Below are 144,179 nucleotides of genomic sequence, written 5' to 3'. Positions count from 1 at the left end.
CTTAAACGCCTCTCGAAGCAGAATCCGCACATGAACTTCTAACTAAGGTTAAAAGGATAGTCACTATGATTCTCAATGTCTTTCAGCTAAAACAAAACAAAACAGCAATGTATCTAGTAGTTTTTGTTTTATTGTCAAGCTTCTGTGAAGCACTTTGTGATTTTATCTTGAAATGTGCTATATAAATACGATTTTACTTACTTACTTTACTTAGTAGTACTTTGGTTTATAGCAGGATGCTATTGTGAAGGGAAAAGCCCACAGCAGCCATAATTCAGTAGTCAGAAAAGATGTCATGAATTGGAAGTGAATATAATTTGACACTTGACAAATTACAAGAATCAACAGCCGCAGTTATTGCAAGATCTGTGATGTAGGCAGCATGTGTTTGCTCACATGTGAAAACCCTGTCACATTACCTGATCTTAATGCCAGCCCACATGAGCTCATGGCTCAGCTGATACCCTTCTGCACATCCATGCATCAATTTTCTTAACTTCTGCTGTGCGACATGTAATAATAACTTAGATTTGTATAGCACCTTTCGAGAAACTCAAGCATGCTTTACAAAAAAGTAAGTAAATAAAAAAAGGTTAGAGGTTGAAGGTCTTGTTGAAGAGGTGAGATTTGAGGAGAACTCATTGCTGGGCTCTCTGCAACGCCCCCAGTGAACAAGCATTGCAGAGCACAGATAGGAGAGAGGGTAGGCGCTGCCACACTGAAGGCTCCATCCTCAAAGCTGTGGAGGTTGGTGTGAGGCACAGAAAGCAGAGCCGTGGCTCGGCGTCTGAGGTTGTGTGGTTGGGTGAAGGAGGTCTGGCAGATACTGAGTAGCCGGGCCACTGGGAGATTTGTAAGTGAGAATAAAGATCTTCTAAGTGATGCATGACTTGACCAGGAGCCAGTGGAGATCTGTGAGGACGGGGGTGATATGTTGCCAGAGTTCAGTTTGTGATAGAAGCCTGGCAGCTGAGTTCTGGCCTTGCTGGAGCCTTTCCAAAGCTTTGCTGGAAATCCCAAACCTCATTTAAGCTGCTTCAGCTTGACTGTACAGTTGCTGTATATCTGCTAGCTGCTTTGCAGCCCACCTTTGTGCTGTCTCAGACATGAACAGCGTCATATCTGTTGTCACTGACACCTGCTCTGTTGTGTCATGAGAACTTGCACTTGGTGTACATGAAAATAAGTATTCTTTTCATTTTAGTGGTGCTAACCAAATATAAATGGGCAACACTGTGTAGCCTGGTGAAACTTAGTATAAGCAGACCACTTAAGAGGCTTGAACAGGCTGACAATCCCCCAAAATAGTCATGAAAACATTATGTTGAGACTGTGTAAATGTGCTGGACACCCACTGGTTTGAACAGGTAAGTTTGGTTTCTTTGTTTGTACAAATGTGAGCCAGCAAGAGACACAGGAACTTATACTGACTGATTCAGCATCATTGATATTTCCATTGGGTTATGTATATGTGTGATGTGTTGTATAGTGATTCAGTCTTTTTATACACTTATTCACTCCTTTAGGACTTTATTCGAAACATCATGCTATAACTTGGTAGGCCCTCACGCTGTTCTTTGTGATATGGATTACGTATATTACGAGTATTCGATATTATTTTGAAATTGGATACATGGACTCATGTTGCTGCTGTCCAGCCACTTCAGTCTTCTGAAGAAACTGAGATTCTGCAGCTCAGGGTAAACATTTTGAGTTCACTTTTGACAACTCCGTGTCAACAGCCGCCTCTCATTCTGTTCTTGGCTCACAGCAGTGGAACTCTACTCAGTCCTCTGCTGTTGGAGCTCATCTTTCTCAAGGTTCAACATGTTGTGCATTCTGACAATTTTCTGTTCACTATGGCGGCTATTATAGCATTTCTGTCAGCCCACACCAGTCTCATCTTTTCCCTCCTCTCTGTCATCAAAAAGGCATTTCTGTCCACAGAACTGTAAAGTTTTTATGAGAAAAATATCTGGCTCTTTAGCTTCTAAATGCAACTCTGTGTTTATAAGGTATAGGGCAGGTTTAAGGGTCTTACTGCATGTGGGAACAAATGAAAGAGCTCCTTGAAGTCACATGATAATTAGGTTCATCATGTATTGGTCAATTAAAGAGGGAAAACACTCACAACATGGTACAGGGTTTTTCATTAACAAGAAAGATGCAAAGACCTCTGGTCAAATCAACAAGGACTCTATCATATGTAATTGTTAGGTATGGCTGTGTGCAGGCAGGAATAGGACCCAAGGTGCAGACTCTGGAGACAGACGTGAACTCAAAAAGGCTTTAAGACTCAAAATATAACATGACTGAAAAAACTCAAAACAAACTTAAACTAGAAAAATGACAAAACACACAGCTTGGTAAACGGTAGATCGCGACACGGACACAGAGAAACACAGGGCTTAAATACACAGAGGGAGCAATCAGGGAATGAATAACAGGAGGGAAACACAGCTGGGGCAAATCAGAACTGACGAGACAAAAGGAAGCGTAAACTGAACACACTAAGACAGAGACCTTCAAAGTAAAACAGGAAACACATAACACAGACTCACATGCAGGCACTACAGAGGGAACAGAGACGTGGGACCAGGGCAGACACAAACACTGACTGAACACGGGGATATAGGAACTAAGGATACATAGAGACGCGAACTAGACAAGGGGATGCAGGTGATAGGGGAGACAGAGCAACTAAAGAAGACAGAGACATAAGCCATAAGACGGAACTCAAAGAAACCAAAAACTAGAAATTATAAATAATAACATAAACTCAAAAACCCTGGGTCGACGACCCAGGCATCCTAACAGTACCCCCCCCCCCTCTTAAGGGCTGGCTTCCAGACAGCCCAAACCAAAACATCAAAATCAAAAAAAAACAAAAACCCAACCAGGGTGGGCGGCGGGGGAAACAGGATGGAGGGCTAGAAACAAAACAAGGAGCCAGAAACAACAAAACAAAAAAAAAAAAAAAAAAAAAAGTGCAAAACACTGGAGCCCGGAAAGCAACAGAACAAAACACAGAAACAAAGTCCAAAACAACAGCACCAAGGCCCAGTCAAAGTCCAAAAGCAAACAAACAAAAGAGCTCACGAAAGGCGCAGAGGCCCAGGCAATAGTCTCAGAAAAGTTCAGGGGGCCGGCCCGGAGGCTGACGGCACAACAGTCCAAACCCGGGTAGGTTAGGGGGGCGGCCCGGAGGCTGATGGTCCAAGAGCCCAGAAAACAGTTCAGGAGGCCGGCCGGGCGGAAGGCACCGACGGCGGCGGAGCAGGTCAGGAGGCCGGCCAGGCGGGAGGCAGCGGCAGCGGCGTAGTTCAGGGGGCTGTCCATGACGGCAACGACGTCCAGTCATCGGCCGGACAGAACGTGCAGGACAAGCAGGCCGGACAGGATGTGCAGGCCGGACAGGACGTGCGGGCCGAGCGGGCCGGGCAGGCCGGGCAGGCCGTGCAGGAACAGACAGCAGGGGGACCTCAAGAGCAGACGAAGCTGAACACTCGGAGGCTGGACCAGGCGGAGCTGCAGAGGCCGAAGCCGGATCAGGCTGAGGCGAAGCAGGAACAGAGGCTGAGGCTGAAGCCGGACCAGGCGAAGCTGCAGAGGCTTGGGCCGGACCAGGCGGAGCTGCAGAGTCAGGACCAGGTGGAGCAGCAGACTCGGAGGCCGGACCAGGCGAAGCACAGGCTGAGGCCGAAGCTGGACCAGGCGGAGGCGAAGCAGGAACAGAGGCCGAGGCGTGAGGCTGATGACGTGGCGTGAGGCTGAACGGGCTCCTCGGGCCCTCCAGCTGACGTGGCGTGAGGCTGAACGGGCTCCTCGGGCCCTCCAGCTGACGTGGCGTGAGGCTGAACGGGCTCCTCGGGCCCTCCAGCAGGAAGAGACGGCTGAAGCGGTTCCTCGGACCCTCCAGCGGAGACAGGTGGCTGAAGCGGTTCCTCGGACCCTCCAGCAGGAAGAGACGGCTGAAGCAGTTCTCCAGAACCCCCAGCAGGAACAACAGGTGGCTGAACGGGCCCCTCGGAGCCTCCAGCAGAACCAGCTTGCAGAACAGATGAAGTGGGTGTGATGTCAAAATGTCCAGAGTCAAAATGCTCAACAGTTCTGTTGTGGCGGCGGCCAGAATGCCGTTTCCTTTGGGATGAGGAAACAGGAACCGGTGGAGAAAAAGAGACCTCCTCCTCATCCTCTGACCACATAGCTGCCAGGAAAAAGGCAGGTGAATGAGAACCCAGCTGGTGTGGGGAGGGAGAGGAAGTCCGTGGCAGTGTTGAAACAGAAGGAGAGTGTGCGTTGTCCTGGAGTAACGGTGGGGAAGATGTAGAGAGAGAGAGAGCAAGCTCACCAGCCTTGACTTGCTCTCTCCAGGCAGTAATGGTGTCGTCCAACTTAGTGTCCTTAGCAAACTGGCTAAGCCGGGGGTTAAACCGAATGATGGCCTCCACCGCACTCAGCCCCACTGCCATGGTCCTCAAGTCAGGGGACTGGGCGATGCGGTCAAGCAGGCTCACCATCCGCTCCATCTCAGTGTTGTACTCCGAGGAAAAAGAGTCTGCGGGGTCCATGTTCTGGTCGCGATCTTCTGTTAGGTATGGCTGTGTGCAGGCAGGAATAGGACCCAAGGTGCAGACTCTGGAGACAGACGTGAACTCAAAAAGGCTTTAATTTAAGACTCAAAATATAACATGACTGAAAAACTCAAAACAAACTTAAACTAGAAAAATGACAAAACACACAGCTTGGTAAACAGTAGATCGCGACACGGACACAGAGAAACACAGGGCTTAAATACACAGAGGGAGCAATCAGGGAATGAATAACAGGAGGGAAATACAGCTGGGGCAAATCAGAACTGACGAGACAAAAGGAAGCGTAAACTGAACACACTAAGACAGAGACCTTCAAAGTAAAACAGGAAACACATAACACAGACTCACATGCAGGCACTACAGAGGGAACAGAGACGTGGGACCAGGGCAGACACAAACACTGACTGAACACGGGGATATAGGAACTAAGGATACATAGAGACGCGAACTAGACAAGGGGATGCAGGTGATAGGGGAGACAGAGCAACTAAAGAAGACAGAGACATAAGCCATAAGACGGAACTCAAAGAAACCAAAAACTAGAAATTATAAATAATAACATAAACTCAAAAACCCTGGGTCGATGACCCAGGCATCCTAACAGTAATAGAGTACTGTGTAAAAGTATTGAGCTTGTAATTGGAAGGTTGCCGGTTCGATCCTCGGCTCTGACTGTCTTGGTCGTTGTGTCCTTGGGCAAGACACTTCACCCGTTGCCTACTAGTGGTGGTCAGAGGGCCCAGTGGCGCCAGTGTCCGGCAGCCTCGCTTCTGTCAGTGCGCCCCAGGGTGGCAGTGGCTACAATGTAGCTTACCATCACCAGTGTGTGAATGTGTGGATCACTGGTTGTGTAAAAAGCATTGAGGTCCTTAGGGACTAGTAAAGCGCTATACAAATACAGGCCATTTACCACAAAATATATTCCTATTTTTTAGCTGAATCTATTAACAAGGTCAAATATAGCATAGTTTGGCAGGTACAAAATAGTATTTTTTGCACCAACAAGCTGCGAACAGCTAAATATTTGGCATATGACAGTATGGTGGAGGACAGAAGAAGAAATGATAGGGCTAACTATCTACAGAGTCTGTTTGGTAAGGACACCAAACAGGTAGATTATGCTGAGGTGTGCCAAAATACACAAGACCTGGACTGAGAATCGGTGGTTTATATTGTCAGATATTATGGAACGATTTCAAATGTTTGGTTCAAATCTTTGTCACTATGTATAGAGGAGATAATGAGAGAAGTAAAGGCTCTGTAATGGTTTGGGCCTACATTTCAGCCAGTGGTGTTAGGGATCTTTAAAAGTTAATGGAATCATGAAAACAGTAGAGTGCCATCAGATTTTGATACAGCATCCAGCACCATCTTCAAAGATGGCTTCACTTGTCAGCATGATGCACTGCCAGTGCACTTATTACATCCTTTTATTTTTGGATTTTCTGATCTCTGATAAGATGATTGGCTGGTACCACTGCTTGTGGGCTGGCCGTTTGTTCAGATCTCTCTTTCTCCGCAGCCTGCAGTAAATATTGTCATGTAAACTTTCATTGTGGTGTTGTGTCCATTATTGTGTTTGGTTTGAGCCGGCTTTAATATAATAATGTGGTGGTGAACTGTTCCTGAAGACTGCTTAAAGAAATGACACAAAAACCTGCCTGAGAGCGATCAGGCTGTGTTAAAGAATAAAGCATAAGAGAATTGAAGAAACTCTCACTATTTCTTTGCACATTTCAGTAAATTACTGTACCTATTTCCCATTTTGCTGGCAAAATAAAAAGAAATTATGGGTGACTCATGACATTGTATATATTAATATCAAGATTCTAAACATCCACATGGGTTCTTTATCCCAAACCTTGCTACTTCTCATACAAGCTAAAGAATAAATAACCCTTTATATGGTGCAATGATAAAGGTTTGTCTGTGTATGATGGTTTGAAAGAGGAGTGAAAGAAGCCATCTAAGTCCACTGTAAATGACAATCCTTGAACAGAGTGGGTGGCTTACATCAACTGCCTGCCACCTACAATCCAGTTTTGAGATCCCGTCCCAGGCGCCTAAAACCCACCAATGGTTACATGATAGGGTAAGGCAGTTCTCCTAATGGTTTCACATGAAACACCCTTTTTCACCCTTTGGCTCATATAAAGATAGACTCTCAATCGCTTTTCTTTCCAATGTCCTTAAAGCGGTAGAGGTTTGACTAGGTTTTAGTCATCACAGCTTCTTTATTTACAGAAGCACATGGCAGGAATGGAACACCCAGAACCCTGACAATTTCATGGATTAAACATAGAGATAATGATTTCATGGGAGTTACAATACTAGAGAATGCCTAACTATGGCTGTTAATCAGATGGTTACACAAAATCATTTTTCTGTTCCCTATATTAGACGATCTTGATCCGAGATTTTATGTCCAATCTATGTCAAAAACACCCTGAAGACAGATCCTTCAAACAAATCCTTTCAGTAAAATCTATTTTAATATAGTTTGGAAATCTGCCACTGTTTAAAAAACACTCAATTTGCTGAATTCATAATTGAATCTGTTCACCTGTCCCTATCTGTCAAAGGATTTTACTAAAGGTTAACAGGAGAGAAAACAGGAAGAAAGGCAGCTATTATAGAGAGGTCAAACGAGGAATAAGGAGGTAGGACAGGAACCAAGCGCTCAGTGAGCAAACAAGTGAGTCTTTGAAGGCCTTGGCATTTGACAGCAGGATGTGAGAAGGTAGAAAAAATCCGAGGTGATTTGCTTTAAACAATCGAGACAGACTGAGTGAACTCTTGAAGCGCTTCTATCAGCCGTCTATCAGTCTGGAGCTTTTATCAGCCCAGCGATCAGCATATTCTCCTTTAGAATGTTTCTGAACAGCTAAAATAAAAGTTCAGCAGTGGTCATGAAAGGGTGAGTTTTATTCTTTTCTTTTTTTGCTTTTTGGCAGCACCGTAGGTGCTTCAGATGGCTAAAGCTGATGAGCCAAACAATGAAGATATGGGAAAGAGTTGTTAAAATTAGGTTAAGAAGAGAGGTGACAATCAGAGGGCAGCAGTATGGCTTCATTGAGAGAGAGAGAGCGCTACAGATGTGATGTTTGCTCTGATTTAGAACTACATTATCATCCGTAGCGAGAGCAGGGACCGGGGGAAGAGAGGTGGACGTATGCTCTGAGAAGAAAAGGATTCAAAAACAACAGAAGCAAGACAGAATGCATGTGCGGGAATGAGAAGGAGTCAGGTGGAAACGTGGAACTGCAAGGGTTAAAAGTAGCAAAGGTGTGTGAGTTTAAATACCCGGGATCAATGGACCACGCACAAGAGAGGTGAAGAAGGGAGCACAAGTAGGGTGGAGTGGGAGATGTGTGTCATGAGTGATTGTGATACAAAGGGCTGTGGATAACATCCTGAACCATTCTTTTTAACTTGTCAGACGTTCAATGCAAACACGACAACAGGGAAACTTAGTTTTGCTCTCACTCTGACATTTGTTCCCTTTTTTACTCTTTTTTAACTTTTAAATTTCAAAGTTTATAGAAAGATTTAAGTTTAACAATACTAAGCCTGTGATAACAGGTCTTCATACGTACAAGTTTAAAAGGTCGATCTCTCCCTGTCTGTAACCTTTTTTTGCCATGATTGAAAAGACACTTTTTTTGATAAAATGTCAGTATTTGACACATTGAAAGTGAGAATGGGCTTAAAGCTGAATTCCTCATATAGTTGTACCTGCACAAAGCATTTCCAGCATTTAATGAGACCTTTTCCTGCTAAAGTGTTTTCGACTCTGGACGAACTAAAGACTTTTAAAGAACCCAGCAGCTTTTGGAAATGTTTTCCTGGAGTGCAGACTTCCAAACTTCCCCTGAGGAGTCTATTTTACCATCCTTTGACTTTTCTGCCATTCAGGCAATGTATTTAAATTCACCCAGGAAAATGTATCCAATTATTAGAGTTTGGCCTCCAGGCTTTGAGCTAATCACTCCCCAGAAATATGTTACATATAGAGACCGGTGTAAACACTCCACAGTGCCTACAGATGGAAACTGGGGTGGTGAAGGTAGATACAGCACGTGCTGAAGCAGCAATGATGTGGCAAGGGTAGAAATTATTTCTTTTACTTTATTATTATAGTATTTTGCTTTATAAACAAATGTGCACTTGCAAGTTCTGAGTTCCAGGAATGAAGCTTTAAAAGATTAAACCTTCATCGGATATCAATTTGACTAAACTCGTGCTCAAGGTTGTTTTATCTTGTCCTTCTGTGCTGTTTGAAGTATGGCATGCTGGATCTACTCTGGATCCCCTGCAGTATGTTTTTCTTCTTGATTTCCATTTTTGAGAAGTGGATGAACTTACGCTGAGTCAACTCTGACAAACGGGGTGTGTGGCTAACAAGGATTACTTGCACTTTGTACTGGCACACAATGGAACACACTGTAGTTCAGAGTAATGCTCTGACAGTCTCACCCTGGGGGACCAATTCATGGTACACAACCACCTGAGTGTAAGAAAAAATAATGATCATTCTCCTTGTCCCAGTCTTCACGTGCAGCGTGCAGCTTTGGAAACTGGACTCTTCGATTGAAACTGCTGAAAGCTGCCCAGCCATGGCTAGATCCTCCACATGAAATCTGGCTGACTTTGAAACAGGAGTTGAGGTTTACTCTTTGCAAAGGTTTAAAGTCAGTGGTGAAATAGGTGAAATAAATTTATATTTACATGAATTTCTTTTGTGAGCTTCCTCTTTATCACCTGCTTTGAGCCAGTTCGTGACAGACTTGGTTCTCAGGATCTGGAGGATGTGTTGTGTGGTTTTGCCTTCGCCTCTCTCTCATCAGGGCGGAGCTGGACCTAGCTCCCCGCCTCTGAACCCACCTTCAATGCACACTGTTGCTCATCTGGCTTCTCTTCGTGACTCTTCAGACTACTTAAGACGGCAGGAGGCTAAGCTTCTTCACTAGATCGTTGTGCTAACTAGTGTCAGTGTAGCCCCGGCCTCTTAACTATTTTCCCTTGTGGTTTCTCAGTGTTTCCCCAAACGACCTTCTCTTCTTTGTACAGACTTTCCAGACCAACCAGCCTGCCTGTCTCCCTGCTTTTTGGACCCCTGTGGATGTGAGTGAGCGTATTGGATTGGACTGCTTGAGTTTTGAGTCAAAGACGGTGTGAAGAAGATGGTGAGCATGTGCCTGCCCTGGACCACCCGCCCCACCCTTGGATTCCCTGGAGCCCCGTGTTCTCCCATTACACTATGTATATATCTTTACCTGGTGCTACACTGTAAATAAACCGTCCACTTTTTCACTAGTTCTGAGTCCTGCAATTGAGTCCTCCACCAAACATACTGTGACACAGAAGCCTTCTGGACAGCAAAAATTAGATTAACTAAGGTATCTGATTATTTTGTGTTCATTCCCAGAAATATTTGGATATATTTCACAGATCAACCAATTGGCTGTGAAATGTAACTCTGTAACTGCTATTACCATTTTAATGGGATAGGTCCTCAGGGCACTTTGTGTAAGATAAGGGATAGATCGTGGTTTTAAAATTGATGGGGGAAAGAGGCATTTAGCTAAAACTGCTATTATTTGCTAACTTAACCCAAAGTGCTTTTATTGGCTATTTCTAACCACACATGGACTCAAGTTCCCAGCATAAAGCATAATGTAACCTTTGCAGCAATTATGTTTCCCTCATAATGTGACTGGCTAAACAAATGTAGATAAAAGTACTTTCCAGGAACAGGTTTTCTCTGGGTTCTTTTATTAAATAGCTACAGTAGAAAGGAGACAAGTAATAAGGGAGAGAGAATCAACAGAGGTCCCCATTTGAACTGGATATGTCATTGTTCATAGTCATCACCTTAACCTGTATGTCACAGAGGACAGGAGGGTGCTAGCAGGTTAATCAGTTCCCTGTTGTTTCTGTAATGCAAACAGACACTTTTAAGATGGATCACTTCAACCAGCTATAAAAATAAAATAACAATAATCATCAATTAATGTGAAATTGTATGTTTCTGTCAGGGGAAAAAATAAATCTTTTATTTTAGAAACTAATAATTTAACAGCAGTTTGAAGCTCTTCTTGGAAAACCAGAGATGGAGCACTTTATTTTGTGTTAACCCTTTCAGGTCCTAGAAACAGGATATATATGTCACAAAAACCTAACCTGCCAATATTTTTGAAGGTCACAGACTTTCAGACTTTGTTATATTCAAAGTCTGTGATATTATTGTACTTTGTTCAGTAGCTGAAAGGTTTTATTATGTCTTCACATTTTCTTCATTCCGATTTAGTTATGAGGAGAAATATGTCGTTTTCCCATTTGTGTCCTGGTGTTGGAGATGAAGGTTGTTAATTCCAGGAATAATTTTTTTTCAGCTTGTCTTAACGGATGTATATTAACAGGAGCTGAGGACAGAGTTTGGAGATGAGTGCCTAAATGAATCATCCAGGTGTGATTTACTTTGTTCTGTGGTATTCACTTTACTGCAAAATGCACAAATATTCAACACTAAAACAGAACATTGGGTCATCCTCTCTGCATGTGTCACACTGTGCGTTTCACTTACCCGTCAGTTACACCGATCAGCATTTAGATACAGCAGACTTGTTTATAATAACCCAGCTGTTCTCTGGAATCATGCACTCCACCTCACCTATCAGATTTATCCAGAGAATGGCTTTCTCCAGTTTCTACGACCCAGCACCAAACCCCTACCTCTCATCAGAACATATCTTCAGCTCTCTCTTCTTGATCTAAAGAGAGAAACATATGCACAAAAACGACTCTGCTCATACAGCATTATTGTAGCTGGTAGATGACTCGCTCCACGTTTTTGACCCATTATTTTGCACTGCCCTCAGTAGATTGTGCAGGTCATTAATGGAATGAAATGGCTGCATCAGTGCTCATAATTGTGTGCATTGTTAATAGATGACTTTCAAAAACTTTCTCCCATCCCAGTCTGCATTAAAACCCCCACTATAAGTTACAACAGTCTACACTTCTCTGAAGAAAAGAAAGACACTAGAATTTCTCACAGCGGCAACTGTGTTGATAAAAATTTGAAAGGCTGCATTAGAAGAACAGGGGTATGTCCAATGGGCGGAGTGTGTTTTTTTTCCTGCTCAACATAAGCTGACAGGGCTGCCTCTCAAAGGAATTCAGATGAAATGAGGAAAGACAAAGACAGTGCTCCCTGCTTCTTCTTTTTTTCACTGTTTCTAAGTGGGAGTACCTGCATGTTGACATTAGCAACTGAAAGAGCTAAATAAGTAGCAGCACCATTTCTGTTTTAGTGCACTGTGACATAAGAATAGAAACAGCCATACAGAAATAAAGCAGAATCAAGCTTACTTTCTTTGTGTTTGATAGATAAAAATGTCTTAGCAGTTTGAGTTACACAGCTATGCACAGCAGCCAATGAAAAGCATAGACATGCTTTTCATTGTTGAATTTCATGTGTTTGCAGTGCCATCCACTTTAGGGACAACATTACAGTAGTTACAATATTCCAGTACAATGCTAATGTATCCAACTGATGGCAGGACTATACACCAAGGAGCATTCACATGGGCTGCTGAGACACAAGCTATTTTGTCATTTAGTTATAAGGACTCCTGACCTGGATCACCATCCTCCAGCAGAAGGACAGATGCATTATTTGTGCACAGTCGACTGTCAAGTGAAAAGCATTTGAGTTCTGCTGATAGGAGACGTGATAAATATTAATCATTCTCCATTTTGCTGTCTTCACCAGCTCCCGAGTCTGAGTATCCCTGCAACTTAGGGGTTAGTGATTACAGGGTTCAAAAACTATAGACCTCTCTGGTAGATTCTATGTGAATAAAGCATTGTATATTTTCTGTCAGTGTCTTCTATATTCTGTAAATGCATTCTTTATTGTTCATTCAGTGTTTAAATCAGTGTTTGCTAGCTAGCTGTCTTTTTCTCTCTCACTTTAAATTGGTCATTTCTGTCAGTCAGAGGTCCAACAACCGCAATTTGTATCACATTACTTTTATGCTTTGGAAAAATTGCCTTAATGTGATACAAGTTGTTGAAAAATCCTCAGCTCACCTTAATACATTTCATTATGGCCAGTATTAAGTTGCTGACTTTGTCTAGGAGCTTTCCATCAAGATGCAATAGCAACACCGCCTACCACTCTAAAAACCTTTTTCTATTTCATATTTCTATTTGCCTTGCACCAAATAGAAATATGAAATATAAAATATCTTCTGAACCATGCAAAGCATGTGAACTGCACTATCCAGTGTGGAAAACTGTGACCCATGCCTTGCCAACAGAAACAAGAAATCCAGTCAGGAGCGAGCAAGAAAAGCAAATCAGAGGGAAAGGTTACAGTGTGTGTTAGGTATTTTAGTACCATGGTAGCATTTACTGGATATTGTTTTATAGTGACATTATGCAGGAAAACTCTGTCATTCAATAAGGCCCCTTTGTTTTAGTTATTTTTCTCTTTGACCCAAGAATTGATGTGTGAGAATCACAGGCTGGTACAAGGTTGAAATACCACAGAGATCACTCCCTCAGCTACATTAGTTTCTTAATCTTTTAGACGCCTGTTGAAGGCCAAATGGTTTGTTTCAGATTTCACTAATGAAAGAACTCTTCGTTTTGTGCCTTGAAAATATGTCGCTGAGATAATCACAATTGTAGCTGAACTGATACACTACACAAAGGATGCTTCTTCACCCAAGGGCAGGAAGACGCTCCCTTATCTTGGTCTGTACTGGTTTAAACTGATAAATCTGCTGTCTCATGAATTTTACCCTCTATATAAACTGTTGTACTTGTGAATAAAGTTGAGTCACTTTGGGAAGACAATCTAAAGCAGTCTCTGTTTTCTTGTTCTCCCAAGCTGCTCCCGAGCTGCTCGTACTAACACGCTGAATGGCATGCTTGAATATTACTTGAGAATATATTTGACTGTGTTACAGACTAAGGGACATTCTCTGCTGATAGGTGAAGGTACATTCTCTGCTGATAGACGTCCACGCCTCGGAGGAAGCCGATCCACGGAGTAGGCCCTGGAAACAGTTTCCTTCAGTGTGCTTGTCTGAATTCTCCAAATTATAACACACAATTTAGCATTTGAGATCCTGGCAGGAAAGTCCTTCTAGATGTGTGTGTTAGATGTGACTGTCTCCCTAGACGGAGATAATATGTATATATTAATTTTTTCCTACTTTAGTACAAACATTAGCCTAAACAAGTTCCAGGCCATGAAAAGATCAAGTTTATCTGAAAAAAGTGGAGGAGGTGTAGATGTACTTTTGACTTATATATATTATTCATGAGGAAATGTGATTTTGATCCCCAAAACTTCACTAAAAAACTACTAAAAACTTAAAAGCATTTTGTCAATTTGATTTTTGTCCTTTTGCTTTTCTGGAACCTTTTGGCATCTTGTTGCAGCAGCTCCAACCCTAACCTTAACATCTTGACTTCCACCAGGTCACCTCCCTCCAACTTTGGGAGGATCATATTCCTTAGCCTCTCCTGGGAGTTCTGTGTCGGGGTACTGGAGAGGAGAGCTGAACATCAGATTCAAAAGATTAAGTTCACCTATACAAGCAGAAGAAATGAGGATCTTCTGAGGGGAATCAAGAAATGTAATGTGATTACACTAACATGTTATTTTTAACACCTTACATTGTTCATGAAGTACTACAGACCCGCTACTCCTCCACATCAAAAGGATCCAGTTGATGAATCTAACTAGGATGCCTCCTGGACACTTTTTACGGGAGATTTTTCAGAAATGTCCCAATGAGAGAAGATGGATGGACAGATGGATGGATGTTACCCTAATCCAAATCTTCTAGCAGAAAGCTAAGTGCATGTAAACAACCTGATCTGAAAGGTAATACCTTCTAGTTTCTGAAACTATGCCTGTTCAGCAGGTGGCTAAAATGCATCCTAACCTGACCCTACTCTATTGTAATTTCTGGCCAAATTACTAGATGAACATAGTAAAAAAGAAAAGAAAAAATAGTCAAGGGATGATTTCATAAATTTGATGGTGATTGCACTCCAGTATAAATGATTGCAAAACTTCACAAATCAAAGAAGCTTCATGGCTTCAATTTAAAGGCTACTTGCATGGCTTTTTTCAGCTTTGTGAGTCCTTTTTTCTAGACAACAGTCGATGAGACTCAGTTACAGCAGAACATAAAATAATGGGTTGATCATCCAGCTCTCTCTCATAACAGCATCAGCTCCACGTCTTCCAATGCAGTGGCCAAACACACTTCCTAGTGCAGAAATTGTTGAGCATGTGTGGTCTGTCACTGAAGAGAATTCAATACATAGACCATATGCATAGATGCTGTTATGTGCATCCTCCGCAATTGTTCCTGGCTAAGTATTGCAGGAAAGTGCTGCGTGCCACATTATGTTCTTAGAGAGCAATGGAGCATTAAATTATTAAAGGGCAAATCAACAGCAAATGACGTATGAGAAAAAAACTGTTGCACGGTTACAGGATCTTTATCAATCTGTGCGCTTTCTCTTATTTCAGTACCTTCTTTGGACCTTAAGAGATAAAACACATGCTGTCACATGCCTGGTTGGGTTGTCTATGGAGAAATGGTTTCATCATATTTGAAGTAAAATAATGAGCTTGTGTCCAAGCCTTTAACACACATGCTACATCACATTTACGATGACATCACAGTCTGGTCTCCCTTATGGCCTGTTGGTGTGGCAGGTCTCGTTTGTGGGCACTGGGGAGCTGTTGTGGCTTCTTTCCATCAGTGGCACCGGCAGCACCTGGGTCCAGTCTGTCAGCATTCTATAAAAGCCCTCAGAGCTCAGTTGTGTGGTGATTTTGATTTAGGTTCTTGCACCAAACAACATTGCATGCACGAATTCTACACCTGCTGCACTGATTATACTGACTCAAAAATCACATTTTAGATCATCTCAACAGATATTTGAGATTCAGGTATTTGTTTTTGCTTGATCTTTAAATGTACAATTTTCTACTGCTCTGCTCTCAACGTGTGAGGACCTCAGAGTGTTAAAGGTGACAACAAGGTAACTGTAGGTTATAATAATAGAGCAATCTCTACAAAGCAGTTGCTATAGAATTGCAATCTCTTTAGCTGTATTTCTATAGAAAAAATGTTTTCAACTCTGCACCGACTGTCCTGGGGTCTGCACATAGACATCCAGAGCCACACACAATGACACAGGAATGTCATTTACACATAGATCTATGTATGTGGAGTAAAAACTCAAATGTCAAGGTACAAAGACATGTTATTTTAACTGACTGGACTAAACTTGGGCTATTTTCAGCACTCAGACTCCACATGTGCCTAACCTAGAATCTCTCCAGCTAAACATAACCCACAATATGATTGAATGTTTTTTTGTAAATCCCAGGATATGTTTAGATGTTTTGGGAAAACAAATAGAAAATGTAATATCACTTCACGTTACATTAATTAAACTGGTGTGATGTGAAAGTGATCTTTATTTCACCAAAGCGCTTGTTAGATCACACCTTGTATTTGGTCTATGATAGTTTGTTCAAATGTTTTAAGTTGTGAGTGAACAAGGTAAAACAGATTGGCCTAATTCCCTCGTTCAGCTATTTTTTGTGACTTGAATGTCTCAAAAGAAGCCAAAGAAATTGTGTTGCTCTTGTTTTGTCAGACAGAGAACTTGTGGCTTGACTGTTGTTCTTTGGAGAACGCTGTTCAGACAGAAACTGTTACCATTCATAAAAATCTTTCCTTCAAGTGGTGGTTAGCACTCCCGTTCACACAAAATGACCTTCAGTGCAATCAAAACCCTTCAATGCCTCCTTTTATCCCTTCAGCCTCCAGTCTGATTTGGACAATGGCCACGGTGGATTCATTCAATAGCCGCTGAACCATCTCTCTGATTATGTGTAGTGTTTTGTGTGAATGTCAGAGATATAAATTTCTCAGTCTCACCAACCTTTGTATTCTTGAATAAACCTGCAGATACATTTGCAGCTCTTTAATTGGAGAAAATGTCTAATTCAGCTCAATAAAACAATATCACAGCATTCATTGGAATAAACTGGAATACTTTCATAATTTTATCGTTTCCGGGAAAAGCTTCAGCCCATCCATTATCTCCAGTATCTGACACACCCCATGAATTGAAAGGTTCTTTTCTTATGGCCTGGAGTGAATTCATAATGTAATCTAGACAGGATTTGAATTAGATTTTCCTATTAGCCATTCCCTGACTGAACCAAGACCTCTGCTTTGAATCTGACCTAATACAATAGAATTATCACTGACTGTTCACTTGATGTCTTACCCTCCCATATTTCCTTCAAGCACAGCTCTCCTTTGTGATATTCTTTTCCTCCCTTTGAATGCACTACTGTTGATGCTGTACTCATTTTAACATGCACTTGTTTTGGATAATGAGCAGGTAAAAGTAACAGATTTTACTTCACTCGTGTCCTGATAAAATTATGGATTGTCTAAAACTTTCATCTGTGAATATATCCTGTTGATGCTCTACATCATGCCTATTCAACTACGAAGTTAGTTGGGCCAGATTTTCAAACCGAGGAATTTATCTGGGCCAGATATTTTTTTTAAGCCAGTAAGCAGCAGATCATGATCAATTTCAAACCCACACAACTGTACTGAAAAACAAGTATTTTTTTTATTCCTTTTCCCCTGTAAATCTGGTGGTGACCTCTCACAAATGCACACCAAAAGGTCCATTTAAAAAAAAAAGGGAGCTATAACTAAACTATTTTTTGCACATTTGAAATAATAATAACAAAAAACATTTTGATAATTCCCTTTCAAATTAAAATAAATATTTCGCTGACCACTCACTTTTCCTGCCATGGATGGAGCCCCATCGGTCACAAGTATACAGACACGCTTCATATCCAGACCATTTTCCTCAAAAAGAGCTTAAATCTTCTCAAACATCATTTCGCCAGCTGTGTGTCCCTCTAACGGTAGTAAACCGAGCAATTTCCCATCCAAAAAACGGACATATACGCACAACTGTGCATTATCAGTTCTGTCTGTGATCTCCTGCTATAGACATTACATCAGTTTTCTTCAGGTCATCTAACAGCATTTCAAACTCGTCTGACGCCAGAACTTCAATTCTACTAATATTTGAACTGTCCTACAGGGGTACGTTTTTAATAGCAGATGTCACCCTCACTTTTCACCGCATCCACCACGGCCAGCATGCAGTATTTCATTGTTTCAGAATCTGTGAAAGGCCTTTTCTTCTTCGCCAAGAAGCAAACACGAAGGGAAGCTGCTGCAGCTCTCTCTTGGGCTGTACAGGACCCTCACCATGGTAGTACAACTCCGGTTGTAAGATTATTAAACTCGGTAAAATGAATAAGTATTTGTCAGTCCAGGCAGGGTTAAACCGACAGTTTTCATTGTCAATTTTGCGCTTTTGGAGTGAGAAAGACATGCTGTTGTCGCATCATATATTACGATGATTGTTTAATATGTTTACATCACGGTGCATTGCGGGTTAAATATTGCTAGGCTACTAGGAGTGTTGCATTCACAGTCTACACTACGCTGTAGGAATTTTTAATTTTTTAAAAATTAATTAATGAATTCATTTTTTGCGTTTTCTCTGTGTTTCTGCCAGGACCACAGGCAGGGCCACTCGCAGGTTGCTTCTGGGCCGCATTTGGCCCGCGGGCCGCCATTTGAATAGGCTTGCTCTACATGAAAGGTGTTTGTTCTTTGCCCGTCTCTTACTCTCATTCTGAAGAAATGCAGCATTTGCTTCATGAATACATCAGTCTCTAAATTATCCAAGACTGTTTATTCTTTTCCTTGGCATGTATATAAATAAGATTAAGGATTCTCCATATTTCATACCACTAATGATGCCTCTCTCATGCAAACATGAGACCTAAAGTTAGCAGCTTTTAAACTACTTAAATGTTTAAACATCCTACAGAGATAACATGTACACAAGGGTTTTTAAAGCAGCAGTTAGTAATGACTTTCTGAATTGAAAAAGCATTAATAATTCAGTACGCTGTATTCAGGGATTTTGGAAACGTGCTTTCTGTAACACAGCCATTAATAATTATCATTTTGAATTCATACTATATAATATGATACACTATATAAATAAATTAGTTGAATTGCAGCTTCAACATTGCCAAACTGCACCTCGATGAAGAATAAATCAGCATATTCTGCAGATTCACCTGTTAACGCTTAGCCAGGGAGCATTGTGCCAACTTATGGAGCATTTATGCATTTCACCAAGAACACAGTGTCTACTCTGAGCAACGAATTCCATGATTAAAATATTTTATGCTAATAGCATTTTTGCATTAAATAGTGCATTAAAAAGACTTTGGCTTTCTGCCTCATTAAAAGCAAATGTGGCTGCTCAGGCAGGTGCAGGAGTGTGCGTAATGTTTTGTTTTTAGTAGACAGATATCCTAAAGTTCGGAGCGAAACACAATTTTAAGTTCACCTTAATAATTTAACCTGACATTGTGTTGATACTGTAAACAACAAAACACTAAAAACTGCATCCTTCTAGTGGCTCCAAGGATATGGTCCCCCATTGTATGCTTCAATCCGGTAATGGGCATCGAGGTCATGGAGGAAGGAAGCAGGAAGGCTGTTTTTCCACATACTTGAATACAATCAAGTCTCTTTAAAAAAAAAAAAAAAAAAAAGACACACACACACACCAACAACTTCTCCGTTGCCTTCACTTTTCAACCTTTGTATTTCTGTGATATACACAGAGAAACCCATTAATTTGAGCTTTTCACTTTGAGAATAAGGCTGACATTCAGTTGCAAAAGAGCTATAGATATAGCTGTTACGGAAGACCAACAGAGCTTTTAAGAGAGGCACACCTTTTGAACTCGATGCTAGATGTGCTCATCATGAGTACATCTAGCATACTTTTATTCCTCTCTGCTTCTTCGGCCAGACGCACAGGACTCTGCAGAAATAATGCTGCTTTAGTTCATAGAGCAGCATATAGACATTTTCTGGCAGAAGCTATTCTTACGATGCTTGTATGTAGTTCATGTCACATGAAAGAGTCTTCGCTGTTATTAAGATGTCAGCTCTGTTTGTTGCACTAAGACTTTGGCGTTCTCGATCCCACACAAGTGGCAGGAAGAGACTGTACAGAACAATAATTGGGTGCTAAATAAAAATACATACTGGGCTTCCTGCTGTGTGCTCATATAGGATGTGTCGTATATGTGGTCAGTACCAAAACTGGACAGAACAGAGACAACAGGTGGTTTTACAAAATATTTTTTGGTTAGACAGGAAAGTAGCTTTTTTTACTAAATACTTTTTTATTCTTACTTGAGTAATTTCTTGGACAGATACTTTTTACTTTTACTTGAGTAAAACTATGTTGAAGTAGTGCTACTCTTTCTTGAGTACAATTTTCGGCTACCCTACCCACCTCTGGTTGTGGGAAAGTTGGCAACCTACACAACCCAAGCTGTGTGAAATTTTAAAAAAGCATGTACACAGCCAAGAAAAAGTGTTAAGTTAAGTGAAAATTGTGTGTATCAGGCCCCCAACGATCAGCACAGAGGTGAGGAGTCAATGGAGGGGGACTAGGCTTACAAAATGCCCAGTTTTTTTGTTTGTTAGCTTTGGGGGGTTTTTTTACACTGACATAAACTATTCAGTAGTCCAAAAGAGTTCCTCTCTTATTTTATTATGTGCAAAATTATGAAAGGCAATACCTGGAGTTTAAATATTTAACTTCAGTCAAACACTATAGAGGACCTTTTTATCTGCCAAAGCTTTGGCTTCCTGGTCCCTGTAGGTATGCTACCATCTGATTTATGCAGGAGGTGTAATTAAATGGAAGATAAAAGCCTGTCATTTCACTATTATAAATATATTGTGAGATCCAATACTAATACTGAAGAGGTTAAAGGGGCCGTGTTGCATAAATGTAAAATAAAAGACATAATGAGACTTAATCAGAATGTAAAGGAAATGAATGACCATGTTTTAGCTTTCTGTTTCAGACTTTACTGAAGAATAAGGAGGAACTAAACCTTTAAAGAATTCATTGTTTGCATGCTTTGTTTCCAAAGAGGATGTGCCACTATAGTCATTTATAATAACTTACTGCAGGTGCATGAGCACATCACTGAAAAATATATAAAAACATATTTAAGTCTTATTTTTTATTTCTTGGTTCCGAATACAATAAACAGAACATCTGTCGTGTGATTACCTCCCACTCAAACTCACAACAGGGATCAGTGGCTACACCTGAATGCACACCACACTTCGGTGAGCTGCATTCCCGGCTGATTGTGAGTTTGTTTGTCCCTGAACGAGTAAGAGCATTTGCTTATTAGCAGGGTGTGGTTTCCTGCGCAGCCACGGTGGAAATGAACTCCTAGCACTTTGCTGGGAGTGCTGTGATGGATTAGATGCAGAACCAAAGCCTTTGTGGAGCTCTGTTGAAAAAAATCTCAGTGTAAGGGGATGACTCCGTTTGCTTGGTGTTTCTGTTTATACGACGTCCAGCCAAGTAAGCTTAAAAAAAATCACCCAAGGATTTCTCCTCAGTATAAGGCACTGGAAAGTACAACCAGTAAAGTAAGTGTATAAGCTGATTATGTGTTCTTAAGCATCATGCACTGGCTCTTAAATCAAGTGGCAGCAAGTACAGGAGCAGGTTCAGTGAATCTCTGCAGAAGCATTTAATGCAATTATGACAATGTAGATTATGAAATTATCTTGTTATCCTTATTGACTTTTGCTTTAATTAGTTTAGCATTTGGCTACAACGAAGATAAAGCACAATATATACACACACTCGGACATTCTGTAACCAGAATTATACTACATAAAGTGGGCTTGTTGTTTGCCAGTAATCAAGGTTCATCATCGTGGGGAGTGATCACTCTGTTTTGTAACCTTTCAGAATGTTTTTAACTAGTACAATCAGCAAAACTAGAAACTTAGTTTGTGCCAGTTGCTAATGGAAGATCTGTTAACTGAGCCCTCTGTGGCTACACTGCAGTTTCTCCAGAAGCAAATCAATCCCCACAGACTCCATTTTTTGAGCATTATCTGAGTGGAGTGATTTTTTTTATATAACTCATCTCCCTGGATACTGGAGTTAGGGGCTGCTTTGTTTGGAAGGTATCCCCATATAGGCCATTAGAGCCAATCCACATCTGCAAGGCCCTACCTCTGCTAACTGGAGTCACTAAACTGAAATTATGTAACAATAATATGGCTTGGTGTTTGGTACAGACTATCCAATATGTTTGTGCTTATGAAATTCTAGTTTTTTATTAATCTGTTACTTGGCACAAAGTCTTCAACCAACTTAAAGAAGTTGAGATGCTTTTCTTTCCAAGCTCTTTAGACTTGGAACAAAGTAGCAGGTATCTGCATTTTCCCCATATCATTTATATATGCAGCTAGTTAATGATAGCTATCTCTATCAAGTCATCCAAATATTGTAACTTCTGGGTCAAAAAAGGGGAAAAAAAAAAACACTGATATGGACACTGAAGCATCAAAATGGGTGAGATCACAATTGTTATGTCCGTTTTTTCTGTTGTTCATTTACATGACCACAATCAAGCACTGAAGCAATTGATGTGAATCCTCCCTACTCAGGATTTGTAGACACTAATCATATCTTAATTATCTTAATAAGATCCCAGTTACACAGGCAGCCACTGGTCATAAGGAAAAATATAGCTGGTTTGCACTAATCTTCTTTGGTTGCTACAACAGCTGCCCAAAGTTTACATGGTACACAACTACCAGCTGCTCTAACAGAAGAAGTAAAACAATGGAAACTGAATGTTGCATGATGAATGCAGTGCTAAGGTACAACATTTACTTTAAAGGTGATCATTGTGCAGTTACTGTTACGATATTACTTCAGGGAGCAGACATGACACCGTCTTAGGTTTTAGCCATCACTTTTTTGTTATCTCCCTCAAGGCAACCTATCCCCTCAAACACATCAGCAAATTCTTTGAAGATGTCTTTGAAGAGTAATATCATCTTCTCTTAACAGCCTTTCTCTCATTGCATCCGATGTAATTCCACACACTACGCGATCTCTGATGAGGGATTCTTGCAGTTGTCCAAATTCACGTGACTTGGCCCTTAGTTTTAGCTCTGTGATGTATTGGCTAATTGGCATATCCCCTTGCACACACGTGAAAAACTTGTACCTTTCATAGGTTATGTTCTTCTTTGGGTTACAGTATTCCTCAAATTTCTCCATTATTTTCTATTTTCGTCAACTTATGCTCATCACCATTTTCCGCAAACGTGAAGGTATTGTACACTTCAACCGCTTCCTCTCCAGCAACGTGAAGAAATAGTGAAGACTGTACCTTGGGTGGCTTGCTAGCCCCTCCTGTAGCCGCGAGATACAGCTCGAACCGTTGCCGAAACCGTCTCCAATTTTCCGAGAGGTTCCCTTGCAGCAAATCAAGTCCAGCTGGCGGCTTAAGCCCTTCCATGTGTGCGACACTCTTCTATAGCCTTATCAGTTCACTTCTGATACCATGTTACGATATTACTTCAGGGAGCAGACATGACAGTTACAGTTTGCACAACACCTTTCTCAAGTTTTTTCAAGTGAGTCTTGGCAGACAACTTGGTGTCATTCATGCAAATGACAGGCAATCGTGATCTACTAGTGACCAAAGAAATCACAAAAAGTTTGTTCTGTTTATCTGGATGTATCGTTTTCAGTAAGAGAAACATTTCCTCACTTATCCCAGTGACTTCTTCAGTCTCAGCTGACTGCTAGTTTCCCCAAATCTTTAAACAGTGCATTTGCATAATGACTGAAACTAGCACCACTGACTAACAGTGGGCTGTGGGGTCAGTTTCTTGATTACTAATATGCAATCACAATATTCTAAGATTCTTTAACTGGATGATTAAGAATGCACAGGACAATGTGATTTTCTGTTTTGTTTTTTTGTGCATTGGTTTTCTTATGATCAGTTTACGAGTGACGGAAACCGCTCACCAAACAGTGGGGGAATGCACAGTTTCCCCTCATGTCCACTGATTGTATCACACTTAATGTGCAGAAACCTCTATACTGTATATCCTTTTACAGACATGTCCATTCAAAATGTGTTGGGACATGTTTTTTGGTGTTATGTCCTAAAATTTTCCATGTAATCTTTCTAAACTTAAAATGTAGTTTTCAGTGCCTAATAAAACTTACTGGTTCTTAATGATATGATATGTGTTTGTTTCCTGGAAGCATTAATCAATCTGGATGAAACTGAATTTAATAAACTGCCTAGGTCATCAGGATTATCAATACCTAAACAGCTTTTGGGAATTACACCCAAATCCTTACAAAGTATATTATATGTAGTACTGCTGTCAAAACGAATGGCATGATTACATATACCCTGCATGTAGGATTCTTGGAATTATGTGTCGGTGTTGGTGTCTGTAATTGATTACTTTGTGTTATACAATAAACCTGTTGTCATGGTCCGCGGCCCGGCGTCTGAGGTGCTGATGGGATGCCCACTCCCGTGGGCGTGGCCGCTGACTCCACACCTGCATCCCATCCCAGGCGATCACCAGGTGGACCATTTAATCCTGCCCAGCCTGCTGCTCCACGCCAGTCCGTAATCGTCCTTCAGCGGTAACGCACACCTACGGGAAAGTCCTTAGGCAATCCTATCCGTGTGAACTAGTACTAACTCTGCCTTGTATACCCAGATCACTGCTCGGCGTGTTTTGAGTCACCAGCCTGTCCACCTGCCTGTCCAGAATTTGGATCACGATCAACCCCAGCCGCCTCGCCCTTTCTGGAGCTTCTCCCCACGGACCCTCACTCACCCCTCCCTCCGGTTCCCTTGGCCCGCTATCATCGTAAGACGCGTACACTACCTCCCCTCGTATGCTGCCGGTTTACCCGCACCCCAATAATCCTTTTTTCTTTTTCTGTTTCAGCCTCCCACGGTCCCGCTCTCGGCGTTTCTTGCGCGATTCTTCTCCCGGTCCCTCGGTTTCTCTGGTTCCGTGCGTTTTCTCCCTTCTACTCTCCCGGGACACTCTCAGTTATAATAAAGTTTATTTTTTCTCTCGTACCGCTGTGTGTGTGTTCTGCTCCTGGGTCCAGCTTGTGTGTTGAACTTCGGTTCTTGACACCTGTAGCTTGTAATAAAGAACAGCAATGAATATATGCATTTATTATTGATTTGTTTGGTTATGAACAGGAGTTTTTGTTACAGTAATATAAAGAATATATATAAGAATATAAAAAAAACATGATAAATTAATATACATGTCTGTGTGTTCATACAAGTTTTTTTTCCAACTCTTGTGTGAAAACACAGTTTGTTTTTATAGTTTAGTTTTTAGTTGAATTTTTTAAAGTAGATTTTTTCCTTTTCGTCTTTGTGGGTTCTCTGGTTTCCTTACACTTTGTTATTTGAGTCTCATGTTCATGTATTTGTTAGGTTTTTCTTCATTTGCTGGAATTACTGGCTTTCTCCATTAATCAGCTGATGTTTTCTTTCTGTAAAGTTCACCCACTCTTTTAGTTTTGATTATAATAATATTGTTTATACCTTTGTCTAGGTTCTATCCCATTTCCACTTTCCTCCATACCTTCCCCTTTTGAAGTCCCCCCACCCAGATTGCTCTTGTGCTCAGTTGTCATCTCTCACTTGTTGCAGGCAATTTTATCATTCTGTAGTTTTAAAAAAATATATTTTACACCTTCCTTAACAAGCCATCATTCTAGTTACACAAGAAAATAATTCCAATTAATGCAAATCAGTACTATGAAAGAATGTGTGTGTCTTGGGGGGGGGACCCTTTGTGTTCCCAATTAGATGCCACACCATGAAAGCAACATTTTTTCCTTTGCAAAATAAGGTAGTTTGTCTTTCCCAATGTGATTTGTGGTTTGCGAAAATCTTGAAAAGGTCGCTCAATAAATCTTCAGATTATGTGTTGTTGTTCATACCGATGGCTGTTTGTGTGTGTTTGGAGAGGTGTGTTGCAACCTTACCATTACATTCCTTCAGCCATACACCTATACACCTTACTAGTCTCTATGGTAACTAATGTCCTGAATGGAGACAGTGCACTCCATTTTTTTCTGAAGTCTACCTCTCTTTCACATTCCACTTGGTGATTAGGCATCACTTTCTTCAGTACTGCTAGTTCTTTGTGTGCTGCACTGTGTTGAAGGTTTCTAATATTAATAGCCTAATGACATGATCCTGTCCACCCCTAATGCATGTCTGATGTCTCCTGTGCTTTTAGAGCCTGTTATCCACAGAGCCACAAATTGAGGTGAGAGAGAATAAGGCGTTGTAACATCTCTTACAACGGGGCACTGTAAAAAGAAACTACTCACAGATGGAGACATGGTGGGAATCCCCTTGTTTGCAAAACTAATCCAAAGCATAACTTTCCATTTACACAAGCTAGGCTGCAGAAAAAAGGAGTATTAAAAAGGCATGACTAAGCACTGAAATGGGCATGAAAAGTGTCTTAAGCATCACTGTATTTGTAATGCCCCTGAATTTCCTGTGATTTTAGCACCGCAGTGTGAAGATTGTGCCGTAAGCTAAATTCAATTCAATTCAATTTTATTTATATAGCCAAATCACAACAACAGTCGCCTCAGGGTGCTTTATATTGTAAGTTAGACCCTACAATAATACATACAGAGAAAAACCCAACAATCAAATGACCCCCTATGCGCAAGCACTTTGGTGACAGCGGGAAGGAAAAACTCCCTTTTAACAGGAAGAAACCTCCGGCAGAACCAGGCTCAGGGAGGGGCGGGGCCATCTGCTGTGAGTGGTTGGGGTGAGAGAAGGAAAACAGGATTAAGACATGCTGTGGAAGAGAGACAGAGATTAATAACAAGTATGATTTAATGCAGAGAGGTCTATTAACACATAGTGAGTGAGAAAGGTGACTGAAAAGGAAAAACTCAATGCATCATGGGAATCCCCCGGCAGCCTACGTCTATTGCAGCATAACTAAGGGAGGATTCAGGGTCACCTGATCCAGCCCTAACTATATGCTTTAGCAAAAAGGAAAGTTTTAAGCCTAATCTTAAAAGTAGAGATAGTGTCTGTCTCCCGAATCCAAACTGGGAGCTGGTTCCACAGAAGAGGGGCCTGAAAACTGAAGGCTCTCCCTCCCATTCTACTTTTAAATACTCTAGGAGTTAGTGGCAGTTGTGAGTATGTGCACATGCTTTACTAAAGTGGAAAAAGGCACAGTTCTTGCAAAGTGGGATTCATGTGAAAATATCAGGATGGTACTGTTGAGTTTATTGACTTGTAAACAATGTAAAATTTTAGTTTCAGCACTACGGACAGCTCTGGGGGTTACAGTATACTTAATGTGACCACATAGTCAGCTAACATACAGGTACAACACTCCAACACACATATATGCTAATAAGTGCAAAGTAGCACCTAAGTGCCAAAAAACTGGAACAAACTTCTGGAGCAGTCCCCCACACAACTGATTATATCATTTGTCAGCAAATGCCATTAAAATGTTCCAAAAGACACAAATGTAAATGAGAGGTTCAGTTCAGTGACGCCAGCAAGCAGACACAGAAGAGCTCTGTGCCTCTAATTCCAGCATCCATGTTATAAAAGAGCAAACTGTCGGTGATGGCCAAAACAGTTTGTATACCAGATGGTAAACATGCTTTTAAATGCAGTAAACTGTGTATTTTAAAATGGGAGTCTATGGAGATGCACTCACTTTTGGAGGAAGCCTTAAGTGGCCATTAAAGGAATGATGAGCATTTGTATGGAATGATTCATTCTTTCCACCTTATGAATGTAAGTCCCGCTGTTCTCTTTATTGGCACAGTTGCCCAACTTCGTCTGTCTTGTGGTATTGGACAAAAGGGGTAACAAGGTGTAACGCATTATAAATTAGAGGCTTATGGTAATCAGATTAATCAGTAGTCAGATTACTTTCTATTCATTGTAATGCTATACTTTTGCTTTAGTCAGTTTTTTATTTACACTTTCCAATAAACACTGATAAAAAACATTTTTATTTGCAATACAAAAGTGGAAAAAAAGTCTGACACATTTTATGCGTTTGCCTCCAACTATTTGGTTCACAGCTGAAATAGCTGTATCCAGGAGCATGCCAGGGTCAGCTAGTGTGAGCGCAGAGAGAGGACAGCGTTCAATTTTTGGAAGCTACTGAAAGCCATCAATCTGGTGGAAATTAACTTGTTGTTGGTTATGTGGTTGAGAAAACGGCACAACTCTCTATGCAGTGAGTGACATACAAAATCATACTGTTATGTGATCATACAACCAACACGTGTGTGCTATTTTTGTTAATAAACTCATATTAAACCAGTAGGTCACATTGTGACATAACAGAGTACTTTGTAATGGCAGAAACACTGTAATTTAAGATTTAAAGAGTAACATAACAGTATGCAAAGATTTCATCAAAGCTTTATTTACAGAAAACAGCTGACTGATGATGCTGGGAACAAGGCAAGAACTTTGAGACAGAGCATACACGGTTGAAAGCAAAACAGTGAATTTATTTCATACTTCAGTCTATCAGTATTATTGAAATATTATTGTATGTGCTTTTATATGTGCCAGTGTAAGCATTTAAAGTTAAATTATCTACACAGCAAATGGAATTTTATACTTTATATAAATCTTGCAAGATGTCAAACTTCAAACTATCTCTCAGTTTACCATCCAGGAAACAAAGAGCTATGAGGCTGATGAGAGCTGACTTAGTGCAGTGGAACAAAAAAGTGAAAGCATCTCCACATTATTCTGGGATTTATTTTGTGTTGGCAGATATACTCACTGCCCTTCCCTGAGCCTGGTTCTGCCTGAGGTTCCCTCCCGTTCAAAATGAGTTTTTCCTTCCCTCTGTCGCCAAAGTGCTTGCTCAAGGGGATTATATGATTGTTGGGGTTTCAACCTTACAATGTTAAGCACCTCGCAGTATCTGTTGTGATTGGGCATTATATGAATTGAACTGAACAAAGCACAAGGGACAACTGAGACATTATATACATACCAGGTAATTAGGGAGATGGGAAACACCAGGGAAGACAGCTGCAACAAATCAGGATAAACAAGACACAGGAAGTCAAACTCAGTGTAAAGCACACAAGACATGAGACTATCAAAATAAAAAAGGAACTAAAACACGCGCACACACACAGACCCAAGGACAAAAATGGAGATATCAAAGGCAAAAGCAGACAATCAGGGAGGCAGAACACAGTGAGACAAGGTAATGAAGTTGCCAGTGAGTGTGAGAAGACAAAATAGAAACATCCATCCGCTTATCCTTTTTTTCAGGGTCACAGGGGGCGCTGGAACCTATCCCAGCTGTGAGGGTGAGAGGCAGGGTACACCCTGGAAAGGTCGCCAGTCTGTCGCAGGGCTAACACAGAGAGACAGAAACCATTTGCGCTCACATTCATTCCTGCATTCACACCTATGGGCAATTTGGATTAATCAGTTAACCTATCCCCGCAAACTGCATGTCTTTGGACGATGGGAGGAAGCTGGAGTACCCAGAGGGAACCCACGCAAACACGGGGAGAACATGCAAACTCCACACAGAAAGACCCCGGCCTGATGGTGGAATTGAACGCGGGACCTTCTTGCTGTGCGGCAACAGTGCTAACCACCGTGCCAACCACCGTGCCACCATGCTGCCAAATAGACACATAAACCTCCTATTTCCATTGTTCTCACAATAACCTGTAATTAATATCTTAGCCTGAGGTTGACACAACATTCACTTTGACTCGTGGCAGCAGGTACCATCCTGGTAATGAAATTTTTAGAAGGGGAGCCATGGGAAGTCAGATGACCCACAGAGTGAGAGAGAAACAGATGAGGGGAAAGAGTGCGATAAAACAAAGGTCAGGGACCAATAGTGAAATAATGTTAGGAACAAAGGGAGCTTTGGCACGTAGCAGATTATTTCTTTTGCATTCTGAATGATGGCGAGTCATACTGTGAGGAAAAAATAAATGCAAAGGACACTAGGATCTACTGTATTGCTAGCTGTTCTGCAGTAAGGCTGCCTTGAACTGAGCATTTCCACAACTGCCTATGCTGATGTTATGCAGATGTATGCATATGGTACTCACCGTTATATTGATAGTAAACAAAACAAAAAGCCAGATTTTTTTTTTTTTAATCTGATACAAACTGTCTAGACACAGTACTAAAAACCAAAAATATCACTGTAATGGCAAAGCGGGTGAAAGGTTAAAGCATTTATTCAGTTACTCTTGAATATTTGTCACACAATCTCTCTCTCTCTCTCTCTCTCTTTCTCTGTATGTATTTAAGTGTTTTGTTACAGGGAGCAGTAATTTCCTGGAGTCTTGTCAACAGATTCACCAATTTGTTGTGACTGCTCTGGCCTGTCTAAACAACTGCTAAACTAAAAGGGCATCAACCAGGAATGTGTGCTTTAAATGTACTCTAAAAAGTAGGAAATAGGAAAAACTGCAACTCTGTGTGCAACTGCAAGGAAGCCTAACGCCTTAGAAATACTGACTTGGGTACCTTCTGTGCTAGCTTAGCTGTTTCACCATGTTTCATATTTCATATTTATTTCAGTCTGTGCACACAGTTCAAAAGCTATTCTTTACCATACAGTCATTAACGTGGCATTTGGCAAGAGTAAATAGTGCTATTCTGTGCATATGAATTACTACTAAATGACAAATTGTGACTATCCATAGATGACCAATTTCAAAACCAAATATTCAAGATAACATAACCATCTCAAAATAACATTTAAAAAACACGGCGTCTGTGATATATTAGAAGGAATATCCTTTCTATGTCGTCCATCTATAGTTCTACTCTTGTAGTTTAAACAGCAGGCTTATTAGTTTTCATCTTCCACTTTACAACCCAGTTATTGTCTGCCACCCCTTTAAATGGAAATGCAATCAATACACACTCTCCTCAATACTGTGTTGCTCTCATTCTGTTGCTCATTCTGTACAACTTTCTCATGCTTGATCTCGTCAGATCTTACAACTGAGTACAAACTGTGTCTGCTACCTTGACATTGTCTGCGTTTTTGACACTGATTCAGTCTGATGAAAGTCAGGTGAGTCTCATAGATCCTGAGAACACCAGATGATGTAAAATATATTTAAATATATTTTACATCATTAAATATATTTTCACCTACTGATCAGAAGGTTAGTGGTTCGATCCCTGGCTCCTCCAGTCTGCATGTCAAGGGTGAGAATGTGTGTGGCTGTAGTTAAGAAGCACTCAGTTTAGAGAAAGTGTGTGAATGTGGCACGTTGTATAGAGCACATTCAGTGTCTGAACAGAGTTTCGTCATGTTACTTTTGCACTATCATGTTACATGGCTTGATTAACCCTGGAGAAACCATGGGGTCAAATTTGACCCCATGGTTTCCCTAGTAAACCAATGGGGTCGGCTCTGACCCCATGGGTTCTCCAGGGTTATGGTACACATTAGGCTGACATCTGGGGCCAGAGCTGAACACACTGCTGGCACAGGGCCAAATTTATTAATTTGTTGTTTTAGTGAAAAATCCAATTTAAATAGAAATCTCTCATTTAAGAGAAAATTGGGAGGCCAGATTACAGCTCGTTCATCATTGGTGAAATAAATGGACTGGTATTTATTTTGCACTACTATAATTCTCGTTCACACTCATACTCACACTTCACATGATGCATCAAGGGCAACTAAGGGTGCACTACCTCGCCCAAGGATATTTCAGCATGCAGACCGGAGGAGTCAGGGTGCAATCCACTGACCTTTTGATAGGTAGACAACCTGCTCTGCCACCTGAACCACAGCGGCTTCTGATTTCCACTTAGAGCTGATTTCATACATATACTCTGTGTTGTGAAAAACAGGTCAGGTTAAAACCATTTTCTACATAACACACAACACATTAAAATATCAAAATATTATCAAAACACTGTTCTTAAATTAGACAGCGCCTCCATACAGTGTCGCAAGAGGTAGGAGGCAGGACACAGAAAAACCACTTGCAAGCTGTGAATCACATTGCTGCAAATCAGTGCATGCAGACATGAGATGGACTTTTTATAGTGGTAGCAGTATATCAATGAATAATGACAAAAAATATGAAAGAATTGGATAGGTACCTTTATACACAGTTTGTGTACATTTTTTCAAAAACGTTCAAATCACTGTTACTGTTACTTAAAGGTTTAAAGAAGAATTAAAAAGTTCAGCACTCATCTTGATTAGGTACAGCCCACGAGGGTATTTGTAGTGTTGTTTTCCAGGCAAACACACATATCTTGATTAAGAGGGAGTTTTTGTCACCACCCTTCTTAATTCCTATGATTCTGTTTTAAAAGTATGTAATGATGATCGTTGATCTGTTTTCCTCATCGAAGTAGCATTTTGTATTTTAGATACGCAAGCTCAGACTTGAACCATCATCTGTTTGCATTTGTTCAGTCTATTGTTTTATAATTGTCCATTCATTTACATGACTCAATTGAAATCTTGAAAAAAGACTATTGTACATTCACAATGAACTTTGCAGAAATTAAATTAGCTTCTTTTTTAACTAAAAGAAAAATCTACTGGATGTTTACTTTAGAAATGAGAATGTCGAAATGTCAATGAAAACTCAATTTTAAAGACTACCAATGACATGATGGACATTTCTTTCCCGCTGTCTGCCTCCCGTACTGCTCAGTGTAAGCTGTATCCTGATGGAACCTGTCTGCACTGGCTGGCATTAAAATCTCATCATCTGCTAAACACAAAGACTGGTAGGAAAGGTCAAGAGACAGAGGGTGGTGGGAAGCTGGCATCACTCAATCAATCACTCAGACACACATACACACACATTCAAGAACACACATTAGTGCACACTAGAAGTAACATACATGGCGGAATACACATAGATGTTGCATATGTGCATGCACACAAACCTACCCAGCTTTTGGTATGGTGCTTACATGTATTTAAAGACACTGTTAAAGTCAGACGATGTAAATGAATGCATAGCTCATATGCACACATGCATAGAAAAGTATAAACCCATACAGTATAAATGAGCAAACATACTGCAAACATGCTCCTTTCTTACATAAATACAGACTCATACAGAGAAACATGCACATACACACACACACACACACACACACACACACACACACACACACACACACACACACACACAAAGCTCTAGGGATTACTGTGACTCTATGGATATTTTATAGGACTCCTGCGCAAATTGTAATGAATCTTTCATGAGGTTACATCGCATTGTGTGTTTATGTGTGGTTGGGCTGTGTGGGCCCACACGAATGTGTCGTGCACAACCAGAAGATTATAAAGTCGTGGTTAAGAGAAATGAGATCCACTTAAACAGGGCAAGAACCATTACCTTACTTCACCTCACATACCTAATTTTAAAAAAGATTAAATTCCAGCATTGAACTAAATATGCTATGCCTGTTGTTATTGTCTGTGTCATGTTGTCAGTTTTTTTATGCATTGTTATGTGACAATGAGAGCTAAGAAACATCTGGAGCCCAGTATCATATATGTGTACAAAAAAAAGTCAAAAAAGCTGATTATGATTTAAAAATGTAATAAAAGAATCTTCATATCTGCCTATAATGTGGGTTCAGCAGGGGTAATATTAGGTGAAAGAGATCCTGAATAATTATTTCACTTTCACTTTATTTCTAAAGCACTTTAGTGCTGTACAGAAATAAAAAATAGAAAAATGATAGAACAAGAATAAAAGAATATATCAGTAGAGGTACATACAAAGGGCAAGAAGAAATCGAAAGCATTACATAATCCTTTCAAATAATTAAGCGCTTCACTGTGTTACACTCCAATAAAGTGAATGACAGTGTTTGTCTTTGCTGAAATAAATTACTAGTGATGAAACAGTGAACGATATATGATAGGTAATTTGTCAAATCGTTCATGCAGCGTTAACAGTAAAAAATAATAATAATAATTAGGAAGGAATAAATAGCAAAAAGCTCTTACAATATGAGATTGAGTTGATTATGTGTAATTTTTTTATATTTTGATCATAACTTCTCTCTTTGAGATAACGAAGAGTATACCTCTTAAGATATTCCAGATGGAACCATCCAAGAAAGAAAAAGCTGTTAAAGTGCTTGTGACCTATAGACATGCAACAATAAACCATGATTTGGAGTCACTAATGGGCAATGTTTTATTTTTTACAGCATGCAAGCCCCCAAAAACCGTGGTAACCACAGCAATGAGTAGGAGCCTCATTATTACCACTGCACCACACAGAGGATTTAGCAGCAGGCTGTTATTATAGACCACAGGTGAAGTGGTGGGGGGAGTGGGTGTTTGACATGGGGGTGTGGTGTTAAGGGCCAGTGCCTACTGTCGGGTTGTACTGTGCTGTAGTATTGTGTGTATTCTTTTTATGATGTGGCGCCATCTCATGGTTAAAACCTGTAATGATGACAGCATGATATAGTGTTGGTGTTTTTTCACAAATAGGTTGGGTAGAAAAAAATTTTTTCTGTCTTAACATGTTAGAAAGCTCTCCTCTATCATCTTTTATTGCTCGCATGTAGTTGATACTCTAACCAGACCTCTGCGTTCCATGCAGCCCAGATCGGGTGTTTGAGAAAGCTGATAGCCAGATGTTGTCTGTCACCACAAAAGCCAAGAAAACAGTTTCACGTGCCTCTGAAAGGCAGCCAATGGAGACTTGTGGAAAAACAGCAGCTAAGCAAGAATTATCTGGCAGCGATAACATTTGGACCTAAATCAGTCAGAATATTACATGGATCAACAGGGATGGGAGCAAGGGCAGAAACCTCGCAGCTGAAATAGTTTAAACTTGGAACCACACAGTAAGATATCTTAAAGGAAGATGTCTTAAAAGCTTATCATTAATATGTCTGCATGATAAGTGGCATTGATTTAAAGTTTTCCAGAGCAGCACTTACATCAGGAAATGTTAATGACATATAATTATAGCGTAATTTTAACAATTGAGGGTAAAGAAAATTGAAGCCAATACAGAAGTGAGGCTGGCTACAAAAGTGAGTTAATCCCCAAAACTCCCAATTTACAGCTAATTAGCTTATAGCTAATTTCCATCCTTCGTATTCATCTGGAGTGATTTTTTATTTTATTTTAAATAACTCACCTGTTTAGGTAGATCTAAACACAGACACCTGTAGCCACTAACTGTGTGCCTCACATTTGCTAATCTCAAACGTGTTTGTGGTGCAAATGAGTTTTACAGCATTTTTCATGGAGTTATCTGGCAACCAGTGACCCCTGTTGTACATCCATCTACGTGCATAGCCCTCGCTTTTGGTGATTTCAGTTACTCAAGTATTTTATTTTTTGTTACTAATTGGCAGCGATCTGTGTGTTCCATCTATAAAAGCATCTTGGTAACAAAGCTCATTGGCTGATAACTTAACACTCCGCCTTCTCGTCCTAATACGGTCATGAGGATAAGATGGCCATGATGCTAAAATGTGATGTAATGGTGGCTACTTCTATTTTCTGTACAGAATCTGATTTTTTTTTTTTTAAGTTGTAATGCGTGAAAGAGTTCAAAGTTTTGTTTTTAACCTAACTTTCCTTCATTTCTTCAGAATGTGGGCAAGGAGCTTGTCTTTATATTTATCATCACCAAAAGACTGCTACAGCCTAGAAATGATCCAAAGCATGACCTACATGGTGCCTGATGATAGACTAACAGCCTGTGTGGGGTGCACCTTTCCTTTTTGCTCAGTGGCACCTGTGACACATTCCAGCTTCCCTGTGACTATAAAATGGACAAGCAGTTAAGAGGATAGATGGATGGGTGGATGGCCTATGTGACAGCTGTATCTTTTTCTCCTTCTTCATCTTTCAGCTGCATCTTTAAAGGGTCACAGTATCATCTGCCTACATCTGGTTGGATTTATTTATTTATGATTTGCATATTTGATTTGACAAAGATTGTACACCCGATCCCCTTCCTGCAGCAAACCTCCCCTTTTATTGGAGGCTGGGCAAAGTAGGAGTACACAGGAATGTGGCCCCTCAGTGGCTGCCTTTGCATGACAATGGATAAGCCTTGTAATTCTGGACCCCTGTAGCGACCAGATCTCCAATCGTTGGCAGATTGTAAAAGGTATGTCATGTGCAGTGTGCAACCAAGCATGGCACAGGGTCAGGGGTTCAAGCTATGCTAAAACAAAGCAGTTCTATGAGACTGGAGGTGATGGTGCTAGTTGGCTCGTGTTTTATCACCACAAGATATCCCTGTAACACAAAACACATTTGTTATTTTGACATATTTTCACATATGGTAAATGGTAAATGGCCTGTATTTATATAGCGCTTTACTAGTCCCTAAGGACCCCAAAGCGCTTTACATATCCAGTCATCCACACATTCACACATACATTCACACACTGGTGATGGCAAGCTACATTGTAGCCACAGCCACCCTGGGGCGCACTGACAGAGGCGAGGCTGCCGGACACTGGCACCACTGGGCCCTCTGACCACCACCAGTAGGCAACGGGTGAAGTGTCTTGCCCAAGGACACAAAAAATATCTTTGTTTGAGAGCTAAAAATGTTACCAATGTTAAAACCCCGGTTGTTTCCTAGCAGCAAGAAGATCCTGAGTTTGATTCCAGCAACTGGCCGGGTACTTTCTGTGTGGAGTTGTTGGGGGATGTTCTCCCCATGTTTGTGTTGGTCCTCTCCAGGTACTCCGACTTCCTCCCACAGTTCAAAGACATGCAGTTAATTGGTAAATCAAATTTTTCCATAGGTGTGAATGGTCGTTTGTCTCTATGTGTTAGACTGGCGAGCTGTCCGGGGTGTACCTGCCTCTCCTCTTATGGTAGCTGGCATTATCTCCAGCCCCCCTGACAACAATAAGTAGATGGAAATTAAAAGACAACTTTGTAATTATTGTTTTGTATCAGTATATTCAAATAAAGCCTGTAAATCCTGCCTGTAAAATACAATTTGTGTGTTTATGAATGAGTTTAGTATAAATGGCGGTTGTCCTCATACTTCAGAAATATTTACAGACAGGTTATAGAGCACTGATTTGGTTAATATATCCAACTGGTAACTTTATTGGGTCATGGTTTGCTCTGTGGGAGAACTGAGGACGTGTCAGTGGGCCATCTGGAGAGTATTACAATGGAAAAAATGTTGGATTGACCAATGGGGTATAAACTGTCGGGGTTATTTCTAGCGCTCACTGTCTCTCTTTCTCCCCCTCCTCTGTTGGATGGTTCTCTCATACCTTAAATGCACAAAAAACAGAGTGTAGAAGGGTGGGCGAGAGAGGTAGACGGAGCAACTAGAAGAGAGAGAGACTGGGAGGGACCGTGGGTGAGGTTCACTTGGATCCAAAACCCAGTGTAGCAACAACTTATTAGAGAAACAAGGCAGAACGTTCTGGAGCAACAACTTTTCCTGAATAAAGCAGAAGAAGAAGAATTCAGTCACTTACGGAATCTGGGATTGCTTTTAACACAGCAAAACTGTTGTATGCTCTCACTTTGGAGAACTTTTACTGAGCTCTGTGCTTCAGGAGTGCTCCGGAAATACAGGAAGTGGTCTCATTAATACTGACAAGTTTTTCAGAAACAAAAAGACTAAAGTTTCCCTGCAGCTGCAGAGGCAGTGAAACTTGGGCTGACTACTCTGGCCAGACTTATTGAGTTTTAGTCATGTCGGGCATGCTTCCCCTCTTTCTCGTATCTTTGTGTCTGATCGTGGGCTCAGTCCAGAGCCAAAGCTCGTCTCAGGATGCCTTTATAATCCAGTACCTGGAGAGGAGACTGGCTCAGATGGAGGTAAGCTGATGTTGGTTCTTCTGTTTCACGTCAACTACATGTATGTGCATCTGGCACGAGGTCAGAGACACAAAGAGCATAGACTCAGCCCCCACTTATTAACTGCTGTTTGTAGTGTTACTCACTTTGCTTTGACATTTTGCTGAATGGTGCAGTTCAGTTCAGAAAATTTCCTCTTTACTGCATAATCTGATCATCTAGAGTTGTGGAAATCTAAATGAGGCAACAAAAAATATCAGTCAGTATGTTTTTCCAATCTATAGAAATACAACATGTCTCATTATGGTGGGTTTACTACATTTTGAAGGACTTTCAGGTACCAGCTTAGTCTGTTATCAAAATCCAGAAGTTTTGCAGAACTGGAGCAAATAGAGAAAAGACTGATCAGTGAACTTGTGCAGTTAAAGAGTGTTTGGCTGGAGGCTGTCAAGATACAAATTATGCCAGTTCCATCATTCTTACTGTTTATGCAGCGTGGGATTACAGAACAGCTGGAGCCAGCCCCAGCTGTCATAGAGCGAGAGGGAGAGAATACCCTGTACAAGTAAAAGAAAGAGAAGAAAGAAAGAAAAAAGTAGGGAGGGGAACAGAAACACAACTAAATCAACATATGATGTAAGCCCCAGACATGAACACTAACACTTAACAAAATGTCAGACAAGTGAGCACAGGAGAACCAAGACATAAACACAGAGGCTAGACACAGGCAACATTAAGGGCAACTGAAAACTACTAATAGAAATCAAGACATGAGCCAAAAGGCAGGGCTGCAAAACTGAAACTCATCTCTGGAATAACTATAAAGCAAAAACTGAACTCAAACACAAAATGATGTCACGATAAAGTTTCCAGTTTATTAGCAAAGAAAAACCAAACCAGGAATCCAGAAATCCAACAAACACAAAACTTGCTCTGACAAAAAATGGGGGTGAACTGTGCAATCTGTGGAGGAGAGAGAGTGTAAGCGAGTGGTAGTGAATGAATCCCAAAGCAGGCAGTCAAAGTCTTCAGCCTTACTTTTGCTGTGATATTTCCATAACCAGGAAGGAAGAGTCCATACTACAATCCAGGGCACTGGGGAGTTTGGCAGAGAGTGGGCAGGTGGTAGCGGTTAGGAGGGCGCGATTTACTGGTTCCGAAAAGCGTTTGGAAATTTCCAGGAAAGAAGGCTGGAGATCACGGACCGGTTGAGTTGAGTTCAGCTGACAGCTAGTGGGCACCGAAGAGGTGAAGACAATCTGGCGATGATCTGCTGCACACGGCGCTCTGAAATACTGCCCGCTACATGAAGAGCAGCAGATCAGGTGTGAAGGAAACCATCCAACTCCCAGACCCTTCCAAAAAAAAAAACTATTTCCACACAAAACAAAAATAAACAGGAATGCCCTGATCATGACTTAAAACAGTGAAACCAAGAATATGAAACTGGGATCAAGACAATAAAGTGTTTCTATAGATATTCCTCATTTGGTTTTTTGATGGCAGTGGTGGTGAATCCTGTCTAACACCATGTTTTCCAAACAAGGTTGAGATCTGGTGACTGTGTAGGCAATAGCAGAGAATTCACACCATTTTGATTTTCATTAAGCCTCCATGCCCTGAGGCTGAGGTCACTGTCATGCTTAAACAGACCACTATGATGTGGTCCACTGTGTTTCATCTTAATAGAGGTGAATGCTAAGAAAAACTTTGTGACACCTTCCATTAAGGGAACAAATGATCATCACACTAGATCCCATCACAGTGGGAGGCTACAGTTCAGTTTTTACCTCTGAGCCGTAAAAGGGCCGATGGAGTATTGTCACCCTGCCTGGCAGACGGCCGGGTGGGTGGGTGACATGAACAGTGAGAGGTCAACTTTTCTTGTGAATGCAATAACTTAAAAACAAAGCAATGCATCAAGTGCTATTAATGTACAGAATGAGTGGAGCAAGACTTTGTGGTATTGTTCCTGACCAAGTAAAATTTACGTGAACCTTTTTAGGTTCCATCAGTTCTCAAACTAAATATTCTCATTTTAACTCCTTTTCTCATGAAACCAGGAACGCCTGAATCAGTGTGAGCAGAGCACCACAAGCGTCACCCAAAGAACCTTTGACCTTTCCAGTGAAATCAGAGGTTATCTGTCTACACTCAGTGTTCTCAGGTAACATATGTGAAAGATCTCCTTTACAAAGTTTCTCTCAGTACACACTATTTAAATGAAAAATGAATGAAACAATGACAAATTTCCAAGAGACTGAATGAAATACATGAAATAAGCACTGTTTTGCTGTACAGATCAGAGGTGAAGAGCCAGATGGACGGCATGTCTGTACGTGTAGACCGGATGGAGAGAGAGCTGGAATATTTGGAAAACAAAATTCCCAGTCAGTCTGAAATTGAGATGGAGGAGGCACTGCTGGAACAGCAGATAAAAGCGGCAGAACTCGACCTACTGAAAAGGAAAGCCAAGATCAAAGTGCAAAATGGTGCTTAAATAAGACGAGATATTTAAAGGTCCACATAACATAAGTTTGGAAAATAGAAAGAAACAACAAAATGTTCATTCCTGCTTCTGTGCTTTTTCCAGACTGCAGCACTGGTCTGAGTCAAATCAAGTCTCTCAAGATTGTGAAGAAGGCAGGAGACACCTATGGTTCCTGGTTCAAGGACCCCTCGGAAGGATCAGCCAAGGTCTCTTCTTTTTTTATAGATGATGAAATAACTGGTTGTTTGCAGCAGAGGTAAAGCTGTCTTTCCTTCTGAGCTGCACTCTTCTGTTTATCTTTCTCTCACTGTCGCTCTGTTAATGGACACTCACTGATCTGTTCTCTGAATAATCAAAATGAATCATGCTTTTTGGACTATTTTGTCCTATGTGATTGGATCAGCTGTTATCAGATGACCACCTGTGATGGAAATGGCTGGCTTAAGGTGATAAAACCACATACAATTATTACCAACTGAGCAGCTTCCCTCCATTCAGCAAAACATTTTAACATCTTTGAGCTCAGCTTCAGATCATTTGGTTTTATAATGCATAATTTTACTCCCTTGGCTCTCACTTTCCTTTCAAGTTTGACACTAGCTGTTGTAACATTTGTCACTTTGTATCTGAAGAGCCAGATATTTCCTGATAGGAGTTAGTGACAAAAAATATGGTTCAGCAGGGTAAGAAAATTGACCTCTGTTTTTCAGGGAGCCAGAAAAACAGCTCCCAAAGATGCTAATTTTTCGGTATTTCTGTTAAATATGTATGTTTTCTTTGCTTGCAGTGAGTGAGCAAGTGACTAAATAATAGTTCACAACTTTAATAATTACAAAGCTACATTTAGCCAGTGCTTTAGGAATTCCTCCTGGGACTGAACCAGGAATCTTTGGCTTGTTAGGCAAATGTGTAAACTATGGAGCTCCTAATAATTAATAATTCCACCCAGATGTAAATGGGTGGGTGTATTGTAGCTATATAAGATTGGCCAACAGAATAAAACCACCTGCCCAATATTCTGGAGCTGAACTTAAAAGCTGAGGCCAGACTGCAGTTTATTGTTTGGCCAATTGAGGCTTGTTCCAAAAGTGAGACAATTCCCATGGACTGCTGTGTTAAAGTGGCAAAATTTAGTGCTTTAAATGAACATGTTTACAGCTGCATGATCAGGTGTGTTAACAGACTGTCCAAGAAGTCTTTTCAAACTTTATAAGTGAGTAAAATTCTATGATTTTATTTAAATGTTAGTTAGAATAAAACAGTGTCTGCGGCTGTTCACACATGCACCCTGCAGATGTACATTACTAACCACACTTACTAGATTTAGGTAATAAACAAACTTTTCTGTGCAAAAGTAGTTTTTCTGGCTCTAAACACTTAAGATGATGCCAACCAAAATGCTAAAAGCTTTTTAAAACAGCCTTTTTATACAGTTTATTGTAAAGAATAGAATATAAAGCTGAGCTGCAAAATCTCAGCTTGTCCCAATGTGAAATCTTTCAGATTTATCTGCTCAGCGGAATTCGTAACGACACCATGCTTGAGTACGTTTCCCTGCAAAGCTTCACAGAGAGGACTTCATCTCCAGCAAAGGTGGTGCAGCTGCCTTTCCACTGGCAAGGATCGGGTCATGTGGTCTACAATGGATTCCTCTACTACCACAAAGCAGATACAACAAACCAAATAGTGAAGGTTTGTAAGTGATTTAGCAAACATGAATGTGACGTTGTTCATGTGTACTTCACATCAAGGCATTCTTGTGTTGATTTGCACTCTGTGTACAAAAGGGGTTGATTAAAGTTGTTCATGTCGCTTGGCAACAGTTCCTGGATACAATTGCAGTTTACCAGTTTGAGACTTCATAACAGGGAGCTTAGTCACTGAGGAGTCGGTCTTGTTTTCTTTCCTTCACTTCTGTGTCAACTGAGGTCAGTGAGCAGAGAAAACAGTTTTGTTCCAGTAGAGCTAAAGACTTTTGTCAGGATACTTTAGGGGCATTTGAAGAATTTCCAGTATTTTATTCCATTAATCACAAATATAATACATGTCTGTGAGGAATGTCATATTTGCCTCAGTTGTACTTAATATCACTTTCTTAATAGTAAATAGTAAGCAATGTGGTGTCCCTCTCATTGCCATGCAAGTGATTCTGACCTACTCTAGCTGACATGGGAGCATTGCTAACACAGCTAATTTGTGTAAGGTCGCTCATGTGTGCACTGGTTTTCTTTCTTTTTCTTCTTACAGAAGCCTTCTTTAAGTAGTACATAAAGTAACCACATTTTGATAGTACTTGGCTTGTCTGGGATTTTTAAAGCCTTTGGTTTGTACAAGCCAAGTACTAGTCACCAAAATTAAATAGAGTCTACATTAATATTCAATTCATTTTATTATTATTTATATACCACCAAATCACAACAACAATCGCCTCAAAAATGCTACTCTGAAATGAATCTTTTGTAAGCTTGTTAGCATGCTAACGTTAACTTTTATCTTAGTCCAGTTTCAACATGCAGTACCCTCCAACTCTGTGCTAATAAAGTGACTAAAATAGCACACCACTGTTCACATACTTTCAGTAGTTACTCAATCTAATTATGTGGTTAGATAAAGTGACTTAAACAAAAGGCCCTCTATGCTATAATGATGTCCATTCATATCAATTAAATTCCTAAAGGTAGACCTGCTGAATGGCACAGTGGTGGACAGCATGCTTCTTCCAGGAGCTGGTCATATGCCTGTTTACAGTCTGAACCCTAACACTTACCTGGACATGGCTGTTGATGAACTTGGCCTCTGGGTCATCCATGCAGATGCTGAGTATGGAGGAAACCTGGTCATCACCAAACTGGAAATAGGTAAAGTACTACTCCTGCTACACATACACAGTTCTGTGAAAAAGGTTTTGAGTCTATATATATATATATATATATATATATATATATATATATATATATATATATATATATATATATATATATATATATATATATATAATAAAACAAGCATCAGAGTGGTTTCTGATCCGTAGACTGTATTAAAAAAAAAAACTTTTTTTATGGGCAACAGGAGGCGAAATGTACGGGAAAACAGGCATAACCTTATTTGCTCTTTAAAAACTTATGCGTTTATGCTCTCAGGTCATTCAACAAGTCAGAAAGGAGGACTATACAGATCTAAAGGTCTTTCAAAGTTTTTCTGTACATGGGCTGCTTGTTCACTCATTCTAGTTCTTGCTCCTAACAGTTTTCAAAGGAGTGCTTTATTTATTTATTTGGACAAGTGGAGGTCAAAAGAACACAAAAGGCTAAAAAAACAACAGCTATTGCAAGTGATTACTAAAAAAATTGGAAAAAATTCTGGTAAAGACCTGATACAGGACCTGAGAAATGCATTTGGCCCTGCAACTGACCCATTTACTGTGCAGTTTATCGTTACCATAAATGGTCTCATCAAAGCATAAAAGTAGCACGATTTTGATTCCCCATGCAATAATATCTGTAAAGCATCTGAAAGGAACTGGCTTCATTTTTCAGCATGACAATGATCCCAAACATACTGCTAATGTAGTAAAAGCATACCTGGATAGAACAACACACAATGCAACACTATCAGTCATGGATTGGCCTTCCCAGAGCCCAGAAACATTATTTAAGCAGTATGGGATAATCTTGAGAGAGAACATAACAAAAGGCAGCCAACATCAAATGTCCTTCAAGATGCCTGGAGAACTATTCCCCTAGACTACTTAAAAAAATAGCAAGAAGGGTTCCCTAACATAGAGTTCAGGCTGTGTTGTGGTCACAGCAAATATTTGCTTTAAAACTATAAGAACTGCATAAACTCTATTTTTTCCTATATACTATGTAAATTTAATAAATGCACCTGTATTGCATATTTTTTGGGAAATGACTGGTGACTCAAAACTTTTGCCCAGAGCAGTAAATCCATCTTTTGTACCCTCTATGGTTTGATCTCGCCACTTACATAAAGCAAGAACATATATCCATTCAGTCCAGCTTTGTTTCTTTATATGTTAGGAACCTTGGCAGTAGAGTCTGTGTGGGACACACAGTGTAGAAGCCATGACGCTGAAGGAGCTTTCCTAATATGTGGCACCCTTTATGTGGTCTACAACACACGCTATGGAGGACGTTCCACCATACAGTGTCTCTATGACATCCATGACACCATTCACAGGTTGGCTTGTACACATGCACATGCATGCACAGTATACACCTGCATACATACATACAGTATCTACATGACAAACCACTTTCTTTTCCCTGTGCCATCCCGTTCCCTGTGCAGCAATGAGAGTCCTGTGATGTTCTTCCCGAAACGTTACACCAGCCATAGCAGCATCCACTATCACCCCGGAGACAAGCAGCTGTATGCCTGGGATGACGGCTACCAGACGATTTACAAAGTGGAGACACGCAAGAATGACCAAGTCATTGCAGACTAATATTACAACAGTGTTAATATACTGATGTTTGTTGAGGACATACAGTGGGGCAAAAAAGTATTTAGTCAGCCACCGATTGTGCAAGTTCCCCCACTTAAAATGATGACAGAGGTCAGTAATTTGCACCAGAGGTACACTTCAACTGTGAGAGACAGAATGTGAAAAAAAAAATCCATGAATTCACATGGTAGGATTTGTAAAGAATTTATTCGTAAATCAGGGTGGAAAATAAGTATTTGGTCACCTCAAACAAGGAAAATCTCTGGCCCTCACAGACCTGTAACGTCTTCTGTAAGAAGCTTTTCTGTCCCCCACTCGTTACCTGTATGAATGGCACCTGTTTGAACTCATCATCTGTATAAAAGACACCTGTCCACAGCCTCAAACAGTCAGACTCCAAACTCCGCCATGGCCAAGACCAAAGAGCTTTCGAAGGACACCAGGAAAAGTATTGTAGACCTGCACCAGACTGGGAAGAGTGAATCTACAATAGGCAAGCAGCTTGGTGTGAAAAAAATCAACTGTGGGAGCAATCATCAGAAAATGGAAGACATACAAGACCACTGATAATCTCCCTCGATCTGGGGCTCCACGCAAGATCTCATCCCGTGGGGTCAAAATGATCATGAGAACGGTGAGCAAAGATCCCAGAACCACACGGGGGGACCTGGTGAATGACCTGCAGAGAGCTGGGACCAAAGTAACAAAGGTCACCATCAGTAACACACTACAACGGCAGGGAATCAAATCCCGCAGTGCCAGACGTGTTCTGCTGCTGAAGCCAGTGCATGTCCAGGCCCGTCTGAAGTTTGCCAGAGAGCACATGGATGATACAGCAGAGGATTGGGAGAGTGTCATGTGGTCAGATGAAACCAAAGTAGAACTTTTTGGTATAAACTCAACTCGTCGTGTTTGGAGGAAGAAGAATACTGAGTTGCATCCCAAGAACACCATACCTACTGTGAAGCATGGGGGTGGAAACATCATGCTATGGGGCTGTTTTTCTGCCAAGGGGACAGGACGATTGATCCGTGTTAAGGACAGAATGAATGGGGCCATGTATCGTGAGATTTTGAGCCAAAACCTCCTTCCATCAGTGAGAACTTTGAAGATGAAACGAGGCTGGGTCTTCCAACATGACAATGATCCAAAACACACCGCCCGGGCAACAAAGGAGTGGCTCCGTAAGAAGCATTTGAAAGTCCTGGAGTGGCCTAGCCAGTCTCCAGACCTCAACCCCATAGAAAATCTGTGGCGGGAGTTGAAAGTCCGTGTTGCTCGGCGACAGCCCCAAAACATCACTGCTCTCGAGAAGATCTGCATGGAGGAATGGGCCAAAATACCAGCTACTGTGTGTGCAAACCTGGTAAAGACCTATAGTAGACGTTTGACCTCTGTTATTGCCAACAAAGGTTATGTTACAAAGTATTGAGTTGTATTTTTGTTATTGACCAAATACTTATTTTCCACCCTGATTTACGAATAAATTCTTTACAAATCCTACCATGTGGATTCATGTATTTTTTTTTTTTTTTTTTTTTTCACATTCTGTCTCTCACAGTTGAAGTGTACCTCTGGTGCAAATTACTGACCTCTGTCATCATTTTAGGTGGGGGAACTTGCACAATCGGTGGCTGACTAAATACTTTTTTGCCCCACTGTAGCTGCTTCGCATTGTAATGTACTGGGTACCCCTTAAGTGTAATTATTCAACATTCCCAAGAAAAATTGCTCTACTGGTGTTGTTGCTGTTGAAAGATGTGGTAACCAAAGAAATGTTTTAAAATGTTTAATTTTAATGTGTAGTTCAAGGAAAGATGTATTTTAACCTAAAACAGGGTTGTTTTCTGTCTTGGTTTACCAAAATATAAGATTTACACTTTATGATTTTTGTGATCAAAAAACCTCACCGTAACGATGTTATCACTATATTTAGAGAAAAGTTTTATGAGGCAAAAAAGCAGAAATTCAAATAGAAAGTTTGCATTTAAACTCAAAACTGCCATTAACTGTGCCAACATATATAATGCATGCTATTTTTATGTGAATTTCTGACACTATAGTGATATGCTGATATCAACTAGGCACCCCAGTGTTAAAATATGACAAGAAGCAGTTCCAGAACAAGTTTTAGTGTGTGATGAGTGGGGTGTGAGAATGTGTTGGTTAATTCTGCATCCTGTATTAAAATCTCTATTATCACTTGAAAATCATGCAAAAAAAAAAAAAAAGCACGTCTAGGAAAGCTAATCATAGGGTATTTTATAATCTGCTGTTGTTTAGTGCTCCTTTGCTGGCAATGGATGCTGCCTTTATCACTGTGAAGGGTTATAGAAATGAATTCCATGTCTAACTGAAGCCTTTTTAAGCATTGTACTTTATACTTTGTAGCAACACAATAAAAAGCATTTACATGTCAGGGTTTTCAGTATGTTTTTCAGAATGATCAATTCCATCTTAAAAACTGTTTGAAATATGTAACGTAGAATATGTCTCTGTCAGCTGAATAGCTGAGTTCTCCCAAAAATGTTGGCATTATTTCATTGCTGAAGTTGGTCAACAGTCTACCCAGTTGTTAAAATCTTCCAATCCCTCATGTATAAGTTGCTAATATAGTAGTATTGTAAAGCTTATTTATTGCACTTGAACACAGTAGAATTACACAAAAAAAACCCTACTTAAATCAGTATTGAAGACAATGAGGAGTGAAGATTCGCGGAGGCAGAGCAAGGAAAGGACAACCAAATGTCAACATTGTATATTCTGCAAACAGTAACAAAATAGTGCTGGAAACTCTCATTTCATTTACACTACACATTCTCATCGACATCAAACATTATGCCAAAAAGCAGATTCAGTTCATGTAAGTGTTGAGATGAGTGATGAAACGTGTCTCCCACTGAAAACGCATCGTCCAGCTGAAGAGAATCAGCTTTCTGGGATTTCCTTGCATTTATGATTGAGCATGCATCAAGACATCAAAGAATAATGTTCTCAGTTTACGCAGAACCAGAGTGCATGCTGCATTCATTCTCTGCACATTTGCATCTTCTTGTAGAATGCTCTTAAAATCAGAATCTTAAGAGGATTTACTTTTACATTATCTAGTTCTCCTCAAAGTACAGCAGGCATTCAGTAAGACTAGACTAAAACTTTAATACGACACATAAATTGTGGAATCTGCTTTTTACAGATTGTGTTGCCATAATCTGCAACAAACATTATTTATTAGTTTGATATAGATGAAGGTTCTATTTTGAACTGTTTGTGACTTTTAGTGTGAGTGCGCTGAGATGGTTGGAAATGCATGTGAATCAGATGTAAATAGTGCGACAGCGCCCTCTCTTGGTTATGACCGGTTATACGTTTACCTTCGTTGTGTCCCCTTTGCATTAAAGTCTCAGAGTGGATTACTTCATTTCCCTTGTTTTAAACGTGATAGAAAATGGTGATGTAAAAGATAGTAATAATTAACTGTGACAGAATAAATATATTTCATTTATTTGCAAAAAGTCAAAGTCAAAATACTGATAATAAACCACCATTTTCAAGAAGTTTCAAGAACTTTGCTCTTTCTTTTTTTGCTTTCCCCATTAATTATCACATGGCCTAACAGGTGTACTCGGGGACCCTTAAGGGCCTGACCCCAGGGTGGAGAACTGTGAAAATCAGCTCCATGCTGACCAGATACATTCGAATACTGCGTTTGCTTCAGTGCATTAATATTGTTAAGTCACATTTCACTATATATATCAGGTCTTAAGCTTCTTTATCTTAGAAGAATTATATTGTTGTTTGATGTTTAGTCATATAGATTTAGAGCATTTTCGCATCACTCATTTCAAAGTTTCTGATTTACCCGCCCATTTTCGGTTGGAGATGACGTGGGGAAAGGGGGCGGTTCCAGAGCGGCCGGTTACTTTGACTGCAGCGGCAAGAAATCATTTGGACGGTGAATTTCACTTTTCCTTTTTGGGAACGGATGAAGTAGTGTTCGAAGGATTTTCTCATCACCATGAAGCGGAGAAGCAATACCAACGTCACCAGGAGGAGTTCAACAATTAAAAGGCGCAGTGAGAATTTGCGTTTTGATGAATTCGGCTTTGCTCTCACTAAAAAAAAGGACCAGAAACTTCATCACCGGTGTCACGATTACAGGTGCGGAACAGGTTCACGATACATTAGCTCCCGTTTAAGCAACTAGCCTGGCTTATTATGCTCCTCACCCGAGTCATTTACTCCTAAACGCCAGTTATTTCAGTATTCACTGTCTCAACTGTGTTCTTTAACTGTATGATTTTAATCTTGTTGTTAAAGTAAACTAATCACTTCAGTAAGTTATAGTCGTGGTAACATTAGCTGTCGGCTTTAAGAGTTTCTAACTATCTTGTTCTTAAAAGTGTAAACCTCGTTGTATTAATAAGGTTAAAGTCTTTTAAATTATTTATCGCCAACTGTATTGATCCATTTATTAAATAGAATCTAAGTTCAACAAGTTGCTGAAACAAACAAGAAAAGCTGAGTTAAGCGGAATATTTATAATGTTAGACAAAGCTACTCTGCTAAAAACTATTTCAGGTGTACCTTGCAGGCTTACATGTCCACACGTCATACACGTGAAATGATAATGAAAACGCAAAAATCTCTACTTGAATACTTCCTTCAGTGAGTATTGTATTACACTCTGACTAGCTGCAGTCATGGTTTGTCAGACACTGAGCACTTAAAGCCCAGAGTTTAGAATTACTGAAAATGACAGTATCTGTCTGATTGAAAAAGCTGATGAATCAGCCCAAGCTCACCATGTTGTGTTGTCTATCAGCTACCCCCAGCTGAGCTCAGTGAGGGTGAAAGAGCTGTGTGAGCTGCTCAGCTACTGGAATGGAGCCAGCTTTATCTGCAAGAGCCAAGTAAGACTTGTATAAACTACAAAAAGCACTGATGAAAATCTTGTGTTTTGCACATTTGGCAACCATTCGAACATGCTTGTTTTCTTCGCACTCTTGCTGTGTTTTCAGATTGAGCGATTTATCAAAATGGGTATCCCTCCAAGCCTGCGCGGCAGAGTATGGAAGTGCCTGCTTACCACTGATATTTTGAGAGATGCCAGTGACTTCAACTACCAGGTAATATACCATGTGACATCCAAAAGAATGACATTGCAAAGCTGCACACTTTAACACTGAATTGTCATCATAAAGTTGCCCACAACGGTGTACAACCGCTGTAAAAAAGTATTTCCATGTTTGCTTTGTTTGCTTTTTATTTACTGGTGGAACATTCTGGCTTCATGGAACATGTCTTAAACAAATATAATTTATATGGCATATTTTTATAGATTGAGCAAAAAGATGGAATTGCGCAATATTGAGGGGGGAAATATTTGTCAGACTGATATCAGGACTGCTGGCCATGTCACTGAGTTAACACTTTGTGGAAAGGTGCATTGTCACCCTAAAAAAGTAACTTCATCTTCACCAAATATATTTTACAATAAGGAAAGGGAAAAGGTGTCCAAATTATGAGCTTTGAGTTTAGTGTTGATGTCATGCTTGCCATCTCCTCTGGCTCTTTATCTGGCATCAACCCCTTGTCACATGAGTGGAGGAAAGTCCCTTTTTTCCTTCTCACAATCGGTGCAAAAGTACCAGACAAAAGTATGAGCATCATCTCTTGGCCAATATAGATTGATGATTCATCAGTGAGCATCGCTTTCAACTGCAGCCCAGGATTGTTTCTCTTTAGCTCACTGTAAGCTTATTTTCTTCTGTGTGCATGTGAGTGCTGGTTTTCGTTTCAGTTTCAGTTTTATAGCTCTTTGCTTTTTCAGCTGAGAGCTCTCTTGATGAACTTCCTTTAAATCACATGCAAACTACAGACTAGTTTACATATTTAGGTTTCTGCAAGTATTATTTGCAATGTGATTCCATAATTTTCTTTTTCATCTACTTGATGTAGAGAAGGACAAAACATGCTATTAATTAAAATAAGTGAATTTAATATGGTTTAGGTTTGTTTCGTGAAGCCAGAATGTTCAGCTCTTAAACAGAAATAGTTTTGAGACATATTTTTGATTTCTTTATTTGCTGGAAAGTAAAAAAGTTGAATAAACATCCTCCAAGAGTGGCGATTCCATATATTTTTTTCAATCTATCCATTTTGGCCAGGAATTTTAAAAGAATTTGGCTACCATTTAACTTTAGTTGTGTCATTGAGCCATTGATTAGTCTTCCTTGGAAAAAAAAAATGCTGGCAATTTGCCAAAGAAAACAACAAAAACAACAACAAAAATCCCCTCATTTCAGATTTTAGATGTGTTGACTAAATATTAGGATGGTTTATACTTTTTATTTGAAAATAAATTACAAATACTCCCATGAGATCTGGGCACTTATTTCATTTTTAGTCATTTTTGACATTTCTGCAACCTTGGAAAATGGATGAGAAATGTTTCTGCCCAACTGGACATGAATGAGAAATTCTTGTGTACCTTCACATTACGTGCAGTGTCACAGGTTTGAAACCCATGTGCTTTTCCAATGATATGTCAGATTCAGATTGTACTGATACTGCAGTGTGTCACTGCGGGAGCAGCTCCAAGTTTTCCACACAGTAGTTACTGTTTGAAAAACATTTTATGTGAAACAGTGGCAGCCTGGAAGCGCACAAAAAAGAATAATTTTGCAACTTCACTGTATGAATTCAAGTGAAACAAAAATGTGTGAACAGCTCGTGAGATGAAGTTGCAAAGAAGGGGATAAGTTCTACATCTGCTGAATCAAACCCAATTTGGCAATTAAGTAATGTTAACTAGCCAACATTAGTAGCTGTGTTATTTCCTGTAACACTAAGCAGTAGGACTGCATCATACAATAACTTGGCTAACGATAATGTTAGCTAAGCACAGGCCTAGAGACCTGCAGCCTGTAGTTGCTGAATCTCACTTAATTAACCAAAAATAACTGAGAAGGGGGGGGAGAGAGAAAATATCTCTCCCCTTCTCCCTTCTTTACTTGCAACATAATACCAAATAAGAAAAATGTATTTGTTAATTACCTCTCTGGTCGATTCACTAGTGGTGTTTGAAAAAAGTCTGTAAAACATAGTTTTGCAATATTTTGCATGGTGATATTGTATCGATACAGATACACCAAATATCAGTGTTTTATTAAATAATTTAAAGTACTCTGAGAATAATACAAACAAGAGGGCTTATCTCTTGCACCACCATCCTGAAATAGTATTAGTTACACAAACTTGCATTAAATTGATTCAACGAGGGGGGGGGAAAAGCATCCAACACTGAACATACTTAGTTTGACATACCTACCTTCTATGTCAGAGAGTGCTAAAAGCTCAGTCAAACAAGTAAAATAGGTCAGCAAGGTCCTTGCATCTACACAAAAATAAATAAATCTGTGGCTGCCAAGTAGAGTTGGATGTCTCGAGACCATTTTACATGGTCTTGGTGTTGTCTTGGTCTCGGATCCCTCGGTCTTGTCTTGGTCTTGCTGTCTCAGTTCAACATAGTGGTCGGGAGATTTGGAGTCAACAGTATCCATGACACACAACGTAATGTTTTATAATGTGTCATGCGCAAAAGCACCAGCTCTAAGAGCCGTGCTTAGAGTGCTTTGTAGTGAATCAGAAGAGTCGACTCCCCTTGAGCGAGAGCCGGCTCCTCACTTAATTTCCTTTCGCTGCTCAGCTCTCACACAGTGGCTCAGCTATGCTCCAAGCCCTCCATAATGTGGCCAATCACATGCGAGGATATAGGATAATATCATCATGTGAAAAACAGAGAGGGTGAGAGACGCGACAGTCAAGTGGAGCGTGTGTCTGTCCCCTCAGTGAGTGAGTGAGACATTAGACAGCAGTGAGGACGGCTGTGCGAGTGTATCGCAAAAACACATAAATATGCCTGACACCCGTAAACGAAGCAGCATCTGGCTGCATTTTACAGACTTTTTTTGTCTCGGTCTCAGTCTTGGTCTCATCTCGACTAGGGCTGGGTATCGTCACTGATTTCTAGAATCGATTCAATTCCGATTCACAAGGTCCCGAATCGATTCGATCCACGATTCGATTTAATTCGATTCGATTCGATTTAAATCTGGGAAATTTTGACAGTCAGAAATATAATTCAGATCAGAACATTTACATATTTTTGTATCTATAAAAAGGAAGCTGACACTCGCAAGACTTTATCCAAGGTGTGAGCATCACAGCAGATGCCTTTGTGTCAAAGTAGCTGAAGATAAAACAGAAAAACATGTAGGTGATTTTCCTGGCCTGGGATTTTATAAAAATATTCTGCAGTACATCGAAAACGAAAGAAAACCATTAATTAATGAACATTACCTCTGACGTTACAGCGGTTTTATTAGAGACACGGCTAAGCATTTTGCATTTTGAATAATTTTAAAAAGTTTCAATTTGTTCAGTATTGAACAGCAGAAATGAGGTTTTCTTTTCGGAAGCATGTAAAAGGGAAAAAAACAGCGGCCGACAGCGCTGTAAACAACAGTAGACTTGTGCATAACAAGCAAGCGAACAATGAAGAAAGCGAAACTGTTCGAGAGAGGGGGGGGGAGGGAGAGAGAGAGAGCTGCGCATCGCAATGGAAGCAAAACAGTAAAAGAATTCATGACGATGTTTATGTGAAGCGTTTGGATCTTCTTTTGCTGCTGGTTCGGTCAATATTGTTTGGAGAGAGATCAAACTAACAGCTTTAGAATCAGCGCATAAAGGGCGTGAACACAAAGCGCGGACCCGGATCAGCGAGCTGTCGGCTTTCAGCCCTGACTGTGAGAAAGGCGACATCTAACTGATTCTGATCCGCTGTGTGTTTAAGTCTATGTGCAGAATCCCTGTACCTGCTCTCATTTACTGTTTGGTGGTTCTTGAAATTTTGTGAGATGTCACCAGAGATTCTGGCATTTCGGACAAAATAAATTTATATTAAAAAATCGATTTAGGATTTTAATGAATCGATTTTACGTTATCCAAGCCAGAATCAATTTTAATCGATGAATCGATTATAAAAACCCACCCCTAATAACAACTGAACTTTTTTAAAATGTTTGAGCCAATACGCTCTTTACCTAACACCCTGTTTTTTAATACCCTAACCCAGCTGCTCTGTAGAGCCTCAATGCGTTCAAATGCCACAGTTTCATTGAAGTTTTATTCATCCATGTTACTCTGCATGCATTTAGTGTCTTTCTCCTTCAACCATTAATGTTATTGATGGATTTCTAGCCAGAGTATATGTTGTATTCTTTTCAACAGACATGTTTGTCTGAGGTGCGAGGACCTTTGGTCGACCTGGGAGTCAGTGAATACGGCATCTTGTCTGCAATCACTACACTGAGCGACACTCAGAACAACCTGGGCTTAAACCGTCAACAGTCCACCAGCCCTTCAAAGCCCCGCTACTCTGTCGATGACATCACACTCTTCAGACAAATCGCCCTGGACCTTCGTGAGTTCAGACACTCACTTTACATAGTGTTTCTGTATGTTGCACCATGTGTAGCTGAAACAAATAAAAGTAATGCACTTCATTTGAAATGGTCCATGCCAACAGAGCGTTCCTTCCCTACTCATCGGTCCTTGATGGGAGAAAGTCCCGAGGCCATCGAGGGTCAAGCGAAACTCTTCAGGGTCCTAATCGCCTGCGCCAAATACAACCCAAAGGTTGGATACACCCAAGGTAATGGGACGAATGACTGAACTGTTTGTGCATGTTTTCACTTCCCTGCATTTTAACTGGATATACTATAGTGGTACCCTTTCCTTTTGTCTGCCTGTGCTACACAGCAAATAATATCAATAAATTAGAAACATTTTATTGGTCTTATGCTACATATTGTGGGAGATTTAAACCTAACACTGTGCTCCCTCATCAGTCAGCACACTTTTTTTGAAAGCTGCTTCAGTTATTCTATAGATACCTGCAGTACATCATGTGACCACTTGATGGAGGTAGATGACCTTTTAATACAGAGCAGAGTTGACGCTGGTCAAGTTGTTTTTAAAAATAGCTCGGTAATAATATCTTTTCCGGTATTAATTGCACATTTCTGTCATGATGCACTTTAGAATAATTTAGTCTTAAAACCTAAAGATCTGCAGAAATAACTACATAAGCTTTTATACCTGCTTTTTTGTTTTGGAATTCTGAAACATCACCATCACCTTTTCTCTGTCTTCCCAATTTTCTTCTTAAATATATAACATCATGGTTAGAATGGCATTTTAATTTTGTCTCTGTAAGAATACTGCTTAGTGTAAAACTGTAGAGAACATTTGTTATTTTGTAAATCTTATATAACCGAAAGCTGATCCCAGTTATCTGCACCAAATAGACAATACTCATAATTACATTTTGTATCTTGTTTGGGAAATGTTTATTAGAAAACAATGTTGTTTGATGGCCCTTTATGAACAATGGTTTCTAGTGATCTTCTGCATGACATTATATATTCTAGAAGTCCTATTTTGAATGTCTTTTAAAATTTATGGGTGGGAGAAAAATTTATTTATGGCCAGTTTCATTGTCGGTGTTGGTGCGCTTGACAATGTCATTGTGCAGCAAGAAAACAATTAACTGATGTCAGACTAATCATCCAGTCAAAGCAAGTCAAACCTGAGGATAGACACAGCATGTGTCTGAAATTTTTCAGTTATATGCTATGTATAACATTATTTACATGATGTCTGATGATTTAGCACAGTGTAGAGATCATAAGCAGCAACATTCTTTCTTTGCCTGTGCAGAATGTGGTGACACACACCCGTGATTAGCTGGATCTTGAGCACCCCTATAAACACGTGTATATTTTTCTTGACAAACCATATTAATGCTACCTTTTACCCTGTGCTTCATCCAGGAAAAAATGTGTGTGCATTTTACAGGGATGTCCTACATAGCAGCAGTGCTGCTGATGGAGTTGGGGGAGGAGGAGGCCTTTTGGGCTCTGGTGGCTTTGTTGGATAAACCCAAATATCTGGGTGAAATGTTTGACCTTAGTCTCACCAAGTAAGAAAACTTCAGTTCTTATTGTTGGCCTTTATACAAATACAAAGAAAATACAACCAGAGGGTGGTTTATGTGTAGATATAACTGATGTAAATTAAGGATAAGAAAAGAAAAATTCAGTTTTATCTGATAGTTGGGTTATCATGAAACGATCATTACAAACCTTTTGTTGTTGGGGTTTGTTTTTTTTGGTGCCCCTGTGTGTCCCTGTGTGTCTCTGTGTCTGTGATCTGCTAAACTGTCTGGCTTTTTCTCTTCTTGTTGATTAGGGTGCAGCACCAGGTAAAGGTGTTTGACCAGTTCTTAAAACACAGGAAGCCTGAGCTCTCCAAGCACATGGTGAGTCGTTTTACTTTCCGCGTTTCACTATTTGGGTTTCTGCAAACAATGAAAGTTGGATGATAAACTTTAATTTTTGTTAAATTGCTATCTGAGTTACAAAAATCCTGGAAGTAATTTGTTTCAGTTTAGGGATGCCCAAAAGTCACATTATTTTAAAGGGGGGGACAATTTAGTGTCCTGTTGTGCCCACAAGAGGGCACACCAATACAAAGAGACATGCAACTGTTATATAGGTAGATTTGTCTCTGCATGAACATCCTTACACATCTCAAGGTAAAGAAACAACATGAATAAAATTACAGAATGTAACATGAAACATTAAACACCCTGCTTAGAGCAGAGTTTTGTTGTGAACTTTTTGCTAACATTACTACAGGATTGTTTATGAATTATTCGAGCCCTAAATTGGCCCCATGCTGTGCCTGAAAATCAGAGAATTTTGTATTTTTAAAATGTGTATTAGACACAAGCTTTAACTGTCTGTATACAGTTATTGTTAATGGGTTTTTACACATGCAAAAACATGCTGAAAGAGTTGTTAGAACCAAATTCGGATTTTTACAAACAAAGCAGAACTAGTAAAATGTTAGAAGTCAGGACATTTGAATTTAGTTGCCCATGTAATGTCCATTCAATTATGCTCCCTAATTACAGTGGACCAAAACATTGTCATCTATAAGAATCAGGAAGAGATACACAGCTGTTCTGACTTTGTCACTAAGTAGAGTGATCATGTAAGTGAATTATATTAATGCAACACTTTGTATTCTGTGCAGCAGACACATGGTGCTTTTTGCCATCAGATGAATATTCCATTTCACAGTAAAATGTTTGTTTTTACAACTAGCAGCTAGAGTTGAGAATATAACAGGGTGCTTGAAATCCTTGAAAATGCTTAAATTTTAATATTGTCTTTTCAAGGTTTGAAAAGTGCTTGAATTTCAGATGTGGTGCTTAAACGTGCTTGAAACCTTATTTCATTCACCACAAATAACTATCTGACCAAGCAGTTTTCTTATCAGATAGAGAAATTAAATGAGTCGCAAAGTGTAAAGCAAAATTCCTCCGCCTGGGCCGCCTTGCACCTCTGCATCGTCAGTCTGTTTCAATGCGCCACCTGGCCCCTCCCCCCGGACAGTCTGGGATGAGTGCACAAACTTGACGTTGCTGTTTTAATGAGCGTTTGATAGAAAACGACACTGGTGGAATTTGTACTCTTGAGTCACATGACAGATGAGATGATTTTCAAGTATACATACATAACACATGCTAATTTTTAAAACTATTATTATTATTATTTTGCTAGCTATCAAACTTGCTGGAGAAATGATTGAAATGCACTGAGTGTGATGCAGTATGGCAGCGCTATTATAGTAGTTAGTTAAGGCATGGTGATATATGGAATATGCTGTAAGCTAACATTACTTAGCAGTAGCAGTAATGTGAGCTACTTCACTCAAGTGAAAGCTTTAAACGTTAGTCCGATATTTAACTAGCCAACTTATGGCATAAGCAAATAATGGTAATAAGAGGGACTGATCAATATGGGCAATGGGAATAGCCACTTTTCTTTGCTATTGAAGTTCCCTGGCTTTCACTCAAAATCTGTTTATTGTGAGCACCTACACATTAAACAACTTAAAAATTATAAATGGCTTCTAGTTCACATTGAGGCCTGTGGGGCACTATCAGCCACTGAGACAACAGACAAATTTAAGTGTTTGCATAACAGGACCTGACAGGAAAAATGCGTATGAACCCTGATATAAGCAAACACTGAAAACTTGGTGCTTATTTGGGTGCCTTTGTTTCTGCTGGCATTATTTGGGGAATCTAAATGGCATTGCTAAAACCACAATAACCGAAAGATTTTAATGTGTGTATGTGTATATACACACATTTGTGTTTGAGACCAGATACAGCTATGTGATGAATGATTCATCTGCAAGCTGAGGCCCTGTAATGTCTCCATCATCAGTTGGGCCTCCTTTCCCATTCAGTCTGTTGGTTCGTTGCTTGTCAAAGTTGTAAAATGAGTGACTTTAGGCGGGGCAAAGACCTACAGCTGTGCAGATTTCTGCCACCAAGCCTACTGTTACTGAACAAGTAACACTTGTTTCATTTAGTGAACCACAGATTGTACTTTTTTTTTTTCATTTGAGCTTTTCTTTACAGATGTCAGTTTATTCTGTGTACCACATACTACACTAGACATTTTTAAAATGTCTGTATCTAGGCTCAGATTTGCAATAATGATATTCATGAGAATATAGCAAACCAACTACAGAATACTGCTTTATCTGTGATTGCAGCTTGAAGGCAGCAGCATTTTTATTAGTGCAAACAAAGTGAAGGGTGTTTTAGATCTTTCTTTTCCAACCATATAAACTCTGTATGTGCAAGTCAAATGTAAGCGCAAAAGTAGTAGCGCTTACCTAGAGCTGGGCGATAGAACGATAACGATATGTATCGCGATATAACTTTTACTCGATAGAGAAATTAAGCTATCGCGATAGACCTCGCCGCTCTTGTCCTCAAAAAAAAAAAAAAAAAAAAAGGTCAGCCAATCCAAATTAAGTAGCGCAGAGCCGAACCAATCACAGCCGCAGCGTCACGTCGCGTGACTTGTTACGTACAGCACAAGTGCCAAGCCGCACGTGTGTTTGTTTGGGAAGCAGCCAGCGGGTAATGGAGGAAATGAGTGTGCCGACTAGAAAAATCAACCGAGCGTGACCGAAGAGAAAACAGATGATGGTTCCAATGCCGGAGAGATTGTCGAACGGAAGAGCCATAGAAGTTCCGTAGGGTGAAGGTATTTCGGCTATTTCAAGTCTGACAAAAAACAGAGTAGCGTGCACTGTAAATTGTGCCGAAAGCAAGTCTGGAAATACAATAAACTGGTGCATGCGTCACACTGTGCGCCACGTTATTGTTTCGGTGAAATGGATTTCTACAATACTGTTAATTCTACTCTCTGCAGTGTTTAAATGCTTACATATACACACAGTTACTGTCCGTCCACACATACGACTCGGTTCTGCTTCTATGCCCCAGCTTTGTTTACTTTTTCCCACCGAGGCTTCTAGACTTCTGATTGGCCAACATTTCTGCACGGTTAGGAATCTAGCGCCACCTGCTGCTTTGGCATGTTCATAGCAGCGTTTTCCTTCATTTCTGCCTTTATGTGTGGATGGGATTATTTTTTAAAACGAAAACGGAAAATCTCCGTTTTCAAAAATACCCGTGTACGTGTGGACGTAGCCTCAGTCTCTGACTGGAAGCGCTAATTCGTCATTCGGCTTTTGTCAGACTAAAGTAACTGTTAAAACTGTTTGAAAACCTAAGCTATACAACAAGGAGAGATTGAGAATTTCCTTTTAGTTCTCAGTTTATTTGATATTGACAAAAGTTAGTCAGTTTTGTCTGTTCTTCTGTAAAACAAACTAAGATTTATTTTTAGAATTAATATTTTGTTTCTAAGTGGAATTGACAATTTAGTCTGTTTTGTTTGTTCTATTTTGAAACTTAAACGCTTTAGCGGCTGCCTTTTGTGTAGTTTGCAATATTTGCCTTTATTTATCTGAAAAAGTCTCATGTTCCTTAAGTACATCTACCCTGTTGAACTTATTATGGGAAATAAATATTTAAATAAAAACAAGCTGCTGATTATTTCACATTTTACTTGTGAGCAACGGCACATTTAAATCTTACAAATATAGTTATTTGGCTTATATCGTGATAGATATCGTTATCGCCTGAAATGAAAAAAACATATCGTGATATGAAAAAATCTCATATCGCCCAGCTCTACGCTTACCCCAGAAATGTTAAGTAAAAGTATATCACAACTGTTTAATACTTTATTCATTGTTAAATTAAAGTCACTTAACCTCATAAGTCTTCAGTAGCCTGCACTCAATTGTCTTGTATAATAAACCTTACAGATATTGCCTGCCAAGGATGCTTTATCTTAGGTTGTGCTTGTTAACTAGTTGCTTAATGCTCTGCTTTTCTACCGTGTAGCTGCGTCAATTTCCGTTCGTCACTTGCTCTTTCTGTGCAGCATGCCTTCGTGGCCTGGTTGTATTTTGCAGACTGCAGTGCTTTGTTGGAGGTTGTTGAAGTAGCTCGGGTTTTAAGTCGTCATCTGAGGCTTATGCACAGCTCTTGTTCTCTTGTTGTTGCTGTAAACCATGGCCTATGCCGGCCGCTGTGGGCTTTGGGGGGGCTTTTTTGTCTTTTTTTTTTTTTTTTTTAATCAATATACATGAGTTTACCAATTTAAAAAAAAAAAAAAAAAAAAAGAATTCATTATTTAGATGACTAATGAACTACAAATAACATCAACAAGGTCTTGTTTTCCCTACAAAAGTATACTTATTCAAATTAGTCTCGCTCTGTATTTTCCTGTGTCATCCACACTCCACCTGCAGTGACTCTATGTTCCATTAGTGTGGCCAGCCTCAGTTTGAGAACCACCATAAATTTATTCACTGATACCATTTGTGCTGATTAATTGTCTCTGAAGGCAAAACACACACACACACCAGGGGTTTATTGTAGGCAGTTTTTTCCTCTCCAAACAGAAGAAGCCTATTAGAGATCAGGGGTCAGCATTTCCTTTGTAGTAGAGCTGTTCATCAGAGTCGAGGCAAACCAGCTGTAAACAGATTTTTGTACTTGTGCTGCACACACCAGACCTGAGCACACACAGCCAGGAGGCATCTTGAATGCCACACTGTCATAAAATAACCAGAGTGTGTGTTCTTAAAGTATATAGTTACAGGAAAACACCAAAAAAGCCTTTGCAAGGTTGCGTAGTTTGATTTGATATACCTTTATTAGTCTCACAAGGGGAAATTTCCTTGTATGACTGTTATCATTTTATGTAGTGGAAGGATTTTTCAGTAAGGAAATTGGCAATCAGTACTAAAGGGTCATGCCAAATCAGTCCTTCCTGATTTTTTTTTTTTTTTTCCATCCTCCCTTCAGGAGTCAGTGGGAATCTTGTCAGTCCACTTTGTGATGCCGTGGTTCCTGACCCTTTTCACTTCCCTGCCCTGCTGGGACTCTGTTCTGGCTGTCTGGGATCTCATCATTCTACACGGTGGGTGCACAGTCACAGAACTTCACTTGGGTAACTGGCTGCTGGCCTGCAGATTTCAGTAAAGATGACAGTAAAAGTGATCTTCTAATCTAATTCTGGGCACAAAAGCAAAAACTGCTAAAATGTTAAACTACTGCTCTAACTTCTTCCCACAGGCTTGTCAGCTGTCTTCCGTACCGCTCTGACCATTGTTGAGCTCTTGGAGCCCCGACTAATGGACCTGAAGGATGAAGGAGCAATATTACCCCTGCTGTTAAGAGTACCTGTTGATGTGTAAGTAAAATGAGACTTGAGCTTGAGCTTTCTGAATGCTCTGCTGTTGTAGCATTAGTGCACAGTTATCCTTCTATTTCTGACATCTATCATTGTCACATGTCTTTAACTTTCATGCATTAATATTTTCCCAGACCACCCTCATGCTTGAGCTGCATGGGTACAATGTGCTGCACATTTCTCAGAGCCAAGGGCTCAGTTTTTAGGCACTAAATAAAACTCCAGGCAGCTCATGAATATCAATCAGCTCATCAGACTGGACATGTTTGACATCAAGCATTCCAGGAAAAATAGAGTGTTAGTGTTTTGGCGAGGTTGTTTTCGTCCATGTCTGGATTAAACATCCTTTCTGCTAAATTAGTTTCTTCAATAGCAGCCCATGGTGCTTTTGGTTGAAGCCCTCTGTCTCTCTCTCACTATGCTGAATATAAACGTCACATGCCGACGGACATGTTTTGTTGACATGGAGCTGTAGTTATGGAAACTCAGCAGGGTCACTGGGTTTGTGTATACAGTCTGTCTGTGAGAGACGTGCAGCTGCACAGTGAATATTAAAATTCAGTTTATCATATTTGTTTTAATAGATAAGCTCCCTTCAGCTACTTGAATTCTACCCTCCTGTGTGCTTCTCATTGTAGACAGGTGACACTGTGTGGACCCAAGGTTGTTTACCTTGGACAAAGATCTGTAAAGTAGACCCTGGACAAATGGAGGCAACGCAGCCAAGTAGTTTCTATAAGTGTAACTGTGTCACAGGTAGTGATAAAGCACTTTATCATGAGCCAGAGATGGAGCATATGTACTAGATACGCACGAGTGACTTGCAAAGTAGATTAGAAAGGACCAAATATGCAGGACTATTGAGTGTAACAGCTTAATAACTGTTTAATCATGCTGTACTTGTAACATTTATAGCTAACTTACATTCCGCTTAAAAAAGCAATCAGTTGTGTTTTCTTTTATGTTACAAGGAAAGAAACAGAACATTTCGATCCATCTGTGAACCTCTTCTGCAGTTTGTAAAAGCATGCATCAAGGGCAGCACTGACAGGCCCGTTTTGTTCTAGCCCTGGCGTTCAGTGGGCAGCCTGCCATCACGTCACATTGAGAAGTCCTTGTTGCCTGCTTGGCATCATTGCAGAAGCTTGGTCAGAAGTCAACACTAAGTGGTCCGGCTGTCTCCCAGGGCAGGATCTCCTTACAGTGGGAAGATACTGCTGAAGAAAGAGTGAAAGGGGGCAAGTGGGGAAAGGAAAAGGGATGAATGGGGGGGTCAGAGAGGGAAATGGCTTGGGAGAGATGGTACAATTTTTTAATTTTTTCTATTTATTTATTTATTTATTTTTTGGGGGGGGGGGGAAGAGAGGGACAAAAATGAAGGAGGAGAGGGGCTGAGACCTTCAACCTCTCCTTAATTTTCTTTAAGCTTCTCAGCTCTTCTGCTCTGTGAATGGTATAAATGGGTGTTGTCATGCAGCCACATAGGCCATTCTGATTAATGAGTGGTTGAGAGGCTCATCCATCTCATGTGACTGTCTGTCTACACTTGGCTGTCAGTCAGCTGTCATCTCAGACATAGGCTATAATAATGACTCCAAACACAGCCTATATCACCAGTCAAGGAGCAGCTTCTGTATTTCATACCGGTACATTATTTTTCTTTCTTTCATTTAAACTTTTGCTATTTGTTTTTCAAGGGACTCTTAGAACCACTTCTCATTATTCTTTCTTTTCATTCACATTTTTAAAAATCTCAGGTGATTACAGATTAAAATGAGATATCACATTCTTATGCATCAATATGTATAAGCTGTTAAAACTCTTGAATTACTCACAGCTGTTCTGCATGTACAGGGAGTGCAGAATTATTAGGCAAATGAGTATTTTGTCCTCATCATCCTCTTCATGCATGTTGTCTTACTCCAAGCTGTATAGGCTCGAAAGCCTACTACCAATTAAGCATATTAGGTGATGTGCATCGCTGTAATGAGAAGGGGTGTGGTCTAATGACATCTACACCCTATATCAAGTGTGCATAATTATTAGGCAACGTCCTTTCCTTTGGCAAAATGGGTCAAAAGAAGGACTTGACAGGCTCAGAAAAGTCAAAAATAGTGAGATATCTTGCAGAGGGATGCAGCAGTCTCAAAATTGCAAAGCTTCTGAAGCGTGATCATCGAACAATCAAGCGTTTCATTCAAAATAGTCAACAGGGTCGCAAGAAGCGTGTGGAAAAACCAAGGCGCAAAATAACTGCCCATGAACTGAGAAAAGTCAAGCGTGCAGCTGCCAAGATGCCACTTGCCACCAGTTTGGCCATATTTCAGAGCTGCAACATCACTGGAGTGCCCAAAAGCACAAGGTGTGCAATACTCAGAGACATGGCCAAGGTAAGAAAGGCTGAAAGACGACCACCACTGAACAAGACACACAAGCTGAAACGTCAAGACTGGGCCAAGAAATATCTCAAGACTGGTTTTTCTAAGGTTTTATGGACTGATGAAATGAGAGTGAGTCTTGATGGGCCAGATGGATGGGCCCGTGGCTGGATTGGTAAAGGGCAGAGAGCTCCAGTCCCACTCAGACGCCAGCAAGGTGGAGGTGGAGTACTGGTTTGGGCTGGTATCATCAAAGATGAGCTTGTGGGGCCTTTTCGGGTTGAGGATGGAGTCAAGCTCAACTCCCAGTCCTACTGCCAGTTTCTGGAAGACACCTTCTTCAAGCAGTGGTACAGGAAGAAGTCTGCATCCTTCAAGAAAAACATGATTTTCATGCAGGACAATGCTCCATCACACGCGTCCAAGTACTCCACAGCGTGGCTGGCAAGAAAGGGTATAAAAGAAGAAAAACTAATGACATGGCCTCCTTGTTCACCTGATCTGAACCCCATTGAGAACCTGTGGTCCATCATCAAATGTGAGATTTACAAGGAGGGGAAACAGTACACCTCTCTGAACAGTGTCTGGGAGGCTGTGGTTGCTGCTGCACGCAATGTTGATGGTGAACAGATCAAAACACTGACAGAATCCATGGATGGCAGGCTTTTGAGTGTCCTTGCAAAGAAAGGTGGCTATATTGGTCGCTGATTTGTTTTTGTTTTGTTTTTGAATGTCAGAAATGTATATTTGTGAATGTGGAGATGTTATATTGGTTTCTGGTAAAAATAAATAATTGAAATGGGTATATATTTGTTTTTTGTTAAGTTGCCTAATAATTATGCACAGTAATAGTCACCTGCACACACAGATATCCCCCTAAAATAGCTAAAACTACAAACTACTTCCAAAAACATTCAGCTTTGATATTAATGAGTTTTTTGGGTTCATTGAGAACATGGTTGTTGTTCAATAATAAAACTATTCCTCAAAAATACAACTTGCCTAATAATTCTGCACTCCCTATAAGTCCTAATTTAGCTCTTAACTCTTTAATTTGATTTGCATCTGTGATCCAGGTATGTGAGTTTAATAGATGTTTTTCTCACTTAATTTTTCTGTTCTTTAAAAAGATTTGCATAGTAAGTTAGTCAGCAGCTTATGGAAAATTGTTTTTCAATTATCTACCCTAAAATTGTATTACTGAGCTCCAGTTGAATTCATTAGCGTACTTTTTCTTTGATATTATAAAAATCTATTTTCTTTATCAACCTAAAATGGATTAGAATTTTTTTTTAAACTCTAGTATGTACTTTTGGCTGCCCCTTTAGTTCCAATTGGTTGGCACAGCAGCTGGATACACATGTTTTGATTTGGCACAGATTTTCCACCAGATGCTTTTCCTGACACAACCCTCCCTATTTTTAGGCTTGCGACCAGCACTAGGAATACATTAGCTTGTGACCCCCTGAGGCTGGGTTTAATGACATTCTCCCTTATTGTTAGCTGTTAGCTGCCACGTGTCTTGAACACAGTATTTGTTATGATTATGCTCATCGCTAGGATTTTATCGATAATGATCAATATTCTCATTAATATTGTTGGTATAAACAAAACAACATAATGGTGATGATGGCTCTTTAAAAAAAAAAAGATATATGTACCTTTTGTTTACAAGACCTGTTAAATGTATACAGGCTATAGCAGTCTGTCAGCATAAAGCTGGCACCTTAAAAACAGCATAAAGAACTTGCAGATTGGCAACTTCAGCAAATAAATTAAAAAAGCAATAACTAGATTTTAAGCTAAGTGAAATTGGTCAGAATGCACTACACCAAAAACCTCCTTTTGATTGGTCACCTTTGTTTGCCTGGAAGACGCTAACTTGTTTGCAAACACTCACCACCTACTCGTTTTAAGTTTCACTGCTGCTTAAAGTACAACCCAAACTGGAAATGAAGAATGTTCACCTTCAAGTTAAAAGCTGTGCGGACTTATTTCAACGGCCGGTTTTCGATTTGCATTTGCTTTTGTTTTTGGTTTTTTTCTCAGTTTCAGTACTACTTGGTAAGACGTTTGCAAGTGTTTGCAAACAAGTAATCCTCCATGTGAACTATTTGCAGTACTAAAATGAGCTCCATTGCGCTTCATGTCATGAAAACTCTGGAATCGTGTCCTGTAGCGTTCAAGTTTGTGCAACCCCCACACACCCAGCTCACGCAATTCCTACCGCTTGGAGTCACTGCCACCCTCTACTGCACAGAACACCAAGGCAGATTGCACAGAGACTTCCTTGTGTGGTGTAATATGTGTTGATGAGGGGAAATAAAATAGTGCTGCCTAAAATTCACACTTTTCCAGTTGTAAAAGGCCTGCATGACACACAAATTCACATATTAGTTTTTCAAACGCGCGTTTCAAAAAAACGTTTTGCATGAATTTAGAAAAAAAAATAGCCAGGAGGTTGCTGTTTAACTACCTGCTGTGGCTGAGTAAAACACGTGTTCTGGGTGGAGCAACTGAAAAGATTCTTTGTCTACTCGTGTGTGTTTGATAAACATTTCAGGCTTTTTAACCTCAAAGGTTTTAATTGAACTTTCAAAACAAGAGTTCTTATCTTTAAAAAGACATTATCTGTCACTCCACCTTGGTTGTTTCCATTATGTCATTTCTTTGTTGTGTGGGTGTGTGTCAGCCAGAGAGAAGCCTGCTGTGCACTGTCCAGCTCTGAAATGTTTTCACTCTAATCTTTTTTTTTTTTTTTTTTTGGTTTGTTTTTTTCTTTATTTTGCGGGGCGGGGATTGATTTTTATGTCTGCCCACTAACAAGCTGTTACCTAAGCTGTTACTGCCACAAACTACAGACATATTTTGTTAATTATTTTTATGAGTGTTGTTATCTTGACTTGAGGTCGAGTCAGCCTCATATTTAGCTGGAGTCAGGAGGCTGCACTATAGAACCTCTGATAAAGCAGCCAGATGCACTGCATTGCTTTTAAATAGTTTTTTCCAGAGGCTGCTGGCAAACCTATTCAGTGCTTATTCAGTATGTTGCTTTTAGGTGCATTTGGAGAGCACAGCATGTAGAGACACAGTAAAACATATAAAACTCTTCAAGTTAAAAGTTACTTATTTGTAGGTTTATAGTCTTCATTTTCAAATAAAATTGGCTTGAATTTACTTTGTTTTTGTTTTAAATTTTGTTTCAAATCACCTTGAAACTTTCACTACCCCTCCGACTCATTTACCGCTTTCTTTCAGTAGCTACTTTTCATTGTGCCGTCTTCAATATCTCTTGTGCAGAGTCCTGTCTCTGTGCTTCCCCCTCTGCACCCCCTCCCACTCACTTCCCATACACAGCATTCTTAGCCACCAGTACGATCTCTTTCTTTTTTGTTTACCCCCTCCTTCGTCAATTCCCATAAAACAGTGTGGGTTATCCCTCCTCCCCTGTGTTCTCATTTTCTTTTCTGCAACCCCCTTTCCTCTCCTATGCGTTCTTTCATTCATTCATTTATCCACACTGCCACTCTAGTTCAGCTGGAGGGGTTGACACATCATTTGTTTATTTCACAGTGACAAGGGTGGCTTACAAAAAAGTCTCTGCTGCATTCACACTGAGGGTTGCTCAGTTGCTCTTAGTGAATCAAACTTTTTAAAATACTTTCTTAGAAACCTGATACAAAAAATGTCTGGGATTGATCAGCCTTGTGCTGTGTCGTATCGAGCATGTTTGCTCTTTGAGAAATTCAGTCTATGAGAGAAAGTTGACAGAAACGTCTCGGTGGTTTCTTTAAAAGATCAGAATTCTGCCTCATTCATCTATCTTCTTCCCACTCATTTCACTCAATTTTCATTTTCCGGAAAGTGCTCTGGCTGTTATGTGCAGCCATCTGTCATTCTATGCTGGGACATGGCTGAACCTTGTGATCTATCCCAATTCCAGTTAAAAATGGTTTTTAACTAAAATTTCTCGTCTGCTTTTCGAGTGAACTGAAGATCAATATGTGTATTAGGACTCTGTGTTAAGTACATATTGAAGTCGGGTTTATTTATGCTAGATGTTCTTAAAGCTGATTCCCCGAAGCATAAATCATTCATACAGATAAGTTATTCTTTATCCAAGATCCAGTTTTTACTTTACAAATCTGTATGTTACAGATGATCTGCCTCTAACACAGATGCCATTTGCAGTGAACTCTGGGGCTAGCCTGACACTTTCTTTCTCACCTATCAATCATCTTCTCAGTTACTGTTAATTTCAGTTTTTTTTTTAAAAGCTGGAAGCAATAAACCCAAATTAAATTATAGAAACCATACCATATCGAATCCATTTGAATAACTTTGGATGCAATTGTAAGCAGATTGAATACTACATCAGAAGTTGCATTATCATATGTCCACTTTATTTTCATAGTAATGTGTCCTGTACTGTCTCTTAATCAAAGGGCCCAGTATACTGTGTTGGTTCCTGCCCTGTGGAATACAGAGGTCCAAGACTGGGAGCTTAAATGCATGAACAGCCTGGAGCTGGATGAAAGCCACAATGAACCAAAAGCAGGTACTCATGCACTCACAACCAGAACATGTTTTGTTAGGCAGAAACTTACAAAGCAGAGGGACACTTTGGGGCACTCCGCAAATAGCCTTTCAAATTCTTGTAACTCATTCATCACTTAACCTTTAGTGGCACACATGCTGATCCTGTTACTTACACACACACACACGCACACACACACTTTATTCACAAACCTGTTTGTGAGAACTCTGCTACAACAGGGTGAAAACAGTTGCCCCTTGTTCACCTCAGTCCCTTTTTTCCTACAGTTTACCGCTTTATAAATGTTAAACTGCTTGTTAGGTTTTTGTCTCCTACTGAAGGGCTTTTGAATGTCTGTTGTTTTGCTGCTTGCCACAAACAAATCAAAATATTTAGCTTTTATGGAAATGTTCAAATTAAAGTAAATATATATGCTGGTAAGGCACACTCTGACTCTGGGTGTCAGTTGACATCTTATAGAAACTGATTTAAAAAAAAAAAAAAGGCTTCTCATGTGTGCATGCGTGTGTCAGTTCAGCTGTCCCTGGTATAACTGAACATAACAAAGGAGCTTATCTCTTTTGAAGGTTGTTCAGGTATCACCTCCACAAGACATGGAAACCCCTCACCACTGGAGTCTCATCTTCGCAAAAGACTGTTAAGAGTGTGTGTGTGTGTGTATTTGGGGTGCATCCTGACAGACTCAGAAAGGCTAAGAGATGAGTCACATGTTGGTGGCTGCAGGGCTGTTTGTCAGTGTAGTGGGGAAAGCAGAAAGAAGGGCAAGTGCGTGCGTGCGTGCGTGCGTGCGTGCGTGTGTGAGAGAGAGTCAGGATGAGTCATCCTTATTTCCCAGCCTGTCTGACTGTCTAGCCCTGAAGACAACAGGGGGGGGGGGGAAATGAGCTGATTCATTTACTGCCTCTGACAGAATCCAACAGTCTGTTTCTTTTACATTTTCACTCACTCTGTCTGCCAGTGACGCTTAAGAATAATCAGAATGTCATTACACATTTCTTGATGTGTGGTCCACACTCTCATTAGCATTTCAGCCTCTTGAATCTTGAAACAAAGTGCCTCAGCTTTAGAACATTATTCATTTTGGAAAATAGATCTGTTCATGAAGCAAGACTTAGACATAACTTACAGTCAACCTGAACTTCCCATAACAGTCTGCCACAGTCACAAAAAACGTTCTTCGGCCCAAGAAGATCAAATTATCCTCCATCAACAAGTACATCCCCACAGAGCACTAATCGCAGCATCAAGAAGTCATACTGGTATTACATGAAAAAGCCAAAGACAATAAGACATATTAAACCCACAAAAGAATTGTGGCAAGTTTTCCATAATCTGCCTGCCACATACCCGAAACTATGCTCGGAGAACATTGATTAAAAAAATTGAAAATGAACTTTGGCTAAAATGGAGAAGTTACAAAATACTAAATTAGAAAGATTTAGCAAGTAACTGTCTGATTTTAAAACTTTGCAGCTGGCTACAACAAAAGATAAAACGCCTTTTAATAAATTATTATAAAAAGAAAATTGAAAGTGTCTATTGAGTAAATGTCAAATTTTTAATGGCTAATGTTAACATGTGTACCAGATAAGTTAACATTTGTTCAGTGGTGGGTTTAAAAAATCAGTTTCTCAATTCAAATGGACTTTAATCCAATATCCATTCAATAAATCCTGAAAACATTTTTTTAATATAAATGCATTTTGCAAGAAACATCCCGATCTCAGCTAAAACCTCACAAGACCATTTCAACAACCTAAACAGATAAAACACCAAATGATTAAAGCACAGGTAAGCACATACACGGACACGCCATCTGGTGCTGAAAGCCGACATCTCGCAGAATCTGAAACTGTAGGTTTCATCTCTCTTCGATCAAAGTTCGCTGAACCAGCAACAAAAGACCAAAACTATGCTTCACCTTTGGAAAACATTGGTGTGAATTCTGTCCTGCTACCACCACGATAAAATCTTCCTTCATGCTCTCTCTCAGTGTACGTCAAGGCCAAAATCCACATGTTAAGTTGTGGTTGATTCGTGGTTTTCTTCATTTTTTGATCTACTGCAGCATATTTTCAGTGGGGTTATATGCCATAAAAGACCAGGCCAGGAAAATCTCCTAAATATTTTTCTGTGTTTTATCCTGAGTTACATTGACACAATGGCATCTGCTGTTATGCTCTGAAGTGTCAGCTTTATTTTTATACCAAGATGGTTTACACAGTAATTGTAATTTTTGTAAAATAATTTGTCAGTTTCCACATGAAATTGTCCTCTTGTATGTGCATGCATGTGCATGCGTGTGTCGTACCATGAATTAGGACTGGGCGATATATCGAGTTTTTAAATATATCGATATATTTTCATACGAGATAAGAGATGTGACAATATCGTTTATATCGATATGTTACATTATAATTATACTTGTGGGACCGCAAGTTTGCCTCTCTTTCATCCACTTTTGTCTCTACGCTGCGTTACTCTGCCTCGCCTCTCTCCTTCACTGAACACAACTCTCCCTCCCGCATCGCTTCACCTGCAGGTAACGACAAGATGGACCCGGCAGTTATCAAAGAGGAGCTGGTCGGTAAAAAGAAAACATTTGGAGATTACTATTTTAGTGCTGCAGCGTTACTCTCGTATTGTGGAAATGACAGTCTTCACTAGTGTGGATAGTTACAAAGCTTTCTTCGTTATGAATGAGCATACATGTTTTTATTGAATATTTGAAGAACCAGCAAAAAAACCAAACTCTTGTAGAGGACATAAAGTCAGAGATAGAAACGACAAGGACCAGGTGCATCTAGTACAGGTAGAGCTGCTGCAAAAGCATTAGCAGCACGTGCTGCCTCCGATCTGAAAGGACCTTTTATGCTGCGCACTGTGACTCACAGCCATGGTCCCAGGTCAGCCCTGACTTTGTGTTAAACTAATCCTAAAGTAATAATGGTATTTCTAACCACTGATATACCACAACTTTATCCTTTCAACAGCTGCTGAAAGTTAGGGCACCTAGCTTCTATCGGATGTTACATAGAGATCCTCCAGCTTCAAACTGTATTACCCTTCAAGGACCTGCAGTCAAAAAAGCGCCCCTCCAACAGCCAAACCCATCTGTTCTCTGATTGGATAGTTAAATTTGACCAATGTCATGTCAATCACAATCAGATGAAAGGAAGAAAAACAGGGTCAAAATTCGTACTTGTAACTTGAAACTTGAGTGCAGAGTTTCACACGTATTTTTTGGCTAAGTCCACACACAAATTCTTTTTACACACACAAATTCTTTTTACACACACAAATTCTTTTTACACACACAAATTCTTTTTACACACACAAATTCTTTTTACACATGCAAATCCTGATTTACAAGTACAAAATATTTATGACCACAATTTTATGGCGTTATTTTTGTGCCACTATTCTGAGCGCACGTAAAAAAAATTGCAAGTGTTGCATTTTGAGGAGAAATTTATTTTGAGCGAAGAAAAGCTAAATTTTAGTGAACAAAATTCATTGCTGCCTGCAAATTTCAGTGTTTGCTCGCAATGTGTTGCTCGCGCTCTCAACATTTCTGCCCATGCGCGCTCAACTCTTTCTCTATTTGTGAACAGGCATCTCCGAAAACGTTAGAGCACTTATGCAAATATGTGATGTCTTGATGAATCGAGCAGATATTAGAAGTTTACACAGCACCATTCTCGCATGAAAATATCTTAAAAGTTTATTTTGTGACCCAGAAAGAGTAATATTTCAAACTCCGCCACTCTGCGTTCCTCCGCCACTGCCTCATTTGAGTTTGAGACGAAATGCATTCTTGAATGTTGCATTTCGTCATTGAAATAAATTTTTTGCACGCAGCAATGACTTTTGTTCACTCAAATTTAGCTTTTCTTCGCTCAAAATAAATTTCTCCTCAAAATGCAACACTTGCACCTGCAAATTTTTTTTTACGTGCACTCAGAATAGTGGCACAAAAATAACGCCATACAATTTGAGCCCATACAATGGTGGCAAACAGAGGAAGTCACGTAAGATTTGCGCATGCATGGTATCGATCGGGTTTCCGGTACGGATCGGGTAGCGACAAGGACCACAAATGGCACCTGTAAGAGACGTGGTTACAAAGAGGATGTCAAATTCCAGGCTGTCAGTCACGCAGTAGAACTTGGGAACAGAGCAGCTGTGAAATCTGTCTGTCTTTGTTATTATGCTCGGCGTCTTTTAATTTACATTTTGACTGCACAATTGTGAGCGTTTTGTTATGCACAAAAACAACATTGTTTTAATTTATTTATCCAGAATTATTATTATTTATTAAATGCTCATAATTTATTTCTGAGTAATTTTTTCATGTACATTTGCGCTGTATGTTAATAAAAGTGCCTATGTGAGATCTGGGGCGACCGTGGCTCAGGGGGTTGGGAAGCATATCTGTAACCGGAAGGTCGCCGGTTTCGATCCCCAGGCTCTCTGTCCTGGTCGTTGTCTCCTTGGGCAAGACACTTTACCCTACCGCCTACTGGTGTTGGCCAGAGGGGCCGATGGCGCGATATGGCAGCCTCGCTTCTGTCAGTCTGCCCCAGGGCAGCTGTAGCTGCCTCCACCAGTATGTGAATGTGAGAGTGAATGAATAATGTCATTGTAAAGCGCTTTGGGTGCCTTGAAAAGCGCTATATAAATCCAATCTATTATTATTATTATTATTATTATCTGGGACACAGCTTTGACTAAGAACTCTCTTTTTGTTCTTACTTTATGGCTTTAAAAAAATATCGAGATATATATCGGATATCGCCATCCAGCTAAAGAATATCGGGATATGAATTTTAGGCCATATCGCCCAGCCCTACCATGAATATCCAGATTGGTTCAAGAAGGAATTTCTTTTCTTAGTTTTTTTTGTTTTGTTTTTTAATAAAGGTAGGTTTTACTGTAATCAAAGCCCCAAATGCTGATGCTCAAGATTCTTGACTAGCAAAATACTGTGGCATTAGAGCGCAGGATTGACAGAGAGATGGACCTTTGTACAGCTTTTTTGACATTTCATTAAAAACCATGTGATTCATGATTAACAAAAATAATTCCATTAATCATCAACTATGATCTGTGCCATTTCTCACCAAGTTCATGTCATATTGGAAATGCAGTTTTCTTTGAAGCCACTTCAAGCTCATTGTTTTTAAAAGTGGTAATGTATATATAAAATCTTTAATTACAACCTCTGTTATTTACAATTATAACTGCATAGCATATTAATGAGCATTTTTCATGGGAAAAAATGTATATCCTGTGACCATAGGGGCCTTGGGGTCACGTCCAAAAGCAGGCTGAGTCAGCATAATCTGAAGTCACTCAATTCTCCCTTTATTGCTGAGTCAAGCTGAGAAGCACTGAGAACGCATAGATGTTGTTCTGTCCCTATCCTGGCCCCTCTTAGACCTTTCTGCTTTCTGTCCTCTTCCTGTCCTTCTCTGCTCTTCTATTATTCTCCTTTTTTATTAGGTTCTCTGTTGCCCTCTTTTCACCCTTCAGTCCTCTGCTGCACTTCATCATTTCTCCTTTCCTCTTTGTGCTGTACTTCCATTTCCTCTCTTGCCCTCATATGTCTCTTTCCTTTTTCTTTTCTTTTTTTTCTTTTTCCCACACCTCCCCTGGTGTAGTAGCAGATGCCAGTGTCCTGTTCTCCTCAGCAGGCTCCCATGATACCTACGCTGTTTTCTTCCTGTCCGCCTGCTTCTTGAGCCTCAGTGCAGTGACTCAGCATTCATTTTATTCAGTGCCCCCAAACTGTTTCCTCCAACCAGTGCTGTGTATCCTGCATACATTTGAATTTAAATACTGTCATATAATGTAATACCCATTTTGGAACTCTGAATGATTCAGTTATTAACTACCATTAAAATTACCACATCAATGACTAGGAGAGGGTAAGGAATGTTATTAGTTGAGAATAGCAGAGGTTTGCTGCAAACCTGTATAACATAACATAGTCTACTGGCTCATCCAGCAGTGTCTAGGAAAGTTTTGTTAATACCAAACCTTCGAGTTCAAATTCTATAATTGCACTAATTTTACTTTTTTTTTTTTCTTTTTCTTTTTTTTTTTTTTTCTTAATGTCAAAGGTGTATTAGCCACTGTTTTATAGATCTCTTTGGTATTAGTTAATTTCTTTTCTATTCATATTAATCATTTATAACATCCAGCACTACAAACAGTTTTACATTTTTGACCCAGATGAAAGTGGGGTTTTGGGGGGTTATTTTTAAGGCAATCATACTGTTATCATTTTATTTGGTGAATTTTGTGTCCATCTGTTCTCTAAATCTGTTTTATCCCCTTTTCACACCATTTTTGACCTTGACTCTTTGTCCATCTGTTATTTGGCTCCTGCGGACACACTGCAGTAGTTTATGTATATTAGCGTGTGTGTGTGGGGGGGGGGGGGGTGTTTGTGTGTGTGTATGTGTGGCTAGACTGCGTCAGAATCTATTCAGGATCATTTAGTGAAAACTGTAACAGCACCATTTCCTCCCTCTCTGTGCTTCCTTGGTTTATGATAAATGATTCAGGCACACAATACTACCTTTGCAACTTGGTGTATTACATTTTTTATGCTTTTGCTGTCATTTCTGCTAAAGAGAGCGTAACAAGGGAGTAAGACAATATAAAACAAGTATGATTCTTTCACAGCTCATAGACCTTAGCAGAACATTCTCTTAGGGTAGAGGGGTTTAAAATTAGTCTGTTTAAATAGTTGAAAATAGTCTGTGTTGGAACAAGCTAGCAAAAAATAAATGGCCTCAGAACTGGAATGACCACACACAAACAATGACAAGAGAGGTTTTTTTGTGTCAGAGTCCAAAGTTTGTGACCTATTTATATATATTTAAAAAAAGAAAAATTAGTCTTGCACAACTACTGCAAGTGTCCAGATGAGAAGCTGTTTGAAAAGTTGCTTTGTGTTGTGCATTATGAATGATGTACATTGTTCTACAGTTCGTGACAACCACTTGAAAAATAGTTAAGGATCAGCCAATAGCTATAATCTCTCCACTGTATCCTGGGTCTAGTACGGTGCGTCCACTTGGCAGGACACGCTCAGCCAGAGTTTCAAAACATGTTTTCCGGTGTTTGTGTGTTTGCGTATATTGGTAAATAGTCTAAAGTCAACAGGATTTCCAAAGGGGTTATACGTAAAAGTAAAGAAATGACCTGTTTTGCAGATGTCTTTATGACTCTGCATTATTGTACATACTGTTTTCCACATCATTATCAACTTATTTTACACTGGTTGCAATTTCTTCTACTCTCTTGGCTTGATCTCTCTTGTAAAACACATTTTTAATGTCAGAATTCTACTTTTGTAATTAAAGAATATATATAGTCTTGTTGTCAACAACTGATTGCAGCTTCTGCCTCATGACAGAAATGTTCTTTCTGGCTTAAAATGGCTAGATAGCATTCACAAGAGATATGTGTGACAAATATTTCATAGATTTTAGGCCAACAAGACATTCACTTTTTGCTCAGTGATCACTTTTTGGCACACCGGAACATGAACCCAGGAGGTGACCACCTCAACAGGCTCCTTTCAATGTGGAGGAGTAGCAGCTATACTCTGAACCCCTCCTGAATGACTGAACTCCTCACTCTGTTGCAAAGGGAATAGCCCATCCGTCCTTTGGAGAAAGTTAATTTCCACCGCTTGTGTCTGTGATCTCATTCTTTCACCTTTGTTATTTATTTATTTATTTATTTTCAATTTTTCTTTTTAAATCTTGCTAGCAAAAAGGTCAGGCTGAGATTAATATATTTATTGCCTTTCTCAACAGCAATCGGAGTTGCTAAAGTAAAATATTGTATAGAGATGTTTGAAGCCCTGTGATAGACTGACGACCTGTTCTGAGAGCACCCCGCCTCACCCTGTGATAGTTGGGATAGGCTCCAGTCCTCCCTCGAAACTGATAAGTAGAAGCGGAAGAGGATGTCACCTTTCTAACCTCCATTATCCCACCTACGACCTTTCAGTTGAGAATGCTTTCTAGTAAGCTTTTCTCCTAAGGCTTTGTTGTAATTGTCCTTCATCTTAATTTGTCTTTGGTAGTTCACTTGGAATGACACCTACTCAATCAGTCCATGATGTAATTCTCTATTAGCTGAATTTGTGTTGTAAGGCAGAAGAAGTTGGTCAGGGTAGTTGTTTTGGGTAGTCCTTTCAAAGTACACCTGTCTTTACCAGGAAATCTTTATTTCACTTAGTCTACTTACATTCCTCTCCTCTTCCTTTGCTTGATTGTCATTGGCATCATTGGAATTCCCTACCCAACAGCGAATCTCACCCAGTATTCTTTGCTAATTTTAAAAATGTTTTGAATTCATATAAATTCTTTTCCCTCCATTTTCACCACCACTTGTCTTTACATAGGGAAAAAAACACACCTCAAGAAAGCAGTGTAGCATTTGCAGTTTAACATAGTGCTCAAAACTAACACAATAAAATACAAAGTCACACAATAGCGCAAATTAACCAATCAAGGAAGTAGTAGCTTCCATATTTTCTAAGGTACAAAATGGTTTATGTCACTGGAGTGGTCTACAGTTCCTTGGCCTCTCTGATGTCTTGCACTACAACATCTTTACTATTACATATGACCTCATTTATAATGGGGGCTATGTACTGTTATTTCAGTGTGCTCTGTCCCAAAAAAAACCCTTGAAGAATCATTTAATTCTACCAATGGTATATGACATGAGACTGAAATTAAAAGCACAGCAAATCAACATATGACAGAATTAAAGAAATGGAAAATGTCATTTCTGTTCAAAATATCACTGACATAGTTGTTGGATTACTGATCTGTTCTGTTAATCAGTTTATAGGCTATCCAACTAATCTGTTTTATCATGTGCATAGTTTGTTTTAAGTTAAAGAATAGTTATATTGATATTGCATCTAAATATGTTTTCATAAGTTAGGAGTTGTCACAGAAAAAACACAAAGCAAGAGACTTTAACACAGCTTCCGTGTCCTCATGTCTCCTCATTAAATGAGACGCAGGCAGCTGGTTTGAAATTCTGCGCTTGTTTGCACACGGTCCTTAATTAGATGAAATTATGAGCCTTATTAATTATTTGTGATTTGTGTATAAATGTGTTGGATAATGGGATTAGAGGCTGCAGGTGGGAGAGGAGATAAGACTGTGCGAAGACAAAAGCTTATCTTTTTATAGGAAAGAAAGGAAAGCACTGCTGGCTCAGATCATACTGAGCCCCGGATACTTTCCTCCAGGGTTAGACCCTGAAGGTTTTCCTGCCTGGTTGCTTTCCTTTTCTCGAAGTATGTGTGTGTGTTCACATACTCCAACACAACATTGACCTATTCTGCTGTTACACCCTGTGGAGTCCCTCTGGCTATCCTGGCGTATGTGTGTATTGCTATATAATTGAGGTAAAAGGAGAAACGTGCTTGTGTGGGATCAAATAAGAGCAGGAAAGAAGCACTGTTTTGTGCTCATGCATGTGAATAAAGCACCTTTGTTTACATTGTGCTGGAACTTGGCTTTCAGGCTCGAGCAGAGAATTTGCCATCTTAATAATTAATGGATTGTCTTAATTATGTTTACTTCCGTTAAAATCTAGGGCATAATTTGTTAAAGGGGTTATTCATGTTTTGCATACACATACATTTGGGTCATCTCTTTTCTTGCCAAACAGTGTAAAATAGTTTTCTCTGCTGCACTATTTTAAAAATAGAAAATGCTAAAAAAAATAAACACACAACAAAAAACGGTAAAACAAACAGGATGTAAAATCGGCATTCATACTGACCCACAGAGAAATTGCAGGGTAGACCTGACTGTTGCCTCCATTATCACCAATCAAACTTACCTTTATCTGTGTTGGATAAAGGTGTTGTGTTAGACCAAGCTATTATCATGTCACAATGGCATGGCATTAATGTTGTGGGTTTAAATGAGCAGCATCACATTCTGTTTAGATTCTTTCATCTGTGTAGTTTTCTAACATGTAATTACAACTGTCAAATAGATAAATGACTGCTTTGATTCTTTTCATGCACTTCCTCTTGTTTATTTTTTCAATGAGCACATCCTCCCCTTTTTCTCTCAGTCACTGTACTAAGAACATTAACAGTGTCAAAGCTAACATTTATCATATCCTGCCTTTTACTTGTCACTTATTACTCATGCATCTCAGCCTCTGGAGTTCTTGTTAGAACTTTAGCCCTTTGGGGATGAACTTTGACCTTGCAGTAAGGCTTAAGCCATATTAAGAGGCACACTTTGAATGACAGGGTGTGGTAGAGGTCAATACCCATGGGTCAAAGGGGATCAGGGCCAAACAGGCCCACTCCCATCCATTATGTCCTGTTTTCTCTCCCAATCCTCTTTGTCCAAGTTTCATCAGATTAAGTTGTTATAAAAGTTAGTTTCTTGTTTGCACAAGATAATTAACTTATTCCCTGAAGTTATTATCACGAGTTAATAACTTCTTCCTACAAGTTATCATCCCCAGACTTGTGGGGTCCACTGTCTCTTGTCCTATTTTGTTTTTTCCTCCAGTATTCTGGTTCTTACATAAGCTTTACCTTAAATGTAGTTTATGATTAGCTCAAGCTTAGTTCATGGTTAAACAGAACAGTTACAATTTTATTTCTAACTTATCCTCTCCTGTGAAACTCTTTCCTACTCTATTCAGCTTGTCCTCTCTCTTTCTCATTTTGCCTCCATCCTCCTCAGCCTTAGCCTTTTCTTTGCTGTTATTTTCCCTCCTCCCTTCTTCCTACCCTGCAACATCTATTCTCTTACTCCTGCCCTGTCATGGCCTCTATATTCTTAAGCCATTGATATACCAATACACTAAAGGGACTTTTCATTTCTTTGTCCACATTAGTGACTGAATCAGCGCATGCGAAGACCTTTTTGTTTTTGTTTTTTACCCAACTCCCCTGTCATCAGTTACTGACTGCTGTTTGCAGTTCTAACCACCGATTAATGCCAATAATAATGGAGCTTCTCCAGTCTGTCGGTTTCATGCACGCAAAGCGACAAACATTCAAAAACAAACCACAAGAATGATTTAGTTGCTGTCTCCTTTTTGAAAAATGACAACATACTGTCTGAGAAGAGATGATCTCCTCGGCTATTTAAGTGTTTTTGTAAGCCCAGACTGTTGTGACAAATAGAAGTGTAGGTGTATGTGTTTGTTTGCTCTCATGGAGCCTGATGCTTGATGATTGAGTCCTTTTGAGGCGTAATAGTTAAGAGGTTAAGATTAGATATTGTAAACACATTCAGGATTTAGGACATAACTCATAATGGGAGTTAAACAAGTTGAACCATGTTTTGACTTAATCACTTCCCTGTTTAAGGTAAATTGCAGAAGGATATCAGGTGCCTATGATGCTGGATGTTTATTTACTATACATCATTTGATCATGCCAAGACTAACACTTGGCACTATCAAACACAATTTGTCAGCTAAAAGGAGCGTACAAGAGCAAAGGGAAGAAAACACAAAAAATAAATTCAAATGTAGGAACTGAAGCTTATAAGAACCTAAGAATTAGAAGTTAAACCCAAAACTCTGTAGAAACAGGGGCGTAGCTCAAATTGAATAAGAATAAATAAGAACTAATTCTCTAAATTACTATAATGAAAATGAAATGGGGTTCTAAGTCCTCAAGTAAGAAAAAAGGTCAAAACTCTGAGATCACAACATGTTTGAAAGGGTGACTGCCATCGGATGAAAGGAATGGTGCAGACAGCCAATCTGCCAATCACAGGCCTAAAATAATTTACTGATCTATGTTTCAAAATCTAACATCTTAACACAGAAAGTCTTCAGCAGGAAACAAAAGGTCTCATCTTAACTGAGTTAAATTATGATTAATTAAATGTTTAGAAACTAAATGTTTTAGTTTCTACACAAACTGTTCGTAAGGGTGAAGTTGAAGTGTTTTGTTGCATTTTCCTGAATATACTGGGTTTATTTTTAACCCCTTTATCTAATTTCCTCCTTCTGTCGTCCTCTTGCCTTTCTGTAGCCAAATGATAATTCTTTCCTACTGTACCCTAAGATACATGCAGACACACAAACCCAGTGAGTAACATGGCACAGCAGTTCATAGGAAACAGCCAGTTATTTCAGTACTTTCAAGACCTTAACGGTCATGTAAGTAAACTTTAAAATCAGTATTGTATTTAAACTAGATTTAAAATTGCTAATAATTAAGAACAATTTCTGATTTATAGTGGTGGCTTTTAAGAGTATGTCCAGAAAGGTCTTTTGTGAGTAGTAAAGGGGAGGGTCTGTGTTTCTTTCTTTAAGTGGACCGTGGCCTCTTTGTGGAAATCCCCTTTCTTTTTCTCATAGCCACAGACTTCAGAGATTATCTCAGTGTTCATTTGTCTTCGTCTTTCCTACTGTTTTTGTTCTCGTGTTTACCTTTTTGTCTGCCTTTTTTTTTTTCTTTATTAGTATTAGCTGTATAGTTTTTTGTTTTGTTTTTTTTTTCTGCTTGCCATTGCTCTAGTCAGCCTATTTAAATAGAGCCTATGGAATACATTTCTAACTAAAATGTAAAATATTGAAGCTTTATTTACTTTTCTATAAGACTGACCAGAGGCAGACCTCTAAAATCAATCAGTTGTTCTTGGAGCCTTTTATTTAACCATCTTAAGAATTTAAGATGGTTAAATTCTGTTTTTATTTATTTATTTATTTATTTATTTATTTTTGTTACTTCAGCTAGCCTCTTCTTTTTTTTTCTTCTTCTTCTTCTTCTGGAGACTTCCCTCAAAGTTTAGGGCATTTAGAAGAATGCTTCTAAATAAAGGCTTTAAAATATTGATTTCTTCCTGTTAGAAGGGAGTTTTTCCTTCCCACTGTCGCCAAAGTGCTTGCTCATAGGGGAATCATATGATTGTTGGGTTTTTCTCTATATATTTTTGTAGGGTCTACCTTACAATATAATGCATTTAGGCAACCATTGTTGTGATTTGGCGCTGTATAAATAAAACTGAATTGAATTAATTTCAGGAATCAGCCAGAGACATAAAAGGACTACTTGTCCACTTGTTGCCAACCAATAGCATACTAGAATTTTAGTGTCTTTACCAAAGCAAATATTTAGAGTAAAAAAAATTCTCATCTGTGTCCTTGTTGTCTGATTTATTAGTCTGCAGACTTAAGATTGATTAGTCATGTCTAGTAGGCTAAAATAACAAGAACTTTGTTAGGCCATCTATCTCATAAGAGATTATGCCCCTGGTTTAATGAGTATAACGTATGACGTGCTGAAGAATATCCACAGACATGTTTCCACTCGAGCAGGTTAATTCACAGTTGGGTGTTTTTTGTTTTACACTTAGTTAACTGTAATGTCCGCTCTGAATGCTAGAGTTGTTTTTCACTTCAAGCACACAGTGTCAGTGCTGTTAATGTATACTCAAAATGTAATTATATAATTTGAAATCAGTCATTTGACTGTGAAAATCAACAATCAGTTATTTGGTTCCACCCTGATTCTACGAGCCATTCGATCTCTACAACCACAGTGAGAGCTTGGGCCATAATTCTGGCCCTTGTCCACCTTAAAACATAGTTATCATCCTTCATATCTTGGTGCACACATGGATAATGTGTCTTCATGACGCATGAACCACCGCATTCTTTCTTTCTCTAATAAATAAACGGAAACGACTGAGGGTACCTTTAGCTTACAAATAAACTATTGTGAATGATGTGACTGATCAGTTGATTATAGGGCTGTTCGATATAACAATATATATCGGATGACGATATAAAAACATCTATCGTTTCATTTTACGCTATCGTTTGTTTCGTGGTGTCGCAAAATAAACTGTTTACGGCAATATTTTTTTCATCGTTTTGATGGTCACTGTAGTGACTATATTAATTTCTTAGTTCTCTCTTTCTTTTATATTTAATATAACCACACTACGGACGGACAAGCGCCTGTTTTTTATGCGTTGTGGTTAGCAACAACGACGGTAACAGCATCGCGTGTCTGCTTGTTTATGTTCCACATAAACCTTTCACAATAAAGCTCAAGATCCTGTTGAGACTTTCCAAAATAAACTGAATTACGTGAAAGAGCAGATTATTTACGGATGAGAAGTAAAAAAAGAGCCGTCAGGTGCTAAAAAATAAACCTTAGACTCAAACAGGCTTTTTCCCCGCAGCACGCCGTGTAATAAATACTCACAAAGAAAACGGCGGCCGTTACAACTTGTGTCTAAAAATGTATAGTTTCATACATCGGTTAAAACACTCAACTCCAGCTACATGACGTGCAGCTGGAAACACTTCCCGCAAGACTAGCTGCCCGAGATTCACAGAATTTACAGAAAATGTTACATTTTTGTGATTTATATCATTATCGGGACGATAGAATTCTTATATGGGGATATGAGATTTTGGTCATATCGCACAGCCCTAGTTGATTACTCACAATGCTGATTTAAATAAGAAATGATATTTTTCATCATGTCTTGTTTGTCCTGCAGGATTTTTTTTTTTTTTTTTTCTTTTGCAAAATAAATTGGGTTGCACACTGCAGAATCTAAGGTCAGCAGTCTGTGTGTTTATTACATCACCAAACATATGAAAAGATTGCTTAGTAGACAGAAGTCCTGTCATTTACCCTCGGGTCATTATGTCACACTAGAATTTCCAATTTTCAAAAATGCTGGCTGACAGCTTTTCTGCTTACTACTCGTAGTAAAACCTTGTGTTTTCTGCGCTGACTCCCAGGTGTCACATGTCATTTCCAAACTTATTGCACAGATTAAAGAGAAAATGGAACATGGTAAACGTCAAACATGAACATGGCTCTATTTGTCTCCATGTTTCTCGTCCTCTTCTGTGTTTCTTCCCTTAAGACATTTTGTGTGTCCATTACCACCCCTCCTTTTTGTAAATGATCAGCACTTCAAAGCCTCCATTGAGCAGTGTCAGTAAGCTCCCAGGCTGCAGGATCTGCTGAGCCCAGGCTTACATTAAAGCTTATCCAATCCCAGCTACAGGTGTGCTGCGCTGCCTGTTCCCAGGGGACAAGAGACGCTTCAAACACACCAAAACACAACCTTCAAAAGGCTGCGTGTCATCAGCAGTAATTCCTGAACACTGAGGAATCAGCAGAGTGCTCTGTCATCTGAAACTGACATTGAGAGAGAAGCAGAGAGAGTGTGGGCAGAAAAACACACTGTCATTCATACCTTCTCATTATATCCCTGAGTCACAGAGAAAGCCCGGAGCTGAGCTTTCCTACACTCACATTACCAACCGGTTGTGTGGGAGTTGGGATTTTGACCATATGTAGTAATAGCTGCAAGTAACCACATCACTATGTTTGTGTTGGTTTTGTATATTTGTCTTTCTGTTTGTGTATATACATGGATATGCATGTAGGTGTGTCTAAAAACAGACCTTGAGGCATGCTGTGGGCATGTGGGGATTGGAGGTGGAGGTTCTGGTGGGGGATCATTGTTCCTCCAAGGTGATGAAGGGAACACTCGTCTATACACTTAGCTATACATTGTAAAGAGATGTTCTAAACCTGGTTACATTGTATATCGATGATCTATAGTGAATTCAGGTCGTGCTTTGAAACTCTTCACAATTGTACATCTATTGTCCTGTAAATGTGAAGGTGATCTGAAAGTATATTATTTAATTTTTTTACTTGTTCAAAGTTTTCAATGTTTTCTTCTAACAAGGTTACAAAAAGCTGTTATGTCCTTCCCACTTTACTTTGAAAATGTTTTAGCTGTCTTTGCTGAGTCAAACGTGGGAAACTGTGAATGCCTTCTGTTCATCTGGACGTAGCGTTTTTGTCACTCATCCAAATGACTTTTTCAGTCGAATGCCTTATTAAGTTTGTCACCTTCCAGTTGGAATTTCTTGATAATCTCAGAATATTTTCATAGTGATCCCTGAAATGGAATCTGCCTCATCTTGAGCTGTTGTATCTCTGCGCGTAGCTTGAAGTTAAGTCTTAGCTGGTTTTAATTAAATAGATTTCCATTTGGCTTGATACTCAGGGATACCCCAATATACCATACATAACATAATATTCTTTTAGGTCGACCAACTCTGTTCTTTCCAAACTCTTCAGTTTTCAGGATCATAGCATCATGTTAACTAATGATATGGACTCAGCTTGTGAGTTTCAAAACAAGATCAGATTTTGGATGGTGGTTGTCTCCCAAATTTTGATCAGTCAGACCAAAAAACAAACGACATGAAGTTTTCACTGAAAGCTGCAGAGGTATCAGGCATTAATGCTCTCTTTGTAAGCTCGGACATATATTAGGAATAACTAAGATATTGCAGATCACAACGTAAGCGCAACATTACAAGTTTTCTCACATATCAGGTTTTTTTCTCCTTATAGCTAATTAATTTGTCCCTTTTTGTAGAGCCACTCAACACCACTCATTTACCTTACACCAGATCTGATTAGATTAGACCAAGTGCTGGGACATGAACTTTTCCCTAACCCTCTGGAGAGGCAGCTCCATTAATCTCTTGCAATTTGAGCCTGTGTCAGCCCTGTGATAGACTCTGGGCTTTTCCAGCCTGTAACCCACCTTTTCCTAAACATGTGCCAAGATACACTGCACACTCTTCTGACTCTTCTCAGTTTAAGGGAATAATTGATAGTGTTGATACATTGAACTGTATATTGTAAGGTTTGGTCTGATACTGGACAGTGTAGCTTTTGTCCTGTAATGCCTGCGTGTATTGTTTAAATCACTGAGGTTCTGTGAAAATGCCGACTGTTAGGTGGCAGCTCCAGTGAGGGTAGACGTGCTTCTAGGGTGAGTTTCAGCAATAAGTCAAACACACACAACCATTTGGAACTTCTAATTATAACACTGAGTCATACAGAAACTTTGAGTTGAGGTCACAGGTGTTCCTGAATCCATGGTTAGTTTTTATATACGTATGTTTAACTGTTTCAGCTCTATGATGTCACAGATAAAGTATATGTCAGAGACAACTATTTGTATTTGCTATTAAGTCATTCCTAATTTGTACCCATGCATACACACGACACAACAGCAGTGAACATACTTTCACGTTGTAATTTATTTTAAAGAGGCGATGAGCTAATGCCACATGTTCTCATCCTGTTAGTCTTTGGGTGGCTAACGGGAGACATGCTCTAACATGTCAGTGTTTTGAAGTTGGCATTTGGCTATGGAAGGTAACCTCTCCTTAACTGATGTCTGACAGTGATTGAGATGGATCGCAGGGAGGGAAGGAAGCAAAGAGAGACATGAGGCTACTGGAGAGAGCCATTGGCAATAAAAGGGGGGAGGAGGGTGTGTCTGGGAAATGGACTTGTTTTAACATCAAAGATAACTGTACTCAGGACCCAGAAAAGACCTTGCATTTGATTGGGACACACTGCGCTTTACCGTTGGCTCTTCCTGTTTGCCAGAAGCCTTATCCTTATAAATTAGAAGTCTAAACCACCATTCCCACCCACATGGCACAAACCTGAAATAAATTCAGCATCTCAGACCAAGTTGATATTTTAGAAGTGTTCATTCTGCAGATTCTTGCCACATGCTACAGGTTAAACCCAGTTACTGCAACCATACCACAGCTTTATCTGGCTAGTTCCCAAAATGAACACGAGAACAAGGCTTATTACCATATCATTATACAGCATCTCATTTGGAATTAATGGTTAAAATGTAACATTTCGTGATGCAATTTTGAATTTATTGTTCTCTTGGTGTCCAGGTTTTGTGGTAGCAAAGTGAGGCACAAATCATAATGCTTCCTCCACCATGCTTGACTGTTTGGGTTCAGTTCCTTTTTCCTCCAAGCCTAAACATATGCTTTACACCAAAAAGTATAATATAAAAAACATTTTAATCTGTCCAGACAACATTGTTTCAAGCATCTTCAAGTGTTTCTACGTTTGTTTGTTTTTTTTTCCATAAACTTAAGACATGGCAGTTTTGGGGTGTTTTTGGAGTGCTTAACATCATTCTTATTTTGTGTTTTACTGCTTAGACTTTAAGTAACCAGACTGTATGCTTTTACACACAGAGAGAGGTACCTTTTTATAACCCACACTTTCAGCCTCATCTCCTTAATTTGGAACACTTTACTCCAAGTACCTTCTGGAAGAGTCACCACAGAGATTCACTTACTTTCCCAGCTTGGAAGTGTGATTGATTAAACAATGTATTCAGTAAAGACACAATAATCCAACTACTGGAATAAACTAAAAAACACATACATTGGGTTGTATATAACTGTGACTTGGTTGCAAATCAGACAATTTTATGGTGAGTAATGAGTGCTGAAAATTCTGGTAGTTTTGGTAGATTTTGTGTGTATGTTTCATGTGTCGACAAAAAACCAACTGTAAAAAAAAAAAAAAAAAAAAAAAACTTAAAGATTTCCTACTGTTTGCCTCTAATGTTGTAAACTAAACTATTGTGTCTAAAATTTGATGTGCTGTTTTTAGAACAAAGTGAAACTCAGGGCACACTGTCTGGTGAAGTCACAGAAGGAAAAGAGAAAGAAAATGTATCACCATCATCTGTGGGAGAAAAGACCACTGAGAAGGGTGAGTTTCTGTTGTTTGCCCTTATGTGCACAAATGTTCATGTGTTCATACATCATTGGTCTACATAATGTTTTGAAACCCTCACATCCATGTATTGAGCGGAAGTGCTGAAAGGGCCATACTAAAACAAGAAAAAAGAAGTCTAATTTAGTTGAGCTGGTTCAAAGTAGGGTAGAGCCATGCAAAACGTATGACAAGTAGAAACTTGTCTAATAGTTCCATTTAAGCCACAGTACTGTTGCAAGACAATCCTCTCTAATATTTTAGCTAAACTGCTTGTCATCAGTTTGCTTAAGGAATTAAGGCCTCAATTGTAGAGGAGAGACTCCACAGTGAACTACAGTAAACATCATCTTCACTGCAGCTGGGTTAGCCGCTTTTTTGTCGAAACACTGAGGCTGCTTTGGCTAAATTTTGTAATACTTTATATCACACACATGCTCCTACATATTTTACAGTCAGCATACATCTATTTTAGTTAGAAATGCAAGTGAAGTGTTGTCGAGCACAGCCAGCATTCCTGCTGAGTTTTCACTAATAACAGCCTCCTTAACACAGTAACCTCACAGGCTTCCTATAATGTGAAAATTGGCTACTGAAGGCGAGAAAAAGAATTACTGGTTGGCAAAGGTCACTTCAGCCTGTTTGTTTCACACAAGTCACAACAGTGGTTGGTGGTGACATAATCACTGGCCCCAACGACCCAGCAGCTGGCCAATCAGCTTGCCAGACAGTAAGCTGATTTTTTTTTTTTATTGATTTTTTTTACTCTGGGCTGCTGATCATGTCAAACTTTGAAATACCTTATTGGAACAGTCACTGGTCTGTAACAACGAAAAGTTCCTGTCCCAGGCATTTGAGCCCCAGGTCTTCTGAGTAATTCAAGTTAACACATTTTACAAGATGAACGGAAATCACACAGCTGTCTTCAAAGTTGAACCTTACTAGTAGGCTAAGGCTCATAAACATAGCTGGTACATTGTTAAAATGTGATGGATGCTTTTTTTCAAAATCGTGCTTCTGGATTTTAAAGTCAAAAATGTTACAAGAATATTAGGATGTTAAGGTTTTCACAGGTTTTCTTCTAGCACAGCTTGATGACAGAAAGATTTCAAACTGCTAAATTAATGCTCACTTTCTGATGTCCTGTTGAAATGGTATACTATATCAGGGTCTCCTTTCAGTACATTGTGAAAAATTATCACAGTCCTTTAATCACTTGCATAAACATGAGATGCATCTACAGAGTCTTTGACTGTGATTGTATGCATCAGTGTGCCTGCACACAAACATGGACAGTACACTTTATAAGTGAGTCTTTGTGTTCACAGCTTGCCTAAGCAGGCAGATTCTGCCCCCTGAGTAAATATGGGAAGCTACTGATAACATTCATTTGTGTATAGCAAGGACGCATACACACACCAAAACACACACAGTACACACACGGGCATTTTAGTAGGGGCAGCTCTGTCATGGAATGATAACTTATTTTGTTACTCCAGCATGCTTTGCCTACAGCACTATCTGTACTGTGTACCTGAGATTTTGTTAGTGTTGTGTTCAATATCCGAGTTGAATAAAATGTATTACAGCAGATTTACACCATCTTAAATGACATTCCCTGTTTTACAGAGCCAGGAAGCAAAAGGCAATAGTTCTTCTGAATGAAAGATCTAGGAATTTCTTCCAAGCAGAATGAGAGATTCTTGTGTTGTATTTTTTGCCTACAGTCACACTTCCAGGTGCTGTAAATATACTGACACGGGTGATGCGCCTGGCTCAACGGCACCTTTTGGACCCAATGGGGCGACAGCGGGTCGAAAAAAAGAGTTCACAAACACAGGTAGGGCTGCCACAAACGATCATTTTGATAGTCGACTAGTCACCGATTATTTTTGTGATTAGTCGACTAATCAGATCATCATCCATTGGACGTAAAACTACAGCTTATTGCACCAGCAGCATCTGCTCTTATATAACTATCATTAGCTTACAGCTTTAAGTGTTTAAGGTCTGTGCTAACTAAAAATAAAGACAAGATGATAGTTTATTAAATTTTAATGAAATTTGCAGATTGTTTCGGTGAAGCTTAATAAACTCCTTGCTATCTAAAATATAACAGGACACTGGAGTATATTCTGGAGCATCTCACACTTCTGATAATCAGCTGTCTGCTTGACGTTTATTCAGCTGTGTAAAAACTATAACTTTAATCTCAGACAAACTGATTTACTCAGGAACAAATAAAATACTAAAAAAAAAGCCAAACAATAACATTTTAAGTTATCTAAGTGACTCATATATATTTAACCTGAGTAGCGAAAGACGGCGGTGGGTTTGAAAACGATTTGCGGGGAGTCCGGTGTTCTCACGGCGCTAGTGAGCCTAGCCCCTGGCTCGCTAACGAGCTAGTGGGTAACAGATGTCTCCGAAAACGTCGGAGCGCTTTTGAAAATATGTGGTGTCCTGATAAACTGAGCAGATATTTGAGGTTTACACAGCTACATTCTCGCCTGAAAATATGTTAAACGTTTATTTTGTGACCCAGAAAGAATAATAAGAATAATATTAAAACTAACTAGCTGCCGCCATTGTTGGAAACTGCGCTGGGCCGCGCTATGAATTCTGGGACACAGCTGCTAGTGATGGGTCGTTCGCGAACGAAATGGCTCTTAGAGCCGGCTCTTTGACATGAACGACGCGAACCGGATCCTTATCGCGAGCCGTCACGTGGGTTTTTTTTTTTTTTTTTTTTTCTTTCTCTCAGCCTCTCTCTCGCACTTTTTTTCCGCTTCACTCTGCACGCGAGCCTTGTGCTTTATGCTGGGCAGAGGGGGGAGGGGCGGTAGTTACACTCAGTAGCACAGGAACAGAGCCAGAGAGAGAGAAAGAGAGGCAGGGACAACAACATTAGAAAGGTATAGTAATCATCCACAACTATTTTCAGTTGCAGATGATAAAGGATTGAGAAAGTTTATTCATGCAGGTCCATATGACAGAGAATATGCATGTTCTTTTAGTTTTCATATTATAATTTATATTTAATTGTGTTGTGGTTTGCAGTGTTTTGTGTTCTTTTCACTTTAAATTTGTGAAAGGAAAAAGCTGAAAATTTAAATAGTTAAAACTTGAAATGTGAATAGTTGATTTTTGTATTATATGATTTATTTATTACATTTTATGTGGAGTGAATAAATAAAAGTATATTTACGGTGGCCCCTAGAGACAAAGCACATACAAACTTCAAATCACGTACGAACTCTGAAGCATGTACAAACTCCAAAACACGTAAAAACACGTACAAACTCCGAAGCACATAAAAACTCAAAACACGTACAAAAGACAACAGAAGTGCTCCAGGATGCTGGGCGCAGTGTTGAGCCTTTGTTATCTTGTGGCTACACAAGCCAGCAAGTACCAACGACCGGATTTGGTGTGTGGTAATAACAGGTAAATGAACTTTTTTTTAAATTATTTGAATATATATATGAGTGCCTGTGTATAAATACACAAACAATACACACATGCTTTCAATTGTTTAATTTAAGTGATCTAGTAGCTCGGCTTTGGAAGTTCAGTTCATGCTAGAAATGTGTTTTGGAGTTTGTACGTGTTTTGTCTCTAGGGGCCACCGCATATATTTATATATAAACATATATAAATAAAACCACTTGTTTTTATGTTAGTAATTCCTTTTGTGCATAATTTTATATTATTGTTAATAATAAATTAATTAAAGCAACAAAACAACCTGAAGAGCCGGTTCGGAGCCGAAAGAGCCGGCTCTTTTTAGTGAGCCGAACCGAAAGAGCCGGATCTCTAAAAAGAGCCGGAAATCCCATCACTAACAGCTGCTTCTTCTTCTTCTTCGGGGTTTAACGGCAGCTGACATCCTTGTACATGCAATGCTGCCATCTTCTGTTTCAGTCCGTTATTACACTCTTAAATCCTGCCACTTATTCCTGCGTCTTTTGTGATCTTACAAAGCTTCAAACGACGCGTCGACTATTAAATCAGTCGTCGACGATTTTGATAGTCGACGTAATCGTGACTAGTCGACAAATCGTGGCAGCCCTAAACACAGGCAGCACCCAGACAGCAGAGTCCTGCAACTGGACGCTTTTGCGGGAGTCGGACTTCGGCTTCATTAACACAAGCGCAGGTAAAACTTGGAGACATCTTGCTTTGAAATACAGCTAAACCATGACAGTAACAGTAGGTTTTAAAGCGTGTAACTCACAGCACAAGCCTTTTTGTATGGAGAATTGTTGTGTCTTCTACTCAGAGATTTAGATAAGATGTTTATTATTACTCATACCTGCATGTTCTGCAAAAAGCTATAGATTGTAAATTACAAGTCCTTTAAGTTTCCGTAAGACAGGTCCTGGACCTTTTTCTTTTTGTAGGGTTTCTCTGATTCACCATTTGATTCCATTCCAGCATAAAACCTTTGATAAAACTGCCCATGTATCATAGTCACACCTGAGTTTTACAGACCTTGTGTATGAACATGTCTAGAGATAAGATTTAGAGTTGCTGGTAGGGAGGTTTTATTACCATTGGACAGGCTTGCCTGGCTGCTTTCCTGTCTTAGTTTGTTGCCCTGAGCTCAATGGCTGCTTGCCGTTGACCTGTTTTTTACTGGACAGATATCAGAGAGGACCTGATCTTGACATCTGTCATATTTTTCTAAATGCCAAAGCCTTACTTTACTACACATGCAAAAGTATACATTTATTATGAAAACTCACTTGTTCAGTATCTTTTTCTTTCTTTTCCATTGTGACTGACACAAGTGTTTGATGACTGAGAAGATAATGATTAATAACCACATCCTTTTAATTATTTTCCATTTAACCCACCACAGAACAAAAATAGAAGGTGTGCTTGGAAACCCGATCACTGCCGTTGTACGTTACTCTGGTTTTTGTTTTGTTTGGCTCGCTAATAATAAAGTAATATAACGTTCGTATTCACAGTTCATTCAGATTCAAACTTTCTTCCAAGCTGTTCTTTGAGTGCTCATTCCCCTTCACTTCAATTCTTTGCAAGATTTCCTGCCGTTTGGAGACTGATTTTTCTCACCTAAATTGAGTTTTCTTTTGTTTTTAATTTAACCAGCATTCACTGAGTGCCAGCATCTATGAAAGCCTTGAACAAAAGACCAAGTGTCTGACGACAAGAGTTTCAACAGCTCCATTCACAATCCAAAATCCTTTAGCTAAAGCCAATCTGGGCAGCAAGAATCACCAATTTGGCATCTCATGTAAATCACTTGTGACACAGCAGGGCTTATCTCTATAGTCCCCATAATGACTTTACATAATGTTTAGTAACAAGGATTTTCTGAACTTCTAACCACAAGTGTTTGTATCCTTACATGCCAGCACAGAAGCAGCTACAGTAAATTTGGAAAAAGAGGATTATTTGTCGGGGCACATTCCTATATCTTAAAACAAATGCTTATTATTTCAAGCTTGGTCTACTTAGTGTAGTTCTTCATTATTAGCCTGATGACTGAATAAATAAACTGGACACGTTCAGCAGCACAGCTCAGTTAGACAGTGCTGTGAGCATAAAATTGATGGAGCTTTGGGTTATGAAACCACACAGGTCACTAAATCTCTGGAGGTGGTTGCATTTGGACATCCAGCTCTGTTCATTCGTTTGGAACTGCACTTTGACACCACAGCTTGGTACATAAAGGATTTTCTGTGAAAACAACTTTTTTTGTTTAAGTGACCTTTTTGTCACAAACAAACTGTTGCTCTGATTGTCCATGAAGTAAGTGACAGAATAACTGGATTTCTTAGGGTTTTGTGAGAGACTTTGGGCATGCAACCTGGAAACAAATCGGAAGAAATTTAAAAAAAAAAAAAAAACCATAAAGATGATCGATTCAAAACTGGAAGTGAAAAATAATAGAAATAAGAGCAGCGAAAAAGAATTGGAGGTGTCCAATTGATCTAGTGTGCCACAAGCAGACAAAGTTTGAAAACATAAAAGTGCAAAGAAGCTTCAGTTAATTCTGTTGAATAACTCTTAGAGGATTTTATTAGCTTGTTTTCTGTCTGCCAATCACGATCCCTGTTCATTGTCTATAAAAGTGTTGAAGTTCAGTTTTGGCACAATCAACATCAACAACAGCACTTTGTGGTAAAGAATCAAATTGTGTAGCATTTAATTTGTGTGTTTGTTTGTTTTTAATTTATAGAAAATGCGCACAGTTGGTATGACACAGTACCGTCTTAATACACATTCATAATTAATGATATTGTGTCACTAGCTGATGAGACAGAATGGGATACATCTCATCGCTGTGATTCAGCCCCAAATCATCTGGTTTCAGCTCCTTTACCAGCTCCTTGTTTCTTCTTTCAGATTCGATCCAGGAGGCGAACGCAGCAGAGAGGCGTCACGAATCAGCCAGTAGTGGAGGAGAGCAGTGACGATGTTACTGTGGGAGATGCAGAAGATTGCGAAAAAACTGAAGGGTAAGGAAGTTTAATTTTGAGATCTCTGTACTCAGCTATATTATTTAAAACTTTATGCTTGACTGTGGTTTAGAACAGTGTCCACTGTTCCACAGTGGATGAGTCTTTTGTTTGTTTGTTTGTTTGTTTGTTTGAAAGGAACAGCACAAACAGATACGTTTGTCTAGGATTTTCCAACGAAATATGTACAATCCACAATAAATCCTTTAGAAGCTTATACACATTAACACCTTCTGATATCATCATTACTCTTCTCTCCATTTCAGACTCCCTTTGTTTATGTACATTAAACAAAGTCATGAAACCCTCTCCTTTCATCAACACCTTTTCTTTTATGCTCATTTAAGTGGTGGGCTCTTTGATTCCCACAATCCGGTAAAATTTCCCCTGCAGCTGTTTGGGCTGTAAGAAACCTTTTGTGCATGAGTCATTAACAAATTGGAATGTGAGATTATAATTTTGTCCTGAGGGCTGCTCATCATCAGTCCCTTTGTCAGACTATGAAACATTTTCATAGTTAGGTGTGTACAAACGTAATTTGGTCTTCACTTTGTAGGGCTTATTCAAAAAACTCTTTATCTCATAGGGACTTTACTGTATGAGAGGTTTTCCCATGCATACTTAAAAGTGAGTAGTAGATACTTTCGGTTGCTCCGAAACTTTAATGGGGTTCCCTCTGCGGATTCATATGCATATTTACTCCAGACAGCCTTAATGCCAGACATGTTTATCCAGGCTTGGGACAGGCACTGGAAGTAAATTGATTTGTGACCTCCACCGCCCATGCATATTTAAAAGTGGTTATGCACACACGCAAATTAGCCCACACATACATAATACAGTTAACAATTAAAAGCATGAGGAACAACACAAACAGACGCAAAAACTCGTATTTAAACATGCATGTCCTAAACTACAGGATTGGGCTAATGTATTTTTTCTTTTCATTCCTTTATTTACAGTAAATATAAAGGGAAACTACAGAAAGGGGTAATTTAATGTCAATGTTATATTTTCCCATTTTATTGGTTTCATTTGTTTCACTGGCCCATTAAACATTTAACTGGTTTTAATTACTTTTAAATATGTTTGGGTAGCTTAACCTTAAATATTTAGTGTAGAGCACTAAGATTTTTAACAATCAAAACCTTCAGTTGTGTTAAAATCTTAACAATATATGTTTTGGAGTAAACACTGTGCCCCGTGCTCTTGCACTCACACCTGCATGCTGCAGGTACTGACATAGAGGCGGATGGTTGATGTCTTCCTGCATGAAATCTGCCAGATTTGCAGTTTATTTGCATGGGCAGACAAACACAGGCAGCTTTTGTCTTACCTCATTTTAAAACAGCTTTTTCACAGTGTAAAACCAACCAGCACTGGATGGAAGTAAGTGAAAAGTGTGTATGTGTGTGTCAAAGAGGAGAGTTGGCAGCACCACAATGAACTACCACCATAATAACATGATTACTGTCACTGCTTTTTTGGTTATTTTGTATTTGTTGTATGTAAAAGTGAGAGTAAGAGGCTGCCTGGGCTGATACTCATTTGCTTTTGTTCGTGCACGTACTCCTAAATACATTTAACAGTCTGGATGCTTCTATTTTTAGTCACAAATGCAGGTGAATCGCTTACACTGTCCAGTTTTGCACACCCTTCTTGCTGTTTTTGTTACCTGGGATACTTTTTTTTTTTTGTTAACCTGCCAATCAGGCCGCTGGTTTTGCCAAACACCATGTAATGAAACCTTAATCCTTACATAAGAACACAGACAGTTACAATTTGTGCTTGCTGCATGGTAGCATACAGTCATTTAATTTTTTTTTTACTTTTACAATTTCACAGTCACTTAAAGTATTGTTCTCTATTGTGAAACCAACTCGGTTTTCAGCAGCTTTTAGAATTTCACAAAAGTCTTCTAATCCTCCCATTGTAATGGTTTTTTTCCCCTCTCATAGGCTGTCACACTCATGTTAGTGGTGTGTGTGTGTGTACATGTGTGTGTACTCATGCATGTGTTTGTGCTCATGTTTCAAGCATACTTGTCATTCCTCGCAGCTTTTGTCTTCGTGTCAAGTGGTTTAGGTTGTTGTAACCAGGCTGTGGGTCACCAGGGGTCACCACTGGGATTATTGTAATAGGGTGGCAAATTAGGGGATGAGGGTTAGGACCAGGTGGTGAAAATGCCTACTGTCTTAACAAGCTGACTTGTCTCACGCTGACTTACCTTTGTTTGAATGATGACGTATTCACAATGTGGAGGTTTAAAAATAGCCAAATCTTGCACCCAATCCTTGGTGAATTGGATGTGCGCCTCCAGAGATTTATGATTGCAAAACTGGTTCGCCGTGTATGACTCCACAGACAAGGTACGAGAATATATCATGGTAAGTCAATAGCGGTTGGTCTTGAGGGTTTGTACTCCACTGCTGTAATTCATATGGGTCCACATTTCCAATGCACACTATTTTTTGCAAGTACCGTCTCTCTGCATCCGGACGCAATCTGTCTCTATACCGTCCTTTTTCTTTTGAGCTGCTTTTAAGTATGGTTCGTAGCAATCTTCCTTCCAACACAGTGTTTGTTTTAATTCGTGGCCTGCCAGTATGGCTCCCACAATGCATTGTTGCGTTATGTCAACTCCAAAGCCCTATAAAACCAAACTGAATCCCCTTCAAGATGAGTTGCGTTCCAGATGCGTTTTTTACAGAAGGAGAAATATTTTGGTATTTAACAATAACGATAATAATACAAGTGTGACTGGATGATATACCTTTTTCAGAGTCAAACACTAATGCAGGTTTAGGATGATAGCATTGGTAATTGTTTTCCATTATCTGAGATGGTAATAGAGCTGTTATAAGTTATTATACAGATTAATTAAACCTCATATTAGCCTGTAAGATTGTTGTCACATTAAGAACACACGTTTTAAACATTAGACCGATTTCTCGTCACGGCAGGTCAGTGAAAATGAAGCAGTTCACACCACCCAAGTGTGAAATTAAAATGTTCAGTAACAAAGACAATGAGAAAAATCCTTTGCACATCTCACTTGTGCGGAGTTTTGCATAATTTAAGTCTGATCCAGTTTGTTAGCTTTGTTCTTTTCTTTTTGTTTCTCAGCAGGGCTTCAAGGATTCAGTAAAAATACATTTTTAACATTGCTTACTGCAAAGGATTTCTAAAATGTTCTTAATTTAATCAGCAAGTCACTGAGAGGGTGGGCTCTGTTCTCTTCTCTTGAGGGCAAACAAAAATACTCAGTTTGCATCAGGATTATTTTTTCTGTATAATGTGTTCACAAACGATTCATATGTTGAACCAGGACTTGAGAGTTACTGTGTGCTCACAGCAAACATCAAAGAAAAACATCTTGCTTAGGATCCTATCATGCTTGGCTAAGTAGGGCCAGCTTCAGCGGGGTCAAAGTTCAGGGATTGGTGGTAGTGTGTGACCCCTGTTACACTAGGAGGTCACACTACTTGAATACCACAGTCACTTGGCATTATACCAAGACTGCGTGACATACCTATCCCTGTGCAGTGTTTGAGTATTTTTGCTTAGCCTTTGTCTCAGAGGTATACTGTCAGACATGTTGAATTTGTTAAGAAACCAGTAGACAAAACATGAAGCGACGTACAGGAGGCAGTCCATCAGACAACAGTAGGAATGCTCTGCGTTCCTTTGTGGCATTTGTCCCTCAGAATTCCCCCTGGCCTCCCTACCTGCCTAAGCAGGCTTACATACATTCAACAGATGTGATACTTTTAATCTTCAAATCTGGATCCAAAATCTATTTGGGAAAGTTCTTTATGGTATGGAATAACTTTTGAAGTCTTGACATTAGCATCATTTTTATGTAATCCCACCCCAGATATTGAGTTTCATTGTATTTTCCATTACAGTATATGCATGTTTGTCATGAGATGGAACAAGAAGCTATACTTGCCCCTAGCTGAGTTTGCTCAATAACTGCAAAAACTGCAAGATGAGAAGAAAAGGTTTTTGTTTTTTAAAGTTCAAATAATCAGGTGAAAAAAGAGAGAGAGGTGAACATGGTGGGCGTGGTGGTGCATCTGTGAACGATCCACAGATTTACTTGTCAAAGCCTTTTACTTTGGACCTTTTAACTTTTGTTCATTTGATGTAGATCTTATTTTTTGTTTTTGTTTGTGTTTTTTTTTCCTTTTTGTCATGTTGTCTCTGAGATGTGAGTTTTAAGGAAAGGTGACATACACATGATTGGGACAAACCTGATTTATAACATAAGACCAAGCTTCATTCACTGAATCACTGAAATCCAAAATCATAATTTAAATTAAAGTCTGATTAACCACCCAGCCCCAAAAACCTGAAGTTAGTGTGACAAATTGTCATGATTGTATATTTAACACATATACATAGAAGAATGTTTGGTGTATAGTAGTGTAAGTAGCCTAAAGGTTTGAAGTACTTGCCCACATCAGGTTTTGTTTTTTTTTTAAGTATTTTTCATTCATACTTGTTATGAAGTGTGTTGGTGGCCTACATAATGATCATGTTATGAGGTTACATGCATGAGTAAATGTAAGAGGAATCATAATGTGGTTGAGGTGAATCTAATAAGGCCCTCCACAAGGTCTAGCTTCTTCCCTTATGCTCCCAAAACATTACATTGCATCTTCCTGCTTCATATTCATATAGATTCTCTCACCCCTTGCTGCTGTTGTTTTTATGTATTCATTCCCATGTACAAGTAACTGCTGATCACTTTAGCTGCATTGTATAAATGTTTACATTTCAGATTTAATTGTAGAAATATCCCTCAGTGAAGTGATTCAAATTAACTACAGCCATGTACGATTGTATTTCAGGTCAGAGCAAACTTTAAAGAGGTCAGGTACAGGACCTGTTTGCAAGGTGGTTCACGGTCGGAGCAATCACAGCAGAGTCAAGTCTTTCCGTCTTCTTCGAAGCGTCAAGAGCCCAGTTAAGCAGGCCCCTCCCCCCTCTTCCTCCTCTGTTCCCGCTTCATCCTCCACTGTTCCCGCTTCATCCTCCACTCTTCCATCTACCCATAGTCCACCTTCTACTCTTCAGCCCTCCAGTGTTCCTAAAAGTGGGGAGCAGAACGACTCGCCCAGGACAGCTCTCATCAAGTAAGATCCACAAATTCATTTTTCACCTTCAAATGCCATCAGACTTGCCATACCTCCTGCAGTGAAAAATTAAGAACTTTATTCCCCAGAGTTATACAAGCTCATTTGATATCACAGAATATTAGATTCTTGAAAGTGTTAAGTGTTGTGGGTGTTTAGTTGTACACAGCCTGAGAGCATAAAATTAATTTCATTAAAAGACTAATTTGACATTGTCATTAAATCTCCTTCCACCCAGATTGAATTATTTATCCTCCAGTGACCTCAAATAAATGTGCTGCATGCTAATGTGTTCTCTGAATGAGTCCCACGTTACAAAGATATGAAAAGCTGAAAGCACTGTGAGGTTTATAGCATATCATTGTGACTTTTGTATAAACACCTATGTTTTTCTTAGTTAAAAGTGGCTTAACCCAGTTTGAAACAACTTGTACAGTTATTATTTTGATTAATCCACACTGAATAATTTCAACACTAACAACTTAATTTGGGGGAAAAAATGTTAGTACGGGATCTAGACAGACGTGGATTTTTAAAGGTAAACTAAAATGGCCAGGCTTGATTGTTTTCAGTCGTATGAATGTATTCAAAAAGATACAAAAGAGCTAAAAACTTACTACATTTAAAATTTGACAATGTTCCATAAATGGTTTCACTTACTGTGGATTTGCTGGATCGTAACGAGTACGTTGGGACAACCTTACTGCTAATTAACAGGCTGTAACCTGCCCAATAAACTCTTTTATGGGCTGATAACGGATATGGAATAAGGCTGGAGACGAGCTTAAAATTAGTTTGGTAAGCAGAGCGTACCACATCACATAACATATCAGGTTTCACAGTATCAAATGAGCCGCTTGTAATTCTGTAATAATGTGGTTGGAGGAAGTGTACTTATTTTACAGGCAGTGACAGCTGCCACAGAAACCAATTTCTTTTTCAGCTTTTGTTAAACAGAAAATTCCAAAGTTGACTGGAAGCCAGATTAATGTTAATTTCCATGCACTGCCATCCTCTACACCCTCCAAGATTCCAAAAACAAGGCCAAGACACATTGAATGAATCTAAACAGTAACAAAATATTAGTACTTTGAGGTACCTCAAAATGGTATATTATTTCTCCTTGTACCTCAAAATGAGGTACAAGGAGAAATTCAGACACAAGTGCCACAAGTAAAGGTAATACTGCTACGAGTTACAAGAAAGTGAAAGAGAATATTGGCTCACTCCTGCTGCCCACCATTACACTGACATTTAGATGTGTTTCACTGGACTAACATGTAAAGATTGTATTAACAACTATATCTGAGAGCACAGTGGCGTTGAATATCATGATATTAGCATGAAAAGCTGTGCAGCACTAATAAGACCCTGTATCCACCTCTGCCTTATGATTGTTAGCTTGTTTATACTTTATGATATTATGTTGTTGCAGTGAATGTTATATTTATACTTTACAGACTTTTTCAATGATATATGAAATCCATTAACCTTTCACTGTGTGCACTTTTCTAGAAACAGGTGGTATGTGGAAATGGCACCAGACTTACTCACCATACAAAAACATTCATTATTCATTTGCTTGGTTGAAGTGCAACTTTTTAATCTTTCATCCTATTAATATTTATGGGACAGGAGTGGTTAATAATACACCACTGATGTTTCTTTGCTGTCATGAATGTTTAATACTATAAATTGTCATATTTTACCCTCTGAAACACACAAACGTCCGGCTGCCATGTTCCACAAACCTAAAGCTAGATTTCCCAGTGATTATAATCCTTATTAGTATGTACTGTTTCATGCTGTAAACACCAGTGTGTTTATGGTGGGTCTAATGGTTTTATAAGATATGTTGTATGCGAGTGACAGACTACGAGAAAGTGTTGACCCCCTCCTTCCCTCGTTGTGATGCATTGTTTTCCAGTGTTTTACAGTAGGTCAGGGTGGGGACACATAGCACTAAAATAGAACAGTACTTTCCTGTTGAGTTGGTTACGCACAATGCAGGTTTTGTACATCGTGTCCCTCCCAATAATCAAAGGAATCCACATGGTTAACTTACTTTCTTTAATAAGTTAATTGCCATTAGGAATTTTATATTAATTGACAGCTTAGTGACAAATTGAGGAATGAGCAGTTGAAAGTGTGGGAAACAAGGCAATAGGATTGGTATGTGCATAAAAGAAGAAGAAAAAAGGGTTAAAGGGTATGTGAACAGGGATGACTTAAAAGCCCCTTTAATTTAAATAACAATAATTTTGGACTTTGAAAGCCATTGGATAAAAGAAGGGACTTGTGCCTATATTTTCTATTTTGATGCCATATTGTGAAATACAACATTAAATACCGCACACTATAACCTATAAAAAGTATAAATAATTTTTTAATCGGGGGTTTGTGCTTTGCTAGCTGTATTGCCTTAGGAATAACATTTTTGCAGTTATTTTCTTTAAAAAAAGAAGGAAAGGGCTTTCTAACATTTTGTTCCATTCATAGTCACCAGATGGTGATTGACTGGGGCGACTATTGCTTGAACCATAATAAGAGCAATGATGGTAATGGATTGTCATGACATTTGATGAATGTTTCATTTAAAACGACTTTGTAATTTCTTTGTGGTGATCTCTTGACTCTTCACACCATCATCAGTACAAAATTGAAAATTACAGTTATGACAATAATTGATAAATTGACCATAGTTAGCAAATAATAGCATGCTAGTCCTTTAAATCAGAGGTCCTCGAAAATTTGATGACTGCATACAAACTTACCCTGATGTCATGGCTGCAAAATGAGTGCACACATAAAACACATGTTTGCTCACAGGATGATTGTTTCCAGTATTGGTTATTAGTTGTGTACTGATTGTTCCTTCTTTTAAACAGTAAGTGAGGTGGCATTTTTTTCTTTGACCCAGCAGTATTGGTTAATGTTAGGAATGCTTTAATCAAAGCGACACAATTGCTAGAGCTCAAAACTTGAAGCTGAAGAAAAAGGGCTGGAATTCCTTTTGGGGTTTTTAATGGGGGGTTAAGTTAAATTTGTTTATACGATGCCTTGCCAGGACAGATGTTTTCTGTTTTAGAAATTGCTTTGAATTCAGCTTTGGTCTGTACTTAACACTCTTCTAAAAACCACTAGATCTTGGCCTGCTCACAGAACTTCCCATACTCCTGTGCATCCTCCTGTCTCTCCGTCCATCTGCTCTTTTCCGTCATGTGATCATGTGAGAAACACAAGATAGACACACTAGGAGACAAGAAAACATGTTTTTCTCTCAAGTGTCATAAAACCAATTATTACTGACACGGTGCCAAGTAACTAGTTCAACCAGTATTTTGTCTGCAGTAGAGACAGACACACAAACACTCTTCTTTGTGCTTGAAGTACACATTTGCATTAGGTACAGTGTGTTCTACAGTGTATATTGTTTATTATGAATATTGTTTTTATTGTAAATTTTCAAGGTAGGTTTTTTGTTTTGTTTTTTTCCTTAGAGCAAACATATGTGAGCTGACATTTACTAAGAAACACACATTGTGTCTCTCGGCCATCTCTTCACAGAAACTGGGCGTGTTAGTTTCTTTAATTAAATCCAACTGCAGCCAGGTTCACTTTCAAAGTCTGCTAAAGGATTTCTTTTTAATCGTTTGTATTACTTTATAATAACACAGATATCGTTGTATTCACGACAAATAATGGCATGTATTTTGATTTCACCTTCACTGACTAGTTTACTAAGAAGTGCTGGCTTTATATCAAGGCTACAGATGTCTTATAAATCTACTGAAGTGTGTGTCTCTGTAGGCAACAATACAGAGTCACACAGTAAAGCGGTCCTCATGTGTTGAAGGCTGTAATAAAAGTTCACACACATTATTGCAGCAGAACATATGTGACTCTGCAGCGTGGCAGAAGTGTGTGTGTGTGTGTGTGTGTGTGTGTGTGTGTGTGTGTGTCATCTGATCCTCATCTAGGACATATATGCAGCAGCGTAGGAGCCACTACACATGGTACTCACCTCATCTTCTCCCCTCAGGGAAATGTGTTATATACACGTTTTACATATGTGTGCCTTTGAGTCGTACATGCTCCATATAATGAAATGTGGTGTAAAAGGAAAACAAAAACCTTTATGTGCATGAAAAAGTCAAGCGCTTGCATGGATGTACTAGATTCACACGCACACCACCTTTACCATTGTTAAGATGCAGGTGTAGCAGTGTTATGTAACAGGGTAGTGAGGATACAGGATGAATGAGTGGTCAATCACAAGGAAGAAAGGGACAGTGGGAACATTACTGCAGTGTGAGGTGCTTTGGCCAATCACGTGAGACCTTCATCCCCTGAACACTACCAGTAAAGTATGGATTCTGTCACTGGATAGTTTGTTACTTTATAGGATAACGTATTGAGCACATTTAGTCTTTTTTATTATATCTTAAAGCCTTTTTTACTCTGTGTAGTCACAATCTTAAAACATGAAACAACAAAAATCCCAGAAATGATAAACTGATGACCGTACATTCACTAAACTTCACATAAGATCTAGTGTGAAGTGTACTTGTGATTAGCTTTTTATGTTTAGTGCCGATTGTTCTCGGTGCTTATGACGCACTGTTTGACTGAGTCTTATACGAAAGCTCCTTCTGTTAGTAAGAATATTAAAGTTTATACCAAATGAATATGTCCACACTATAAAGACAATGCACAGCCATAGCAAACACAGCACTGAAAATGTACACTAATGTAAGCAGTGAAAGTCTGCTAAAGCTTTTCAGCTAAGCAGCGGTTTTACTTTTCATTTTACTTACCTGTGTGCTACTTTGCCATCTAGTTTACTACTAAAAAAAAAAACTGCCAGTGAAGCAAGCTTCTACTTGGCTAACCTTTTTTTGCAGTAATAACCATCATCACTCACTAGTTTGGTTTTGTGTTTTTGTTTTTAATAAGAAAGAAAGAGAGAAATAGAAATTCACACCAAACAAGACCTGAATTTGATAAAAATTTAAAATTTTATAGTAAAAACCACTATTACAGTCTAATATCAGCATCTGTCCTTTTTGTGTCTTATTACCTTCTCCTTTCTTCGTAGCAAATTTATGTATTTTCATTTGTATATAATTATATCTCTCTCACTGCCTCTGGCAGTTTAAAAATATTAAAAGACTGTAGTATTTAGTACACGCTGTTCCTAAACCCAGTTATGTAATGCGACAGCCAAAAGCAATGTGCCTCTAAAAAGTTTCAAGTCTGGTCTCAACTTGCCTGTCGCTCCTGTGACAAGTCGCTAATCTGTTGTTAAACATGACAGGTTCAATTGATCATGACAGGCTATACTGTGTCATCATTACTGCTGTTTTCCATGTTTTTATTTATTTATTCATTCATTCAGTTTTCAGCTAAGTGCTGTTCCCTTGATACAGTACACCACTCTACTCTTAATCATTCATGACATCATTCCAGATTTCCCAGCGATGCCCGGCTGTCGTTTGTGTGTTTAAACTGGCCTCAACTACTGCAGAGATATGAGCTTATGCACCTGGCTGTACCTGTGTGAATTTTAAGGTCACACATGCATAAAAACATAGCAAAAAGAAAAAAACAGCAGGAGTTGCACTGATATCCCACGCAGTGATTATGGCTTGATCATACATACCTTATATAACACCCACTCTACTTGGCATGTCATCCCTGAAGCCTGGGAGGCTTTAATGACAAAGTAAAAGGTGATTTTTGGCTGTTTTGGAACTGACGAATGTTGGCGTACTGTTACTTCTGCTATTACTACTTCTATTTACCATATCACCAGAGTCGATTTTCCATGTTGACAGTATTATAAGGGCTAACCTTTGCACTGTCAGGGGTCAGCCTCAAGGCAGCAGGATGGCATACTGTAAATAAATGGCACCACTGGCCCACACCTTGCTATGTATCTAGAAAAGCAAACAAAAGCTAACAGGTACAAATGTAAAAGTGAGTGAGCCATGAATGGACTACACCTCACTGTTTTTGTAAGGGTTGAATGAAAAGGATACCCCCTCCCACCCCCAAATGGAAGTAATAAATTGGATTAAGCATAAATTTCTCTGTTAGGTACACACTCGTCGTCCGGTTTAACAAAGAAAAATGTCATTTTGTTACTGAAAAATGGAAAAGGCAGCAATGTTGAGATTTCAACCAGAAATATGTCATAGGTTGTTGTTTATCTGCAAGCATAATGAAAGGCTTTGGTTTGAATGATAGTTACAGCAATGAATGGAACAGGTTAAAGTCGCTGACTGTCACACTAAGACCTTTGTGATTGCCAGTAAAAGAACAGCCTGGATAAAAGAGCTGTGCAATCTGTAATTCCTCTGGTCAACAGCCAACGGGGGTATTTTGTGCAAAGATATTAATTCAAGATTTCAGGAGGCTTTATGTCTGAGACTCATTGTGATTTAATCACCAGATTCAAGAACCAGTTGACCCAGCAAAGACCTTCATTTATCTGATCATTTCCTGGGAAAAGAAAAATGGGCAGCATGATATAATCAGCAGGCATATATATATCTGATACTTGTTTAAGTTTTATGTGTTTAAAGATATTTGTGGTACACAGTTTGAAGCTGGAATAATGAGCATGTGTAACTGCAGTAATATTCCTGAAAATTCCTCCCACTATGCATAAAATTAGTCCCAGCATAAGAATTAAAGGATATCTGGATTAGTTTATCACTTGATGATATTTCTCAATACTTTTTTCCAATTTTATTGTATTTATTTATTTTAAAGTGAAATAAAACTAATATTTTTTTTTTTTTTAAAGTGTTTGGGGAAAATGAGGTGGTCTGTGCTTACTCTGATCGGCATCTTACTTGTCTTAAATAAACTGTCATGCTCGAGTTCTTTAACTTCCCAGAGCTTCCTATTACCCGTAGCCTAGATTGTATCTGATGTCTGCTGTCTTGAGTATAAACACCTGCTGAGGACAGGATGAGGGAGCTGTAAAGGTTGATGTATGACTGAGGTCTTTGTTTCTGCTTGTCAAATGCAGAACTTGCCACTGACGTGTTAAAATGGAGTATTGTATGTTGGTTAATAAAGAAGAGAGGCCACACAGGAAATCTCTGACAAAACATCACAAAGATACAGCCATAGTGAGTTTTCTCGACACTTGAGTAAGAGTCAGATATTCTGTTTGTAAACCCCCCAGTACAACTGGCCTACTCTTCTTTATCCTCTCGCTTGCATTTATCACAGGTGTGTGATTTCAGTCCCGTCCTTGCACTATTTTTTTTTTTTTCCTTCAGATGGTGAAGATGTGATGAATTTCTCTTTATAAATGTTTTTTAAACCACCAGCTTCCTCTGTGCTGTGCGAAAATGTTGTCATGCTAACATGCCACTTCAAACCGTGAATACCTACTCGTTAAACATCAGAATTTTGCAGTTGACATTTAGTGAGTGTAGATGCACAGAGCATGTGCGCCACCTGTAAAGAGAAAAAAAAATTTGTAGATCTGTTTAAACGTTTTTGCTCTTGCTAGTCGGTGCCAAAAATACTATTTGAATAAAGCTAAACAACTTGATTCTACTAATATAGAACAGCAGTTACCTGTTAGTTCAGATATGTTATAATGCCACCTGTTAGATTTTTTTCTATGTAATAGGAAGTGGGGTTTTTTTTTTGGGGGGGGGGGGGTTTAAGAAGGTGAAAATTAAGATAAATGGCATCTGTGCAAAACCAACACGGTTCTGCAACACTTTAATGTAGAAAATGAGCTGTTGTATGTGAACTGTGTCAGTGTAAAGTAGCATATAATCATTTGATGGATGAAATGCATAACCACATTCTGCACAGGCTTCTGAAGGCTGCTGTTCTCGCACTCCTGCTGTTAGCCACAGTCAACAAACTAGTACGATGTTGTGTGTGTGTGTGTGTGTGTGTGTGTGTGTGTGTGTGCAGGTTAAAGAAAAATAGTAATATTAACTCAACTTAAATTTAATGCGCTTGTACCTGAGGACCCGTAAGTGCAACAGTGCCCATTTCCACAGTGGTTCTCCAAGTGTATCACTGGTGTCAGGTGTCACAGACGCATCATGTACTAAGAAGCCAGTTAAAGCAGGAAGCACAGAGTACCTGAGGCCAGCTTGTGGGTCTTGCTGAGTCACGGCAAAGGAAATGGTTTTACTGGTGCAGCACTGTACCACAGTTTCTCTCGCTCTCTCTCTCTCTCTCTTCCCCCCCCCCCCCCCTCTCTTTCTCCCTCTCTCTTTCCCTCTCTCTCTCTCTCTCTCTCTCTCTCTCCTGTTTCCTTTATGTCTCCTTACAGTTTAATTGAATTTAAATTATGCATGGTGTGTCTGCTAGAGGAGAGTGAGAATAGTAACAGAGTAAGAATGACTTTTCTTTTCATGCCTGTATGTGCCGTCCATATCTGTGTTTGTATACATTACTGTATATTCATCAGTTTATTTTGTAACTTTCCCCGATTACTTTTGTGCACACAGCCTCTAGAGCCTAAAAGCAACCTGAGCTCAGTTTAGCTGACTGATGTTACCCAGCTCATCATTCCCCATTACTGCGCCACACACACAATAGGCTTTACATGATTTATTGTATGAGTGTCTGTGTGAGACGGAGCTTGACACAAGTATGTCACAACCATCTTAGTGTATTTTTAAAAAATAAATAAATTTTAAAAAAAAATCCATCTCTCTGTAGTGTGGTCCCAACCTGATACCCACACTAAATGTTCTAGTAGTGCCATGAAGCTCCTCGTGAGTGCAAACAGCATTAACGCAGCAGTTTTTGTTTGACACGACGGTGAAATATGTTGAAATATGTCAGTGACAAACAGTCTGACAGTTACAGACTGTCAGACTGTAACATGTCAAGAGAGCTCATTGTGCTCACTTTTTGTTAGATATGTTTGGATAAATGTATTGCATATAGAGCTGATGCTTTCACCTCTCGTTCCCTTAACAGAACAAATCAATGTGTCCCTTGTGTATTGATTTAGGGGTCAGAACAATACAGCTCAAATGAAAACCCTGTGACGGGCCCGTATAAAAGCTGTGCACAAATGATTGCCCACAAATCTCAGTGAGCTAAAGCAGTGTGCATTTAGGCAAGAAAACGTTCTCTTAATTAAATATTCTCTATGCACCTTGTGAATTGAACCATGCGTGCAACAATGTCAGATTACAGGCAACTTTATACTTTTTGTTGTTGGGTTTTTTGTTTGTTTGGTTTTTTTTTTGGGGGGGGGGTGTTCGTTATTATTTGGTTGTGGTGTTTTTTACATTTATGTGGTCTGGGGGAGGGGTAACTTGAGTGTGGTCAATGTAATGGCAGGCAGGAACGAGCAAACTGAATGGTGACTCAATGTAACTTATAGTTATAGCATGTTCATAACATATTTCATACCGTGTACATATTACATACTGTAATAGACCCATTCTGTAGTATACTTACATATCTATATTATTGCTAATATATATTGTAATATATCTATCATGGCTAAAGCACTTCTGGATGGATGCAAACTGCATTTCGTTGCCCTGTACCTGTGACATGTGCAATGACAAAGTTTAATTCTATTCTATTCTATTCTATTCTATGTGGGTTGTTGCATGGAGAAAGGGTTTTCACAAGTTTAGGTTTCCACCTTGAATGAAGGGAGCACACCCATATGCGCAGGCATGTAGACTGTCCAGCTGCACACACAACAAAAAAATCATTAGCCATGCAAGTCCAGATCTAGCAATTGTTCAACAGTGTTTTTCTTGTTTAATAGTGCTTGTGCGTGTGCATTATTCTCCAAATGGTCATTTCTTGTTTTTGTTTGAGCCATGTGTTTTCATTTCTTGTGCCATTCAGCTGTCTCTGGAGGGGGGGGGGGGTTTCTTATAGGATTTCTTTGCCTATATAAAGTAATTATTTGAGTTCATTTAAAGGCTGAGCACTGAATACTGTGGGGTTGCTCCATGGGGTTGTGCTGCTTAGTGAAACATTTAAATGGTTATAAAGACCACCTTGGCCATATGCTTGTATAGTATGGGACCAGGTCAAGCAGCACCATTACCATAGTGTCAATTCTTCCACTGAATTACCTCCACTGGCTTGTATAGTAAGACAGCCAGACTGAGGGCTGGTCACAGTGAATGGCTGTTTTGCATCAGGTTGGGTCTGTCTCCAACCACATGCAGCTAAAGCCACCATAGCTAACCTGCTCAGTCTAATCACTTCTCACACACTGACAGAAACACACAATCAAGCCAAACAGTACTGAGTCAATCAAACACAGAGTTGAGAAAAGGCATATTCCCACAGACAAACTTTCATATCTCTTCCAGCCACAAGTCCTCCTTCACATCATCACAGCACAGTCAGACATTTTAATCCAAGAAACTCAATTGCTGTTTATTTCATGTGGAGTTGATGCAGGCTGGGTTATTATTGGCTGGCAAAGGAGAGTGAAACGGCCTTGACGGTAAAGACGGTCTCACTGTGCAGTGAAGCATAGCTAGAATTTTCGATAATACTTTGTGTCACAGGCAATGCATCTTTTTAATTTTGTTCAAAGGCTGTGTATCTATGAAGTGTTTTTGTGTCAAATATTTAAAGTCCTTAGAAACAGAAACAATGAAAAATAAAGGAAGGACAGATGGCATCCGAAATATTCAGAGCGCTGCTCTGTTTGGATCCAAACACGCTTTGTATGCATAACCTCTTTCAGGATGTTTGTACAATATTTGATTCCACGTTGCTGGTTTTCGCCTGACGGATTCTCTTAGATAAGCTGCTGGGTGGGGACAATTGTTTGTGGTTTATTTGGACCCAAGAACATTTTCTACGTCTGTTGGCTTTGGCAGATGAGCTAAATGTCATTTGAGCTCCTGAGAGTGATGATCTGTGGTGCAATTTAAGAGGAGCTGTGGTATGGATGGGATGGGATCATTTCAAATAAATGCCAGAAACCATAATTAATAACTGAATAAACCCACAGAATTGGTTCTGATATCCAGGAAATAAAATGAAATCGTTTTATATTAGTTCACTAAATGAACCAAACTAAATATGTGAAGTCGATCGGGTTAAACCGCTGCATCTGGGTGTAGCAGTCAGATCCCAGAACATAATTATAACTCACCAGTGTTGTTTGTGTCTGCTGCCATGTCACTTATTAGTCTGGAAGCTTGGGTATTAAAAAACTGTTCCCATGAAATGAAACCTGTCCTACAGTAAATGTTCAAGATGGAAAACGGCATTAATTGAAAATCACGTTATTGGATTCTGCTTAGATGATAAAGCTTAAGATCTCTTGCAGTGTGTAGGTTTTGTAGACACGCATGTGATGAAGCAACATGTAGGCATTCTGCCAAAACAAGCTTATGAAGTGTTCCAGCTGTGTGTTTGTATTCTCATGATGCTAACTAATGCTAAAGCTAGAGAACCAACCCAAGTTATGATATAAGAATAATGTAACAAAGCAAACATTTCTTCTTGTATATTAAAAAGTAGATGTCCCATTTTCATTGTCATTATTGGTTGCTCACCTCTGGAAAAGGCTGTGTCACACCTTTATTATGTTCTCTTTGAACATTTAGCACAGGATTGATTGGACACATTAGACGATTGTCGAGTAAACGTTATCTTATTCTAGGATTCTATGATGCCAGTGTTTGGCTGATCCCTAGTATTTATGGCAGAGTGACAAATTCACTATCTTTACACACTGAACGTACTTGACATTTAAATGTGTACGATAATGAGAAATGTTAGTAGAGAGATGTTTGGCTCAAAAACTGCAGCACTTCTGTATCACAGTGCCATCAAGCCCTTGGATCTGTGTTTTTTTTTTCTTTCTTTTTGTTTAGATAACTTGCTAGGATTTGTCATTTAATGTAATCTCCACTTTTTGTTTTCCCCTAAAGTTGAATATTTCTTCACATTTATTTCTGTCTTTCAGGGAGTTGTCATCCAGACAGCAGAACAGCTTCCCGTTCAGGAAGGCCAAAGAGTCTAAGCTGATCTGACACTGAAGGAAGAAGAAAAGATGTGATGGAACAAGGGAGGAATACAGTGCTTAAACCTTACTATGTAGTTTGGTTTGGGATCTGGAATAGTTGGTAAAGGATGTGTGATTAAGTTGCACCTCAAACACACCCAGATCATCTGAGGTCAATCTGATTTTATAGTTTGTGCTGAGCTGTATAGCCAATCTCAGATCAGCCGCAGTGTGAAACCTGCTAACTGTTTTATGTAGTTTGATTGTGTAACTGAAATTTTATTGTGTGCTTATTTTCTGTCTACTGGTGCAATGTATTTCTTCTAGTTGAATCATAAATGCTTAACACTGACATTTTATTCCCTTTAGCAGCTGACACTAATAAATTATGATATTGTTTTTGAAAGTGACACGTTATTTATTTAGGAGCATGCCCAAACTGCACTCTGCGTTGGTTGTGCCAGTTTTTCATCAGACTATCAAAACCACTGTCTTACTATGTAATTATTTTGAACCAGTATTGGAACTCTTATCAGTCACACCCAGAAAGTGTCACCAGTGCTTAGTCTTTGATGTTTGTGTTCACTGCATTTAAATTGAGTGCAAAAAGCTTTGGAAATTGGGTCAGTTTGACTGGTTATTGGTGCAGTTGTGCTCCAGGATAAAAGCGGTGGCTTCTGGTTAAAATGCTGAAAATGACCACATTCTACAGACGAGGACTGTCTTGTTAACATTAACTGTCATTCCTCCCTCGGACTCAAAAATAGCAGGAACAGAAAGAGCAGAATGTTTTTGTAGCACTGCAATAAATATCAATAAGTTCAGGGTGTTCAGTGTGTGCCTTCGATACTGGAGACTGTGGTTTACATTTAATATGACAAAGCTCAATATTAGCATCATTTAATCAGACTTTAACGTAAAGAACTGTGGAAAACAAGAAAACACAAGAACTTTGGTTTGGATTTCAATGATTGTGGCTCCCTCGTGATTTAAATTTTAACCAGGAAGCTTGTGCGTAAGTCTGACTCGTCCTGGTGCTACTTTACGTTAGTATGTAACTCTCTGCGTTCCAGCCACTGAAGACGGCAGTCAAAGCTGAGCACTGGAAATATTTTGAAGCTTATGGTTTAACATCATTAATGGTTTACGTAGCCTTCTAGTAGAAGAACATTTGACTGACATGGAATGACTGAAATAGATTTTTGGGGATGACCCTCAGTTAGCAGCTGGTTGTACTGAAGCTAAGCTGGCAGCTTCTAGCTGCATTGTTAGTTAGCATGATCTTAACATTTGAAACTTGGCAACATTTCAGGCCAGTATGTGTATATAATCTGATCTCTCACCTCCCACAGTTCAAAGTAGAATAATGCAAGTTTATGTGAGTTACAAAAGCAGAAGGGAGTCAACTTGTTGAATGTCACAGATGTGTTTGGAAATGTCTTTAAAAAGGGTTTCCTAATAAGTAACTTTTCACAATATCATGTCTATTTCAGAGCATGCAACTGTTTTAATTTAAGATACTGTAGTTAACTCACATTTGAAGTAATTAAATGACGTGACTGGTTTTGGAAGTTAACATGACTGCAAAGATTAAATTTTTAAACTGATCTACTTTGTTTAATTTTAAATTCTGCCTTTTCATTCAAATTCATATTTTATTTGTCACACACAACCATACACAGTACAACATGTGGTGAAATGCTTATTGCTGTGCAATGCCCGACCATTAAATGACAGTGAGATTTAGAGATTTACAGACTACAAAATTTACAGATTTTAACTTAGAAATTTACAGTAAAAATGTGCAAATAAATAACTATTTACAGAGGAAATTATGAAAGGGAAAAATAAAATTATAAGAAGTGTGCCAATAAACAGAGTGTGTGCGGTGATGCGATGTGTGTGAGAGAGTCCAGTCCTACACCTGGTTCAGGGCAAGAATAGCCTGGGGGAAGAAGCTCCGCCTCATTCTCTCTGTTTTGGCCTTAAGGAAGCGGAAGCGCTTCCCAGACCTCAACAGTGAGAAGAGCCCATTGTTGGGATGGGAGAGGTCCATCATAATCTTGTCTGTCCTGCTTGGTGCTGTTCCCAAACCAGGTGCGAATGTTTTCCGTCAGGATGCTCTCGATGGTGCAGAAGTAGAAGTTCTTATTCTCTCTAGTCTGACTTGTTTCTTTCTGCTTTGAAAAATTCAATGTCCCTTTTCCAGTTTATCCACTCTCCCTCTTCTGCACAGGTCCAAACCATCTGTCTTTCCACTCTTTCTCCAGCTGTCACTCTCATATACTTATTTGTAATCCCGGCCACACGCAACAAGAATCTAAACACCTCCAACTTAACAACCTTCACCACCTCTGCTCCTTGTATACTCATCATTTAGTCTGTCTCCCTCTCAGTCACACTAATGTATTTTGTATTGCTTCTACTGACTTTCATTCCTCTAGTCTCCAGTGCATACCTCCACCCCTCCAGTCTCTCTTCCACCTGCCTGTTACTCTTACTACAGATCAGTACCATCTGCAAACATCATGGTCCATGGAGACTCCTGCCTGACCTCATTTGTCAGCCTGTCCATCATCACTGCAAACAAGAATGGGCTCACAGCTGATCCCTGATGTACTCCCACCCCATCCCATCTGTCACTCCTGCCGCATGCTTCACCACTGTCATGTTACGTGTCCTGCACCATCACATACTGTACTTCTCTGCCACTCCCGACTCCTCATGCAGTACTATAGCTCCTCTCTTGGCGCACAGATGTGCAACTTCTGATCATCTGTATATTTCTCTACCAACACTCTCAAGGCAAGCATTGCATCTGTAATGCATCTGTGTCAAACATATGAAACCACAATCAGCAGCTGATTTGCTCAGCTGACTGGAGCGATGGTAACGAAGCTTAATTTACATGTAATACAATAATAATAATTTATTTTTGGTCTTATACCAGATAAACACTAGATTCTGTTCTAACATACTCTAACTGCTCCTTTGTTTCCTTGTTTACCTGGAAAGCCCAGGGTCTCCCTGTTTATTAACACCAGGTTGCAGTGTCACAACAGAAGAGCTTGATTTAGTGCTGGCATTAATCTATCATGTCGCAGCAAACTGCATTTTCAGAGGATGGGTGAAGGGCATAGTCTGAGACAAGCAGACATTGTTCCTGATACTTGGCTCACAGATGGCGGAGGCTTTTAAATGGGGGAGCAGGTGAAAGAAGATAGACTGTGGGAACATTTTTGTATCCTTCACCTCCTCTACATGTTTGCTCCTCGTCCAATTAATAATTTTGTACATGCTCTGTCATTCTTTCCAGTGCAAAGTGTTGTAGCAGTGACCTATTAAAAGCTGTGGAATGTACACTGTGGACCCTCTGACCTTGAAATTAGTTAACCCGGTAGTTCAGGATCAAAGACAAACTGCACAACCTGCCCAAAAAGGCGGGGGTGCACAGAGCAGGTCGCATACCTGTGTTCACTTGGCCTGCACAGTTTCAGTATGTCATTATGAAATCAGCTCTCTCTATGAGAAACATTAAGCCTGTGCTTAGTTTTAAACTGGTTACAGCAGGTATTTTGTCCCTGGATTCACAGGATACTAAGTCTGTTTCTAAGCTGAGGTAAAACGAAACAGATCACATTTTGGTCAAACATTAACACTCTGATGTTTTTACACATTTCCCCGAAGCCCCTAAAATATTGTCATGCTGCAGATTAAGGATTTGTATTTATTGTAGGAAGTCTTAAAACAACAAAAGAACACCAAACCCATTAAGCAGACCTTCCTTTTACGTATCATAAGGGCTATATTTTCAGTGTAAAACATTAAATTTCTGGATTTAAGTTTAATACAGAAAATTGCTGTTTGGGATAATTATATGTAAGGCACCTAACATATTATTACCTCCACCATGGAGGTTTTGTTCCCCATCCTGCCTGTGTAAGTGTATGCTCGATGTTTAAGGAAGTGCTAAAATTATAGGTCATATCAGTTAAATGGTAATCAGATGCCCATTATGAAGCACTTTCATTTCTTTTAAATACCAGAACTGGGATTCACAAATATCATGAAGGAGACAATATTTTTTTACAACTCCTATCTGCAACTATGGTTAATCCATCGTTGACTGTAGTTCAACCAGTGCAGAGGCTCTGGAGCTGCACTTGAATGCAGTCCAACCAACAGCGCTGGTTACCTATCCCGTGGGTCAAATACAGATTTGTTGAAAAATCTTAAACAGAAAAGGAACACACACCCCCCCCCCCCCCCCCCCCCCCCCCCCGCTAAAAAGTGAAGCCAACACAAAGTGCAGTTCCTCTAATGGCCACTTGAGGCATCCTTTAAAATGCCCAATTTAACAGCATTAAAACGTTTGTTTAAAGCAGGGGTCCCCAATCCCAGTCCACAGGGGCCGGTGTCCCTGCAGGTTTTAGATGTGTCCTTGATCCAACACAGCTGATTTAAATGGATAAATTACCTTCTCAACATGTCTTGAAGTTCCCCAGAGGCCTGGTAATGAACTAATCATGTGATTCAGATGTGTTGACCCAGGGTGAGATCTAAAACCTGCAGGGACACCGGCCCTCGTGGACTGAGATTAGGGACCCCTGGTTTAAAGCCTGGTATAAAAAACACCTTTGGCCTCTGTGGATTATAATTATTATAATTTTACCCTCCATAGCCGCTCATTAGTTATCCATCTGGATACTGTTGGGGATTAAATTTGATTGTTTAGACTGATAGTTTTGCTGCCTAAAGGCCCTTTTACAGCATGCATGACTACTCACCGGCTCGTCCACAGGCAACCGTTATTGCCTCATACAAGCAATGGAAAAGACTGGGTTTCAGAGTGTTTGCCGAGTCCTACATGAAAGGGGCTTAACCTGTAGCTGCCTGATAGACTCCACTTTTACCAGTCATTGAACTGAATCTCTCCAACAGGGTTGTTCTTTTGCTGTCGTTCTGAGCAAGTATGCTTGTTTTGCACATACAGTTTATGAATGCAGCTTGCTAACAAAACATGCTAGCCTTATATAATGACTTAGCACTGAGCCCTATGGTCCTGATCAATGACAGTGATTGGTCCTGATGTAGTAACTTCTTGCTAAAGTAAAGACAAACATTGTGGTGGCCAAAGTGCTGACATTGAGGCTTCAAAATGCAAAGTTCAACACCAATTTTGAACATAGACATTTCTATGTCCATGTTTGTTTTTTTTAATCATCTCTATCTATTTACTTTACTAAATACATTTTGTTTTATGTTTTAAGTTTTGGGTTCTCAGCAGCGAGCTAAAGGACCAGCAACAATAATGAAGCTTTCCTGTAGAACGTATTCCATATGTTTTTGACACTGAAGTGACAGTTTGCAGTAACAGTATGTAGACACTTGCCTGCAAAGCTCTTTGTAACATACAACCGTGATGGGACATAGACTAAAGCAAACACACCCCACAGATGTACAGTTATCATTAAAGGTAACACGCTGCTGCCTTAATACCCTTTTTTTTTTTTTTAATCAATGCCTTCAGCAAACATTTTTCCCATGGTTTCCTTCAATATTTACAATAGTATATTGTAGCACGATCTGTTGTGGCTGAGAATGTGAACAAAGCTATTTTAGTTTCAGCTTTCAACTAACTGCAGGTTTAAAATTACTTTTGGCAAGAGTGATGCCGCTCAATATATTTTTTCACCAAATTCTTAAAGGTTGGACTAATTGTTTTGTTACAGTTTCTCTGATGGTTACAAATGCATTGCACAAACAAATTAGTATGAATATACCATAAATACTGTCACTCTTGCATATGGAGCAGGGAAATTTATGTGAGAATTCATAGTTTGTTGGATAGGAACCGGAGGTTAATGATTGCCACCTGTTTCTTAACTTCCCCTCTCAGATAATCTACAATGGCATTCTTTCATTCCAGGGTAAAGTGGAGGACAGTCCCTCTGAACCAAATATCCCTGCACCATGCTGAATGTGCGAACTAACCGTGGGAGTGTCGGTTTCAACCCAGGCAAGAACTGCAGCTTCTTAACTAATCATAAAACCATAAATAATAATGCCAAGTCTGTATACATAATTAGTTCAAGTGCTGGCATGACAAGACCCAGAAATACGGTTATACAAGAGGTTAGCACAGCGTACAGCGTGGAAATGTACGCAATACGTGTAAACAGCTACAAAATTCAAGTTATATGACTGCACTGGATGATTTTGAAAACCTTTCACATCATTTGGATCTGAGTCAGTGCGCGCAAGTCTGAACTTGATATGAATAACCTTGTAATTCAAACAGTAGATGGTTATGTGCAATCTGACTTAACCATTAACCAAAAGAAGTTTTAATTTGCAGAAAAAACAAACAGTGTAGTTAAAGGAGCTTGCAAAGAAAAGCGTCTGGACTTCTTTAAGTTGCTTGAAGACGTTTCACCTCTCATCCGAGAAGCTTCTTCAGTTCTAAGGTCAAATGGTGGAGAGTCCCAGATATAAACCTAGTGGGAGAAACCCCCCACAGAGGGACAAAAGGACCCCCTGATGATCCTCTAATCGCCTGAGCCAAGGTGTGAAACTGGGTGTGGGTCCCAATCAGAACTGAAGAAACTGAAGAAGAACTGAAGAAGCTTCTCGGATGAGAGGTGAAACGTCTTCAAGCAACTTAAAGAAGTCCAGACGCTTTTCTTTGCAAGCTCCTTTGACTACGATGACCTGGATGACTGAGAACCTTCACAGACAAACAGTGTAGTTCTGTACAAACTGTGATATTTGGAAATACTGAGAGTTTAAAGTCTGGGTTAAGAATTTTAAAGTAGTGAAAATGTAAATAAAGATGTGAAGATGTAGATACGGTTGCTCTAAGAAGAGTACTGATCTGCTAGTATGCTATACATGATAATATTTATGGACAAACCCAAACTACTTAGTAGTATCAATACTTATCGATCACCTGTAGTTTCCAGATACTCCAGCCTGCTGGATGCTTGTGCATCTTTCATTTTCCTCCTTTTCTGCTAAAGAAGTCTGAAGAAGTGACTTGGACGAGTGATGAAACGTTTCTCCCACTGAAAACGCTTCATCCAGATGAACAGAATCAACATTTTGGGATTTACGTCCTTTTCTGCTCGTTGCTTATTACTGTTTTCACAACCTAAGAAGAGATCAACTCACGACTAAGTCAATGGGAGAAATGGCCAGCATTTGAGGGCTTCCAGTATCTATCAGATTAGGGATGCATAATCTCAGTGTGGCCTGATTTACCTCATAGAAACAGTAAACTGTCAGTTGCTCTGAGAAAGGGATTTAAAAACCATCAAAGAACATAAATTTCCCGAATTTGTATTTATTCTTCAAGTTTATTAGCACTAGTCTTATCTCATTATCAAGTTAAACACATTAGAGAAGAAGTAAAATAATATTAATCAAGTTCACAGCTTCTCAACGTGTAATAAACCAGACTACCATCTTTTAAATTACATGAAGGAGTGAAGCAAGGAGTGAAGCCAAAGCTTTTCATGTGCGCTCCTTTAACCTCAGTTTCCACATGGAAAAGCTGTTGTTTTGCTGATAGGTTCCTCCTGACAGCATCGAGTGCTGCCGCTGTTACTTTGCAAAGTAAACAGAGAACAACATAGAACTAGACTGAATAGATCTCCACCAATCTGTCACCGACACATGATTCTGGTTTTTGATATCTGAGCATCAGCTCAGATTGTTCCACTTTACCGACATGTTTAATTTGATGCGTCACAATACGTAATCTTTCTTTTAATCTGATGTGATGTTTACTTTTCACTAAATTAAGCTGAGCCTGGCTCATGTCAGGTACGATTACAACATGAACATTTTGATTAATGAATCAAAAGCATGTTGAAAAACCAGGTTATCGGTCAGTGATGTCGCTGTATGTGGTAATAATCTGCTTTAGAAGCAGAGTCTTGCTCTAACATGACATACAGTAAAAGTTCATTTATTTACCTGACTTTTATATAAATACAAAATATGTAGAGTGACATGATGCTATTTGGATAGATTAGTATGTTGGCTGGCTTCTCCCTTAGAGATAGGGTGAGAAGTTCAGCCATCCGGGAGGGGCTCAGAGTAGAGCAGCTGCTGCTCCACATCGAAAGGAGCCAGCTGAGGTGGTTCGGGCATCTGACAAGGATGCCCCCTGGGCGCCTCCTGGGTGAGGTGTTCCAGGCATGTCCCACTGGGAGGAGGCCCCGGGGCAGACCCAGGACACGCTGGAGAGATTATATCTCTCGGCTGGCCTGGGAACGCCTTGGTATTCCCCCGGATAAGCTGGAGGAGGTGGCTGGGGAGAGGGAGGTCTGGGCCTCTTTGCTTAGGCTGCTGCCCCCGCGACCCGGCCCCGGATAAAGCGGATGAAGATGGATGGATGGATAGTATGTTGAAGTAAAACTTGAACTTGGAAATTATTTAAATGATGCCATAATCCCAAAATATTTCCCATTTTACAATCTGTTTTTGCAGAAGAGCATCACATAAAAGCAACCAATATTTATCCAGTGCTTTTAACAGACAGGAACCATAAAGTGCTTTAGGGAAAATATATCTAAAATAATATAAAATAAAAGTAGAAAAGGCAGTGTCAAGGGTAGGTGATAAGCCAAATTTATTCAGTGCAAAAACCTTAACTAGACAATCATTAAAAATGTTTTGTCAGTGGAAGAATTAAAAAATATATATATATATAAAAACAACACCAATCTTTCTTGAATAAAACATTCATTTCAGTTCATAAACACATGATGTTTGCCGACTAGAGAAATCTCAGAGGTGCAGACTTGTTATAATTTTTATATTTAAACATCTTTAAATATTATATGACAACTATTCTGATTAATATCATTATAAGGTGTAAACGATATTTATGCATTTACCTGGTATTTGGTGCCCTGCGTATAGAGAAAAAGGAAGTAGGAGTTCAGGGTTTAGGGCCTGTCGTGCCCTTTTACACACCGACCCCCATTTGTAGCTGTGCTGATGATAGTACACACACACCCCTCTTATGTAAGTGCGCACACACTGCAAAGGTAATGGGAAGCGACAGACAGGAAAGAAAAAGGCAGCATCTGTTTCCCTCTATTCATCTTTTGGTTAGGACGATGGCGAGGCTGGAGACCTAGGGAACATCCTGCCTGCCTCTTCCATACTCACCATGCCCATCCAGATTTGCAGCTTTTCCATTTTTCCAGTTTGCATCATTCGTAAAGTCCCTCATGGGGGTGTTACTACACACTTGGTTGTGCCAGATCTGGAGTTGCTAGCACTAACTTGGCTCTGCGCAAACTCAGTCTTTGTACCATCAATCATTCTACTGTCCTGCACAACGTCTGGGTTAGTTATCAAGGATCTTTTATTTTCTTACATCTCAAACAGAACATTTTCTCTGGCCATTACTAATGCAAGCTCCTGAGTTGCCGATACTTAATCGCGGCATCCCTCAAGGCTCTGTTCTCAGCACACTGTTATTTTCAATACTCAACATGCATCCCATCTCAGCAAGATCAATCCTAACTATAGAGTGGCTTGTAAGTGTTACGTAGATACTGCAACAACCTCAGCACAAAGCTTTCGAAAATTTAGTGACAGTAAATCAGAATATAAGAAAGATTCAGCCACCTTGACTTATACGGATTTTGGTTCATTTACCAGAAATACTGACTAACACTGAGCTGTTTTTGATCCTGATCTCTGTTTCATGAGGGCATGATTTGTCTTTTCTGTCTCTGATTATTGCAGACTCTGTTGATCATCTCAACTGAAGAGCAACGTTGGTGTCCTAACTATGTTCTTCTTTACCAGGAGAGTCATTGTTGGTTTTGATTGAAAAACGTGAAAATAACATTTTCCATAAAATTTTGCAAAACATTCTTTGGGGATCATCCAGTATCAAAATCGCGAAACACCTCTTCAGCTTTACCATAAAACGTAGTGTTTCTAGTTATTGTATGTATGATGATACATACAATAACTACATACAATAAGTATTTCCATATATATATATTACACCTACTGTCATTATACAGATTTTCTTGTACATGTGAGACGGAGCTTCTGTCAATAGTGTGGGAGTTAAGCCCCCATAACAGCCTTCGTATTGGTTTTCTAGATATAATAAATGGTGTCATTATGTAATAAGCATCCAAATCACATCCATCCTTTATACTAATACATAATAGGTACCTATCATGCCAGCAATGGTAATGAATGGGTAGGTTTCTTTGTAATCCAGGGGAGCCTGTTAATAACACCCGGCCTCAATAGTCTCCAGCTAAAGGTAGATCATCTCTAAATGTACATACCTTTCAACAGTCTCCTAAGGCTTTGATTGATACCCCTCAGTCAGCTTTGCCTTCTAAGCCCCTTCCTCATTTACCTCAGATTACACTGACATGATGACAACAGTGTAAACAACAAGTGGTGACTCACAGACTGAAAAGTGTGCCTGTGGTTTTCACTGGTCATGTTTTTTTTCCTCCTTAAAATTGACTTGATTTAAATATTATTCGATTAAAAAAATGGTGATTTTGGTGAGCAACAAAAAAAAATCTTTTCCACCACTAAACAGTGAAAAAGAAACCCTTTTGTTGTGGGGGAGGGGTGCACGTGCATGTGTGTTGTCTCTAATTCCACTGTGGGATGATTGATAAGTTGTTGGTGCTCAGCTCTGATACCACCCACCTGTGGGAACGAGCTCGCACACATTCACACACCACCGCAGCCCATCGACCATTTTCCTTCGGAGAAAATGTGAAAGTCTGGAGAAAAAAAAAGATTCTTCCTTTTTCCTAAGAGATCCTGTCTTTCACCAACCCACAGAAGGAGAGTTGCTAAATATAGTATTTAGTGTTTTAAAATAATGATTTTTTTAAACCCTAACATCGGCTGGTGTTTGTGCTGTTGACACTTTTTGAGGAATGTGAGGTTAAGGCAGCTTCAGGCAGTGTGTGTTGACTCCTGGCTGATGTTTAACTGGGTAGAGTGCTGTTCACATACATGCATAACGATAGAGAGATAAATAATCAGCTATTTCTATTTACATGGGATGTCCTGCCGCAATCACATTCAAATGTTCTCAGCTTCAACATTTGAAATTTTCTGTGTTCTACTGCAGATAAAATATTGGTTTATCACATTTGCAAGTCATTGTATTCTACTTTTATTTACATTTTACAGTTTTCCAACTTGGAATTGGGCTTGTAGTCCTGAGTAGCACAGTCAGAAGTAATAATGCCTCAGAGTGATAGTCAGGTTATGACGTACGGAGCCGGTGAGTCATGGAAGAACATTTTGACATTTATTCGTTGGTGTGTCCTTAAGGCGGTGCCTCTTTGAGACTTTCCTTGGTACTTACGTTGCCCAGTAGCAGTCGCTGCCTGGCGCTAGGTTCAGCCTGCACAATATTTGTGTCTGATAAGATAGTCACTGCGTAAAATGATTAGTCCTAAATGTTTGAGGCATTACAGACTGACAGGCCAGTCATATCTTCCATACTTTCACAACCATTCAGGCATCATCAGCTACAAGAAACACATGAAAGGAAAAACAGGACCTGAAATTAAATGGGTCTCACGATTCAAAGCAGCGTGTAGCGACATTCATTTGCTACACTGAGCGTGAACGAGCTCATTGGGCTATTGGTGATTAATGCTATAAAAGTGTGCTACAAAAAACAGATAATGTCATGTCACTGAGCACTGAGGGCCTAAACTCAACTCATTCACAAATCCTCTAAATCAGATGCCACCTTCATCACAAATCGTACTTCAAATGAAAGAATAATTTTCTAAATGAAAGTCATCCTGTGTTGCAGAAAGCCTAAAAGTAGCAACTGAGACTGGAAACTGTTTAGTGAGATAACAATCCAAGTGAGAAGTTTTCTTATTTCCTCATAGACTTCTACACTGTGAGACTTCATTTTGAAACCAGATCAGTCGCCCCCTGCTGACAATTAAAAAGAATGCAGGTTTAAAGCACCTCCTTTACTTCTCAGATCAGAAAGCTGAATCTTTTATGGTCAGATTACTTTCATACAGATATCATGTAGGGTGAATCTGGGACTAACCTCAGATAACTCCCTAAATCCACCTGCTTACCATCACTAAACTTCAGAGCCATATTTTATGTCCTGCCAAGCAAATAGTTTTGGGTTTAATATCATCGCAGTAAGCAGAGGGTGTCTTGACCACCCATCGATGCAGCTCTGGGTTTTTTGAAACTTACAGCATTTTCTGTTAAAGATGTAAAGCGGATGTTGCAAAACTTCTGCATACAAAACTGAAGCTCTCTGTATACGTGAGCCTTCAGAACTGAGAGGTTCATTTGATTGGCTCCTTAGTATTTTTCACCTTTCATCACAAATCGATTTCTTTCTATCAGTGTGATGGAGAATCGTGCTGTTCTGCCCATCTGGAACAACGATGACTAAAATAGACGAGTGCTTTTCCTTCCTGTGATCCACGAATGATGTCAGGATTGCTCTCGTGTGCGATGCCATTTTTTAGCTGCTCTGTCTTTTATCTCCAATTTCTCTAACAGATGAGGCTCTCTACATTTCATTGCGTTCTCTCTGACTTGCTTTGTGCGTCCTCAGCTGACATTGTCATCCAGACTACAAATCTTTTTCTGTCTTTGCTATTTTGGTGTGGAGCTCAGACGGAGCCAGAGGATTTTCACCATCTTGCCATGCTGGAAGAAGATGGGGTGCAAAGCATTTTCCTCCTGCTATATTCTCCATTTTTATTACACTCAACAAATTCCATTAAAAGACAAAAATCAATAATGAATTGATCCAACTAATGTACTGTGTGTGTATCCAGAGCCACAATACTGAGACAAGGTTGCAGCCACTTTAGAAGGTACACTTCACATGAAGTCAGCTTATGAATAAAAACTATGGGCGGCACTATTTTTGAAAGCCTCTTCACTTTATTTTAAATGCCTAAAATCTTTGCACAATACTGCATCTCTTCCATGTGGAACCTTTCCCAGATGTATGTCTTAAAGAGCAAATTCACTGACTTTTAACAGGGTTTTTATTTCGGTGTGCAAAATATTCATTAACATGCAAAATTCCCACATCAGCCTAATCAGTAATAGTCCCCTATTTTCTTTCATTTTCAGAATGATTGCACTTTTCCACAATGCAATAGGATTTCCACATGGTGTACTAAGATTCATTCATAGGCCTTAGGAGACAGAAGTGCAGGTGACACAATTCAGTGAAATGCTAAAAGCCTCTGAACTGTTTTCATTTAAGTTTACTTCTTGTTTTAATTTGTTTTCTGTGTTTTTACTTCAGCTTATGGCAGTGTTAGCGTCACGCTCTGGGGCTGTTTTGCAAGTTGTAATAGTACAAATCCAATAATGAAGAATGAGAATGACTACATCCAAATGTTTTCAACTTCACCTGTATTAACAGACAATTGAAACTTGGACATATTTGGATGTTTCAACAGGACGATGATCCCAAACGCGTGGAGTGGATAAAGCATGCTACCATTAAGCTTCTGGGCTTCCCAAAGCTGAACATTTGTGAAATGTCTGGACTGCGATTAGAAGCCACGTCTGTGCTGGAAAATGAGTTGAAGTGCACCTTGCTATTTAACCAAATGTTGGCGTATACTTGGATTAGAGAAAATCCTAAAAAGATCAAATTCTAACTTGTTCACCCAATTCTTGGTTTTTAAAGTCATTAAAGACATAAGCTGTACAGTGGTCCAATTAAACAAACCCATTCATGTTCATGAGTGTATTTAAAACTTTGACCACAACTATATCTGGTATATATATATATCTAATCTAAAGGTGCACTTTAGTCAGTATGAGTATGTAGGAAAGCTTGAAAGGGGCCGCTAACCATCCCGCTCCAAAAGTACTGATTATACAAGTTTATCAAAAGAGGAAATCACTCAAAAGTTCAAACTTCTCTTCTCATCAGAATTTGCATGATTTTGATTAAACTTTTGATTAGAAAGTAAGTGCACAGACTTGAAAAATGATCTCATCAGCACAAAAAGAGCCCACGCTCTTTGGATTTCCTATCATATGAATTTGTGCGCCGTGGCTTGAAAATAGAAAGGCACCTGATGTTTGAGCGATACGTTCTTCAATTATCTCATCGCGCTTTGCCGCACACTACTAAGTTATTATCAAACTGAGTCATTTTCCTCTGTGGCTACACCGACTGAGTGAAGGTCACAAAACACTGGCGCAGGAAGAGCTAATGAAAAAGTTAAGGAGTGCAGCATCAGCTTTCCTCTGGCACTGAAGCAGAGTAACAGCAGTCAAGTCATAACTACTGCCTCAACAACTTTCATGCAACTTTTGAGATTACAGAGGACATCAGCAGCTGAAGTCTAATAAATCTTGTGCCTCCGCTGATCAAACCCACGCCTCTCTGTTCTGTTCACGCCAACTGATGGAATTCGTATATGGGACTGACTTTAGTTTTTGGACTCTGGAGCTTTTTGTTTGTTTGTTCGTGTCTTTATGTCTCTGGCGTCACCACCGGCACGCGCTCTGTCTCGCTGAGCTGCTTTCGTGAAATATTGATCATCTCTCCGCCCTCCTTGCTGGCGTCTGCCTTAATTGACTGGCAGCAACAGAGCCACAGAAATGATTGAAGAGTCTGAATGAAGCGAAAGAAGAGGAGAAAAAAAGAACCGGCTCATCGAGTTCATAAACGTCAAAGCCCAGCTCCCTCCTCCTCGCCGTATAAATCACAGTGTCTCATTCCTCTTGTTTATCATCTGCTCCTGCACTCCCCTCTCTCCGTCTTCCTCTTTTTCTATCCAGCTTTTTTTTTCTTCTGGAATAAGTGACTAAATCTGACAGGACACTTTCAGGAAGGAGTGCCAGAACAATCCAATGCAAACACAATTCTGTTGGATTATGTTGTACATGGATGGGATTCCAAATTTAAAGCTGCCCTCAGCACAGGGGTCATGTGAAAGATTTTACAAATCTGAGTTACAGTTAACAGAGCAGAGTTTTCTCCACTTCACAGGTTATATGAGTTCTTTTTACAGAGAGGAGTCTTTCTCCTGGCAACCCGTCCAAACGAGTCATACTTGTTCAGTCTTACTGTCATGAACTTTAAGATTTAACGCAATAACCGAGGCCTACAGAATCTCAGGTGTAGCTCTTGAGATTGTTTGCAGTTTCCCTGAGCAGATCTTTCTGGGACGATCACTTCTGAGAAGGTTGGCAGCGATCCTGAATGTTTTTTATTTGTGAATAATCTCTCTGTAGAATGATGGACTAATAACTCTTCCTAGACTAAGACCATTGCTGATGCATTTGCTAATCCTTGCTCCAGAGCATCAAACTCCAAAATTTTCTGCTTTTATAGAGGTGCTCACACCAGCTGATGATCAGGAGTACATGGCTGCTGCCTAACCTCCATGTCCTGATGCATAAAACATAATCATTTCTTTTTTAGCATAAATGTTTCATATTTTTGTTTTAATGAGTAAATAAACAGTATTGGTCACAGAGAACCAAAACAGCGGTTCTCTGTGAAAATGAATTTATTATACCAATACTTGTATTAAATAAGCAAATGGATCATTAGATATATTAGATCCAATAATCAGCCAGGCAGATAATCAGTCTACTGTTCCAGTGAGTTTATCATGACTTCTCTCACAGTCGTGGCTAAAACTGTATCAGGTGTGGCTATTTATAAATGTGCTGTTGTTTCTGTATCTCTTACTTATGGACAGGATGGATGTGTTAAAAACAGCATGTTATTATTCAGTTATGAGTGGCCTTGGGTAACATTTCACCAGTAGCACTGATTCTTGTCATTGACCAAATCTAACAAGCCTCACTAGCTGGAGACGCTGGAGATGAACTTTGTACACTGAGATAGTAACAGCATGTAACTCCTTCTTAATACCACTAAGCTAGAAAACTGCGAGGGATAAATCTGTCTTCTCAAAAACATTAAGGTGTGCTCAATAAATGTTTCTCCTTAACTGCAGCTGGTAAAAATGTAATCATCTTTTTTCCTCCTAAAGACCTGGGGATGTGTTTTCAATACAAAAGCATGAAAACATTTCCCTGCCTGTTTTCTTGCTCTTCCAGAAATGCTGCGACAGAGCTTAAGAACAGAACGTGTCAAAGAGACACAGAGCCGAGAAGGAATTTGTTTGTATATTTGCAGTTGCTTCAATAAACCGGCATGATGAGTAGCCAAAGGGTGAACGTGGTGTTAAATATCAGCCATGCAAAACAATCAACTGTTCTGATGCATTTTGGCCTCCAGACACTGTCTGTGACACGACTGTGGATAAGAAGGATTGAAGGATTCGACACTGTCAGACAGCACTGCTGCAGCAGGCAGACAAAAGCAGTCAAAATAAAACAGAAGTAGTTTGTGTTGAGTCAGATTTCATGCCAGAAAACTGAAGCAAGCTTATTTCATCCCTTTCCATGACTGGAGTATCTTGTTCCTGTCATTGCTCTCTGCACCTGCATTAACCAATGCGCTGCTGCCAGCTGCTTTTATTATTAAGGAAAAACCGTCACAAAGTGCTAACATATCTGTAAATCCCCGATGCTGCAGAGGATTAAGTTTCCCTCTCGGCGTCAGGGACGCTTGCTCTTTACTGAGTTTTAACCAGTATCTTCACGTTGAAAGTTGTAAACCACACAGCTCAAATTCATGCCATTAAAAACTCTTCCCTGGTATCTTTTTGCCTGCTGGTCTCTTAAAGTACAAGCCTGCTAATGCATGTTGACATGCTCATTAGTGTTGCCACCAGATTGTGATTCTCTAAGTAAAACGTATGATTACGTTCCACCCTTGCTGTCCTCATCAGTCCCTGTCTTAATACAGGCTGACATGGCAGAACAGCAGCTCTGGCCCTACAAGCTGTTTCTGCTTCATTATTTATGGCCTGACTCTTACTCGGTTGTCAGCCTTAGTGGATTTCATAGAGGATGTGTATTTAGACACATTCTACCCTGGGGTAAAAATGTGTTTAAATAAATAATATCACTGACAAGCATTATAAATCACGAGCTAAGTGACTTGTTGCACGGGGTCAGGGCTCTGTGTAGGCTATGATAAAAGGTTAATGATGGAGGGAACTCTAATGTGCCAGAGTGACTGCACAATCCTACTGCAGTGTCTGATGGGAGGTGTTCTTGTAGTTACCCACTTGATGGACTTTTTTCTAATCCAGCATGCACATTCATATTCTCAACACGATCACTTTTATTGGGGCTAGTCTTATGACTCTGTTAGCTAACCAACTTAGCTGGGGGTTAGTTAGATTTAATATCTCATTTAAAAGCTCTAAAATGAATTAATTTAAGACTTAAATTGCCACTTTTGACTTGCTTAGCAGTCTATACTTTTAAACATAATCTCTCATCCTCCTCTGCTGTCTTCTCTGTCTCCGTCTCTGTGTTGCACATTAATGAAAACTGTATATTTAGCTTGTAGATTCATTGTGTGGCAAACTGCAGAGAAACTCTTTTCCACAGGATGTGTCTGCTAGCTGAAAGTACAATTTTGAACACATTCATCACATTTGCTGAGCTTCTTGAAATCACGAATCTTTTTATGTTCGCTAGCTACTGTGCTCACTTGCTAGATGCTAGCTAGGTAGTACCACAACCACAACTTCATTTGCATCTGCACCATGAACGCATCACTGGGATGAGAAGAAAAAAGGGATGTGGTGAGCTTGTAAGTGGGCTCTGGGATGTCGTATTGCTTTGCAACTTCAGCCCCGACTGTATATATTTAACTTAAGTTGATGCTATATACCAGCTTTTTGCTAGTGCTACACTGTCTGATTTGAGACACAGCATATTTGACAGTGGATTCTATTCTACATCTATTAAAATAAACATTTAAACTGCTGTCTACACTTAATTTTGACTATGAATGACCACCAATTTAATTGCAAAAAAATTAAATTAATTAATAAATAGATAAATTAACTAAAATAGATGAATAAAATAAAATTGATAAAATAATTTTAAAAAATGAATAAATACATTCTTGTGTGACATAAGTATAAATATAGTATGTGAGGCAAAAGAATTATTGTATGACAGGCAGTAAAAATATTAATCAAGTTATGCAAAAAGAAAAAAGTAAAATCTGCTTAGTTTTAATATTGGCAGCCCTGGGATTCCATAAACTGGATCAATGAAACTGTTTTTATTTGCATTTTTTTTGTTGTTGTTGTTAGTGGTGGTGGTGGTGGTAGTAATGGGGGGGTTCTGTGCAAAACACCGTGTAGCCCCATAAAGAAGAGTCCTGCACGTATAGCATTCATTTTTTCTTTTATTCAGTAAACATAAGTTGATGTCTCATCCCTTTGCAGGTAGTTTCCGACAAACTGGCTTCTGAAAAGCGAGAGGCCAGTTAAGGACACAGCAGAAAGACGAGCTGTGGCTTTCAGTCTTATCGCAGTGGCTGATCGCTGCCAGATAAAATCAGCTGAAATGCACAATATCAATCAGGCACCGAGCATAAACACATCCTAAGAATACCTCCGCCCCTTTCTCACACTCCAAATTAAATTCTGTTAAAGCCTTTCAATGAGGATTAGATTTTGACATGGTGAGCTGCTAACGAGGTGTTTTTAAAATGCTGCACTAGAAATTAAGCTGCATCTGTCACCAGCTGTGTGACCGACGGGTGCCCAACACACACACGCTAACACACACTCGCAGCTTTAAAGGGCAAATGAATGGATTGCTTTAACAGATCAGATGCTCTCTCCATCTATTTTACCTTTCAGTCTCACATTTCCTAACGAGGATCTGGTGCCCAGATAGTGTTTGAATGTGTCTCCACTGAAATGTGCATCAGATCTGTTGTGACATGATTTGGAAGACACGGGGTGACCATCTTACTCCACAAATACTAAACACACACACACACAGCTCTGTCTGTATGTCTGTCTGCAAGCTGTCATCGGGGATTAACTTAACACACAACTGCACGTGCACACATACACACACTCTTTCAAACACTATCCTCTTTTGTCCAGGCTGGACAGCTGTTTGTGTATCCGCGTCCTCGGCCTGAAGGACTCGGAGAAACTCATTTATTCAGTTTGCTGTGTGGTTGTAAGCTTTTGCCTGTTTTTCTTTTGTTTTTCATTATGAGGTTTTCAGTTCATTCTACGTAACAATGTTACATCATTGTCATTGCTGTCCATAAATCCCTGCCCGCCTGTATGTATGTATATAAACTCAGGTTTTTTAAGACCGCAGAGGCAGATGGCCAATAGGGTGAATCCAAAAATCACACGTAGATTTTCTATAGTTTAAAAGAAGGAAGAAATCATTTATCTGTGGGATAAGCAGCGAAAGAGCTCGACAGCTGGTGAAGACATTCACCGGCTGCAAAATTAAGTTAAATTCAAAGCATTTCCATCATTGAGAGGTTCAAAAAGTACATCAGTGCTTGCATGTTGCATCTCTTTGAGATAATTTACCTGAATATCAGCAACAGAACCACAACTCATACACTCATTCACTACATATGTCTTTTTTTCTCATTCTCATGCCCCACGCTCTCGCCCCGTTTCTCATTTCTTGTGTCCCTCAGTATTGCATCTGGTCCCTGCAGGTGAGTTTATATATAATTATAGTAACTCCATGTCGATAAACTGCTAGTTAAGTCCTATTTACACTCATCCATTGTGCATAGATAATGCATGTTGTCCTTGCACGTTTTTCCAGGTCTGGTTACATAAACCGTGGTGTTTTTGGTATAAAGATGTGAGCAGCTGCTGCTAACTGGGCCTTATACCACCCCACACTGTCTGTGCCAAACACAGCACCAGGGGGTCAAGCACACACACAGTTGCACACACACAAAACACTCTAACAAAATTGCATAATCTAACTGTATCGCCCTCTCCTCTTGTCTTCTCATCACTGCTTGTCTCTATTTATCTCAGTGACACACACACACACACACACACACACACACACACACACACACACACACACACACACACACTGAATGTATCCCCAGAAGCCTAAATGCCAAGTTACATAATTTCCAGTCTTTTGAGTAAATTGAATGGTTTTGCAGTGAGTATGCCAAGCATGGCACCAGGAGGTCAGAAACACACAGACACACACATAACCCATGTAGTTAGTGGCTGTTTAAGAGTAATTGCAGCCTTCCTATTACTGCATGTTTTGTTTGTCTGATTGCACAACAGTGTGCAGTTTATTCTGTGGTTCACTTGGATACATGTTGAGCGCTACGAATTCTTACAGTGACCAGTGTTTACAGTGGAAAAAGGCACGTTCGTGCAAACCGAACCGCAAGCTGTGTGTTTAGACACACTTCAGTGAGAAAAAAGAGTGGCTCAGACCTCGTTACAAGTCAGCACACTATCAATTCCTCCAGGATTAAGATTTGGTTTCTGGATGATGTTCACATTGTGAGTTTTGTTTGTTTGGTGTCGTTTTGGAAATAAAGCCTTACTTTTATGAACTGGATCAGACTAACAGGAAGATGCTGGGGTTGGTGGACATGCAAATACACAACATTTATACCAAAAACTGTACTTTTTTAATGGTGTTTGTTAAAATGTTTGATAACTGCCTCTCACTATGGGTAAAAATTAAAGCCCTAACTTATTTCCTGTTTGCAAACCTGGCCGATCTCTGAGTGGGAAGTCAGATTGTGGAGTCAGTGTGGAGTCACAGTCCAAATGGGATTACCCTAGTTTTTCACATAAAGACTAGAAGTGCAGGTGAACAGCTGGCCTTGTTACGTCTAAAGTTAACTAACACAACTGTCAGGGCTCTGTGTGCAGGCGGATGGAGAGGAGGATCCAAATGCGAGACTCTGAGACTGAATTGAAACTGAGAACCTTAGCTTTATTGCTGGTGATAAACAAAAACATGAACTGAACACACAGGCATAATTCTGAGGGTACAACGCGACACTGAGAACAGGAAAACACAGGGCTAATATACACAGGGTGGTAATCAGGGAATGGGCAACAGGAGGGAGACACAGCTGGGAGAAATTGGACTAACGAGACAGGGGGAGCAAAGCTGCACACACTAACATAAGACATAGACTTTCACAATAAAACAGGAAATAAGACACAAGGACGCAGACTGAGAAACACAAACTTAACACGGGCAGAACTAAAAATAAACCAGAATAAGCTGGAACATAGAACATCATCATAATCATCATCACAAGCACTAAGAGAATAAGAAAACAATCAAACACACCAAAGTACCTTGAAATGCAGATTCATCATTCAAAAATAAGCCAAAACACAACTCAAAATACTGGGTCAAACTGACCCAGAACTGTGACAGTAACTCCCAATCTCTCGAAAACTGAACTCTCACTCAGTGTATTTAATTTCTTTAAACCAATTCTGAACCCAACAGTTAGACGACCGATCTGGTTTTACATGGAGTTACAAGATTTTCTGATTTTTCAGCTTTTGTTTTTTGATGCAATCAGTAAGTCTGTGTTTTGACGTAGCAGAGTTATAACAATTCACAGTATCAGTTTTCAATATATTCCAGTACTTTTTGTTTTACAGAAAATGTACATGTTTTCTTAAAATTGGCATGTTCTGTGCAGCTGTCATTGCTGGAAAGAGAAAACAGACAAACCTTCTGCATTGCCAAAAAAAAGTCTCACTCTAGAATAAAACATGAGACAGGTGGTGTTTTAGCTTCACTGATTATGAAGTGTGGATAAAAGTATGAAGGAGGCTCAGGAGGCCTCCCACCTTTTACTGGACCTCATCGTGCTCTGTTGTCCACTGATCAGCTTTTTTTTTAATCATTTAAATAAAATTCATGTTTCTGAAAGTTGATTTCTCGTTGTCTCACTTTTGAGCTGAGCCATAAACTTTGAATAGAGTTAGACTTTAGCAAAGCCCTTTTAAAAGCAACTTTTACTACTTTTTGGCAGTTTTGCTAACACTACCAGGGAATTAGTTTTAAGAAACTAAATAAGTGAATGCAAAGAGATCCATTAATTTGATTTCTAGTCATCACTAAGACATAAACTGCATGTATAAAATCACCAGTGAACTTCAAATCGAATTAAGAACACAAAACAAAACATAGAAAGACTTTAAATGCTGAAAATGGTCCAGAGGTGAATGCGAAGAATACTCTGAATGTGAGATCAGCCGCTTTTAAATTGGGTAAGGGGTTTGAGTCTTGTGGATCAGTTCTTAGAACTTTTTATTTAGACCTCATGCATCTCTATTACGACAGCCAGTCGATATGCCTGCAATGTTTCCTAGATGAGCTATTTCAAGGCTATTTTGTGGGGTGTTGTAGGACAACTGTCATATTTGCCATTAAGGAATTATTTTATAAATTACTTCATATATAGTATAGTTATACTGTCTCTGAGTTTATGCAAAGGTAAGCAAATAATATTCTCTCCTTTAAAAAAAAGCAGCAAAATGCTCTTTTTATGCAGACATTCATGTGTAAAAAATATTTATCTGTTATCATATTAAGGGGCAAAAAATAACCTTAAACATGTGGAGAACAATAATGGGGAAAGAGTGTCAAAGAAAGCAGAAAGAAAAGAAAGTAAAGAGGAAAAAGAAGAGCTGCTGGTGTAACTGAAACTCTGTTCCTGAAGACACAGGAGAAAGTGGGTGTCGTTTGCCAGCTTGGATCACTCCGACGTCTTACGTCAGTCCAGCATGGATGGACTCAGCAGAACCACTGGTGGATTTAAGCAGTGAATGAGAACCCAGATGAATTTAACCCGTCAGAGCAGGAATAAAACAGATGGTATCAGATGACTGCAGGCATCCTGAGTGACACGTTTAGATGAGACCCAGATCAGCAGGCTCACAGTTGGCTGAGATGTGAGACGACCCCTCTGGGAAAATGTCTTATCTACACATGACAGTACTGAAGTTTGAAATATGCTTCGCTGCACGTAGACTCTTTGGCGTTCGCAGCGATGCTGATGCAGCCATTCAAAGAGCATCACGCTGTCACAGAATTAATACACGTGCAAACACTGTCAAATCTGTTTCACCCTTAAGGGTTACCAATTCTAAAGTTTAGGCCTAGCGTGCCCAGCCTCATGCATGCACCATGAGGCAAACATCCCCCCAGTTTAGACCCCGGTTGTAAAGTTTAGTTACCATTAACTTCTTCCAAGGAAACCTGATTTATCACTTGTAACCTTGGGGATGAAGAATGAAATACCAAAAACATGACTTCCTCTAATGGCTGTTTGAAGGTGGCTCCAAAAATGAGTTTTATCCTGTGATAAAATGTTCAACTTTGCAGCCTTAAAAAGCATGTTTACTGTCACAGAGAGAAGAAAAGCCACCACAGGAAGTGAGTCTGGATTCTGGGGGAGTGGCTGTTTTGATTGACAGGTGTCCTAGTGAAGGTTGCTGTAGCCAATCGGTGTCTGTGAGGTCTCAGTTGGAGTCACTAAACTAGACCTATCCTGCACTTCAGAGTGCGGTTCATTGTGTTGCACGCTTACAGCTGATGGGAAGCAAGATAACTGTTTGGCAGCCAGATCTCACATTAAAGCCTCAAATTGCAGTGTCCATCACTTATATACAGTCTATTATTTCACCTGGTATTTCATTGAAAAACTGTATTATTTTAACGTCAGTTCACTCCACATTTAAACTTGCTTCAATGGCTACCAGTTCAGCTGCTTTCATTGGTTAACATCTTCAGCACCACTCCCACTCCTCTCTTCATTCACTGTGTGTTTTTACTGATTTCTGATCTAATCTTTTAATTTGTATACTTTCAATGACATTCTTTCTTTCAGGACTTCAACTTTAATGATGCTTCTGTTAATCAAAATCACTCTTTTATGCCCATTGACTTCAGCTGAATGGTTCTACTGAAAGCTTCACTCAAGGCTAAATTCCCATAAAATTGAAACTTAGTGTTATCACCCAGCTTTAGCCTCAGCTTCTTTCAGTGCCTTCAGATCAAATGATCAGTAGAAGTAAGCACAAATTTGTAGTTCCTGGTTCTTTCCACATCTCCCTGGGGAACAATTGTCCACATTTTCCATCTCACACACTTTTCTGGAATTCCCACAAAGATGCTAATACTCTGTGCCTGTTTGGTAAACACGTTTTCTCTCTACACTTAAGACCATTTCCCCCGTTGCAGGTTAGGTTGTAGAAACAAGGCTTATTCTGTAGACACAGGCTCTGCAGATAATACTAATCATGCCAACGGCAGGGAGGGGAAAACTGATCAGAGTGACACATCACCAAACAAGGAAAACTTGTACCAAATTACAACCTATGTTCGAGGAAATATCTCGAATTCTTTTGGTTAAGCTGACAGGAGCACTGACTTGTCCGCGAGGCCTGAAGAAAGGAGCGCGAGCTAGTGCATTAAGGAAAAGTACACACTATATGATATTGAGACTACAGCTAGTCTACCCTTAGATATGAATCATTTTCTCTACTCGGTTCTGAAAACTCATTCTTGACTTTGGAAACAGGAGTTGGAAAAATAGTTTTTGGAGCTTTTGACTTAATTAAGTTTGCCTTGTTCTTGGATTTGTAGAACCAGCACAGCAGACGTGAATGGAGCACTCCTGTTTCATCTAAGAAAACTCTTCTATCCAAAACTATCCACACTAAGGTCTGTGGATGATCCAGACACACAGGACAGAGTTTCTAAAATAGCATTGTACTTATGAATATTTTAAAAAAGCAATTTATCATCAGTGTGAGCGCCACAAAAAGTGAGATGATACGGAGTAAGATGATAGGACTAAGTGAAAATGTACACTTTTAATAAAGTGGTTAATTGACCCTTTAAGACACCCCCTGAGGACCATGTGAAGGGAAGTGTTACTAACCAGTAACCTGAGCTGTACAGCTGTGCTCTGTATGTTCAGATCTCCGTTTCATCCTGTCATAATTAATGTAGGAGTTCATGCAAGAGTGATCAAGAGGCAGCGATTAAACACAACTATGCATGATGAGTACGAAAGGATAACAGGAGAGGTAGTCCACAATCTACCAACACACACACACATGCACACACACATGCACACACACACACACACATCTTCCACTGTCAAGCTCTGTGGCCTAGAGGTATGCAAAGTATCTTCCTATCCCTAACCCCTGCATGCAGGCTAAACCCAAACTTGTGCGTGGAAAAGATGTTTAGCAGCGGGAGGAAGTCATCTTTTAATCGAGGTGTGAAAACACTGACGTGCTTGAGATCAAAATACATTCAGCCCTGTCAGTCATACCGAATAAAGCCACACACTGATCCAGGTTTTTTTCCCCCCATTTATTTCAACACTAACAGTCATGTGTAATATTGTGCTGACTGGCGTCATGTGACTTCTGTTGCTGTAGCCTCACAGTTGCTAATCTAGAGCCGTCTATCTAGAAAAAGCAGGCTGAATGTCCCAAACTAAGAAACCCAAACTGTTCCTGATCAAGCGACATAAATGAGCTACACGCTGGTCATTTTGGTGTGAGGAGACACATCACAGCTAACTCCACAGACACAGTATTATCAGCTATCTGTCATAAACATGTTACTTTTCACCATTTACAGGTAGACAGAGTCAAGATCTGAAATCACACAGTGCTGACATAACACAGGGTAAATGATTTATTTGAAGGACGATCTTAAAATAATAATGATATATATATATATTAGCTTCTGTTTCTGACCCCTCCCCTTGCAGCAGGGGCGCCACCAAGGGGGCCTCCGCAGTGGCACCCCTGGCAAGACTGTCCTATTTTGGTAATAATTCTAATAAATGTGAGCACAAGTGAGAGGAAGACAACCCCAAAACAACTTAAAACATTAAATTGTTATTTATTCCAGCTTTAAACAGATTATTATGGATGTCAAAATCTGATGTGGTTTTCATGTATCTATTTTCAGTGATGTCAACTTTAATAGCAGGAAATTATCTAGGCATATCATTGTTTTCTGTCTCTCTTTTTTGGAAATATTTTTGAAGTAACATGTATTTAACAACAGCATAATGAAACTGGAAATTCAGTTTTTGGTGTGCCACCCCAATATTTTTAGTGGCCCCCATTTGGCCACCCCTATGCAAAAATTCTGGAGGCACCCCTGCCTTGCAGATGTTAGAGTAGCATACCAGGCAGCACAGCTAACACTGCTTTGGAGCAAATATTTCCAGAAAAAAGATGAAGAGAGTCTTAAAATAGTCCAGTGGTCGGCTACGGAGGGACTGCTAAATTTTGGGGTGCTGAATCTCCCAAAAAGCATCTTAAAGCCTCACAGGTGTTATTCAAAGAGGTCCGCCAGCATGTAAAGGTTTAGATTAGACAGTTTTCTAATCTGTTTCTGTAAATAAGTGGGATGTTGTCATGCCTATTTAAACTGGAAATAAAAACAAGTTCAAGATTAAATCTCATTTATGGAAATGTGTGGAATGTGGCCTACGTTTCTCTTGTGGGGGGTTTTTTGTTTTGTTTTGTTTTTTTTTGGGGGGGGGGGGGGGGGGGTATTTTGCTGATTGGGCAAAAAACATATCCACCATAATGTAAATAACTAACGTGCAGGTTCACACATGTAAACCTGCTGTTTCAGTTTGTTACACAAATGCATGTGGCGTCTGATAGGGGAAGTAATTCCTCGACTTAAACTTTGATATAAACATCTGGCTTTTCTTGTCTGTTCACATTGATTATGCTTGAGTAAGAAGCTTTTCATGCTAACAACACTGCTCAGAGCAGCAAACCGATGTTCCATTACAATAATCCAGACCCAGATTTAAAGGAGCACTCTGTCAGTTTCGCTAACCAAATTCAAAGTACTCATCAGGAGGCGCAATCCCCAGCTGATGTAAATAAATTGCTGATGTTTTCTGTTTCTGTCACTCCTCATGACAACACCTAGCTTATCTCATGTTTATCTAACATATGGTCTGGTCTAAGATTTAAAAGCTGTGGGCATCGAGGGGGCAGGAGGGTCTAATTAGAGATCATATCCAGTTGTATTTTAGGAAATCCTGAAGATTCAGAGGTTTGGGATCTGTTTGAGAAACAGGAGCCTCTGCTGTTTCTGTTTGTTTTTCAGTCCGTTTCCTGTGATTCCCCTAATCTGTTACTACATTGCTGGAGTTCCCCCTTTTTCCATAGCTGTTTCGTTAGAAAGATGGCACTTTTTTTCTTGCTGTTAACTCAACCTAATAATCAAATAGATAAATCAACTTAAAAAAAAAATGTTTGGAAACCTGGTGCTTGTTCAGGGCTATTCATGACATAACACTTGGCCTTCTCTGGCTTTGCTTACTTGAAACGCTAAGAGCTCATGGAAATATATAATGCATGATGTTGACTTTGCATCGGTTTAAAGGGTCACAAGCTCACAGCAATCAAAAACCACAAGAATCAAATAGTTCATTTTTTCTTTTTAAGTCTAGAATGTGAGAGTTCAGCAGTATGGTTAAATACGTATGACTTCTTGTGCTTAAGAGACACGCTATACTGTATGACAGGACAATATCGAGCAATCTATCAGCTCTGCTTAGCCGACTAGATCAGGGATCAGTATACGTTCATAAACTTTACGGTATAATTGCTCCAAACCCTGATATCATTCAGAATATTAGGCAGTTCTGGGTAATAATAGTCAGCGCTTATAGTTTCCAGTCTTATTTTGAAAAGGAAGCAATGAACTGATTCCACATTTACTTTTTTGGAGACTGAAAGAGCTGTAACATGTTCTTAGCTGACTCATCTATCTGTATAGTAGTGGATAGCTGACTAGTCTTTACTGTGCATTAAGATACATTTCATGTTGGCCTTTTAAAGGAAACTTTGCATGGCCATTAGACCTACTTTCAGCATAACAACACTTAGCCGTGTCTTTCAGTCGCTTCAGCGAGTTGTTGGACTCCCTGACAAAAGCGAGCTGTTACCTCTGAGCCATCCTTCCATCAATGACGCCTTAAAGTTAATTTGAGGACTACAGATTTTAAGAGGCTTGTTATAATACTCTTCTAGGTTATTTCGCCTAACAAGTGGTGCTTTGTTGACCTTCCTCTTACAGGTCAAAGGTCAGCTATAGAGCAGCATGGCATCTCTCTCTATAAGCATGCTGTCCTTTCTAGCTTATTGTGCATGACTACATGTCAGAATTATTGCTATAGAACTACATCATCCATACAGAGGTGCATTTTGGGTAGGGGAGAACATCTCCCAGTATTGCCAACACTGATTTCTCTGCCCCTGAGTTTATGGCATTGCATAAAAGTCCAACATGCTTCCAAGCAAAGTGAGTCTATACGAGTGACTCGCACACAGGTGTGTTGTCAGAGTCCTGGCTGTGCATGGAGCTCAGCCCCGTGTCCGAGTCCTCATCGTTTGTGTTGCAGGCTTTGGAAAGACCTCGGGCCTGTTCCACCCAACCGCCGCTCTTCTCCCCTGATGCTGGTTCTGCATCAGCGCTCACTGCACCCAGCTCCCCCTTTCCATCATCGGTCAGTGTGTTGTTTGCTTGCTCTATCTCCATGGTTTCCACTTTGGCCAGCAGGTCCAGCAGTTCACTCTCCTTGGTTTCCCAGAGTGCCAGACTCAGGTCCAAGTCCCCCCTGATGGCGTCCAGATCTGTCTTCAGTCTCAGGCCGATGTAAAGGCTGGTGTCCAGCTGCGTTTTGATCCTTTCCTCTTCCAGTACGAGCTCATTTTCAGACAAACTCTCAACATCTGGTTCCACAGCTGGAGGGGCGGACACAGTGAGACACATCTCCTCCGAAACACTGTCCGTGTCCTGTGCTGCTTCTGCGCCTCTCTCCTCCCGCCGACGCTTCATCCACCGCCGATTCAGCTCCTCCTGGATCTCCCCGGTGATGCTCTCCACGAGCGCCTCGCGTTCCGTCAGCTCCTCCTGCAGCCTCACCACCTCCTCGCACCGGCGCGCGTATTCCTCAAACTGCGCAAGCGTCTCCGACGTGCACTGCGCGTCCTGACGCTCCGCTTTGCGCTTACAATCCGAAAGGGCAGGAGCCCCTGAAGTGGAATCTACGAGGTAAGTGTCCTGCACGTAGTTCACCCCGTGTCTCTTAATGCGGTCGAAGTGCACTTTGGCCTCGTAGCGCTCGATCTCCCGGTCCAGGTCCTTGATCCTCTGGATCTGCTGGCGGATGGTGTGGTCCTGAGAAATCACCAAGTGGACCAACGTCTCCATCTTTTCCACCGAGCTTTTATCTTTAGAAACAGTCTGCTCCTTCTTTTTGTTCATTTTGTCCAACTTTCTGAAGGCCTTCCTGACGATGCGCCGCTGTTTCTCCTGGGACAGGTTGGCCGCGGCGGCCGCTGCGGTCCAGCAGGTCCGGGCGGTACCCTTGAGCAAGCCGCCCGGACCACCACTCTCCCGGCTCTGGACGACTCGGGCCTCGGCGCTGCGGGGCCCGTTGTTGGGCAGCGAAGCCTCGTTTTTCACCAGGACAAAGCGAACATTCTCTTGCTCGTCTCCCCAGGCGCTCCACAGCCGAAGGATTTTGGTCTTGTTGGGTAAAATCCTCTCGAAGCCTCTCCATTTCTCCACCACGCAGTAGGACTGAGGAGAGCCAGACAGCATCGCTGCCGAGGCGCCCTGCTGCAGGTTCTGATCTTCAAGCAGGACTTTGACCACGTCGGCGCAGGTGGTTCGCTTAGTCAGCCCCGAGACCAGCTTCTCCTCCCGGCAGACCCATACCGAGATCTTTCCCTCCTCCGGCTCCATCTCCGGCTGAACTCCAAGAAAGAAAGAAAGAAAAGTTCCCTCACTGAATCCTCTCTGCTGCCTTCGTCTGCTGCAACTAAAAAAAATAAAGGAGACAAAAATATTTTTATTAATGATGCAAAACATTCATCAGGAATTCTCTGTCTGTGTCAGCTCTCACTTTAAATGCGCTCAGAAGTCCGGACATGTAACCTCATTACGCTTAAAAATATCTGCCTTATTTCTAAAAAGAAAAAAAATCACATATATTTATTTACCTCCGTGGTCTGTTTTGGGGCAGTCTGCTGGGACCTCATGGCTCTCTCCCCGGCATATCGATCTGAGCCCTGCGCGCTGCTCCGGAGAGGAGATGAGGAGTGCGTCCTTGCGTCAGGGCAAGCTGCTCTGGTGTGTAGGACAAAACAGGAGGGTGCTGTAACGCTGGGACACGCCTCCTGCCTCCTCTCTCGCTCTCTCGCCCCCTCTCTCTCACTTACACACACACACACACACACACACTTTCTCACTCTTGATAACAAAGGTAATCTGGACTGATATGCCAGCCTTTGTTAAGTAGAAAGTCGGTACTGAGGGTTAAGACAAAGTTGCCTTCAGATAACTGTCTGAAACACACTTATCAAACTAATTCCGTGCGTGACTTAATAATCTATGGGCCGGTGTGTTTACACGGTTAAAAGTCAGCGCTGTTATCCACGTTTGCTTAGAGCTCTGTAGTATTTTTATTAATGTCACAGGTTTTATTCTTGAGATCAGTCTGGTCTACATGAGAACTGCAGTGAAGTCAAACTTGATATCTGGGATGTCAAATAATCAACAGTTATTAAGTTCGGTTGGAAATAGAACCGTCATCTCTCAGGTCAGCAAAAAGGGGTGAAAAAAGTGCGGTTGCCAAAATGCGCTATAATATTTCAAAGTCTTAACTACAGCTGACGAGAAACACGTCAGATTAGTTCCTGATCATCTCCATCTTTAACGCGACTTTCTGGCCTTTCATGATTTCTGCAGTCTTCTTCACTTTTCACTGTGAATCTGTTCACAGACTCTGAAGTGTTTGGAAGGGGATGTCAGGTCAGGCACATGCAAAATATTTTAACATAATTCCATATTGTCCAGTTTCTTCACAATGTAAATAGACGGATGTGTTCACAGATGTCTCACAGGAGTGGGAGGGCGGCACAGAGTGGGCCTCTTGTCTTCTCTTTCTTCGTGGTGGGTGGGTGGAGCTGACCTGCTCAGCCATGCAGCACACCTGTGCAGGTTGAGCTCAGGAGATTATCCAGCAGCCCCACCAGCTCCTCTCACTTTCTCTTCCTCTGGCTGACTGAGCGAGATACCAGTTTGCAGTTTGTGCATTTGCTCAGAAATGCAAACTGGCTCGTGACCGTCCACACGTTTAATGTTTGGTTTATTTATTTTAACTCAAATACTTCTCATCTAAAGACTATGAGGGTAACTGCAAGACTTGTCATTATAATTTCTGACGAGGTGGAATTTCATGTTTTTACTTTTTTTCTTTTTTTTCTTGCAACTATGAGATTTTTTTGTGTGTGTGTTTGTCTGCCTCATTAGGTTAGTACAATCTCAAGGTAAGCACAGAGCAGAACCTTCAGTCTTTTGGCTTTGCTTACTGTGTCCCGCACAAGACAGAGAGAGCTAGAGTTGGAGCAGAGAGGCACTCGGACTGAGCTAAACCGCTGATGAAGCTTTTACTCAGCAGTGTTAAGACTGCAGTATGTATTGTTACTCAGTTTCATCTTCATAATCTCCACAGAGCCGAATGTTTTAGAGCTCAGCTGGATTGGGTAAAAAGCGGAAGGAAATCCATCTATTACACCCCGCAGGGTCCTCATATAGCGTCTGATCCCATAATCGGCTCTTTCAACTATTTCAGGACAGAATATGGTCGACCAAACTCGTAAAAGGATTTATGTGCATTAAGAGTGTTTTGGTGTGTGTGGTAGTGAACATATTGCATTGATGGCAAGCGTTGATCCCCAGCAGGCACCATTAGTCTGTTTGAGTACTGTCAGGAGTGATACATCAGGCCGGGTTTGTTGGTAAAATAACTGCTTAGGAAACCATCTGGGAATATGAACACACGCACACGCGTTAAGGCATGTGAGTGTGCGCACTTACTGGATACAGAACCATGTTCACATACGTTCTGGGCATGCGTTGCAAACAGTAGATTTGGATTAAGAGGACTGTGGGCTCTGCGTCTGGGATGCACGATAACGCGGAATGTTTTTCTTATCTTGGATCTTGTTTCCTGTGAGGTCACTGTGTCTGTCTGTGTGTGACCTGCAGACTTGTTATTGGCTGTCAGACGTTTGGAGTTTACAGTCTCACCACAACAAATATGCCCACAAAGCCAGCTGTAGCATGAAAAACATTTTACTTCACAAAACGTCACGTTCACTGTTGATGAAAAATAAAATGTTGTAGTTGAGCTCAGTTATGGATAAAGCCTCAGTTAAATACAAACTTTTTAGTTTTAAAACAAATGAATCATTGTCTTAATAACGTGAACAATCAAAGATTTTTATGCATTTTTTTCTAACAAATTCTTAAAAGTGAAGTGACAGAGCAAATGCAGTTTCAATGGCGCTTTGGATGCATTTCTTTGAGTAGAGCTCCCTCTGGTGTTTTTAAGGGAAACTGCTTGGCTGACGTTCACTCTGTCTCAGCTACATCTGGAATTGTGGGTCCAGATGTTGTTTTATGTTTTGTTATGCGATTCTGATTGGCTGCGTCATTGACTGTTAATCATATACAGCTAGAGAAAATGTACTGACCATTAGCAAGGGGCACAGAAATTAAGAGGTCATCCTGATAGATCTCTAAGATGTAGCATCTTATAACCTCAACACTATGTGAATAAAAATTGTCAGTGCCAAAGACTTCCATTGTTTCCTGTAAGATCCTAAAGTCTTAAACATTGTTGGAGGTAATGCGTTGCTACAATCATATCACACTTGCTACCATGTGCGGTCACTTAATCCATATGTTCTCCATTGATCTGTACAACAGGAACAAAACCCAATAAAATCTTTTCAGCAACAATCATTTGAAGCACATTACTTGAAATTCATTGTGTGTATCTGTTCTTTTAATGAGCGCAGGGATTAGTGCTGATATTTGAATATAAGGAAGTTCTAACTTTAATGTGAAGTAAAATTCATGTAAAGAACAACAAAAAGGTTTCAGCATATATTAGTTGTTCTTCAGTTTTGTTTTGAGCTGACTTGGCAGCTAAAAAATAATGGCAATAATTAAACAGGGTACAAGTACTTGAAAACACTGCTCCAGTATAATAAGCATACTATATGGTTACTTTCTTAGCCTATTTAAACTCCAGATGGTTCAGGTTTGATTTGCATGTTTTGTGCATTTGCGTGTGAGCTATGCATCAATACAGTTTGAGCTTCATAAGACATATGTGTGAACAATTCTTGAGTTCATAGTTCATTCAGTCGGTGTGGCAAACACAAAACTGGAATAAAAATCTTCCTGAATGGATTCTTGATGCAATTAACCAAAAAGGCTCTACATGGTCAAGATGTCTAGTTCACTGGCTCGAACTGCTAAAGTTTGTTATTGAGAACAGTTTTCTGCACCGGGCTGTAAACATACAGCATATTTTACAGTAGAGTTTCACATTTTTATATGGAAGTCTTGTATGGGAGGGTGTAGTTGGTTTCTTTTAATATATCAAAGCTTCTTTGAAAGCAAATTCCTAAAAAAACAGTGTGTGTCTCTTAATGCTGTGGGAGGTCTCATGACAGAGTCAACTTATAACAACGACTTGATTAACCTCAATCCTGAATTTTATCAAAAGGTTACAAAAAGGGGTTAAGCTTTAAATATTGCTGTCACCACTGAGCTGTAGCTCAGGAGGTAGCGCAGGGCACCTACTGATCGGAAGGTCGGTGGTTCGATCCCTGGCTCCTCCAGTCTGCATTTCAAGTATCCTTGGGC

General features: G+C 39.8%; 3 protein-coding genes across 4 annotated transcripts; 2 read left to right on the top strand and 1 right to left on the bottom strand.

Moving 5' to 3' along the window:
* Positions 1–37,064: 37,064 nt before the first annotated feature.
* On the top strand, positions 37,065–44,932 carry olfml1 (olfactomedin-like 1). Its single transcript, XM_080876464.1, has 8 exons — positions 37,065–37,537; positions 39,580–39,683; positions 39,818–40,008; positions 40,110–40,213; positions 41,511–41,699; positions 42,685–42,865; positions 44,048–44,207; positions 44,319–44,932. The coding sequence occupies exons 1-8, from the start codon at positions 37,412–37,414 to the stop codon at positions 44,473–44,475; spliced, it is 1,212 nt and encodes a 403-aa protein (XP_080732590.1). The 5' UTR covers positions 37,065–37,411; the 3' UTR covers positions 44,476–44,932.
* A 3,445-nt stretch (positions 44,933–48,377) lies between these two features.
* LOC308391638 (USP6 N-terminal-like protein) lies at positions 48,378–110,984 on the top strand. Of its 2 annotated transcripts, XM_080874293.1 has the most exons (15): positions 48,378–48,633; positions 49,298–49,385; positions 49,494–49,601; positions 53,767–53,959; positions 54,065–54,190; positions 55,396–55,519; positions 55,789–55,858; positions 60,854–60,968; positions 61,124–61,241; positions 68,065–68,177; positions 86,716–86,817; positions 88,548–88,660; positions 93,199–93,311; positions 98,168–98,452; positions 110,412–110,984. In XM_080874293.1, the coding sequence occupies exons 1-15, from the start codon at positions 48,491–48,493 to the stop codon at positions 110,476–110,478; spliced, it is 1,878 nt and encodes a 625-aa protein (XP_080730419.1). In that variant the 5' UTR covers positions 48,378–48,490; the 3' UTR covers positions 110,479–110,984. The 2 variants fall into 2 exon arrangements, with proteins under 2 accessions (XP_080730419.1, XP_080730420.1); XM_080874294.1 differs by lacking the exon at positions 98,168–98,452.
* A 24,018-nt stretch (positions 110,985–135,002) lies between these two features.
* Positions 135,003–140,605, bottom strand: rassf10a (Ras association domain family member 10a). Its single transcript, XM_080861775.1, has 2 exons — positions 140,459–140,605; positions 135,003–140,277 (listed from the first exon to the last, which is right to left on the bottom strand). Exon 2 carries the CDS (start codon positions 140,199–140,201, stop codon positions 138,759–138,761), a length of 1,443 nt encoding a protein of 480 aa, XP_080717901.1. The 5' UTR covers positions 140,202–140,277; positions 140,459–140,605; the 3' UTR covers positions 135,003–138,758.
* Between the last annotated feature and the right edge of the window lie 3,574 nt (positions 140,606–144,179).

Source organism: Rhamphochromis sp. 'chilingali' (assembly GCF_963969265.1).
Source record: "Rhamphochromis sp. 'chilingali' genome assembly, chromosome: 2".
NCBI classification, from domain to species: domain Eukaryota; kingdom Metazoa; phylum Chordata; class Actinopteri; order Cichliformes; family Cichlidae; genus Rhamphochromis; species Rhamphochromis sp. 'chilingali'.
This window is presented reverse-complemented; position numbering and strand designations above follow the sequence as displayed.

What these genes read in the sequence shown, in the direction of transcription:
- LOC308391638 (XM_080874293.1), top strand. Translation starts at nt 48,491, where the DNA reads ATGAAGCGGAGAAGCAATACCAACGTCACCAGGAGGAGTTCAACAATT. An exon ending in GGATCTCATCATTCTACACG is followed by an intron (nt 60,969 to 61,123) that starts GTGGGTGCACAG and finishes TTCTTCCCACAG; the next exon opens with GCTTGTCAGCTGTCTTCCGT. An exon ending in AGAAAAGACCACTGAGAAGG is followed by an intron (nt 86,818 to 88,547) that starts GTGAGTTTCTGT and finishes TTTTGCCTACAG; the next exon opens with TCACACTTCCAGGTGCTGTA.
- olfml1 (XM_080876464.1), top strand. Translation starts at nt 37,412, where the DNA reads ATGTCGGGCATGCTTCCCCTCTTTCTCGTATCTTTGTGTCTGATCGTG. An exon ending in TCTACACTCAGTGTTCTCAG is followed by an intron (nt 39,684 to 39,817) that starts GTAACATATGTG and finishes TTTGCTGTACAG; the next exon opens with ATCAGAGGTGAAGAGCCAGA. An exon ending in CAACAAACCAAATAGTGAAG is followed by an intron (nt 41,700 to 42,684) that starts GTTTGTAAGTGA and finishes AAATTCCTAAAG; the next exon opens with GTAGACCTGCTGAATGGCAC.
- rassf10a (XM_080861775.1), bottom strand. Translation starts at nt 140,201, where the DNA reads ATGGAGCCGGAGGAGGGAAAGATCTCGGTATGGGTCTGCCGGGAGGAG.